The sequence below is a fragment of the Capra hircus genome, chromosome 12 (assembly GCF_001704415.2).
Source record: "Capra hircus breed San Clemente chromosome 12, ASM170441v1, whole genome shotgun sequence".
In the NCBI taxonomy this organism is placed as follows: Eukaryota; Metazoa; Chordata; class Mammalia; order Artiodactyla; family Bovidae; genus Capra; species Capra hircus.
In genome coordinates this window covers 31,382,356-31,526,534 of record NC_030819.1, presented here as the reverse complement: position 1 = coordinate 31,526,534, position 144,179 = coordinate 31,382,356, and the positions used below count along the sequence as shown (strand labels likewise).

Genomic DNA, 144,179 nt, shown 5'->3' with positions numbered 1-144,179 from the left:
TGGAAAAAAAGAATAATGTTTTAATTCAAATGTATTTATTTTGTACATACTTATTTTATATACTTAAATTCAAATATAGTCAGCATTTCTTATATAATTTGCATTTTTAAATTGTAAAATCCATTCCCTCTTTAATCTGATGGATTACTTTGTGTCTGACTAAGCATGGGTCACTGCCTGTGTGTAGCCAAGTGAGACCATTAAAGCTGCTTTGATGTTAAGACCGTAGGTGAGCTTAAGAGCAATTCAAGGGACAAATGAAAAAAATGTAAATTGGTTGATTATCATCTTTGAAGTTTATGCAGACATTTGTATTAGTACTAAATAACTTGTGTATGGTAAAAATTTGTTCTTGATAAGTATGAGATAAAAATATTCATCATTTTTGCCTAGTGATGACTGGCCCCGGTAAGTGTCAATAAACATTTTTTTAATTAAGTGAAAATAAATGTTTTGAATAATACAATTATAAACAAAGTCAATTATATTGAAAAAATTAACATTTTTTGTACGATAACAATGTATGAGCTTTAAAAATATGCTAAATGATAATACCTGCAAAATACAGGCAACTCAATTTAAATTTTATTTTCACAACAGTTGTGAGTGTGAAGCCTGATGTTACTTAGCATGAATAAGAATGACAAACTTCCTTTAACAGAGCAATATACATGTCCAATGACATCAAGGTTACTTCCAGTTACTGTGTTTTGGCTTCGAGTGCTGACAATCCATGTTCTCAAAAACATATTTTCATAACTTTAATTAAAGTTTTCATTGCTTGCTTAACGAGAAATGGAAAGGTTCTCTCAAAAATCTCTAAAGTTGTTTGAGTTAAATTTCTATTATGAGGTTACATAGCTTCACCACATGGAGGCCCAGAATTGCTCTGCAGTTGGCCAGCTCCACTGCAAGACTGTCTGTGGACAGGGAGGCTGAGAGCTAATACTGCAGTATTTTTGAGGGAGTGATTAGCATAAATGGTATTTTGAGATATATGCAACAACTTCACTGTGATTTGAAAGTCTCTGTGATTTCGATTGGTAATAATGTCACAGGAACTAAAATTTTTTGCCAACATTCATACCTGAAGGACTTTATAAATTTCAGTTAAATATTACTGAAAAAAAAAATCTAAATATTTTTACCCATCAAGACAACAACCTGCTGAATTCTATCCACGAGAGTTTGAGCATCCAAGGACTTCAGGTTAAGAAGTCTTGATATAAACAGATAAAGTAAATGGAATTTCTATTCCTCACATTTTGACTGTTTGGTACAGTTACATAATGCCTAAAGCCATATATATATTTATATATATATAAAGCATAAATATATTTATAAAGCCAGGATGTTTTAAGAAAAGAGGAAAATTCCTGGTTTTGTCTATGTTAAGCCTAAAGACTCAAAAATAGAAGCCTCTCAGTTTCTTTCAAGATTCTTCCTCATAAAATGTGGTCAAAATACTTAGCGCTGTTAAAAAATATCCAATGGTGAGGCATCTCTTTCTGCTCTTTCATTTCTAGGCGTTATTCCAGCCTGGGGTTTTTCTGCCTCATCAGTTGTGATAGGAAGAAACTGATCTTTTGTTTCTTATTCTTATTTCCAGTTTGAGGTTACCCTTTTATTTTTTTCATTGTCATCTAAATTTAGATGTTGAACTCTTCTTAAACTCTTTGCAAGCAGGAGAAGTCCAATTATTTGTTCTTGAGCAGTTAATTCTTTCTCATTACAAACAAGATTCATTTTGCTCCAAAATGTTTATCAAGTCCTTTCATTCTCTGAAAGAAAAAGATTACAGATGTTTTCTGCCCCAAGCATGCTCAGTTGCTCAGCTGTGTCCGACTCTGTGCAACCCCATGGACTGTTGCCCCCTAGGCTCCTCCATCCATGGAATTCTACAGGCAAGAATACTGGAGTGGGTTATGATTTCCTCCTTCAGGGAGTTTTCTGCTATCTATATATTAATCAAAAGAAACATTTCTGGAATTAGGAACTGGGATACAATGAAAGTTGAACTGCTGAATGTCAAATTGTGCTTTAATCTGTGTTATGCCAAGTCGGGTACTTTTAAGACTGTCTTTGAACCTCAGTTCTCTTTACATGAAAAATGAGGGGTAATGTTATCTAATTTCTAAGGTACTTTATATCACTGCATTTTCAAAAATTTAAAAATTTAACAAGTCAAGATCGTATCTTCTGGACAAAGTTGGTATCCCTTCCCCAGCTACCCCACCGACCCCTGCCCCATCTCCCGGTTTGATCTGGCTGATCTGTCCATCCCCTAGCACTTCTGAGTACCTCTTGTTAGCAACTCAAGCTGTCCTTGACCCAAGAGAACTGCTGTCTTCCCTACAGAGGATCAGGAGCCTGGAGCAGCCACACCCTGGGGAATATAGCCCGTATTCAGTAATTGACTGACAAAAGGCACCAATAATTGACTGACAGAAGGCCCCAAAGTTGGCCCTCTTCCATCAAAATGAGACCAGAATTTCCCACAGGACTGGACTGAAGCTAGTGTCCCAGTGAGATTACATCCCTGCTAAGCGTTTAGCCCCTGTACTAACCTGCCTCTCTCACCCACACTGTCCTGAGATCACTCTCAACAAATCATTTCTCTTCAGTGAGAATCTCCAACTCAGGTTTTGCTTCTAGGGAACTCAATGTAAGATAGCATCTGAGAGTAGGCATTCAGCAAATCTCTATGGACTGACTGAGTGAATAAATGAATGGTTATTATTATTTGTAATATTAATTGCTTATTATTAATTGTAAAAGTTATAGACCAAGGCTGAGAAAGCTTCATATAGTTTTTAGCAATAACTATGTGTTGGCAATCTTTCCTAGCAAGTACTATGGCTATGTGTGCCTATAAATTTGCCTCTCTTCATTTCTGATAAAATTATTTCCAGAAAGAGCTTTCCCCAAATGATTATTCAGTGTTCAACAGAGGATGGACCATTTTTAACCCTAACCATTGGACCAAGTGATCAAAGTCATGAACTCAATATAATGGAGGAAAGGAAAACTGAAGCTCCTATCCCCAAAGTTCAGCACCTTTGATTATTTATTTCTAATGCAAGGGGGTACATTGTCAACATATTAGCAATACAATATTAAGAATGTATGAGAAGATGATGCAGTAAGTGCCTAAGTACGAGCTAACTTTCAATTATTCAGTGACAGAGTTGAGTAATGTAGATGTGTGGGATGGGAACGGATTATATACATCTTGTACCAAACTGCAGAGAACAGACAAAACTCTCATTTATCAACACTTCATCATGTATCAACTAATAATACAGGGTTTTTTCCCCCCAGTGGAAAAAAAAAAGCAGTGTGTTAGTTTTGAAACACTGTACTGGGAAGAAATTTCCTGTAATTACTCCTTAGAACAATTGCAAATACAAGAGTTGCACCAATTTTGTAAGAAGAGTAAAACCCCAGATAGCATCATTTGGGTTCTAGCTCCACTGATGCACGGACCCTGTCTCTACTCAGTTCTAGTTGTCAGTTCCCTGGCCTCAGATTATCATCTGTGAGTATTCAGTTGTTAGTGAGCATCTATTTGGAGATCTTAAAGACATTCTCAGTTAAATGTAGTATAAAATTTATTATTTGCTTTTTTACTTTTTGTGAAAGTGCAGCTGAGCAGAAAAAAATGGTTTGCTTTAAAATTTGTTCATGGCTAAGGAACTGGCAACCCACTCCAGTGTTCTTGCCTGGAGAATCCCAGGGATGGGGGAGCCTGGTGCGCTGCCATCTATGGGGTCGCACAGAGTCCAACACGACTGAAATGACTTAGCAGCAGCAGCAAACTGCATTTACATGTTATAGTTATGATTTTTCCAGTAGTCGTGCAGGGATGTGAGAATTGAACCATAAACAAGGCTGAGCGCAGAAAAATTGATGCTTTTGAATTGTGGTGCTGGAGAAGACTCCTGAGAGTCCCTTGGACTGCAAGGAGATCCAACCAATCCACCCTAAAGGAGATCAGTCCTGAATATTCATTGGAAGGACTGATGCTGAAGCTGAAGCTTCTATACTTTGGCCACCTGGTGCGAAGAGTCGACTCACTGATGCTGGGAAAGATTGAGGGTAGAAGGAGAAAGGGGTGGCAGAGGATGAAACAGCTGGATGGCATCACTGACTCAGTGGACATGAATTTGAGCAAACTCCAGGAGATCAAAGAGAACATAGGAGCCTGGTGTGTTGCAGTCCATGGGATTGCAGAGTCAGACATGACTTAGCGAGTGAACAACAGCACATGTTATTGTGTGGCTTTATATAGCACAGGGCAAAAAAAAGAAAAAAACAAGGTATGATTTGTTTTAGCCTAGCATACAGCAGGCATGTATTCAAATGTGGGGGGGGGGAAATATTGAAAATCCTGGTATCCATTTTCTAGGGCTGTTATAACAAAGTAACAGACTCAGTGGCTTAAACAACAGAAATTTATTTCTCACAAAATAAATTTATTTCTGGAGGCAAGGAAGCCCAAGATCAAGTTGCAATTTGTCAGCGAGTCTGATTTTTTTCCAAGCCTCTCTCCTTGGCTTGCAGAGATCCATTTTCCCACTGTGTCCTGGAGGAGTCTTTCCTTTGTAACTGTGTCTATGTTCTAATCTCTTCCTATAAGGACCACAGTCATGTTGGATTAGTGCCCACCTTATGCTACCTTGAACCTCCTTGAAAGGCACTATCTCCAAATACATTGAGGTACTGGAGATAGGATTTCAATATAAGAATTTGGAGAGGGGGACATAATTCAGACAATAATGCTCCTTTGTATTGGTCTTATACATTTATAACTCTGGCTTATATACTAAGAGAATGCAAAAATAAGTACTTAAATTATTTTAAAATAAGAGTTATGAATTATAGAATCACTTTTCTCCTAGCTATTTGTTTGGAAAACTATGTGTACTAATTAAAGTTCAGTCATTGTCATCAGCTATATTTTTGCTTTGGTTTTATTTTTTCTGTTCTTTTGCTAGTTCCTAAATTCAAAACTTACATTATTGATTTGAGACTTTTCTTCCCTTTTCATATAAATATTTAATGCTATAAATATCCTAGTAAGCACTGCTTTAGCTACTGTCCCTCAATTTTAAGATTGGTTGTATATTAAGATTATTAGCCCTTTGTCTATATTATGTATCAACATTTCTCCCAACTTTCAATTATACTTTGACTTTTTTTATGGTTTTCTTGTCATACAAAATTTTAAAATTTATGTAGTCAAATTTATTATTTTCTTATTGCTTTTGGATTTTGAGTCATGATTAGAAAGTCTTTCATTGCATGGAGGTTGATTCATCTATTTTTCCTTTAGTACCTTCATGTTTTTTTAAATTTATGCATAAATTCCTAATTTATTTGGAGTTTGTTTTTGTTTATGTGTGAGATATTAATCTAATTTTATCTTTCTACAAACAGTTGTCCCAGCCCCACATACTAAAAAGTCTATCTTTAACCCAGAGATCTGAATAAGCACCTTTCTCATGTACTAAATTTTCATAAATATTTGGATCTAATTTTGGCTAGTCTGTTATATTTCACTGGCTTGTTTGTCTATTCACGTGCCAGTCCCACATTGCTTTAATTATGGTGGATTTGTATGCATTATGTTTTAATAATTGGTAGGGCTAATTCCTGGGGTTCCCAGGTGGCACTAGTGGTAAAGAATTTGCCTGCCAAAGCAGGAGATGGAAGAGATGCAGGTTCAGTCCCTAGGTCGGGAAGATCCCCTGGAGGAAGGCACGGCAAGCCACTCCAGTATTCTTGCCTGGAGAACTCCATGGACAGAGGAGCCTGGTGGGCTGCAGTCCATGGAATCTCACAGAGTCAGGCATGACTGAAGTGACTTAGCATGCATGCACGCAGGGCTAGCTCCCTGCTAGTGTTTCCTTTTTCAGGGTTTCCTGGCTACTCTTGCTGTTTATTTTTCTATGTGAACTTCAGTATCAGGTTGTATATCTCCACAAGAGCTTACTAGTATTTAATCTTGGTAAATTAAGTCCCAAATTTAGGGTCTAAATATTTTAATATCCTAACTCATTCAATTTATTCTATATCCCTTCCAATTTTATTTCATCATAGGTTTGGTGAAATAAATCTCCAGTCATACCCACTCCAATCATATCATGATCCATGCCACTTACCACTGTGTGATACAGTAGTGGGCCAAGAATACTCTTCTGTATTGATACAGTAGACCTGTCCTTCTCAGGTAACACTGACCAGCAAATCTTTTGAAAATGGGTGTTCAACTATTTTCTAATCCAAACCATCCATTTAATCTGTATTTCCCTAAATGTTTCACAGCATTTGTCAAATGTTCTACTATGGTTCAAGCCACACTTGATCTAAGCCATTCTCACTTTTTGCTCTAAAAACAAACATTTAAAAAGTCCTTTCTTTTAGGAAAATGTATGAAGCCAGAGGCCTAGAAGCAGTTGGCCTAACTAATTAGTACATGTATTGGGCTGGCTAAAAAGTTTGTATGGGTGTTTTCATAGGATGTTATTGAAAAATCTGAGTGAACTTTTTGGCCAATCCACCAAAAATTCAATTATAGTTTCAGTTTGGGAGAAAAAAACTACCTTGAAGACAAGGAGTCTGTCTTAGGGAATACATTTATCCAAATACTTTGAATCAGAGACTTGTATGGGACTCTCTACTCCCCTACATGGTAGTAGAGACCCAGAGGTAGAAGCAGGAGCAGCTTCTCTCTCTGGTCTGCCTAGTAACCCATTTACAGAATCTTTGCTTTCTGTGCTAGCAGTTTTCAGCTCCACTGGTTTGGGAGTCTTAGTTCTCAAGAAAGAATGATTCCACCAGAAGACAAAATAATGATTCTATTGGATTGAAAGATAAGATTTCCACCTTGTCATTCAAAGGTGACAGGAAGAAAAAAAGGCACTCAACTGGCTGGTATAAGTCATCTCAATTCCTCAAGGGAAGTTGAGTTGCTACCACACATAGAGGCAAAGAATGCTATATCTGGGATCCAGGAAATTCTTTGAGGCTCATTACTTGATGGCTCAGATGGTAAAGAATCTGCCTGCAATGTGGGAGACCCAGGTTCGATACCTGGGTTGGGGAGATCGCCTGGAGAAGAGAAAGGCTACCCACTCCAGTATTCTTTCCTGGAGAATTTGATTGATAGAGGACCCTATGGGGTACAGTGACCCCCAGGGGGTCACAAAGAGTCAGACATGACTTAGTGACTGAACAGCAATAAAGGGAATGTTAGACTTTGCCAGTAGGGGGCGCTGGTGTGCCCCTCTAGGCAATAGCCTTGGTAGGGCACTTTCCTTCCTTTCCCTCCTAGCCTACTGTACAGAGAAGCTCAGTCATATCTCGAGGCCATGATCTCCCTACCACATGCCTGAACAGCTCTGCTCTGACCTGCCTTCACCTTCTGGCAAATGATGTATCACTTCCAGCCCCTCACCACCTCCACCAATGGTGGGGTCCTTCCACAGACCAGTGCCAGCCTGTACTCAGACCACTTATTGGGCTGCATGGCAGGCTGTGCTACTATAGTACCTGCTTTCTCTCTGAAAAGGCTCAAATCTTAGCCTGGAGTGGTGGCAGTTGGGGGTAGGGGAAGATCTCTCGGTGCTTAGTTCTTTACTGTCTGTTTTCACAGCTTACAGATATTAGCTTTATTTTTTTTTGCATCCGACATTGCTGGACTCCTTTTACTCAGTTTAGTAGTCGACCACTTTCTATTATCTAACAATTCTTTACACTGAACTTTTCCTGTTTAAATAATTGGTGTGGTTTCTGTCTCACAGCTAGACCCTGACTCATAAACCCATTGAGAAGAAAATCATTTATTTTTTTCATCAAGTAAATTGCCTTTTGCTCATTGGATTTACTAAGGTAGGAATGAATGTCCTAAAATAGATTACATTTTGTTTTACAGAGTACTTTCTGTTCTCTAAGCTCCTGTCCCCAAAATGAAGAGGATATGCTATGGAACCTGATGTTATCTATTATGAAATACACAATAGGAACCTTTGTGCTTGACTAAGTGTTAAAGTTCTGTGAAGCTTGTTGTAAATAATTGCCTAGAGTCACTATATAATAACTAGAGTGAAAATTGATGATGGTTCATAAATTGTATCAGTTGGTACAAATGAGTCAGCAGCAAGTTCACTAAGTTTTCTCTTTTTAGGTCTTTCATTTTCAGCGCTATAAAAAGCTCATTGTAACTCTCAGTGGTTAGAAAAAAATGACATTCTCTGTGGCAGATCCTTTTAACAAAACAGTTTGTGACTGATCTTGAAATCTAAAACGCAATGCAAAAACTGGGGATAGCTTTTTTAAAGAAAAAACCTTTAATATCTAACAGTCAAGACAAACTGGGCCCTGAAATTAGGCTGAGTTCCCTGCTCCCACTAAAGCAAGCTGCAAACTCTAGCTGACATTCCAGGGAAGTGTTTCTGAAGCTTTAATTGGTCCAGTATCACCTGGTGGGCTTGTTAAGACACAGATTGCTGGATCCCAGTCAGAGTTTCTGATTCAATACATCTGGGGCAAGAACTGGGGATCTGCATTTCTAACCCATTCTCATGTGCAGTAAGAGAAGGGAGCAACAAAGGATGAGATGGTTGGACGGCAACATTGACTCAATGGACATGAGTTTGAGCAAGCTCCAGGAGATAGTGAAGGACAGGGAAGCCTGGCATGCTGCAGGCCAAGGGGTCGCAGAGAGTTGGACATGACTGAGCTATCGAACAACAACTCAGGACTTACTTCCTATTTTCTCCCATTATTAATCATATTTCTCTCCCTTTCCTCTGATTTAACTCCAAACTGTTCACATGTTAGTATCCTGAGATTCATATTTTGGTGCAATTTCTGTACCTCTTCATCTTTGTTGTTTAGTTGCTAGGTTGTGTCCCCGTGGACTGTAGCCTGTCAAGCTCCTCTGTCCATGGGGTTTCCCAGGCAAGAATACTAGAGTTGGTTGCCATTTCCTTCTCCGGGGGATTTTCCGAACCCAGGGATCGAACCTGCGTCTTCTGCATTGGCAGGCACTTTCTTTATCACCGAGTCACCTAGGAAGCCCAACACTTGATCTGACATTTTTAAAACTTGGCACTGTTTTTTTTTTCTCTTTTTGTTTCCTTAATCATCTGGCTTTAACGTCTCCTATTGCCATAGCCTTCCCATTGCAGGTTGCTACTGCTGCTAAGTCGCTTCAGTCGTGTCCGACTCTGTGGGACCCCATAGACGGCAGCCCGCTAGGCTCCCTTGTCCCTGGGATTCTCCAGGTAAGAATACTGGAGTGGGTTGCCATTTCCTTCTCCAATGCATGAAAGTGAAAAGTGAAAGTGAAGTTGCTCAGCAGTGCCGAACTCTTAGCGACCCCATGGACTGCAGCCCACCAGGCTCCTCCATCCATGGGATTTTCCAGGCAAGAGCACTGGAGTGGGTTGCCATTGCCTTCTCCGCCCATTGCAGGTTAGGTTATTCTAAATTCATTTCAGCCCTTCAGCCAGTGCCCCTCTTCTCCTTCCCTCCTCTCCCCCTCTTTTAAGCCCACAGACACATTTCTCTGCTGCCAGTAATGAATGGTATGTGTGGGATTTGGAGAGATGAGTTTAGGATGTATTGATCTTTTCAGGTTAATCCATGCTGGAAACTAGAAGGGCATGAAGCAATCTTTAATAATCCAATTTAAAATCTTCCGTGGGATCAACCGTTTAAGAAATTTGTAGCATAATCCTCTTATCTCTTCTGAATGTGATGTAATCTTTATTTTACTCCTGCTCTGAATCCATCTTTCACAGTCCCTCAAGTACCACAAATACATAGGCAAGTTCTTATTCACATTTCTTGGCCATTCTTATCCTGCCTTGTCTACTGTACTGTTCTGTGCTTCTCTGAGATTCATCTCATGCATTGCCTTTTCTGGGAATCCTTCCTAAATGTCTCCTCCCATAGGTATAGCTAATCTGTAACTATTTATCACACAACGGATATGCAATTTACTTAAGTGAGGAGACTTTACTGCATGTAAATTGCGGACACGTTTGCAACCTCTTCTTTCATTGTAGGTTGCTATATATATATATTTTTAACTAATATTCATTTCATGATTGTCCACCAAAAAATTTGTTCTCCCTGGAGAGAAAATATTAGAACAGCATAAAAAATGAAAAGTGTGCTTTCTTTATATCATTAGCACGCCACTGGGTCTCACTTTGGGCCCATCCCATCAAGCTCGTGTTTGTATCATGTAGGCAGCACCAGTTACAAGCAGGGTTACAACATTTCTAGACTTGATACCTGCTTCTGACCACCATGGTTTCTGATGTTTTTCCTCATTTCCTGTTGATGACCTCATCTTCACCTCTTGGTCCTAATGATTTATATTACTCCCCTGATGACAACCAGAGAATCTTATCTGCCTGTCCATGTCCACTCTGAGTAAGCCCTGTTTCTGGGGTCATAGTCTAAAGTGATAACTCAGTCTTGTAGAACCTGGCTTTAAAGGGTAGTAAAAGTACACACTCTGAGATATATATCTTGTACGTTTTATTGTGTAACTTCCAGTGAAATATTTTCAGTAGAGAATACCAGACGATAGGAAGCTAGGGTGGTCTTTCTTAACTAGTTCTGTGAGCAAATTTGGCCATATTGCGCTAAGGCATCCGCTGTGTGCAATGACTTAACTTCTCTCCTAGGCATCTAGAGTGGCCATCTGGAGAGAATAGACATAATTGTCACTCATTTTTTCATGTTCTTTGAAATGTGGGCAAAGTGTGTTGCTTCTTGAGTCCTGCAAAGTATATGTGTTTGGGTGCTGGAGATGGTTTTGTGATTGTCCAGTAAAGCTTAAGCTTTAGGGTCCCTTGCTTGCATAAGTCCTCCTTGGGAAGGACCACAGAAAGTTTGAATTTGTTGGTTTTTACTTTGTCTTCAATAGTGTCTCCCAAACTGAATACATTTCAGATCTCATAAAACCAAGATTTGCTGCTGCTCTTCTTACTTAAATTGTACCCACCAGAAACTCCAAGGTAGTTAAATTGTTGTTGTTGTTTAGTCTATAAGTCATGTCCAGCTCTTTTGCGACCCTATGGACTGTAGCCCACCAGGCTCCTCTGTCCATGGGATTGCCCAGGCAAGAATACTGGAATATGTTGCCATTTCCTTCTCCAGGGGATCTTCCCGACCCAGGGATCAAACCTGCATCTCCTGCATTGGCAGGCAGATTTACCAGTGAGCCATCAGGGAAACCCTATAATTAAATTATATGGTTTCTAAAACTGTCTTAAGCAAATGCTGTTATGTGTGTCTCATCCAGGTTCTAAGTAGAGTTTTTACTGTGTTATAGACACCATCCTACTCCTAGTACATAGGTTATATAAAAATGACTTGGGGTTATTAACGTCTTATTGGTACCATGCAACAATAACCAACTGGAAACATGCATGAAATACGCATGAACCATGGCAGGCTTGGCCATGCAGATGCTAGCCCCTGGAGCTGGAACTTGGGCTTCTTTCTTTCTCTTTTCTCCTCCTCCCCTCCTTCCTTTCTTCTCCTCTTTTCTCTCTCTGCTTTTTCTTCCTTTTCTTTCTCTCTCATTTTTTTTTCCTTCTTGGTCAAATATAACAAAAAAAAAAAAAGAAAGAAAGAAAGGTGTGGGGAAGGAAAGGAAGTAAGCAGAAAGGAAAAAATAAACAGCTTGCTATGTATGGTATTTAAAATATAACCTCAGTTTATTCTTTAGGCAGAGTTCTACCATTTGACACTGTCCATGAGTGAGTGTGTGCTAAGTCGCTTCAGTTGTATCTGACTATTTGCAACCTCATGGACTGTAGCCTACCAGGCTTCTCTGTCCATGGGACTCTCCAGGCAAGAATGTTAGAGTGGGTTGCCATGTCCTCCTCCAGGGGATCTTCCCGATTCAAGGACTGAACCTGCATCTCTTGTGTCTCCTGTGTTGGCTGGTGGATTCTTTACTACTAGCACCACCTGGGAAGCCTATTCCAGAGTTATATTATATGCTTTTTTTCTCCACTATAAAGACATATATACACATGCATGTGTGCGTGTAATATCACACATATATATAAATTTATACAAAAAATTATATATATAAATAAATATATACACATACAATTTAAATGTGAAATTACAAAAAAAATTCAGTGTGAATCTTATTTTTTCTTTTGATATCTCCCCTTTCACCCACTCATGAATATACTAAACCAATAACACTACAGCGGGCAGCATCTACTCACTGTGATTACCAGTACCATTTGAATTATATAGTGAGAAATATTTCTAGAGTTTTAAACCCTCTTGAACTATATTGGAGCCTTATGCTCTTTCCTCTGAATTGCTTAAAATATAGTTTTTTAAATTTAGGAGACTTGCTCTAAATTAGATTTTAAACTACCTAAAATTAGATTGTGCCCAGCCTTTTTCTCCAGACCTAAGACAAACTCTAAAATAACAAAATGTAAGCTCCTTAACACTCTCTCTCCTACATCATCTTCTGCCATTCCCACCTTCAAACCTTATGCTCCAACAAAACTGAGCTGCTTAAAAGTCTCTAATCCTGTTGGCTCCAGGGCTGGAGATGGGAGTTAAGTACATACACAAAGATGTTTTCTATGGCCCATTCACCAGGGTTTCTCCACTTTATGGGAGGTTAAAATGCTAAAAAGTATGCCAAGAGCTCTAACAGAAAATGTTAGCCAGTAAGTTTCTTCAAAGGTGAGGATATTTAGTTATGATAATAGTTTTAAAGTGTAACAATAAAATAAAACAAAGATACCGGGGTTAAGATATCTTTTTTTTTTTAATCCCTCGAGATTGCAGTATAATGTACAAATTGAATGTTGGAATTTTGCTTGCACTGGTAATCTTTGTCATTCTAGGAGAGATACTGTATATAAAGTTTTGAATGAACAGACCCTTAATAGAATGCCTAAGATTGCAGTTCTATATTTTATTTTGGACAATTACTGATAGCATTTAATGGGAAAATGTAGTCCACAGTCCCACAAGAAATAAGATCCTCCTGCCCTTTTTCCCCCAGTGGAAATAAAACATTTTATCTAGGAAGCAGAAGAGAAAGCCAATTTTATACAAACGGTATGCACAACATAGTTATTGATTTTAGACTTCATTATACCTGTGTTCTGGAGAAGGCAATGGCACCCCACTCCAGTACTCTTGCCTAGAAAATCCCATGGACGGAGGAGCCTGGTGGGCTGCAGTCCATGGGGTCTCAAAGGGTCGGACACGACTGAACGACTTCCGTTTCACTTTTCACTTTCATGCATTGGAGAAGAAAATGGCAACCCACTCCAGTGTTCTTGCCTGGAGAATCCCAGGGACAGGGGAGCCTGGTGAGCTGTCGTCTATGGGGTGGCACAGAGTCGGACATGACTGAAGTGACTTAGCAGCAGCAGCATACCTGTGTTCAAATAAATAAGAGTCCTACAAGAGAAACGACCAAAAAGTAATAAAATAAAATAAAAACAGATTATTCTTGTTGCTCTAAAAGGTCATTAGAGAGAAAAGAGGATGAGTCATAAACCACCTCAGCAGAGCTGAAAATTGGGGCAATTCCCCAGAACTCTGTGTGTGGAGAAGTGGGGGCGGAGTGTGTTACTACTTAGAAAAACAAGCACCTAGCAACAGCTGGGCAGTGACTCAGGGCAGTGACTCTAAGAGAGAGGAAATGGCTCAGCCACAGCTGAGACAGGTCTAAAATCTGGGTCTGTAAAGCAGTACACACCAGCTTCTACTGCCTTCAAAAGAAGGGTTGGACTGCTTCTCCCTTCTTCTTCAACAACGTTCCAGTTGCCCCTGTTTTCATATCAAATGCAATTCCACCTCTAAAGAAATGTGGGCCAACCAGCTGAAGGGAAGGGTGAGGCTGTGATATTTGTCCTCACCCAAATTGTTGTAGAACTTCATGAAGGGAAGTTAATACAGTTGGATCCTTTTGGGGGTAAACAAAAGAGAGAGAGACGAATCTGAGGCTCATTTGACAGCTGGAGAAGGTGCATAGATTTTGGCTACTTGATCGGTCTTTTAGAAAAGATTTAAAAAACAAGCAAACAAAAAAATGAAAAGAACTGCAAAGTGTAAGTTTAGCTCAGTAAAGAGAGTCATACAAAGAAACTAAGGGAAGTAATTCTGTGTGATAAAGTTTGTGGATATCAATTATTACTGTGCATAGTATCAAAATAGAAAAAGCTGAGCAAGTATCTATCATCTCTAAAGCAGCCCAAGTTACTTCTGAACCTGTAGCCAGAAAATTAGGAGACAAAAATAAAGTTTAAATTGATCTTTTAGTATAGGTGAGAGCTTAATACACTCAAAATGAGAAAGTTGTCTAGTTAGAAATCATTCTTGGTCCACTAGATTGTCTAATATCTGCTGTAACCTAAACCACACTTTTCAGTTGTATCTGAATTTTAAAAATGTTGCTCCATTAACTAAATAAGGACAGTCCTGAACCCACTTTCAGAAGCAGGAATTCTGATACTACATTATTCCTGGTGCTCTTAGAAAGTGTGTTAGTACTTAGTTCCTCATATTTCTCCAGTGAAGGCTGCCAACCATCCCTTCCTGACCTGATGCCCAAATATAAACAGCCTAGTGCATACCTAACCTCCCCCTAAATATAGCATCTCTAAAAAACAAAAACAGGATGAATGAAAAGTGAAGAAGAAGAGCTCTTAGAAATTTAACTATATGGTAGATAAAATCTTTGATAGAAGAGATGAATGATGAATTTAAGAAAATCTACCAGAAAAAAAAAGACAAAATATCAAAGAAAAAAACTCCTTCATTAAAAAAAATGTAATAGATCATGAGGATCAATCTAGGAGAATATCTGAAGAAAGAGGAGTTCAGGAAAAAGAGAACAAGCAAGTTTCCCAGAATTTAGGCCATGAGTCTTCAGATTGAAAGATCCTGTTGAATATCAGCAACATAAATGAAGAAAGATCCAAACCAAGGCATGTAGTCATAAAATTTCAGAACACTAGGCATGAATGAACCATGGAAATGTCTTCTTTTTTTTTAAGTGTCTTTACATACAAGAGAATTAGAACCTTATGGCATCAGACTTGTTAGCAGCTATCCAGCATCCTAAGGACAAGGAAGCCATTCTTCAAACATTTGTGAGACAGTGATCTCCACCCAGACAAACTGATAATCAAGTACGAGGGTAGATGGGCTCCCCAGTGGCTCAGTGGTAAAGAATCCGCCTGCAACGCAGAAGATGAAAGAGACACAGGAAACATAGGTATGATCCTGGGTTGGGACGATCCCCTGGAAGAGGGCATGGCAACCTACTCCAGTATTCTTGCCTGGTGAATCCCATGGATAGAAGAGTCCGGTGCGCTACAGTCCATGGCATCACAAAGAGTCAGACACAACTAAGCGACTGAGCATGAGCACAGTGAGAGTAGATAAAGACATTTGCAGATACCTGAGAATTCAAACATATCACTTGTCGGAAACTACCGGAGAAGGTACTTCAACACGAGGGAGTATCCAGGACAACAAACTTCAGGGGCTACAGGAAGGAAGGGAGCCAACACATGGAGGAGACAAAGGAACTGGCCAATAGAGTAATAGCAAAAGGTCACCCTGTATGGCAGCTGTGTAACATCAGTTCAGTTCAGCTCAGTCGCTATCCCGTGGACCGCAGCACGCCAGGCCTCCCTGTCCACCACCAACTCCCAGAGTTCACTCAAACTCATGTCCATCGAGTCGGTGATGGCATCCAACCCTCTCATACCCAACAATAAATCAAGATTAGAGCAAGAGGATGGGGGAGCCTCCTGAGAAAACAAAAGAAATAAAATATTATCTGAGGGCTTCTGTCTTGGCCCAGTGGTTAAGAATCTGCCTTGCAATGCAGGGAACACTGGTTCGACCCCCAGCCCAGAAAGATCCCACGTGTCTTGAAGCAACTAAGCCCTTGAGCCATAACTACTGAGCCTGGGGACCCTAGAACCCACACTCTGCAGCAAGAGACACCACTGCAGTGAGAAGCCCACTGCAACTGGAGACTAGCCCCTGCTTGCAGCAACTAGAAAAAGCTCCTATGCAGCAGCAAAGACCCAGCACAGCCATAAATCAATAAATAAACTTTTTTTTTTTAACCAACATTATCTTACATGATTGAGTACTTGAAAAATATTGATATTTGAGAGATAAGATGGAAAATGTATCAAAGACTCTTGAGACATTAGGAAGTTGCCAATATTAATGTTAATAAATGACAAAATAAGACAATTATTAATGCTGGGGAAAATGGTGTTTCACAGGAAAACACATGATTCTGAAGTGTCAACACTGACATAGTCATGAAAATATAAACACTGAATATCAATTTAACTTAAAATTGTGGTATAACTCCATTGGGAGAGTGGCAGATGTAAGGGAAGTGGGATTGGTGGCATAAGAGACATAAATCCCCATTTACCATAGCAGGATATTAATAAATAAGTTTGAACTTGATAAGTAAGACATACCAGTATAAGTGGATTATTCACAAACATGGAGGTAAACACCAGAAAAAAGTATAAGTATTAAAAAGAATTTCATCTGGGGAATAAAATGGAGATGGGTTAGGGGTTATAGTAAGAGACTGTATTTTTAATTGGCTATTACTTTACTAAAATTTATTCCTCTCTTTCTCTCCTCCTCCTTCTCCTGGCCCTTTGTCTCCCTCTCCTTCCTTCTCCTCTCTCTCTCTCTCACACACACATGCATACACACGTCTATGAATTAAGAGTTTACGTGTCCAAGCGCAACTTGAAAAGAAAGGAAACCAAGAGCAAAGACTTGATTTCCAATTCTATCATACCTTAGCTTATGGGGTTTATTGCCTTGACAGCTAAAAGACCCTGAATGGAGATGAGAAGTCCAAGACACTGGCAGCTCTCTGGGACATTGCTCATTGGGTGAAGGTTAGTTCATGACTAGAACTGGGGCTGTTGGGGTGCTTTTGGGGGTGCTGTGGGTGGGAGATCGTAAGTTAGGGTGCTTGGAGCAGCACACAACCAGTTTAGATCTGAGTTAATTTGGTGTCCATGTGCAAGTTATTATAAAATAGTCTTTCTCAAGACATTTATTGCCACATGCCAGAAAATCATAGTAATAAACATATGTCAGTGATGACTATGGACACAAACAGAGCTCTCTGGAATTGCCTAATCCAGCAACAGCCCTACTGATAATTAGAGGTAAGGAAAGGATGGATGAGGATTGTGAGGGCTCTGAAGGAAAACCTTCCCTGTTTCATCATTTCCTTACGATACTTAAACAGATGTATGGAAATGTTTGGTAGATTCTTTCCCCCTAAACCAAGGAGCTGTGAAGATGAAGAGGTGTAATTCATTTCTCCATAATCAGCTTCTATTAAAGAGCAAAGCTCAAGATAAACATTCAATAATAACAATAAATAAATAACCAACCTGTTGAAAATTATAAAATCTTCTTCACTTTCTGTTACCTGGATTGCATTCCTTTCACCTTTGGGAAATTTAGAGCTAGAGATCTCTTGTCAGCCTGTCTCAGGTTGAGTCCTAGTAGCTCTACTCTCTAGTTCCTAATCTTAGGCAAGTTACTTAACATTTCTGAGCTCAGTTTCTTCATATGAAGAATGGAGTATATATGACACTCCACAGAGTGCTTATGAGGATTAAATGAAATAATGTATAGTAAGTATTCTAGAAACTGGCACATAGCAAGCACTCGATGAGTTTTACTGTTATTGCTAATCCAAACAATCTGTTGTTGTTGTTTAGTTGCTAAGTGGTATCTGATTCTTTTGTGATCCCATGCACTGTAGGGCACCAATCTCCTCTGTAAATGGGGTTTCATCACCTTTAGTCATATTCTTATATAACAGTTGTATCAGATGGGATTAACATTTGGCAGCTAGTAGCAACCAACAAAAATAACAAATTCTTTTTTAAAGGATTATTTTTGGTTCTGTTGAAGCTTCATTGCTGTGTTTAGGCAGAAGCTACTCTCTAGTTGTGATCCATGGGCTTCTCATTGCTACGGCAACTCTTGTTGCAGAGCCTGGGCTCCAGGCCCACAGGCTCAGTAGTTGTGGTGTGGCTTATTTGCTCCATGGTATTGTGGAATTTTCTTGGACCAGGAATAGAACCTGTATCCTCTGCATTAACAGGCAAATTCTTAACCACCAGAGAAGTCCAAAAATATCAAATCCTTTAACTGCTTTTCTCTCAGGTAAAAGAACTTTGAGGATGGATATGTGAGATATCATAGGGGAATGCCAGAGTCATCCAAGACCCAGCTTATCCCTGTATTCCTACTCTGCCTTTTATAGCTGGCTTCCATCTTCAAGGTTTTCTCATGGTCCAAGATGGCTGCTGAAGCACTGGCCGCCATGTCTGAGTTCCAGACGGGAAGCAAAAGAAAGAGGAGAAAGTAAGAAGGGTGCAAGCAAGCTGACTGTTCCTCCATTAAGGATCCTTTCTGAATTCCATGTCTGGCTGTGTTGGGGGCTGTGAAGGCACTTCTTTAGTTGGTCATATTGCTACTTGGAATAAAATCAAAGTTTTGTTATTAAGTAGGATGAGGAGAATTGCTATTGATTTGGCAGCTAGCTTCTTTGACAACTGTAAATCAGGACCTTAACATTGCCATCATAACAAAGGTTTAATTGATCTAAGCATGACTCCAAAATTATGTTGTCTTCGTTTTGCCCTGAGTAAAGATATGTTTGAACCAATGGAATGCAATTTTCCTTGAATTTGAGGTTAATTTAGTTCAAGGTACAAAACTAAGATTTTTGAGCTCTGAAAGTAAGACAGGTAGCCAGTCATTTTTATTCTGCATTTGGTATACAAATATATACATAAATACACACACACGTATGTATGTATTTTGTCATCCTGTATTATTCGTAAATCATAGGATATCTCCAAATTGGTATATAAGGGATAAAGTCTACCTATATATAAGGATCAACTCTTTCCTTGGCCCAACCATTTAAAAATGGCACAATTAATTAACATGGAAATAAATATAATCTTACAATTGACATACTTTTTCAATAAGAATGTCCTAAGAACAGTAGGACAGTTCTTACAACATTACAAAAGGAATGATGCTGAAGCTGAAGCCCCAGTACTTTGGCCACCTCATGCGAAGAGTTGACTCACTGGAAAAGACTCTGATGCTGGGAGGGATTGGGGGCAGGTGGAGAAGGGGACGACCGAGGATGAGATGGCTAGATGGCATCACGGACTCGATGGACCTGAGCCTGAGTGAACTCTGGGAGATGGTGATGGACAGGGAGTCCTGGCGTGCTGCGATTCGTGGGGTCGCAAAGAGTCGGACACGACTGAGTGACTGAACTGAACTGAGCTGAATATGGCATAATATATAAAAATGAACTTTCTTCTTATAAATTCTTGCTTTTTATATAAAAGAGATTTAAGTAATGAAGATAAGTTTTTTGGAAGGGGAAAATTATAATTCTTCTATGAGAATGAAAGTTTCATAATCAACATGGAGACATCACTGGCTTAAAGTCATCTACCATGGTCAAGGTAGATGCTGCTTGGCCTGAGAGATTTCCAGTGTTAAAATGGAAAATCCAGGACTTTCCTGATTGTCCAGTGGCTAAGATTCCACACTCCCAATGCAGGGGGCCCAGGTTCAATACCTGGTCAGGGAATTGGATCCCACATGCCACAGCTAAGAGTCTGCATGCTGCAACAAATACCCAGTGCAGCCAAGTAAATAAATAAAAATAAACATATATTAAAAAAAGGAAAATCCTCAAACCTGGAAAACTGCACTTCTGGGCAAACCTGGACAGTTGATTACTCTACTTTTAGCTACTGTCAGGGTAGCTAGTTTAGGGTAGCATAAAAGAAATGATTTTTTTTTTTCAAATTTGGATAACAGAAACCTAACAGATGATTCGCTTGTTAGGAAACACTGATTCCCAGAGTTAAAGGGGGATGTTTCTGGAAATGGATCAGGAGCAGGTGGGAAAGAAACAGCTTAGCAGTCACATGCTAACCAGTCTTGCCTGCAGTTATTGTTGCAATGTGAGCATGTGTTTGTCTGCTGCTGACACTGAGTCATGCTTATAAAGCAAGTAAGTATCAATTAGTGAAGAGGACTTTCATAGTGAACCTCAGCCTTAACTTTAAGTGTTAGGTCATCAGCCTCACATCTCATTTTTCAAGCTCTTAGATAGGGTTATCAGGTAATACACAGAATGCACAGTTAAATTTTATAAAACCAATGAATAATTTTTGAAAGTTAGTATTGAGAATAACTTTAAATAAGTTTATGTGTCCCAAATAGTGCATGAGACATACTAAAAAGATGTCCATTACTTATCTGAAATTCAAATTTAGCTGGGTGTCTTGTATTTTTATTTGCTAAATCTGGCAACCGTGCTGGGAAGGAAATAACTCAGTGTGCCCATTAGTATCAAGACAAACACACAGCTTCTTCCCTGAAGAGGGCTCTTGATCTTTCTTTATCTTTCTCTCACCAGCCCTCTCTCATCACCTGCTTGAGACAGACAGGCCCGGGGCAGTGGCAGTGGTGGTGAAAGGGGAGAAGGAAGAATTTCTTCCACCTTGTCCCTTTCCCTCCATCCCCACCTGTCCGTGTCTATGTTCCTACACTTTCTTCTTCAGTTCTGATCTCAGAACTGAGATCCTGCTCCCACTGAGAGTCATTTCCCTGCCAGATAAAAGCTACGATCTCAACTCCCCCAGCTTCTCCCTCCCCGCTGGTTCTCTTTCTTTGGCAGGTGAACAGTCATAGCTCTGACTTTTAACCAAAGGTGCCCCTTGGCCCTCTCCTGCCATCCTCTCTCTTCTCTATTCTTTGAGGAACACTCTGCACTGGTGGGTTTCACACCTGACTAAGCAAGAAAACACTACCTGGAAAATGTTACTAGACTATCTGCTCGATCCCTCTCCAGACCAAGCAGTTTCCTGGAGTGTTCACCTTCATCACGTTTAGACAGCTCTACTTCTCAGTATCTCTGGGCTTTATCCCTGCCTCTGAGAGCCCCCTGTCCTTGCTCTGGTCCAGGGCAGCATGACTCCTGCCAGGATTACTGTAACACTCTTTCAGTTGCCCTGCGTGTGTGTGTGAAGTTGTGTCCGGCTCTTTGCGATCCTATGAACCGAAGCCCGTGAGGCTCCTCTGTCCATGGGATTCTCAAGAATACTGGAGTGGGTGGCCACTCCCTTCCTCCTGGGGATCTTCCTTACCCAGGGGTTGAACCCAAGTCTCTTACGTCTCCTGCATTGGCAGGTGGTTTCTTTGCTACTAGTGCCACCTAGGAAGCCCTCCAGTTACCCTACGTGCCTCTAATAGTCTGAACACACTTCCATCTGATCCTCGGATTAATTGAAAACTATACTTTATCTTGTCACATTCCTCTTTGGAGTCCTCAATTGACTTCTCCTTGCCTCCAGGATAAAGTCCAAGTTCCTTAGCATGCCAAATAGAGTCCTTAATTATGTGGCCTCTCCTAACCATAGCACCCAATCACTTGCCATCCTTCTCCCCAAGAATATTTAACCGCCTGCAGTTTCTGCATGCGCTGCACATTCTTGTTTCTCTGGTTTTTCTTGGGCACTTTCAAAATTCCTCCCACTGGGAACATCTTTAGCCTACTTCCTAACCTCACTCCTCCTTATCCTTTGAAATAAAGGAATTACCTGCTCACTTCTCTACTTCTGCTATATGGGTAGTAAGCTCCTCGAGGGCAGACAAGGTATCTAATTCTCTTTTGTGACCTCACTATATACCATGCCTTCCCTGGTGACTCAGACAGTAAAGAATCTGTGTGCAATGCAGGAGACCTGGGTTCGATCCCTGGGTCTGAAAGATGCCCTGGAGAAGGATTGACTACCCACTCTAGTATTCTTGCCCGGAGAATTACATGGACAGAGGGGCCTGATGGGGTATAAAGTCCATGAGGTTGCAAAGCTGAGCAACTAACACACTATACACCACAATGTCATAAACATTATTGTTGCTGTTTAGTATCTACAAATACTGTTGTGGGTACTCCATAGAAGAATGCCTGGATATACTCCTGAAAGATTGAGTTTAAAAAAAAATTAAAAAGCTACAGGCTATTTCCCTGGTAAGAAGGGTTAGAATGCAAATTCAAATTTCAAAAGCCAACTGAAACTTAGACTATTAAACTTACAGGTGAACGGGATCTCAGAGTTCTTATAGTCCAATTTATGAATGCCTGCAGACTTTAAAAACTTAAAATATTAAATGTAACTCAAATTTACACATCAGGACCAAGTAAGTCTGTATTCAGCAACGTTTCCTGTTTTTTTAGAGTTTTGTTGTTTTTCCTGTACCCTTGATTCTTTGACCTTTCCTTTGTCTTTCTCTTTATTATAAAATCCAACAATGGCTACCAAACTTCCTAAAAGTGTGTTAGTCACTCAGCTATGTCTCATGGACTATTTGTGACTATTTGTGACCTCGTGGACTATAATCTGCCAGTCTCTTCTATCCATGGAATTCTCTAGGCAAGAATACTGGAGTGGGTTTCCATTCCCTCTCCAGGGGATCTTCCCGACCCAAGGATAGAACAAGAATTTCCTACATTGCAGGTAGAGTCTTTACGGTTTGAGCCACCAGGGAAGCCCCAGTGAATTCAGTAAATCCAACACCTCAATCTGAATGATAGCATGTCTTGTCTGTTCATCCCTGTATCTGAGTCTCTTTGCTAAACAGGTTGAATGTCTCACAGTCCATTTTCTGTTTCTTACTTGTGGCCTGGGAGTAGCATGTTTTAGCTGAGTCAAACAACTTATTTCCTTCTACCAGTGCAAGCTTTTATCATCAACTTTTTATGTTTTCTGCATATTTTTAACTATTTTCTCTACATAACATAAAATTATAAAAACTCTGAGCAAAAATGAGTTCCTATGTGCATAATATTGTTCTTCTACAAGATATATAGGAATCACTCCTGTATTTGTGTATGGTAGATTTGCAAATACATGTGCAAAATATTTACTAATCTATTTTGCTTCACACTTTATGCAAAGTTTGTCTTCTGTTACAAAGAGCAGAAGTGTAGTGTGTGGTGTTTTTCCAATCCTTTTTTATGTGTGGTAAAACACAAGTAACATAAAATTTACCATCTTAATTGTCATTTAAAAAAATATATATTATTTATTTGGCTACGCTTGGTCTTAGTGGCAGTATGTGGGATCTAGTTCCTCGACCAGGGATTGAACCCAGGCCTTCTGCATGGGGACATGGAGTCTCAGTCACTGGATTACCAGGGAAATCCCCATCTTAAACATTTTAAGCTGTATGTGTGCTGTGCTTAGTTGCTCAGTTGTGTCTCACTCTGCAACACTACGGACTGTAGCTCACCAGGCTACTCTGCCCATGGGATTCTCCAGGCAAGAATACTGGAGTGGGTAGCCGTTCCCTCCTCCAGAGGATCTTCCTAAGCCAGGGATCAAACCCAGGTCTTCTGCATTGCAGGCAGATTCTTCACCATCTAAGCCAATAGGAAAGCCCAAGAATACTGGAGTGGGTAGCCAATATCCCTTGTCCAGGGGCTCTTTCTGACCCAGGAATCAAACCAGGGTCTCGTGCACTGCAGGTGGATTCTTTACCAGCTGAATTACCAGGGAAGCCTGTAAACTGTATAGAAAGAAAGAAAACAAAGTCCCTTAGTCGTGTCCAACTCTTTGCGACCCCATGGACTGTAGCCTACCACACTCCTCCATCCATGGGATTTTCCAGGCAAGGGTACTGGAATGGGTTGCCATTGCCTTCTCCAGGGGATCTTACTGACCAAGGGATTGAACCCGGGTCTCCCTCATGGTAGGCAGACGCTTTACCATCTGAGCCACCAGGGAAGTCACAGTTCAGTGCTATTGAGTCCATTTCCATTATTGCCAATTGTCACTAACTTCCGCCTCCAGAATTCTTTTCATCTTGCAAAACTAACTCTATCCCTTTCCCCAGGTCCTGGAAACCACCATTCTACTTTCTGTCAGTATGATTTTGACTACTCTAGGTACCCCATGTAACTGGAATCATATAGTGTGTGCTTTTTTGTGACTGGTTATTGACTTAGCACAATGTCTGGGATGTTTATCCATGTTGTATCACATTTCAGAATTTCCATTCTTTTTAAGGCTGAATAATATTTCACTGTATGTGTATACCACCTTTTCCTTATCCACTTCATTCATCCATGGACACTTGGGTTGCTTCCATGGTTTAGCTATTTTGAATAATGCTGTGATGAACATGGATGTACAAATATCTTTTTGAGGTTCTGCTTTTAATTCTTTTGAGTATATACCTAGAGGTGGAATTGCTGGATCATAGGCTAGCTCTGTTTTTAATTTTTTTGAAAGAAATGTAATATTACTTTCCACAACAGCTGTATATCATTTTACATTCTTACTGACAGTGGAAGGGTTCCAATTTCTCCACGTCCTTACCAACACTTGTTGGGTTTCGTGGTTTTTTTTTTTTTGATAGTTGTTGTTGAGCTGTTAAGTTGTATCCAACTCTTTTGATATCCCATGGACAGTAGCCTCTGTCCATGGGATTTCCCAGGCAAGAATACTGGAGTGGGTTGCCATTTCCTTCTCCAGGGGATCTTCTTGATTCAGGGATCAACTCATGTCTCCTGCATTTCAGGCAGATTCTTTACCATTCTTTACCAGTGAGCCATCAAGCCCCCTTTTTTTCATTTTTTTCCATAGTTCTGTTCAGTTCAGTTCAGTTGCTCAGTCATGTCTGATTCTGTGCAACCCCAAGTACTGCAGCACACCAGGCCTCCCTGGCTATCACCAACTCCCGGAGTCCACCCAAACCCATGTCCATCGAGTTGGTGATGCCATCCAAACATCTCATCCTCTGTTGTCCCCTTCTCCTCCTGCCCTCAATCTTTCCCAGCATCAGGGTCTTGTCCAATGAGTCAGTTCTTCATATCAGGTGGCTAAAGTATTGGAGTTTCAGCTTCAGTATCAGTCCTTCCAATGAATATTCAGGGCTGGTTTCCTTTAGGATTGACTGATTTGATCTCTTTGCAGTCTGACTGGTTTAATCTCCTTTTTTTTACAGTAGCTATCCTAACTGGTGTAAGGGAGTAACTTGTTTTTATTGTTAGGATTATTTGGCCTATTTGGAATAATTGGATAGCCTAAAGTACTTTTGCTTTTACTGGTCATTTTTGAGTTTGTTTACAAAGCTGTTGTTGTTGCAAATAAAAGATAAAACATACTGCTCTCATTTCCTGAATATTGATCCATAGTCTCTCTGACACCAAATGATCAGTGACCTTGAACTGATGACAACGTCACATGGGCTTCCTAACCCTGAAATTTGCTTTAAAGTCAGAAAAAGTGACTGGCCCTTTTTTGTTTGTTTTTGTTTAATGACTATATTTGATTATGTTAAAAATTACTGCTAGGCTTCTTTGTTTTTAGCTGTGGAAATGGATATTGTGATTATGTTTAAAAAAGAGTTCTTACTTATGTGGTAATCATTTCACATATGTGTAAACCAAGCCCTTAAGCTGTATACCTTAAACTCATACAGTGCTTGAGGTCAATTATATCAATAAAACTGAAAAAATTAAAGGCACAATGAAATATTACAAATAAGCAGAAAGCGTTTTTACCTTTTGTTTGTTGCTTTAGTTGCTCAGTCATGTCTGACATTTTATGACTCCATGGGCTGTTTTTCTGCCAGGCTCCTCTGTCCATGGGATTTCTCAGGCAAGAATACTGGTGTGGGTTGCCATTTCCTCCTCCAGCATCTTATTTTTTCTGTTGTTCAGTTGCTCAGTCGTGTCCAGCTCTTTGCAACCCATGGACTGCAGCATGCCAGGCTTTCCTGTCCTTCACCATCTCCCCGAGCTTGGTCAAACTCATGTCTACTGAGTTGGTGATGCCAACCAACCATCTCATCCTCTGTCATCCCCTTCTCCTCCTGCCTTCAGTCTTTCCTAGCATCAGGGTCTTTTCCATTGAGGTGCATCACGTGGCCAAAGTATTGGCCAAAGCTTCGGCTTCAGCATCAGTCCTTCCAATGAATATTCAGGACTGATTTCCTTTAGGATTGACTGATTTAATCTTGCAGTCCATGAGATTCTCAAGAGTCTTCTCCAATACCACAGTTCAAAAGCATCAATTCGCTGGTGCTTAGCTTTCTTTAAGGTCCAACTCTCACATCCATACATGACTACTGGAAAAACCACAGCACTGACTGGATGGACCTTTGTCGCCAAAGTCATGTCTCTGATTTTTAATATGCCATTAGGTTTGTCATAGCTTTTCTTCCAAGGAGCAAGTGTTTTTCAATTTTGTGACTGTAGTCACCATCTGCAGTGATTTTGGATCCCAAGAAAATAAAGTCTGTCAATGTTTCTTATGTTTTAAAGATATATATTAAAATGTTTACAGAGGGCCTTCCCTGTGGTCCAGTGATTGAGACTCTGAGCTTCTGACGCAGGGGCCCCAGGTTTGATCACTGGTAGGGAGACAAGATCAGTTGCACACCACAACTGAAAGACCCCTCGTGTCACAACAAAGATCCAGTGCAGCCAAGAAATTAAATAAATACTTCCAAATTAAAAAAAAATGTTTACAGAGAAAAATGAAATGATGTCTGAAATGTGCTCTAAAATCATCCAGTGGAAGGTGGAAGGTGAGAGCCTGTAGGTTACAGATGAAAAAAGATAGGTCATTAACTGATAATTGTTGAAGCTCAGTGATAGATTCAGGGAGGTTTGCTGTATTAGTGTCTTTGCTGCTGCTGCTAAGTCACTTCAGTCGTGTCCGACTCTGTGAGACCCCATAGACGGCAGCCCACCAGGCTCCCCTGTCCCTGGGATTCTCCAGGCAAGAACACTGGAGTGGGTTGCCATTTCCTTCTCCAATGCATGAAAGTGAAAAGTGAAAAGTGAAAGTGAAGTCGCTCAGTCGTGTCTGACCCTCAGTGACCCCATGGATTGCAGCCTTCCAGGCTCCTCCATCCATGGGATTTTCCAGGCAGGAGTACTGGAGTGGGGTGCCATGTCTTCTGAGGAAATTATAGTTTCTCTTTATAAAATGTTTTTTTAAGCAGTCTTTAATCCTGTAAGTTAAGTATATTAAAAGAAGTATGGTAGTATGGTGAGAGTAGCTTTTCACTTAATGCAGAAGGTAAAGTGAAATAAAACATGTATATCACAGTCACATATTGCTTTTCTTGCATTTTATCAGCATAGACGACTGACGGTGTTCTCAAATGATATTAAGCTTGTATAATATTAGAAAACATTTTAATTACTAAAATTTGCTTGATTAGTTGAATAAAATTGAGGCAAAAGCACATTACTCATAAACAGACCCATAATGCAAAGTCTACTTTTGCTGAAAGATGTACCACAGCTCAGTCCAATAGAACTTTCTGCAATGATGGAAATGTTCTATATCAGCGCTTTCCAATATAGTAGCCACTATACATATGGCTATTGAGCTGGCTGGCATGACCAAGTGGCTAGTGAAACTGTAGAATTAAAATTTAAATTCTATTGATTTTCACTTGTACTTTTAAGTGCTTTTCATTAGAAGATCTGACAACTCATATTTTTCAGTGAAGATGTATAACCCTTTGACAAGTAAAAAACAATTACAAAGGAGGAGAAGGGGACAACCCAGGATGAGATGGCTGGATGGCATCACGGACTTGATGGACGTGAGTCTGAGTGAACTCTGGGAGATGGTGATGGACAGGGAGGCTTGGCGTGCTGCGATTCATGGGGTCGCAAAGAGTCGGACACGACTGAGCGACTGAACTGAACTGAACTGAACTGAGAAGTCTAATAATACTGCTTTATAGATGATGTTAAAATTTAAGCTTAGAAAGCATTATAAGTATTATCTACAAATAATGTTACAAGATTTTAAATTTAGTTAGTCAATTACATTTATCTTGCTTTACAATTTCAGTTTTTAGTATACGATATCAAAGATTTTTAATAGCTAAAAATAGGTAATATTTATAGAATGCTTAGCATATGTGAGGTATTATTTATGTATTTTATATGTATTCAACGTATTAAAGATTAACAAATTTGATCCTTATACCAAACTTAACAGGTAGGTACACTATTGATATTTCCATTTTTCAGCGAAGAAACTGAAATAGAGAAGTAACTTACTCAAGCTTATGCTAACAACTTCTGGGGTTGGGGATATGAACCCAGAAATTTGGCTTAAATTAATATTCTTAATTGCTTTGCTATCTTTCCTCTTTTGAAATAATTTGGCTGGAAAAGGAGTAAGAATGAATGATTAGTGTGTTCACAAATTAATGTGTTCATGGTTTGAAGAAAAATGTTCAAAGAAAAAAATGCGTTCATAGTTTCTCATCTTAGGAAAAATCCGATGTAAGGTATTGTATGATAAGGTTAAGTAAAATTGGAAACAGAGAATCACTCACTATGTTTATTCCTCCTTGCCCCTCTAAGAAACTATATTTAGGGAAAAAGACCAGAAATAAATATTTTGTTTTTTTTGCATGTTCAAATTTTCTATAATAAGAAAAATGTTTATGAAAAACTTGTTACTAAAATCATAAAGCATATTTGAAACTTCTTTATGGTCGATATTAATATTTGGTATTAGAGGAAATCTAAATCGAGATTGATAGGAAAGCTTATTAAAACTTCTCTTGAAAATTTTAGCTATTTATTTTCCTAGATGCTCACTCTGAGAATTAGGGTTAGTTGACTCTGAAGATACTTTTATTTCTAATAAGTTATTAGGTCCACATTCCTTAAAGATATTATTTTACTTATTTGTCTGCTAAACAAAATGAAACATTTTTTTTAACCTGAAGAGACAAGTCTTTGGTAGTCCTTAAAATGGAACTCTTTGAACTGACATTTTAACCTCTCTGAGGCTGGCAAATAGATAGTGGGTAGAATAAAAAGTACATATTTCACAAATGATTTGTCTTTCATTATTGATTTGAGTATTTTAGAAGCGAAAAATACCTTTTGGATATGCCATATGTACATGACTTAAGATGACTTTTTCATAAAGGGGTACTACATTGCATACGTTAATCAGGAATTCTCCTGAAATTCATAAGACAGATTTTTTAATTGCTGACCAGCAACATGAATCATTATGTTTCTAGCTGTCATTTATTGAACACTGACTGTCTGGAAGGCACTCTAGTCCAGTGAGATGAGTAATTTCATTTCCATTTTACAAATGACAAAATTGATATGCAAAAGGGAAATTCAATGTGGCTGAGTCAGTTTCTGTATAAGTGACAGAGCCAACTTTGAAACACAGTTCTACCATGGGTATTAATTCTGAAGATTAAATAAAAGAGCCCAGGAGAAGACAACCCAAACATCCATTGATGGATGAATGGATAAACAAAGTGCGGTATATACATATGTGCGCTGTGCTTAGCCGCTCAGTCTTGCTGACCCTATGGACTGCAACTCACCAGGCTCCTCTGTCCATGGGGATTCTCCAGGCAAGAATACTGGAGTGGGTTGCCATGCCTTCCTCTTCCCAACCCAGGGATCAAACCCAGGTCTCCCACATTGCAGGCAGATTCTTTATCATCTGAGCCGCCAGGGAAGCCCAAGAATACTGGAGTGAGCAGCATATCTCTTCCGTAGGGAATCTTCCTGACCCAGGAATCAAACCAGGGTCTCCTGCACTGCAGGCAGATTCTTTACCAGCTGAGCTACTGTGGAAGCCCGGTATACACATATAATGAATCATTAATCAGTCTTTAAAAAGGAATGAAATTCTGAAATATACTACAACATGGATGCACCTGAGGAAATAATGCTAAGTGTAATAAGCCAGACACAAGAGGACAAATATTGTATAGTCTACTTGTTTGAGGTACTCAAAATAGTCAAATAGAGACAGCAAGTAGAATGACGGTGGCTAGCGGCTGGGGGCAAAGGGAAAGGGGCATTAGGGTTTAATGGGTACAGTTTCCACCTGGGATTATAAAGAAGTTCTGGAAATGGATGGTGGTGATGATGGCACAACAAAGTATGATTGATTGTACTAATGCCACTGAACTGTTCAGGTAAAAATGTGCTGTGTTTAGTTGCTTCAGTGGTGTCCGACTCTTTGCAACCCCATGGACTGTAGCCCACCAGCCGCCTCTGTCCATGGGACTCTCCAGGCAAGAATACTGGAATGGGTTGCCATGCTCTCCTCCAGAGGATTTTCCCAACCCAGGGATCAAACACACGTCTCTTATTATCTCCTGCATTGGCACTTTACCACTAGTGCCACCTGGAAAGCCTCAGTTAAAATAATCAAATGGTAAATTTTACATTATATATATTTTACCACAATAAATAGCAACTCATGAAGACTCTAGTAGAGTTCTAGCCCATTATGAGCTTCCCTGGTGTCTCAGAGGGTAAAGCGTCTGCCTGCAGTGCAGGAGACACGGCTTCAATCCCTGAGTCGGGAAGATCCCCTGGAGGAGGAAATGGCAACCCACTCCAGTACTCTTGCCTGGAGAATCCCATGGATGGAGGAGCCTGGTGCAGGCCACAGTCCATGGGGCCGCAAAGAGTCGGATACAACTGAGCGACTTCACTTTCACTTTAGCCCATTATAGAACCAAGTCAAGACTGAGGATCATAAGAGACTCTAATCTATAAAAATAAATGGAAGTGGGAAGGAGATCATTAATGAGATGTTGTTTAAGTGGCCAGACCTAGTTCTATTTACATTTAGGATAAACCAGCGAAAATTTCATAGAGAACGATTAGGTATTTCCAAAATCTCATTTACAAAGTATAATATTTTGTTTTCCTTTTGGAGTATTTCTTTGTTGGTATTAAAAACTCTTTAAAAAATAAGACAGCATCCTAAGAATGGATGCTATGCATCTATTGAAAGAAGAAAGTATTAATCGCAAAGTGGTATATGACTCTTTCTGACCCTATGGACTGTAGCCCACCAGGCTCCTCTGTCCATGGGATTCTCTAGGCAAGAATACTGGAGTGGGTTGCCATTTCCTCCTCCAAGGGATCTTCCCAACCCAGGGATCAAATTCAGGTCTCCTGCAATGCAGGCAGATTTTTTACCTTCGGAGCCTAGCCCTGAAATGGAGGCTTCAATCAGTTACAGACAATAAATCAATAATCAGGGCCTACTTTATGCAAGGTCCCTTGTCGGTTACTAAAAGTAGACACATTCTATCCTCTGCAGGTAGGGCCTGAAGGCAGGAGAAGTAAGTCTCATAAAAAGGTGTGAAAAAGAGAGGTGAGCAGGCCAAATGGCTAAGCCTTTTGAAGGTGATGTTGAAAGGAATACAGCATGCTTGGGGCTGGTGCACGGGGATGACCCAGAGGGATGTTGTGGGGAGGGAGGTGGGAGGGGGTTCATGTTTGGGATCGCATGTACACCCATGGTGGATTCATGTCAGTGAATGGCAAAACCAATACAGTATTGTAAAGTAAAATAAAGTAAAAAAATAAATAAATAAATAAAAGGAATAGACACTAAGATGGGCAGTCTCATACTCATGTGGACAAGCAAATTTCACTCTCTGAAACTAAAGGTCAGATTTAAAAATATATTCAAATAGATGAGATGCTGATGGATAGTTTTGTACCAATGTATTCCTCCTAACCCTATTTTATTATTTATTTATTTGGCTGCGTCTTAGTTGCAGCACGTGGGATCTTTTGGGATCTTTAGTTGAGGCATGCAAACACTTAGCTGTGGCATGTGGGATCTAGTTCCCTGAACAGGGATCAAATGCAGCCCCCACCCCCGGATTGGGAGCGCTGAGTCTTAGCCACTGGGCACTCAGGGAAGTCCCTCTTGACCCCAATTTGGAGCATGATTTCCCCCACCCTCTCCTTTGGTATTTTAAACACAAGCATAAGAGAAGAGGGGCATCCCAGGTGGCGTGGTGGTAAAGAACCTGCCTGCCAACGCAGGAGACATAAGAGATGCAGGTTCAATCCCTGCCTTGGGAAGATCCCTGGAGCAGGAAATGGCCACCCACTCCAGTATTCTTATCGGGAAAATTCCATGGACAGAGGAGCCAGTGAGCCACTAGAAGCTAGGGGAGAAGTATGGGATAGATTCTTCCTCACATCCTTCCAAAGAAACAATCCTGCCGACATTTCATCTGTGACTTCTAGCCTCCAAAGTAGTGAGAAAATAAATTTTTGTTGCTTTAGCCTCTCAATTTGTGGCTCTCTGTTAGCACAGCACTGGGAAACTAATACAAGTCCCAAATTAGAAACACACTGAATGCCAATCTACTCAGTAAACAGTTAAATAACGTATGGTATATTCACACAACGGAATCCTATACAACAGCAAAGTGAACTAACTACAACTACCCCAACAGCATGAATAAATCAGGACTTCTCTGGTGGTTTAGTGGTTAAGACTTTGTGCTTCCAATGAAAGGGGCATGGGTTTGATCTCTGGTTGGGGAAATAAGATCCCACAAGCTGTGTGTCACAGCAAAAACAAATCCCCAAAACAAAGAAACAAAAAAACCAGTATGAATAAATTTTACAAACATAAAGTTAATCAAGACAATCAGACTTGCAGGGAACAAAAGGTACAATTCCATGCAGATAAAGTCAAAAGTTTGTATACAAATATTAAAAGTCAGGATTATGGTTAATATTTGTATGGGAGTAGAGACTGGGAGTGGGCCACGGGGTTTCCTGGGATTCTGGAAATATCCTAGTTCTTAATATGGTTGCTGTTCACAGAGGCTCAGTTTGTGAAAAATCTTTGTGCTGTTGACTTAGGAATTTCATGCTTTTGTGTATATATGTTGTTTCAGTTAAAAAAAATTGTTTAAAGCTAAAAAAAGAAAACTCAGCAAATCCCCTTTCCCTCACTTGATTTGTGACCTGTGGTAAATTCCTTAAAATTCTATATCTCACTTTCCTGATACGTAAAATTGTAATAACAACATGTAATAACTGCATGTGTTTGGTGTGAAATATAGTGAGATATATATGAGTGAGTGAGTGAAAGTTGCTCAGTCCTGTCTGACTCTTTGTGACCCCATGGACTATAGCCCGCCAAGCTCCTCGGTCCATGGAATTCTCTAGGCAAGAACACTGAAGTGGGTTGCCATTCCCTTCTCCAGGATTCTTTCCCACCCAGGGATTAAACCCAGGTCTCCTACATTGAAGGCAGATTCTTTACCACCTGAGCTACTAGGAAAGCCCTAAGTAAAAGCACTTAGTAAAACTGGCAGCTAATTTCAACAGTGTTATCCATTATCACCACAATTATAAAGTCCAACAATATACTACAGAATAGTTGGAGAAGGGGGCGACCGAGGATGAGATGGCTGGATGGCATCACGGACTTGATGGATGTGAGTCTGAGTGAACTCCAGGAGATGGTGATCGACAGGGAGGCCTGGCATGCTGTGATTCATGGGGTCGCAAAGAGTCGGACACGACTGAGCAACTGAACTGAACTGAACAACAACTGACATACTTTCTATATATGTCATAGAACAGTGTGTACAATGTGTACTTACACATGGTGTTTGTGGTTGCTGTTCAGTCATTAAGTTAGGTCCCATTCTTTACGTCCCCATGGACTGCAGCATGTCAGGCTTCCCTGACCATCACAGTCTCCCAGAGTTTGCGCAAACGCTTCATGTCCATTGAGTTCGTGATACCATCCAACCATCTCATCCTCTGTTGCCCTCTTCTCCTCCTTCCTTCTATCTTTCCCAGCATCCGGGTCTTTTCTAATGGGTAGGCTCTTCCTCCAATACTTTGGCCAACAGGTGGTCAAAGTATTGGAGCTTCAGCTTCAACATCAGTCCTTCCAATAAGTATTTAGGGTTGATGTTGATTTCCTTTAGGACTGATTGATTTGAACTCCTTCCAGTCCAAGCGACTATCATGAGTCTTCTCCAGCACCACAATTCGAAAGCAGGAGTTATTATTTTATAATGACTTGTGTAGAGCATAAGTCCAATCACTTGGGCTAGAAAAAATAAGATGTGACCAAGCTGGGAGGCCTAACCAGCTTCTGTGTTTTTAGTCTTCATCTTCCCTACATTGTGATATTTTTAAAAATATTTATTTATGCTATTTATTTGTCTGTGCTATGTCTTAGCTGTGGCATGTGTGATCTAATATCCTGGCCAGGAATGGAACTTTGCTCCCCTGCATTGGGAGTGTGGAGTCTTAGCCACTGGATCACCAAGGAAGTCCCCACCAAGTATGTTGTGATATTTGTTCCACATGTTAGGTGTGAAAGGTGTTAAACGTCACTTTTTTTCTGGCAGTCACTAGAAAAGGAAGGAAGGGAAAAGGGCCTTCAGAAACAACTACCTGCTTTATTTGTATGGTTACATTTCCTGTGAACGTCCAAACAATCTGTGAGACAGGGAAGGAATTAGTATTCTGATTTTAAAGATGAACAAACAAGCTCAGCAGGTTCAGTGACTTACTCAGCAGCATCGTTGCTAAGATATGGCATAGTCGGGACACAAGCCATTAGAAAATTGTGTGGCTCATTCAGGAAGTAAATGAAGGAGATTAATTTAAGGTGAATAGTAAGAGAGTTTTTGAGCAATGGTGTCCAATGGAAACTTCAGTGAAGATGCAAATGTTTTTTATCAGCACTGCCCAATATGGTAGCCACTAAACACCTGTGGCTAGTGTCAATGAGGAAGTAAAATTTTAATATTATTAATTTGAATTTATATTGTCACATGTGCATGCATACTCAGTTGCTAAGTCTTGTCCATCTCTTTGAGGCCCCATGGACTGTAGCCTGCCAGGTTTCTCTGTCCATAGGATTTTCCAAGAAAGAATACTGGAGTGGGTTGCCATTTCCTCCTCCAGGGGATCTTCCTGATCCAGGGATCAAATCCAAGTCTCCTCCACCTCCTATATTGGCAGGCGAATTCTTTACCAGTGAGCCGCCTGGGAATCCCTGGTTGCATGTAGCTAGGGGCTATTGCATGTATGTGTAGTTATATTGTTTCAGGAATCAAGGTCAAGTCCCATGGTCGGGGTTGGAACTGGGCTAATTTTATATGGTTAGGTCATCTTCAACCTTACATGAACAGATATATAAGTATGTATGGGGTTGGGATTGTTTGATGTTTAAGCTTATACACATACAACTAATGTTAGGTACCTATTCTGTTTTCAAAGACTATATTTTTGAAGGACCTATTCATTTTATTTTAAAAAGAATTTTTGAAGAATATTTACTTGTTCCAAAGCAGCAACCCCTGAGAGGATTAGCAACTATCTCAGAATTAATCCTTTTGTGGTAAAACATTTGACTAATATCTCTTCCAAAGAAATTTTGACGTGTTGAGTTCTTGATGTGTCAGAGTTCTAAATGTTTATTCTGATTTGTACTGTTTTGGAGGGTTATTTCTGGCTGGATGTGGTGGAAACAGTCCGCGGAGTATTTTGGATTGTTTTATGAGTTACCACATTTGAACCAAGCTGAAAGTGGAGTGGTAGCTTTGCAGATAGCCCTTTAAGGTTGCGTTACCTCTCTGAGCCTCAGTTTCCATATTTTCAAAACCAAGGTGTCTGGGTGGGTGATCTGGAAAGTCCCTTCAAGTGCTAGAGTTTTTATAGCTCCATGAAAACAAACATTCCTCTCTTTTCCAAACAGATGGATTCTAAGGAAATTTCAAGGGCCTGTAGTGAACCAAATCATCTGCCTCATTCAAACCTAGAAGAAATTACATTCAATTTTCTACTCTATGTGTATCTGTGTGTGTGTTTTTGTAACATTGATGCTTTTCTTTTAAAAAGTCAATATCTGGATGGTATGGTGTGAATGTTTGTGTTCCCCTAGATTCAGCTATTGAAAATCTAATGCCCAGGTTGATGGCATTAAGAAGTGGGTCTTCAGGAGGTGATTAAGTCCAGAGATGGGGCTCTCATGAATGGGACTAAAGTAACTATAAAAGAAGTCCCTAGAGAGATCCCTCACTGGCCCTTCTGCCCTGTGGGAACAAGAATTCCACACTCTGAAACCTAGAAAGGGACTCTGGTGAAAACCAGACCATGCTGCATTCTGATTTTGGACTTCCAACCCCCAAAACTGCAAGAAATAAATATCCATTGTTTATAAACCACCCAATCTGTGGTAATCTGTCATAGCAACCCAAACAGACTAAGACACTGGATAAAGAAGAGGATTTGAACTTGATGTCTTCATGCTTATTGGGGAAATAACATCAGATTTCTCAATGATCATTCTCTATAAGCATAATTTATACATATTTCATGGAAACTTTATTATTGACAGGTAAACTGGGATACATTATAAATATTTTACTTATTCTAGAATAAAACTTCCAGACATAAAGGGAATTCCACCACCATCTCTTTTTTTCCCCATTATCTGGGCTTACATTGACTCTGTTAAGCCCTTAGGTTTTTTTTTCCCCTATTTGAATATCTTTAAAATTTTTTTAATTTATTTGCCTGCACCAGTTCTTAGTTGCAGCACGTGGGATCTCAGTTTCCTGACCAGGGATTGAATCTGGGGCCCCTGCATAGGACACTCAGAATCTCAGTCACTGGACCACCAAGGATGTCCCTCCCCAATTTGAATCTTAAGGCTGGGTAATGGGTATGAATTTTTCCCTAGTTCCATGTGATAAGTCACTCTGTCTAATTACTGACATCATTTTGTCCCTTCAGATTTTTTTTATCCATGTCCTTTACCCTCAGTACTGAAATGATACAATTTTGTTATATGGTGACCTTATTGTTAATATTGTATTATGTTGTTAACAGTGAAGCATATTGACTGCAGGCCACTTAACAAATAAAGCCTGTGCCTCCTATGAAGAAAGTGAGCACATTATCTTTAAAATGTAAAGAACACTTTGATATGTAGAAGACACTTTTCTTTCTTATATTTTTTACACTCCCCCCTCCCCTCCACATACAAATAGTGTTTATCTTCTTTTCTTATACGATAATCAAATGTAAGTCAAGAGAAACCTGAATAGGCAATATTCTCAGTGCCAGCCCTGCTCTTCTGTGATGAAAGTGATTATCAGGCTTTCAGAGAAAAAAAGAACAACACAAAAAGTCATGCTTTAGTGTGGTTAAAGAATAGTCTTCCATGTTCAAGGTAAAGCAATGACCATTTTAATAACTTTTAACTTGTGTGCTTAGTCGCTCAGTCATGTTCAACTCTTTGCGACCCCACTGGGATTGGTAGCCCACCAGTTGGGGTTGGGATTGGTAGCCCACCAGTCTCTTCTGTCCAAGGGATTCTCCAGGCAAGAATACTAGAGTGGGTACTCTAGAATACTAGATTCCCATCTCCAGGGGATCTTCCTGACCCAGGGATCTAACCAGGTTCTCCTGCATTGCAGGTGGATTCTTCACTGTCTGAGCTACCAGAGAAGCCCCAGTAACTTATAACTTAGCCCAACTTAAAAAATATGTAATCCTGAAGGCAAAATGGCTGCTGATTTGCTTAGGTTTGTTGCTCATGACCTAACAAAGAAAAAATAAAAATTTTAATAAAAAATATTGTTACCTGGGAAGTAGCTTATCAAAAATCAAATGTTTTCTAATTGTTACCTGTTGGTCCCTCTATATCTAACAATACATGTATAAAATAAAGCTGAGAGGAAATACTTACTATGAAAATTTATTTTAAATCTGGAAGCTAATTCTCTGGTACTTCCCTTCTCTCTTCTGTTCTCCCTCTTCCCTTTATCCTTGATTATATAGAGACAATTTCTTTTTGTAGCATTTAAAAAACTTGCAATAGTTTGCTTTGTCAACTTGGTTATGCTATAGTCCCAACTATTCAATCAAATACTAATCTAAGCATGCTGTGAACTTATCTTGTAGATATGATTAAAGTTCAAAAGGGGCTTCCCTGATAGCTCAGTTGGTAAACAACCCATTTGTAATGCAGGAGACCCTGTTTCGATTCCTGGGTTGGGCAGATCTGCTGGAGAAGGGATAGGCTACCCACTCTAGTATTCTGGCCTGGAGAATTCCATGGACTGTATAGTCCATGGGGTTGCAAAGCGACTGACTGACGTAACTGAGCAACTTTCACTTTCAAGTTTCAAAATAAGTTGATTTTAAGTAAAGGGGATTATCTTCCATAATCTGGGTAGGCTTTAAGAGCAGAATTGAGGCTTCTCAGAGGAAGAAGAAATTCTGTCTGTAGACAGCAGTTTCTAGAGTTCCAGTGGCCTGTGCGATGGATTTGGACTTGCCTGGCAAGCCCCTAAAACAGTGTAAGACAATTCCTTGCAACAAACCTCTATGTACATCTTCTATTGGTTCTATCTCTTTGGTTGAGCTGACTGATAAAGAACATTAGCTGTGTTTTAGATTCTTCAAACATACTGGAAAGAGAAGAAAGAGGCAAAGGAAGTAGATACCTGACCGTCAAGTTGCTCATTTTACAAGATTTCCTCTCTAAAATTATAGAGCTGAACAGATGACAGGAATCTCAGAAACAGTTAAATAAGGAACACTATATGAAGCCAAATTGAGGTTCATGCCTACAAACTGCCTAAAAGATCCACATACATGGTAACAGAGATAAAACTGCTGTAATAAGCATGCTTATTTTTATTTACTAAATGATAACAGTTGATTATGTTTTCCAAAATCTACTTTAGAATTCATGTACTGAAAATAATGGCTAATGAATTTTTATTAGAGACATAGAAATCTGCAGATGTGTGCTCCAGATAGAGAATGTGATTTTACCTCTTTTTGATAATTCTCTAGATAAAGCTGTGGTCACACTAACCATCAATAGCTACTGAGGAGTAGTTCTACTGAGTTGGCCAAAAAGTTCATTTGGATTTTTCTGTAATATCATATGGAAAAACCTGAACGAACTATTTTTCCAACCCAATATGTTGTATGTTGTAGAGGAAGTGATATAAAAAAACTAAGAATCACTGAAGAAGTAAAGAAAATTTGGAGTTTTTCCTGCCTTGACTTAGGCCTCTGTAGATGGTCATCTGCAAGAAATGGCATGTCTACTGCTCTTTAACAGATGGGAATCTCAACAAAAATCCTGCATACCTGGTTAGAGATAAGAGGAGGATGTGCAGGACTTCCCTGGTGGCTCAGACTGTAAAGAATCTGCTTACAATGCAGGAGGTCCGGGTTCCATCCCTGAGTTGGGAAGATCCTTTGGAGAAGGGAATGGCTACCCACCAGTATTCTTGCCTGGAGAATTTCATGGGCAGAGGAGTCTGGTGGGCTACAGTCCATGGGGTCACCAAGAGTCAGACATGACTGAGTGGCTTTCTTTCAAGGAGGATAAGAACTGGGTTGACTTCTGGAGGGAACTCCTCTGCTTCTGGAAGAATAAGAGGGATTCCCAGTGGGAAGTATGTCCAGGTAAAGGGGCCCTGTGACTTGGCCTGACAGCATCACTCTAAAGAACAAAATCAAAGTCATTCTTAACAGGAAGGTTATAGATACATTACATCCCCATAAGAAAATGATCACAATTGGAGGGTACTTAGGGTTATTCTGGAGATGAAATGTCAGTTAAGTGAAAGGACAGTTGCAGTCATTTAACACAATTTTGATAATAACAATGTTCAATCACTTAATTTTTTTTGATATCTATTTTCGTCATTTAATTTTGGCTGTGCTGGGTCTTTGTTGCTATGCGCAGGCTCTCTCTAGTTTGAGCGAGTGGGGGCTACTCTCTGGCTGCGGTGTGTGGGCTTCTCAGTGGAACGGCTTCCTTTGCTGCAGAGCACGGGCTCTGGGTGTGCATGCTTCAGTAGTTGTGGCTCGAGGGCTTAGTTGCTCCGCTGCATGTGGAATCTTCCCAGACCAGGGATTGAACCCCTGTCACCTGCATTGGCAGGCAGATTCTTTTTTTTTTTTTAAAATTTTTATTTTTACTTTATTTTGCTTTACAATACTGTATTGGCTTTGCCATACATTGACATGAATCAGCCACGGATGTACATGAGTTCCCCATCCTGAACCCCCCTCCCACCTCCCACCCCATATCATCTCTCTGGATCATCCCCGTGCACCAGCCCCAAGCATCCTGTATCCTGTATTGAACATAGACTGGTGATTCATTTCTTACATGATAGTACACATGTTTCAATGCCATTCTCCCAAATCATCCCACCCTCTCCCTCTCCCACAGAGTCCAAAAGTCTGTTCTAAACATCTGTGTCTCTTTTTCTGTCTCGCATACAGGGTTATCATTACCATCTTTCTAAATTCCATATATATGTGTTAGTATACTGTATTGGTGTTTTTCTTTCTGGCTTACTTCACTTCGTATAATAGGTTCCTGTTTCATCCACCTCATTAGAACTGATTCAAATGTATTCTTTTTAATGGCTGAGTAATACTCCATTGTGTATATGTACCACAGCTTTCTTATCCATTTATCTGCTGATGGACATCTAGGTTGTTTCCATGTCCTGGCTATTATAAACAGTGCTGTGATGAACATTGGGGTACATGTGTCTCTTTCAATTCTGGTTTCCTCGGTGTGTATGCCCAGAAGTGGGATTGCTGGGTCATAAGGTAGTTCTATTTGCAATTTTTTAAGGAATCTCCACACTGTTCTCCATAGTGGCTGTACTAGTTTGCATTCCCACCATCAGTGTAAGAGGGTTCCCTTTTCTCCACACCCTCACCAGCATTTATTGCTTGTAGACTTTTGGATCGAGGCAGGCAGATTCTTAACTGCTGGATCACCAGGGATGACCCGTCACTTTCTATCTTATATAAAAAAATGCTGACAACATTTCAGTTCTACAAGGATCAAGCCATTAGGCATCACATATCTTAGAGTGTGACCTGAAGGGAATTGAGGACGGAAAACATCAGAAAACATTCTTTGCTTTGGGTATATTGGCCCTTAGTTCAGAAGAACATCTAAGGAAAAATTTCAAAGGACCTCAGACTCTTTCATTTTCCCATACACAGTTAGGCAGACTAAAGATAATTTTAATGTGAGATATCTGTTCTTTGTGATTAGCAGTAATCTTTTAAGGCTTGACTACATATTTTTTTTCCCAGCAAAAAAACTTTATAGGTATCCCGGCTCCTCCTTTCCCTTTTCCGAGTAGCTCCTCAGAGCTATCTGACAAGCTGTTTCGGGGCTGCAGCCTTCCAAAAGATCCTCAGGTAAAACTACTCAGCCATTTTGTGCGTTTTTTCCTTTCGACTGACCATCTTGGTACTTGTCTAGGTTGGGCTCTCAAGGAAGCAGATACTGTTATGAAATTATGAGTGCAGGAGCTTTATTAGAGTTAACATCTGTGAAAGCACAAAGGATTGGGTGCGGAAAGCTGTCACAACATACTGCAGAGCTGACAAAAATCTCTGCTAGTTCAGCAGGGAACTCTGGAGCAGATGGCCCCTTAAAGGGGTCCAGTGTCAGGCAAAACAGTTAGACCTGTACCCCTGCCTTTAAAATAGCGGGACCTCAGAGTAAAAAGCTGAAGGAAAACCCAACAAAACTAACAGCTGGATGGCTCTAGGCAGAGGGTACTTTCATGACAAGGAATCCAGACATCTTATCTCCACATCTGCCACAGTACTGCAGTGGGACACTAATTAAATTTTTGCTGGCAGTGTATTTGGTGATGAAGAGGTCTTAGTGAGGTGTACTCTAATTCTAAAATTCCACCTGAGGGACTTCCCTGGTGGTTCAGCAGTTGAGAGTCCAGCTTGCAATGTTGGGGACCTGGGCTCGATCCCTGCTCAGGGAAGTAGGATCCTACATGAATCGGAGCAGCTGGGCCTGTATGTTGCAGATATTGACACCAAGCACCGCAATGAAAAATCCCAGGTGACACAGCAAAGATTCCCACATGCCACACCTAAGATCTAATGCAGCCAAATAAATAATAAGACAAATAAATAAATATTTATAAAATTCCACTTGAATTTATGGTGGTAGACCACCACTTTAGGTAACTAGATTTGTCACCACCAAAAGATTAAAGATGAAAAATATCAAATGTTGCTTAAGGCCTCTAAAATGATCAGGATATCATTACTCCCATGCCTTCCCCCAAAAGTTGCTCCTATGGGACAACTCAGGGCCTCTTCTGCTTGTGATGCATCAAAGATCCAATCTGACTTCCTGAAATGCCACCTCCTTGATCTGTGTGAGATCACAGATTCTCATTGTCCTCTGGAGAGCCACTCTGAGCTCCTTCTGCCCATTTCACAATGAAATGCAACAGTGCAACAGTGGAGAGAAAGAGAAAGGAGCTGATTCGCTGGTCGGATGGTTCATTTTAAGGGTGTATTACAGCATGGTGCTTAACATAGTAGAGGCTCTGGAATCTGTCACCACTTGTTAGCGATTGGCTTTGGAAAGTTCCTGAACCTCCCAGTGCCTTAGTTTCCTGACTTGTTAAACCCAGATGACAATTGTGCCTACATCACGGAGATGCTGTGAAGACAAAATAACGTAGCTCATGCAGTTCTTGGCTTGGGAAGGGGTCAACACATACCTGCTCTTCTTCTCCTTCTCTTTCCCCTCTTTCTCTTCCTCGTCTTCACTGAAAAGACACTTTCCTGTTGAATTTTTTCACCTGTTCTCTAGGTTAGCAAACCATTCACAAAACTTGGGAGAAGAGTAAAACTGAAAGATCTGTTACTCTAATAAGATTTAGGATGTTTACTTTGGGTCAGGTCACTGGTTTTCACCATTATGTTCTCATTACTGTTCTGGGTGTGCTAGGTGTAAACAATGGCCTCCCTTCTGTGCAGCAGCTTGTTTGAAAGACAAATGGACATATAAATGATTAATGAAAGTGCAGCTGCATATAAAATTAAGTTCTAAACGAACAGTATAGACCATAAGTGATGTAGGGCTCTAATTTCATTTTGCTGACACTGGTGGTTGTCTTGATTGTTGAAAGGTAATACCATTTGGGGTGAAATTGTGAGAGTGAGTTCCTGCATAGCTACACAATGAAATGTCATGTTTACTATCTTAGAACCGAAAATGCATTGTTATACCTGAAGAAAGCCTGGGCTTCCCTGGTGGCTCAGATGGTAAAGAATCTGCTTGCAATGTGGGAAACTTGGGTTCAATCCCTGGGTAGGGAAGATATTCTGGAGGAGGAAATAGTTACCCACTCTCAGTATTCTTGCCTGGGAAATTCCATGGACAGGAGAGCAGCTGGCAAAAGTCCATGGGATCGCAATAAGTGGGACAGGACTCAGCGACTAAGCAACTAAGCACAAAGAAAGGTTAAAGACATTTAAGTATGACATTATCTTTGCCTCTTATTGTATCAGCCTATTAATACTTTCCACCACTGGATGTGTCAAGATGGCAGATATACCAAGAACTGATCAGTGCTTTGAATGAAACAACAGGGAAGGCTTACATTTTTCAGTTGCTCTCTCAATGAATGTCTCTCCTTATTGTATTTTTGCTGTTTTTAACTGTTTTTTTGCATCCAGTAGCCTTTTTCATTGCAGGGGATTTCTCTTTTGGGGATTCAGGAGGGAAGTGAAATAGAAAAGACAACTGAGCCAGATCACGTGGGATCATAGTTTTCAGTGTATAGAAACTCTTTCGGTTAAAGAGTACGCCGCCCCATCATATTCTTTTACTTGCTAGAGAAACATGCTTTGTGTTTGGTGGGAGATACACACGGTAGGTCAAGTGTGGTTAACCGGTTATTGAGATCGTCTTACAGCACACAAAGCGAATCTTTACTGCTAAACCCTTTGAAATTACTGATGTGAATATGACCCTAGAAGAGTCCTATATTTTCATTATCTTCGTGTATCCTTTCAGTAACCTAATGCTCCTAGGGGCTCCTTTCCTCTGCGAGATACATGAGTATGGCTGAAGACTCCTTGTTGGACTCTTAAATCTCATTATCAAGAAGGGGACAAACAAAACAACCTAAAAAGATATCCCTTAACTCACTAATGGTTTTTTAATAAGTCTTTTATAAGTGTCCTAGCATTGGTCTAGCCTGGGTGGATAACAAGACGAAGTGCGAGGAAACACGATGACTTGTCCTCAGGTGTTCCTGGAATGCGTCTCTTTTCTCCTCGACAATGTGACTCTGCCGGCACGCAACCCGTCGGACTGAAAAGACCAATCAAGGACGGTGATTTTTTTTTTTTTTTTTTTCTCCGCTCCTTTAGCCACCACCCACTCCCTACAGGCTGACAACCTAGATCGCTCCCCCGGACTTGCCTGACTTTTCCATCTCATCCCACCCAGCGAAACCCCCCCTCGCGACGCGGATGGGACGCCGGAGGACCCAGCGAGCATGCGCGACCATCCCGAGCATGCTCAGTAGCGCGCGCGGCGCCCCGGAGCTTCGCCCCCCAGCTGCGGCCGACGCGGAGGTTTCCGCGGCTTCTGCGGCAGCGACGGGAAGTGAGGCGGCTGGGCCGGGCGACCGCGGCCGCAGAAACAGAGGCGGAAGAGTCGCTGAGGCGACGACGTCGTTGAAGGGGGTGGCCGAGGGGGCTGAGTGCCGAGGGGACTCACCCGCTCGGAAGCCGGACCCCGAGCCGGGCAGGATGGATCACCACCAGGCGGGGACTGGCCGCTACCAGGTGGTGAGTTTCTGTCCCCAGCCCCGGCCTCCTGCGCCGCCCGGAACCCCGGGATTGTCCCCCCACCCCGACGCGGACTCCAGAGCCCCTTTCCACGGGTTATTCCTGGTGGGGCATGTTGGCTAATGTGTTTTTGGCTCTTCTGGCAGGACTGTGCTTCCTTCGCATCTCTCGTATTGGAGGCTGCCTGTGGGTCCTTTGAGACCCTTCTCTCTAGACCCAGGTCGTCTTTTAGGTCCTCATCCTTCCTCTGTTAGACACCCCCCCCCCCTTTTAGAACTTATATGTCTTTTATTTCTCACTTTCTCGATCATTTCGTCATGCCCTGACCCAGTTACTTCAGAGATTTTCCAGTGGATTGTATACTGGAAATGAGTTCACATACCTGCTGGGAAGGTGATCGCCGTCATAGATGGAGTGGGTGGGAAGGAGGGAGAGGTAAGCACTACGTGGGGTGAGATGTGGATTTGGTTTAAAAAAAAAAAAGTGTGGGTTTAAAAATTGCGCAACCGTAGAGAATAGTCGTGGGGCTGATCTTATTTCTTAGTCCTAGTTAACCTTGTCGTTTTGGCCTTTTCTGTTTTTATTAGAAAAGCGACTTTTTTTTTCCTATTTTTTTTAATTGGTGGGAGGGGAGACAGGAAGTTTTCCTAAAAATGCTCATCGTGTTTGGAAAATAAATTTTCTTTAAGTACAAGGTTTTCCAGTTTAACCATATAAATCCTTTGTAAGTTGAAATGAGTGAAAAGTGCCCCTCTGTTTTTCCCGTGTCCGTTTTTCTAATATATATTTTTCTTCTGATACTAATTCTGATGGTGTCATTGGAGAGTCCTAGGTAAACCCTGTTTAAAAATGGACTCAGCTATAGTTGACTATTTCCTTGCAGCTAGGTAGTATGTTATTCTGTAAACTTTGAGGTGGTAATTTAGTTAAGCCTATTTTCTGAGGGAAAGGAGAGAAACGTTGATTATGGAGCACCGATGGTACAATTGACAGTACTGTTTGTGAGATTTACAAATCTAGATATGTTAGTGCAGATTTCATGCTTCAAATCTATTTACACAGGTGAGACTTACTGTGTAAGAAGAATTTCTATTAATAAGTGTACTTTGACAAATATGAAGGGTACTGAAAGTTAAAATCCCAACGTATGTAGTTTTGCGGTATTTTTTTTTTTTTAAATAAAAGCTCATGATGCATCAGTTTCATCTGGTTTACATCTGGTAAAACCTCCAAATGATGTATGTTCATTTGGAATTTTGAATTCTGCAAAATGGGGGTGTGGGGGGTATACCACGATAAAGTTATTGATCTGAATTCTGTAAAAATTTATCAGTGTTTTCAGAATGGTTTGGGAAATATTGCTGCCAGTATGGGAAGACATTTTTCAAGTTGTTAGTGTATACACTTTTGATGGTTTGTTTTCATTTTTTTAAGGCATATTCCTATTTTTGCAGATGTTAGTAAAAATAAAATATTGAATATTGTTACCAGTGGGTTTATTTCTTTTCTCTAATCACGTTTCTTTCCTTTTCCTATTTGTTTCCCTTAATAGTATTAGCCAATTCAACTTCTTTCTCTTTGGGGTTTTGCTTGTAAGAATCAACCATGTTCTCATATACAGATACCTATTCAAAACATTATTAACTGATGTATCTATGCTTTAAAGTGATTTATTACAATATCACATTTGCTTTCAGTAGTTATGGTTAATTGTATATTTTTAAGAATTCCTAAAACCAAAATGTTGGAAATTGCTCTGTGACCTTTAAGATACTTTCTTTTTCTCTACAACTCCTTTCAAAATAGTGGACAGTATGATATTTTATTGCCCTTCTTTTTTTTTCCTAGGTGGATATGTGCCCCACATAGACTTTGAATGGGTGGAGGCAGTCTTTCAGAGCAGAGGGCAAAAATCTGCCCTTCTAAAGATACTTCTCGATTCAAGTAGGTAGGATATCACCTTCCTTGTAAGGTGAAGTGTTTGAGAATCTTAGTACAGTTTACATTTAGATTTAAATTCCAGTTCCTGTGTAATTACATGGTAATTTCATCTGTCTAGAATAGCTCTTGGTTTTGTTGAGAATGGCCTGATCAATAACTTTATCTTGGTATATTCCCCACATCCCTGACCCGGCACCCCCCATTAGAGATATGTCCTATGTAGACTTTGAATGGGTGGAGGTATTCCTTCAGAACAGAGGGCAAGAAAAAAAAAAAAAGGGCAGCCGATTTGGTTGGCATTAAGCTAGGGACCAGTCTACAGCTCTGGCTTGCGTGACTAACACAACTGTTGTGCGCTGGCTTTTTTGAAAACTCTGGAATGATTAATAACAACGGAGCAGTGAGCAGTTTCAGTTGTTGAATGTTTAGAGATGACTAAGTAGAAGACAGGAAAATATGCTCGGTGGCGAAATGGTATATACGATGTTAATTTTCCACTTATTCATAGAGTTAAAATTTAGTTTTCCGTATCGATAAGTTGGGGCTTCCCTGGTGGCTCAGATGGTAAAGAATCTGCCTGCTATTTGGGAGACTCAGGTTCCATCCTTGGGTCGGAAAAATCCCCTAGAAAAGGGAATGGCTACCCACTTCAGTGTTCTTGCTTAGAGAATCCCATAAACAGATAAGTTAATGGTGATGCCTAGGACCATCAGAATGCCTTACTGTCATTAATGAATTCACAAGCTTTATGTGAAAACTACTTTTTCTGTGATCTCTGCTCCATCGTTAAGTATCTAAATTTTATTCAGTAAAACAGTGTTTACAATGTACAGAGCTACACATATAAACACCTTGCCTTGTTACCCTTCTAATTTCAGAAAAAACCATGTAGTTCCATTGTGTCATGGGAAGCTGACTTTTGTTTGGTGGGAAATGGGCAGTGTTGCCAGACTATGAAGTAGTTGACTTGGCTTGGAGCTGTTATGCCACATTCTGTCTTTGATGTTCTCTATTTTAAAGGACTTGTGTACTTGAACCACCAAGCTGACTGCTAAGTTTTCAAAGGTATTCTGTGTACAAGTTAAATTGGCACTGTTGATTGCAGCAGTAGTTTTCCAAACTGGAGCATTCAGAATGAAGATAATAGATGGTTTTAGAAGAAATAGAATACATATTAGCATATGTGTGTGCTAAGTTGCTTCAGTCATGTCTGACTCTTTGTGACCCTATGGACTGTAGCCTGTGAGGCTCCTCTGTCCATGGCATTCTCCAAGCAAGGGTTTTGGAGTAGGTTGCCATTCCCTTCTCCATGGGATCTTCCCCGACCCAGGGATCAAACCTAGGCCTTTTAAATCTCCTGCATTGGCAGGCAGGTTCTTTACCATTAGCGTCACCTGGAAGAACATATAGTTGCATATTATAACTGTGAGAGCTTCTGCCCTGAAGACAGTGGTTTGAATTTGTTTAACCTAGCTCTCCCTAAACCACAGATTTTTAGAGACAACTTTGATTAGAGACAACTTTGATTCTATTAACATTTCCAAAACGTTAGTTTTCTATAAGAATGAAGTATTCGTACTATGATGATATAGCTGCTTTGCTCTAACATATGGTGAATTAGAGTTGCTCTTGATAAACCAGCTGGGAAGGAGGTTGACTATTAATGATTAAACAAAATCTCACATCTTTTAACGTCATTTGAGCCTATATTTAGGTTGTGTTGATTACAATTTGTGAGGCCTTGCCTTAGTTATCTAACATCTTAAAGCCTCAGTTTCCTCATGTTAGTACCTACCTCATTAGGATTATTATGAGAATTATATAATGCAATACATGTATAAAATGTAGTGTAGAGATGGATATATAATAAATATTATGAATAATGCAAGGTAAACAAACTATAAAATTTTACATAAATTGCAGTTTTTGCTGCTGTCTGTGTTTTTGTCTCTTGTTTAGCAACATGAAAATCAACTAGCTCTTTGTGGTCCATGTCAAGAACTCTGAAAAATCTCAAGATTTGATTTTGCCATATTTACAAGCTGACACTTAGTCTGTTACTGTTTCATGGTTGCTGGCAGACAAGCAGGAGACTCCCAGGTCAGAAACAAGTGACGTTATTACTCACAGCACTGCACACTCATGAACGTCAGCCTGTTTGTGCTGTCTTTCCTTGTAACCAGGTCGCATGAGGATGATGGGTCTAGATGGATGCACGTAGTGGATCACAGCTAAGGAACTTGGGACCAAGGGGCCAGCACTTTTTTTTTTTAAAGCAAGCTGCAGGCATTAAAGCAAACAACAGACAAGCTAGTTCACCTCGCCCTGAGAGGCAGTTGTCAGCTGTGGTCACCTTGACCTTCTTTGTTGCCTGTGTGACTTATTATAAGAATCCTTGCAGTATCATGAAATGGACAAGCTTTGCAGACTGTCACACGCAGTAAAAATGTGCAGGGACACTCAGACCCACAGCTGGCTGCCTTAGCCAAGAGTACAGGTTCTGGGTGAGATGTGACTTTTAGGTGCAGTCATGTACTTTTGTTTCACATTTAAAAGAAATGTTTCAGTCTTTGACTTTATGTTTCAGTTTTTCCTTCCTCTCTTGTCCCAGCGAGATTACTTGTCACTTGTTTGTTTCCTTTGAACTTATTAATATCCTTTATCTGATTTACATTCTTCCCACACCTCTTTTACATCATCAGGGTCCATTGCTTAATCTAGGTACTTTTCGTTCTTTTCATGCTTAAGTTCTTTTATGTTGACATTGTGAACTTTTCCTTGAAACTCTTTCCTCATTCCTGAAATGAAGGAGCTCTCTACTCGGCCTGCGGTGCAGGAGGCAGAGGAGATGTAGGTTTGATCCCTGGGTCAGGAATATCCCCTGGAGGAGGAAATGGTAACCCATATTCTTGCCTGGAAAATCCCATGGACAGAAGAGCCTGGTGGGCCACAGTCCATGGGGTCGCAAAGAGTTGGATGTGATTGAGCAGCTAAGCACTGACTGCCCTGATTTTTCTTCTCTCCATGAACTTACTTTGTACTTACTCTTCAAATGTTGATATTTGCTATGGCATGGACTGTTGTAATAGCCTGCTTAGAACTTTCTTCCTTCATCTGATCATCCTTTGGTATATGCTTGCACTGCATGAATTGTAGAATATAAATTTGATTTTCACTTCCTTGCTTAAAAATCTTCCGTGGCCTCATTGAATCTCCCCCACCCCCCAGTTTAATATTAAAACTTTCAGGGAATTCCCTGGTGGTCTATTGGTTAGGACTCTGTGATTCCACTTCCAAGGGCATGGGTTCGATGTCTGGTCAGCGAACTAAGATCCCACAGACCGCACAATGTGGCCAAAAACAAAACAAAAGCTTTCCAATATATTCAAAAGTTTAAAGAATTGTACAGTAACTTCCATATACCATATACCAGTTGTTGGGCCTACATTTCCCAGTTCAGTTCAGTTCAGTTGCTCAATTGTGTTCAACTCTTTGTGACACCATGAACTGCAGCACACCAGGCCTCCCTGTCCATCACCAACTCCCAGAGGCCACCCAAACCCATGTCCATTGAGTCAGTGATGCCGTCCAACCACCTCATTCTCTGTCGTCCCCTTCTCCTCCTGCTCTCAATCTTTCCCAGCATCAGAGTCTTTTCCAATGAGTCAGCTCTTTGCATCAGGTGGCCAAAGTATTGGAGTTTCAGCCTCAACATCAGTCCTTCCAATGAATATTCAGGACTGATTTCCTTTAGGATTGACTGGTTGGATCTCCTTGCAGTCCAAGGGACTCTCAAGAGTCTTCTCCAGCACCACAGTTCAAAAGCATCAATTCTTCGGCGCTCAGCCTTCTTTATAACCCAACTCTCACTTCCGTACATGACCACAGGAAAAACCATAGCCTTGACTAGATGGACCTTTGTTGGCAAAGTAATGCCTCTGCTTTTAAATATGCTGTCTAGGTTGGTCATAACTTTCCTTCCAAGGAGTAAGCGTCTTTTAATTTCATGGCTGCAGTCACCATCTGCAGTGATTTTGGAGCCCCCCAAAATAAAGTCAGCCGCTGTTTCCACTGTTTCACCTGTTTCCCCATCTATTTCCCATGAAGTGATGGAACTGGATGCCATGATCTTATTTTTCTGAATGTTGAGCTTTAAGCCAACTTTTTCACTCTCCTCTTTCACTTTCATCAAGAGGCTTTTTAGTTCCTCTTCACTTTCTGCCATAAGGATGGTGTCATCTGCATATCTAAGCTTATTGATATTTTTTCCGGCAATCTTGATTTCAGCTTGTGCTTCTTCCAGCCCAGTGTTTCTCATGATGTACTCTGCATATAAGTTAAATAACTAGGGTGACTATATACAGCCTTGATGTACTCCTTTTCCTATTTGGAACCAGTCTGTTGTTCCATGTCCAGTTCTAACTGTTGCTTCCTGACCTGCATGTAGGTTTCTCTAGAGGCAGGTCAGGTGGTCTGGTATTCCCATCTCTCTCAGAATTTTCCACAGTTTATTGTGATCCACAGTCAAAGGCTTTGGCATAGTCAATAAAGCAGAAATAGATGTTTCTGCTTTTTTGATGATTCAGCAGATGTTGGCAATTTAGTATTTGTGTTACTGTATCCATCTTATTTTTTGAGCTTTCAGAATAAGTTGCAGATATCGGTGTACCTCACTGAAAACCACATGCTTATCATAAGCCTAGAGTTAACTGTTGCTTTTTGGTTTTTGTGTAAAATTGATGTATAGCGAAATGCACAGATCTTCCGTGGCCTATTAGATGAGTTTTGACAAGTACATAACATCAGTGTAACCCAAACCACTTTTAATATATAGAGCAGGGACCGGCAAACTACATTCTAACTCTTGTTTTGTAAATAAAGTGTTATGGTAGTGTAGCCATGTCATTCATTTACAGTGGCAGATTGGCTTTTGAGGTAGAACCCAGAAAGCCTGAAATATTTGCCCTTCTGCCCTTTATGGAAGAAGTTTACTGACCATTGGGACAGAACACTGCTGTCATTATAGAAAGTTCACTCATGACTCTTCCCTGTTGATTCATACCCACCAGGTGATTGTTATGCTCTTTTGTTTTTCACTTCAAATTAGATTTGCCTAATTCTAGAATCACACAGCATATGGTTTGCCAAGCTTCTTTCACTCTGCATGCCGTTTAGGAGATTGATCCATGTTATTGTATATATTAGTGCATCCCTTTTTATTGTTGAATGGTATTTTATTGTATGGATGTATGACAGTTTGTTTATCCATTGCTCTGTTGATAGACGTTTGGGTTGTTTCCAGTTTTTGGCTATTACAGATAAAGCGGTTAGGAATATTCTAATGCAGATCTTTCTGTGGGTATATGTTTTTATTTCTCTTCGGTGAAATTACTGGGTAATAGGGTAGATGTATGCTTAATTTTATGAGACATCACCAGACATTTTTTCCAGGTCTGTGTACCATTTCCACGTGTACCATTTTACACTTAGACCACCAATGTATAGAAGCTTTGGCTGCTTTACCACCTTGCCAACATTTTGATATTTTCAGACTTTATACTTTCAGCCATTTTAGTGGGCTTACTGGATTTTGAAGTATAAATTTGCGTTCTTTTTTTAATGTCTTTTTAAAAAAATTGCTTATTTTTGGCTGTGCAGGGTCTTTGGTAATATGTGGACTTTTCTCTAGTTGTGGTGCTCCAGCTTCTCATTGCAGTGGCTTCTCTCCTTGGGAAGAACGGGCTGTAGGCGCATGAGCTTCAGTAGCTGTAGCTCATGGGCTCAGTTGCTCGGTGGCATGTGGGATCTTCCCAGACCAGGAATCGAATCTGTATCCCCTGCATTGGCAGGCAGACTCTTTACCACTGATGCACCAGGGAAGCCCCTAAATTTAGGTTTTTAACATGCAGATTCCTTGACTGGCCCTTTGCATATCTATACAATGCCGCATTTTAGCAATCTCCCCCTCCCGCTTAATTTTTATGCAATAACCGCTGAAGTCCAGGAGGACGTGCTTCTTATTAGCGTCGACCCTAACATCTTCTCTCGTGCTTCCCTGACTTCACATGTGTTTGTTTCTCATCTAAAGTTCCGTGCCGCAACCCTGTGGTTTCTTTTGCTTTATAAAATCCTGTTCCTAAATGTAAAAACTCCTACGAAATTATAATTGGAAGAGGAGGCAGGGTGAGTTTCATGGATCTGTCATCTCTCCATCACGGCAGAAGGAAAGTTGAGAATCACAGTGTCAGAGAACTTGTTATTCTGAATCGTGTTTTTGTACTTTTTTGTGTACCTTCTAGAGGTGCTTCGGGGTTCTGGGAATGTCTGATTTTTATTGCCTCTTTAATATAGATTTTAAACTTTGAGGAAATGCACACTCAGGTGTGTTTAAAACCAGGTTTCCATAGCTCAAAGATTAATATTATGTTAATTTGTGTTGCCAGGGTAGTTTGTTTTTGGACGGACCCCACATTAAAGTTTCTCTGGCTGTTTCTGTGCATGTAGCAATAGTGGCTAAGACTGTGTCATTAGTTTGCTTGAGTACAACTCATTTAAAAAAATTATGCAAACAAGTGAGCTACCTTAGAATGCCTGAACATTGCTGAATCAGATGCTAGCCATCACCTACGTGTATTTGAGCATTCCATGAGCTAATAATGGTGTAGTGTTTGTGCAGTCACAAGTAAATGCATTGGGATTATGTCCTAAAAATAACATTATAGATAGCATATGTGCATGTTGTATGTTTTGAGTGCCTCTTGTCAGATTTATACTTAAAATAAGGCATGGGAGCAGTTTTTAGATATCATTATTGATTAACTGTGAAACCAAGGTCCTATAACTCATTTATTCAATATTAATTTTAAAGTATCTCTATCTGCCAAATTCTGTTTTAGGTACTGGTAAACAAGACAGTTCTTGTCTCATGGCTCATACTTTGTTGGAGGGAAGGCAGATAAATAAGTAAGCATAATTTCAGATAGTAATAGGTGGTTTAAAGAAAGTGAATCAGGATGCTGGAATAGATAATACATTTTATCAATAGTGAACTAGCAATAGTAGAACAATAATATTTTTTTGTGTTATATAGCAGGAATATGCTGAGAACTCCGCTGTGTGCTTTTACACTTAAGAGCACGTTTATTCTTTAGAACAGTTCTGTGAAATAGATAATGTCATGATCCTCATTTTGCAGATGGAGAAAAATGAGACATAAAGAGGTTAAATAATAGGCATGTGTATGAATCCAGGTGTGATGGATCTGGTATTCAAATCTTGATGCTTTAGTTTTATATTGTTTCATAACAAACTACTCAAAACACAAGCATTTTATTATGGTTCAGTTTGGCTGTGATGAGTAGACCGGTGCTTCTGCTCCATGGGCTGTTAACTGGGGCTCCAGCCATTTGAGGACTTGATTGGATTGGAACATTCAAGATGACTCACTCCCTTCACTAGCCGTTGATGATGCCTATTGACTGGAAGCTCAGCTTTGACCATTGATCATTTCGGTTCTCCTCTGCGTGTGTCCTCTTCATGTGCCCTCCCAGTGTGACTGTGGCCTTTCACATCATAGAAGGGAAAACGAAGCTGCCATTCCTCTTAAGGCTTGGACTTAGAACTCCAGAGTGTCATTTGTGCTGCATTCTATTGGTTAAGAAACTTCCCTGGTGGCTCAGATGGTAAAGCGTCTGCCTACAATGCAGGAGACCTGGGTTCAATCCCTGGGTCAGGAAGATCTCCTGGAGAAGGAAATGGCAACCCACTCTAGTACCCTTGCCTGGAAAATCCGATGGACGGGGGAAGCCTGGTAGGCTACAGTCCATGGGGTCGCAAAGAGTAGGACATGACCGAGCGACTTCACTTTCACTTTCTTTCTATTGGTTAAAGCAGCCATAAATCCAGCCCAGATTTCTGTGGGAGCGTCTGTTGCGGTTCACGGACTCGGGCTTCCGTAGTTGTGGCACACAGCCGAATAAAGAATGAAAGGAAGGAGGTTTTTTTTTTAAGAATTTCAAGGTGATCATAGGGCATTAAGCCCCAAGCATGAGGCTCTCCAGTGGCTGGGTCCATGTGACTGCCCTGGTTATATGCTCCTAAAGAGACCCCTGAAAGGCGTTTTACTGTGAGAGTAGTGGCGGTGGTGGTCTGGGCTAGAGGTCAGCACACGTTCTTGTAGAGGACCAGATAGTAAGAATTTTAGGCTTTCCAGGTCATGTGGTTTCTGTCACAGTTGGGTACCAGATTGGCTGTCTCAGTGCAAAAGTATCCAACTTAATGTATAAGCAAGTTAACATGGCTGTGTTCTAAGAAAACTATTTACAAAAACAGATGGTAGACTGCATTTGGCCTGCTAGCTATGATTTGCCCACCCTCGATGTTCACTTTCACTTTGACTTTTCACTTTCATGCATTGGAGAAGGAAATGGCAACCCACTCCAGTGTTCTTGCCTGGAGAATCCCAGGGACGGGGGAGCCTGGTGGGCTGCCATCTCTGGGGTTGCACAAAGTCGGACACGACTGAAGTGACTTAGCAGCGGCAGATGTAGATGAAAGAGGAATGTACCTCGTAAAGGCCTTAAGTTTGGGCATGTTGCAGGATGCTTCTGACAGATGTTTATTTCATTCAGTCTTGAACTAAACCCTTAGGAACTGTGGCAAAGTTGTTTTGCATTGCTTACTTCTTGTAACTGGTAATCAGGTAGGCACCTGGTCTATCACTAGAATTGCTGTGGAGACCCCAATTACAATATAACATTTCCTGTGAAAAAAGCAGAGACTAAGCTTTTCATATCTCATAGAATCTTCATTCTGTTAGAATGGTCATGTCACTGAGGCCATTTAAAACACAGTACCCCCTTCACAGTACTCCGATTTTCTGTTTCATTTTTTTCCATGGTACTTGTCACCAGCTGATATTTTCAAATATTTGTTTAATTTCTCCCCTCACCCCCCACCCCCCGCCGTGTGTAAGCTTCACAAGGACAGATCTGTTTTGTTCATTGCCATGTCTGGCATCACTGACTCATGGCCATGAGTAAGCTCCGGGAATTGGTGAAGGACAGGGAGGCCTGGCATGCTGCAGTCCATGGGGTCGCAAAGAGTTGGACGTGACTGACCTGACTGATTGATATCTGTCAATATGTGGTATATGGTAGGCACTTAGGAAGTATTCGATAAGAATGAGTGATTGGTGTCAGCTCAAGACCAGTTCCATAGATTCAAAACCTTGTGTCTGTTTTTTTATTCTAATTCTCATTTTTATAAGAATTCTTTTGTTTTTTTACTGCTACCGAGACTTGGACTCTCTCAGGTTGTGTGTGTGTGTTTTGCATTACCTTCTGGCTTAACATATGCTGCCTAGTGTTATGTGTCTTTCCCTCTCCCTTCCCCCACTTGTTCTCCACACGCACGCATGCACACGCACGCGACTGGCCCCATAGAGTTGTTCAGTAAGGAACTCACGGAGCCATGTGCAGTGGCTCTACTTAGTACCTTCATTGACTGTGGAGCTGTGGGTCCTGCTTTTATTTTCCTCGTCTGTTTTATATTGACTACTTACAGAGTATTTTCTTTTTATTTCTTTAATGTCACATCTACATGCTAAAACACTGATTATATGTGTGTTAATAATATATTTTGAAAGTTTATATATATTCTACATGCGGAGGCCTGACTTAAGCTTAAATAACTATGGAATACATTCTGCTGACCTTATTAAATGTAAATTTACTCAAAAGAGCATTGTAGTTAGGGCTAGCCTATCATGTGATTATAAATCGTCGTCTGTGTTTTCATGTTATGGTTTCTTCCAAAAGTTTGGTCACTTAGCTGGAATTAAGGTGTGGGTAAGATTCTTGTTAAAGACATGCCAAGTGCAAGTTGGGAAATGCTGCAGTAGTCTGAGGTTTACTATCAGATTATTTCAGGGTTTTGACTTGTGTACTTTTAAGATTTGAACATCAGTACTTTAATTTTTAAAAGTTTAGGAATGTGCTGCGGTTTAGGTTCTCTGTGGTGTTTCTCCTGAATTACCCATTACATTATATAAAGAAATTGGGCTGTTTGGCTGAGGCTTTGAGAATAAGGAAATAAACTGGATAGTTTTACTTCTTTACGAATTTTGAGGCTCTTGGGACTTGTGGCCTGTTGGATGCTAGACTGAAGAAACCCAGTAGTTTCAAAGAACATTTGTTCTCATTTGGGTACAGTGTTCATTTATATCAGGGTGACTTTTTGTGTGATTTCCTCAAAAGGGGAAGGATGAGCACTTGAAATAATACTTGACCCTTTTAAATTTTTGTTTGTCAAAAATTAGAGCTTTAGAGCTCAGTCTGAGTCCCTGCTAACTTCACTCTGCTTTGTTACTGCACTGCACGTGTACATGTTTTGAATGGTAATCTTTCTGTTTTCTTACCTTGCACCTTGCCAGCCACCACCCCACACCATGCTCTCCCTTGCCTTCTGGCTTTGGAACATACTATTGCCCTTTTCTCTTTTCATTCTTCTTCCTCCAGGATGAATTTCTATTCTTTATCCAAATCTGTTTAGATGTTCTTTTCTCCGGAAAACCTCCCCTCATCCTCTGCCTCCCCAACTCCATTTCCTCCCTTTCCTACCAAGTTTGCTGTATGCTTTTAATACTGTGCCCTTATCATAGTCTTTGCTCCATGGTATGCATTTTGTAAACTCAATGCGAATTAGGGCTTAGGTCTGTCTTATCTATAATAGTACGTAGTGTAGGTCTGGGCCCATCATATAGTGCATTGTAAATGCTTACTGAAGAAATAAACATGCTATTTCCGAATGAATTCAAGTATATCCATGAGATTACTGATATATTTATAAAGTGGATAGATTTCCAGAGTATTTTTTTGTAAAAGTGACATTATATTGCGCAGCCCATACAGTGATATTTTGGATGTCCATAATTAGAGTATGTACTTTGCTTTTAGAATAGTGCAGAGAAATCTCTTTAGATGGATTCTGGTAGTTTTACATAATTCCTCATCTGACTGGTGACTTGCATTTGCAAATAATTAACCATGGTTAGGTTATTTGGTTTACTTATGGACAGAAGGAAACTGTTTCCAGATATTGTGAAAGCAGGGATCACTTTCTTCAGCCATCTCATTTTACAGAAGACTGCCCGAGGGAGGATCTGTTCAGGGGTTTTTCAGCAAAGCTTGGAGGACAGATTTTTTTTCTCTTACGTATAAGCATTATTAGCTGAGTTAAAAGCTGGGAAACAGAACTTTGATTTTGGTTGCTGCTGCTGCTAAGTCACTTTAGTCGTGTCCGACTCTGTGCAACCCCATGGACGGCAGCCTACCAAGCTCCCCCGTCCGTGGGATTCTCCAGGCAAGAGCACTGGAGTAGGTTGCCATTTCCTTCTCCAATGCATGAAAGTGAAAAGGGAAAGTGAAGTCACTCAGTCGTGTCCGACTCTTAGCGACCCCATGGACTGCAGCCCACCAGACTCCTCTGTCCATGGGATTTTCCAGGCAAGAGTACTGGAGTGGGGTGCCATTGCCTTCTCCGTCATTTTGGTTACCTTCCTTTTATTGATGGCGATACCAGACATGGTGATACTGCCAGGCTTGACCAGTATAGGAAGAACCTGGTAGTCACTGGCCAGCCGATTGTCGAGAACCCAAAACTGTGTAATCTTTTAGTGGGCTGGATTCAGTTTGGAAGTGAGTTTTCTTTGACCAGCATATGTTTTTTAAAATCAAAACAATACAAGTATACAGTTTCGAAAGTTAGAGTCGAAAAAGACAATGAGAAACATCAGTCCTCCTTTCCCAGGCTTGGTCCTCCAAGCTTTCTCCTCAAAAGAACACAGTCTTTAACTGTTTTAGCTGCTTTGGTTATTTAACTTTGTATTTTAAATGTAATGATATTAAGCTACTACTTGATTTGTTTGTTTTGCTTTGGATTCTTCCATGACCTGCTTTTCCTTCCCAGATCATCTCTGTAGTCTCACCTCATAGGTTCGCATCTTGGCTTCTCACTTAAAGCACTGTAACCCTTGGGCTGATTACGTAACTCCTCTGTGCCGTCGCTTCCTCACCTGTGAAGTAAGGATATAGTGTGGGTACTTCCCTTACTGCTAATAGATAGAATTATTGGGAAGAGCAAATGTGTGAAAGGCTCCTAACGTTTGGTTAAGTCGATAAGTAGTGTTTACATTTTATGACTATGAAAGCATTGTTCGCTAGTGAGTCAAAGTGGTGTGTTTTGTATAACTTTTAAAATTTTTCATAGGGTTGCCTAGTTTTTATTTCTTCGTTTCTTTATTTTTATTGAGGTATAGTTAATTTACAATACTGCACTAGTTTTAAGTATACAGCAACGTGATTCAGTTATGTATATAACTCCATTCGGATATTGAGTATAGTTCCTTGTGCTATGCAACAGGTCCTTGCTGTTTACCTGTTTTATGCATAGTGGTGTGTATGTGTTAATCCCAACCTCCTCTAATTTATCCCTTACCCCCCACCCCCTTGTGTATCTATGATTAATTCTTTACAGATCTTCTGTCATTTTTCAGAATTTGCTTTTCAGCTGTGTTTTTGGCTTGATCACATGGATTGGATAGGTATTAGTTCCTTTATTTTGTTCTTTGAAGACATTCTTCCTAGAGCCGTCCATCCTGCTGTTTCTAACTATTACTATTTGTTCTTTAGGCCTGGCACACAGCTGCCATACCGAGACTTTCCTCTTCATCACTTCGCTATGTTGGATCCTCTATATTTTGAATTCCATTTGATTTCCATTTATTTGGGATTTTCTTATATGTCTTTATAAAATTTTCTAATTTTTTTTTTCTTTTGGTGGTAAGAGACCACATTCACTGTGGTCTGATTCATTTTAAATTTATTGAGACTTGTTTTATGGCCTAGTATATTACCTTGGTGATGTATTATGTGCACTTAAAAATAATGTATATTCTTCAGTTGTTGGATACAGTGTTGTATAAATGTCAGATCTCAGCTTGTGGGATCTCAGCCCCCTAACCAGACTTTGAACCCAGGCCAGGGCAGTGAAAGTGTGTGCTCCTAGCCACTAGGCCACGAGGGGACTCCCTATAGATACATGTTTTGGAAACAGAAAATTCCTGACTGAGTTTGTTTTCTTTCAGCCGTTTAAGATTTTGTTCCATTTTCTTTCGATGATTCGTGGTTTCTGATGACAAACCTGTAGTTATTTGAATCCTTGTTTCTCTGTATCTAATATGTTGTTTTTCAGCCTGTTCCATTAACTTTCATCTTTGATTTTTATTTATTTTTTTCTATTTTGGCTGTACCTTGCAGCACGTAGGGTATTAGTTCCCTGACCAGGGATGGCACCCTTGCTCCCTGCATTGGAAGTGGAGAGTCTTAACCACTGGACTGCCAGGAAAGTCCCTATCTTTGATTTTTAGAAGTTCTGTTACGATCTGTCTAGGTGTAATTTTCTTTGAATCTGTTCTGCTTTAGCCTCACTGAAGTTGAATTTGTTAATTTACTCCTTTCATTACTTTGATGAGTTATGGACATTATTTCTTCAGTTTCTTTTTCCTGTTTTTCTGTGAGTTTCAAGTTGCTTGTTTTCTACATCTTTTAAAGGTTTAGAGTTCTTGTGGCTCTGTTTGTTAGCATATTTATTTTTTCTATTCTTTTTCTTTTCTGTTCTTTAGAATGGATGAATTCTCTAAATCGATTTAAATTCACTCTTTGTGCTGTGGATCCCATCCAGTGAATTTTTTGTTTCATGTATTTAATTTTTCCAGTCGAAAGTTTTTATTTCATTCAGGTTTTTGTTTTCTATTTACCTTCTGAGTTCAGTTCAGTTGCTCAATTGTATCTGACTCTTTGTGACCCCATGAACTGCAGCACACCAGGCCTCCCTGTCCATCACCAACTCCCAGAGTTTACCCAAACCCATATCCATTGAGTCGGTGATGCCATCCTGCCATCTCATCTTCTATCATTCCCTTCTCCTCCTGTCCTCAATCTTTCCCAGCATCAGGGTCTTTTCCAATGAGTCAGCTCTTCGCATCAGGTGGCCAAAGTATTGGAGTTTCAGCTTCAACATCAGTCCTTCCAATGAACACCCAGGACTGATCTCCTTTAGGATGGACTGGTTGGATCTCCTCACAGTCCAGGGGACTCTCAAGACTCTTCTCCAGCACCACAGTTCAAAAGCATCAATTCTTCGGCGCTCAGCCTTCTTTATATAGTCCAACTCTCACATTCATACAAGACCACTGGGAAAACCATAGCCTTGACTAGATGGACCTTTGTTCGTAAAGTAATGTTTCTGCTTTTTAATATGCTATCTAGGTTGGTCATAACTTACTCCAAGGAGTAAGCGTCTTTTAATTTCTGCAGTGATTTTGGAGCCCAGAAAAATAAAGTCAGCCGCTGTTTCCACTGTTGTCCCATCTATTTGCCATGAAGTGATGGGACTGGATGCCATGATCTTATTTTTCTGAATGTTGAGCTTTAAGCCAACTTTTTCGCTCTCCTCTTTCACTTTCATCAAGAGGCTTTTTAATTCCTTTTCATCTTCTGCCATAAGGGTGGTGTCATCTGCATATCTGAGATTATTGATATTTTTTCCGGCAATCTTGATTCCAGCTTGTGCTTCTTCCAGCCCAGTGTTTCTCATGATGTACTCTGCATCTAAGTTAAATAAGCAGGGTGACAATATATAGCCTTGATGTACTCCTTTTCCTATTTGGAACCAGTCTGTTGTTCCATGTCCAGTTCTAACTGTTGCTTCCTGACCTGCGTATAGGTTTCTCAGGAGCCAGGTCTGGTATTCCCATCTCTCTCAGAATTTTCCACAGTTTATTGTGACCCACACAGTCAAAGGCTTTGGCATGGTCAATAAAGCAGAAATAGAACCTTCTGAGATTCCCTCTCATTTTATTGGTTTCAAGGTGATATTGCTTTATTTCCCAAAATATAGTTGTAATACCAGCTTTAAAATCTTTGTATGTGGTGCTAGTGGTAAAGAACCCACCTGCCAACGTAGGTTAGACATAAGAGATGCAGCTTCGATCCCTGGGTCAGGAAGATCCCCTGGAGGGGAGGGCATGGTAACCCACTTCAGTATTCTCGCCTGGAGAATCCCTGTGGACAGAGGAGCCTGGTGGGCTGCAGTCACTGAAGTGACTTAGCGTGCATGCACATAGTAACTATAATCTCAATCATCCTGGGATTGGCATCTCTTGATTGCCTTTTCCCTGGAGAGTGATATATTCCTTAATATTTTGTATTTCTAGTAACTTTGGATTTTATCCTGGATCTTCTGAGTGTTTTGCTATGGTCCTCTGGAAAACATATGTATTTTGTTTTAGAAGCAGTCAGTTCAGCTTCAGATTTTAAGTACTGTCTCCCATTCTGTGTGTAGTGGTTCAGATCTAAGCTTAATTCCTTAGGCCCTCATTCATCTATTTTAGTTTCAGTCCTGCACATGCATGGTTCGAAGAGTGGTGATTTCCCCTCACTTCCTGGCCTGCCTGGGCTCCGTTTGCGCCTCGCTTCCTCTGGTTGGAAATAGCAAGGGTACCATTGGGGGTTTGGTAGCCCCAGCCAAGGTGCCTCGCCACAACTATGGTTCTGCCTCACAGCAAGGCTGCAAAATGACCAGAAAGGGAACACTCTCCTTTGTGCAGGTTGCTTCTCCAAGGTTTAGTTTCCCTCCAAATCCCTATTTTCCTTAAATTTCAGAATGTTCAGATAGTTCTTTTTTATACTTCAAGTTTGTAGTGGCTGTCTGGGGGAGGGCTGTACTGTAGGGGGCCTGCCATGCTGGAACTTGAGCCAACTATAGATTTGTGAGGTTTTTGTTTTTCTACTCCCTGCATTAACTTTATTCCTATTATTTTTGCTTGTTTTTCTTTCATGTGAGAGGTTTTCTTTAAATTTGGGTGCTCTTTCTTTGCTTATTTATATTCTATAAGCTGTGTTTGTGTTTCTTGACTTGTTCTTCCAGGATTGTGTCATTTCTTGGTGAGCCAGCCTTTTCACTGGGGGGCCTCCAAAGTGTCAGAGTCTGCCATTTAGTTAGGAAGCTATGGCAGTAGTTTAGGTAGGCAATCCTAGTAGCTTGGATTAGGTAATTAGATAATTAGTAGCATTGAAGAGAAGTAGATGGGTGGATTCAAAGATGTGTGTGGTGTGGCAGTGATGGAGTGTGTGTGTGTGTGCTTGAATTAGAATCAGAAGTACTCATGAGGGTAATGCTGTGGCAGAGTAGATTACTACCTGTGAGTTTTTATTTGAGGCATTTTGAAATAGAGAATCTGAATTTAGAGACAGTAAAACCTGAGTCTGAATCTTGTTTTTGCCCCAGCGAGGTGTGTCAGTTCAGTTGTTTAAAGCTTGTTCCAGTATACTCATCTCAGAGGGTTGTTGTAGGAAGTAGGGTAGATGCTATAAGTAAAGTGCCTTTGTTTTGTTCTGGTTTTTAAAAAGTAACATTTATTGGACCTTTTCTATGTCAGGGTTTATTTTAAGTGTTTACAGATATTAACTTTTGTAATCCTTATGAAAGCCCTGTAAGAGAAATAGACTCCCATTTTGTAGATGATAAAAATGCCTAAGTAGGTCACAGAGTTGGTAAGTGTCGGAGCCTAGGTTTGAGTCTTAAAAAGTTGTTTCCGAAGCCTTTGTACTTAACCAGTATGTTTCATATCCTTAGCCCAGTGTAGGTGGTTGAGGACAGGCTTAGAACTGTTTGTCCCAATTTGCTTTTTGGTACATGATATTGTCCTACACAGTAATTTTTATTGACTTATTAATTGAAAGCAAAATTACTGTAGTGTCTAATGAAATACTTTAGGCCCATCTTTATCAGTGTTTTACTTATGCTAACTCAGGTTTCTCTTTAAAGCAAAATCTAGTCTTTCAAAAGGTAAAGTTAAAATTTTAGTTTACCAGAGGTTTTCCTCTCCAAAACTATATGGTAAGTTTGTTTTTTGTGTGTGTGCTGAGATGGCTTTGCTGACAGAATTTGTGTGCCATAAAGAATCACCTATCCAGTTCCTCTTGGGATAGGATTTTCGCTCTGGTTTTTTCAGAGGCACAGTTTATAACGTATTTTGGTCTTGTGCATCTTTGCAGTAATGAATTCATGTGTGTGTAAATTTTTACTAGAAAATGTCAGTGTTGTGGAAAATCCTGTTGAAATAGTTTCTTTTTTTTTAAATTGATAAATACCTTAGAGTTGTAGCATTATAATAATCATTGTAATAGAGAATAAGTATCATTTACACAAATTAGGAATTATATAAGGTGAATCAGTTCAGGGGCACATAATTACCAACTTTTTGAGAGAGAGAGAGTGTGTGTATGTGTTTGGCTTTTGATAGCATGAAGTTATTCAGATCACATATTCATATTTATCAACCGGCTTTTGAGGCTTTGCTTTGGCATGTAACGCTTTAATGGATGAGTCCTTTTAGCTCTCTCTGGCAGTGGCATCTTGGCGTTTGCTCTGCTTCCTGGATGACTCACCACCAGCAGCATGTCCAGGTAATTGATATTACTGTATTTAGCTTTGCCTGAGAGTTCTGCTGTTAGCTTCTCTGTTTCAGTTGAGGAAAGACTGAAACTTGCTCTGAAGAAGGCTGGTATTTCAGGCCTGGTCCTTGCTAATCTTGGCTCCCTAATTTACCTGTGGTAGAATACACAGACTTTTTATTTTAATGCCGCATATGGCTGCTCTGGTCGTGTTGAATTATGCCCTTGCGTCAGAACTCCTAGTTGCTAGAAGTTCTAGGGACTGATGGGTTGGGATTTGCACATATTTCCTGCATCCAGTTTAGGATCTCAGACATACTGTAGTAGGCATTTAGTAACTACTGGTTGAGTGACTAATAACTGAGTGAAAATGAATGAATCACAGAAAGAAGAAGAGGCTAAAAAACCCAGTCAGGATTATACAGGAGGTGGTAAATCTGTATCTTAAATTTAGGTTTTTTCCCATCAGACTATCGTCCTCAGTGTGTAATAGGCAGTATCCACGGCTCTGCATTCAGTTTTTGCTAAGACTCTTTAAAGTTGGCAGAAGAAAATAAGGACCCTTAGAAAAGAAGCAGTGAATAGGCAAAGATAGGAGGCAAACCAGAGGAAATATTTCTCTGGAAGCCAAAGAAACCAATTAGAACTGCAGTCAACTGTGTTGAATGTACATAGTACCCGCTCTGTGTTCTTCAGTTCTGAAATCTGCAGATACAGAGGCTGGACTCTCATTATGCCATTTTATATAGGATTTGAGTATCTGCACTCTGGGAGTGAGGATCCTAGAATACCAGGTTATCCAGGGACAATTGCATTCAAGATTTTTGATAGAATGAGTGGGTTTTTGGACCTTACAATTAGGAAGAAGGTCATTGTTCTTAGCAAGAACTATTTGAGCAAAAGCCAGATGGTAATGGATTCAGGAGGAAATGAGAATTAGAAGTGCACCGAATTTTTGTTTTTCTTATAGGATGTTTGTCACTAAAGGAAGAGAAGTTTAAGATGGAAGTAGCTCAAAAAGCATGAGATAGAAATTTAAATTTTAGCTGGGAACAGGTTTTTTTCCTAAGTATGGTGTGAATAGAATATACATGTGGGCAGAGAGAAGGAAGTTAGTGGAGAAAAGAAAGAAGAGACATAATGTAAAAAGAAACAAATAACCCAATCCTTTGGGAGGCAGGATCTTTTCTGTGTGGTTATCTCGCATTTAGGAGTAAAGAATATAAACGGAAGCCATATGCTAAATTTAGAGCTGCATGGGAGAGAAATTGAAGGAGTTTTTGCTTGAAATCCTGTTTTCCTTTGTGAAGTAGGAAGCAAAAATTTTGACCGAGAGTTCCATGGTTGGAAGTGGGGGCTAGAAGAGTGGTGAGCTGAAACACCTGCCATGGTGATGACTAGTTCTGACGGCCTTGCTGGAATTGGAAACCAAATTTTTACGGGACCCATCTATACAGTTATGGATTTGCTTCCCTCCTTCTACCAGGAGATAGTAGACAGACTCCCCTCAAATTGAGTCTCAGTGGGGTAGATGTGGCAGAGGATATGGGAGCTAGGAAATTGAGGGTGAGTGTCATTTGCGTTTTTCACTTTAAAGTCCAGGCTGCTTCATGTAGGATAGAGAGTGAAACCAGGTGACAGTGAGTGGAGGGCCCAAGGAAGAAACTTAATGGAAGTAAGGGAGTGAAAAAGGTAAAGGTGAGGAGGTTGTGACCAGTAATTAAGATGTAGAAATCTAGTGTTTTCTAGTAGAAGCATTTTAGATGATTGTGAGGTCAGGGAAGTAGAGAACTGATGGAGTTACTAGACCACTCAACTTTGAATATTATTACTTCCTGTTTCACAGCTCAAGTGTTAAGTTGGTTTAGCTGGTGGCTCAGACAGGAAAGAATCTGCCTGCAATGCAGGAGACCTGGATTCAACCCCTGGGTCACGAAGATCCCCTAGAGAAGGGAGTGACAACCCTCTCCAGTATTCTTGCCTGGACAATTCCACGGACAGAGGATTTTGGTGGGCTACAGTCTATGGGGTCACAAAGAGTTGAACATGACTGACTTAAACGTGCATACATCTTATGTTGTAGTAGGAATTAAGGTAGAGGGGACGGTATTGGAGGTGTAGGGGGCTGGCGTGTAAGTTTAACTCCCTGTGGAATTATATAAGAACAGGATTAGAGAAAGAAGTCTGGAGGACTGTGTGGAATTGTGAGCTTCAGGAAAGACGCTTGATCTTGTATTGGCTGTATCCAAGAACATTTTCTTTGTCTTCTTGTTTCCAGATAAGGGAGAGTGGGGTGAGGATTAACATTCTTGTTTGAGAGGCTTTTGAGAGATGTATTGTAATGCCATTCAGGGAAAATAGGGTTTTGATGAAATATGGAGAAATCGTTTTGAAAAGTGACCAGTCTATACAGTGTTCAGGTTTTTAATGATCATATAGGTTTCTAGTGATAGAGTGGAAATTAGAAGCTGGGGTTGTAGAGTTTTAAATTAATCTGTTTATGCAATGTATTTTTTGTTTTCTTGTCCTGTTGCATTTTGATTTTTAACTTTAGTTTAAAATAATTTTATACTTTATAAGTATGGGAAATTAGTACAAAGGATTCATTCATATTATTTCCTCAAATGTTGATATTTTATTACATATGCCTTGTGATATTTTGTTTGTATATATGTGTATATATACACACAGGCTGTATTTTTCTGAAACACTTGAAAGTAAATGGCAGATATGTTACCTGTTTACATCTAAATATTTCAGTCTATATTTTCTAAAAAAAAAAAAGACATTCTTTTACAAGCCAATGTGCAGTTACCAAAGTCAGTGACATGAATGCGGTACTGTAATCTATAAATATATTTTACCAGCTTCTCTATTAATGTCTTTTATTGTGAAAAAAAAACACAGCAACTTATTTTTAGATTAGGATCTTAGTCCCTGATCAGCTATTGTTCTTAGTTATTGTGTCTTTTTGTCTCCCTTAATCTGGAACAATTCTTTAATCTTCTTTGTTACGGATTAGATTAATGTTTTGGAAAGATTCATATGAAGTATTTTATAGTATACCCTACAAAGGACCTTTAATTATACTTTGATGCATTGATTTTTAGAACTCCCTGGTTATTATTATCTGAAAGATTTACAGTGATGGTTGTCAAATGGCGATTTCTGAATTCTGTCATTTCTTCTGCATTTATTCTGTAGAATTCTGTAAGGAAGAACATTTGTAGCCTCCAGTTTACTTATTCATCTCAGTTAGTACGAATTCATGGATTTTAACTTGGTTGATTATACTCTCACACTACCATCGTTTTGAGACTCAGATGATCTCAGAGTTGACCATCTGTTCCTATGTGCTTGTGACAAGCCCCCATCATTTTTGCAATTTCCTGCCGTCCAGCAGTTAGATGATGTGAACATGTCTGATTTCTGCAGTTCAGTTTGGATGGGGGAAGCACCGTCTGCACTTCCACGTAGGCCTGCAGTGGAAGAGCAGTGACTGACAACCATTGTTGCCGCCGTAGTTTACTGCTGGTGTGCTGGGTGCTTGATGAGCATTTTCTGAGTTGTTGGTGGAAAGTTTGTGGAGTTTTAGTTTTTTTTTTTTCAGCTAGGCCATAGAGTAAAGCAGTTGGAACATTGGTGTGCTGCTGACAGTGCTAGGGCCATCCTCACTGAAGCTCTGAGGACTGGATAGTATTACTGTGGCTCAGATGGTAAAGAATCTGCCTGCAGTGCGGGAGACCCGGGTTCCATCCCTCGGTTGGGAAGATCCCCGGGAGAAGATAATGGCAACTCACTCCAGTGTTCTTGCCTGGAGAATTCCATGGACAGAGGAGCCTGGTAGACTACAGTCCATAGGGTCATATAGAGTTGGACACGACACACACAGATTGTGTAGACAAATACATAACGTGATTAACAACTATTTAAGGCCAGAGAGCAGCCTGGAGAATACACTTGTTATAGGTGGGAAAGAGACAAAGAAAAAGCTTCATGAATCAGTTTGACCTCTAGAATGGGTTTCTTTAGAATATCATCACATTTATGGGATGGGGAGGGAGGTGGGAGGAAGGTTCAGGATGAGGAACACATGTAAACCCATGGATGATTCATGTCAGTGTATGGCAAAAACCACCACAATACTGCAAAGTAATTAGCCTCCAATTAAAGAAAAAGAATAGAATATGATCACATTCAAAGGGATACGTGCTGATACTGCTTTATGTGTAGTACCATTAACTGGTTGATGGAAAATAACAAACATCATAGTATCTGGGTTTATGTACATGACTTTCTTTTCTTGTAAATACAGTAATGGGGTAGTAGTTATAAAAGGTTGCCGAGTGGATGCAGAGACTGTGGTGATTTTCTTTATAGTATTATTGAGAAGTTTTACAAATGTTGGTTTTCTGACTTGTAGAAACTTGTTCCTTTAAAGTGTGGATGGAAACCTTTTTAACTTATCACATGCTGTCCTACATTAAGAACAAAAAAAAGATTGTTTCATACTTTCTTTGATCTCTGTTCTAGAGAACTTAGAAAAAATACAGAAAAGTTAAAAAAAAAAAAACCCCAAGAGAATCGTTTGCAAGCACCCATGCTAGCCATTTGTCTGTTAACAGTCATTTTGAAACTGCTAACATTTCATCTTACTTCAAATAAGATGAAGAATATATGATTTACACACACACACACAGTCTTGTTAATTCTTTAACACTGTATCATGAACGTTTCCTGTTTCATTAAGTATCCTTTGGCCTCTCAGTCCTGTCTGATTCTTTGTAGCCTCATGAGATTTTCCAGGCAAGAATAGTGCCACGGGTTGCCATTTCCTCCATCAGGGGATCCTCCTGACCCAGAGATTGAACCTGGGTCTCTTGTGTCTCCTGCGTTGGCAGGCGGGTGGTTTAACACTGCACCACCTGGGAAGTCCCTTTGGAAGCACCATCTTAAATGGCTGTATTCTATTATGTTGATAACAGTGTTTATTCTATTTTGGATGAATAGGATGTTTCCAGTTTTCCATTATTATAACACTGTGTTGAACAGCTTTATGAAGCTAATCTTGTTTCTGATTAGTTTCTTTGGATGTAGTCTTAAAGTGTAGTCTTAAAACTTTCCCAGTCAATCACTGGGCTAAAGTATGTTTTTATAATAATTTTTTAATTTTCGTAAAAAGGGATACATAACTGTTTTTAAAAATACAGGCAGTATAAGTACAGAAAAAGAAGCAAGTTAGGCACCCAAATCTTACTAGCCAGAAATACCTTATGTTTACATTTGGTAGATGTCTTTCCATTTGTGCTTATAGACAGGAATAATGTAAGAAGAAAGAGATCATACTGTTTTTTTAAAAGGAGAGTATGAAATGCAATTTTGTTTGACTTTAATGGCAAGGAAAGAAATCTTTAAAGAACTGCTGAATTCTAGATAACTTTTCTTCCAAGGAGTAAGCATCTTTTAATTTCATGGCTACAGTCACCATCTGCAGTGATTTTGGAGCCCCAAAAAATAAAGTCTGACACTGTTTCCACTGTTTCCCCATCTATTTCCCATGAAGTGATGGGACCGGATGCCATGACCTTCGTTTTCTGAATGTTGAGCTTTAAGCCAACTTTTTTGCTCTCCTCTTTCACTTTCATCAAGAGGCTTTTTAGCTCCTCTTCACTTTCTGCCATAAGGGTGGTGTCATCTGCATATCTGAGGTGATTGATATTTCTCCCGGCAATCTTGATTCCAGCTTGTGCTTCTTCCAGCCCAGCGTTTCTCATGATGTACTCTGCATAGAAGTTAAATAAGCAGGATGACAATATACAGCCTTGATGTACTCCTTTTCCTATTTGGAACTAGTCTGTTGTTCCATGTCCAGTTCTAACTGTTGCTTCCTGGCCTGCATACAGATTTCTCAAGAGGCAGGTTAGGTGGTCTGGTATTCCCATCTCTTGAAGAATTTTCCACAGTTTCTTGTGATCCACACAGTCAAAGGCTTTGGCATAGTCAATAAAGCAGAAATAGATGTTTTTCTGGAACTCTCTTGCTTTTTCAATGATCCAGCGGATGTTGGCAATTTGATCTCTGGTTCCTCTGCCTTTTCTAAAACCAGCTTGAACATCAGGGAGTTCACGGTTCATGTATTGCTGAAGCCTGGCTTGGAGAATTTTGAGCATTACTTTACTAGCATGTGAGATGAGTGCAATTGTGCGGTAGTTTGAGCATTCTTTGGCATTGCCTTTCTTTGACATTGCCTTTCTTTGGAATTGGAATGAAAACTGACTTTTTCCAGTCCTGTGGCCACTGCTGAGTTTTCCAAATTTGCTGGCATATTGAGTGCAGCACTTTCACAGCATCATCTTTCAGGATTTGAAACAGCTCAACTGGAATTCCATCACCTCCACTAACTTTGTTTGTAGTGATGCTTTCTAAGGCCCACTTGACTTCACATTCCAAGATGTCTGGCTCTAGATTAGTGATCACATCATCATGATTATCTGGGTCGTGAAGATCTTTTTTGTACAGTTCTTCTGAGTATTCTTGCCACCTCTTCTTAATATCTTCTGCTTCTGTTAGGTCCAGACCATTTCTGTCCTTTATCGAGCCCATCTTTGCGTGAAATGTTCCTTTGGTATCTCTGATTTTCTTAAAGAGATCTCTAGTCTTTCCCATTCTGTTGTTTCCCCAAATCACTGTAGTTGGTGACTGCAGCCATGAAATTAAAAGACGCTATAGTGAAGCATAAAAAGATTACTGAAGAGTTGACTCATTGGAAAAGACTGATGCTGGGAGGGATTGGGGGCAGGAGGAGAAGGGGACAACAGAGGATGAGATGGCTGGATGGCATCACTGACTCAATGGACGTGAGTCTGAGTGAACTCTGGGAGTTGGTGAGGGACAGGGAGGCCTGGCGTGCTGTGATTCATGGGGTCGCAAAGAGTCAGGCGCGACTGAGCGACTGAACTGAACTGAACTGAACTCATCACAAAATCAGACATCTGAAGTGAGTGATTTTAGTACTTTTCTGTGGATAGGAAGACATAAGAATCTGAGATCATTTGAAATGTTTTCTTAGATGTGTATCTTCACTGTCTGAGGGCTATACATCCAAAGCACAGAAAGTTCCTCATCTTTCACCATCCTGAATTCCCCTCAGAGTACACGGCCCTTGGGCCACCACAGTAGCTAATGGTTTGATCCTTGTAGAACTGAAATGGCAGGCCACATTCATTTCTTTACAAATACTGATATGTTAGCTTGTAAAAATCAAAGCTTGGAGCTATTTTGAAAGCTCCGAATTTGAATAGATTTATAAGTTTAAACATCATCATTAAAAATTTCTCCTGCTTATAAAATATGTGTAGCACTACTTTCTCCATTGGAGTTTCTAAATTATGGTCCTCAAACTACTTAAGGGAATCGTAAAGCCTGAAATTGCTCTGTATTATTATTTCCACAGCAGTTTTCTGTGTTCTCTAAGTGGATAATCTTTGCTTATTTTATTGCCCACCTTTGACCCAGGCACTCTGCCCAGGAGGAGGGCGAGGTTGGTTGGGAAACAGTTGCTGTGCCCAAGGAGTTGATGTACCCTGACTGATGTAGAGTCTCCGAGTATAGTCTTGGAATATGGTGGCTTCAGCCTCACCCAAGGTATTGTAAGGTATCTGTAATGAAAGAATGATGGACAGGATTTTAGGGGGACAGTCCCATGTCTGCCATAGATAACCTAATTGCTTAAGACCACAGCATAGTCATTAATAAGTATACCTCAAAATGCTGCTTGAATTGTAGAGAGACAAAAACCCAAGTTAGCGACCAGGTTTGAAAAATGAGGTGTTTTTTTTTTTAAAGTCAACTTAAACATATTTTATGTTATATAACACATATTTTGGTACAAAACCATGGCAGGCAGGGCTGAAACTACCATCTTCCTGTGATGAAATATATAGACATTTGTGGTCTTTTCATGCTGAGTTAATGTGAGCTAGATTGAGAGATTATGGGGAGACTGAGAAGGTACATGAAGGCTGAGAGGCAGCAGTGCTATGTAGACAGGCAACTTTAGATGTAACAAAGTATGAGAAGCTACCAGTCCAGTTGGTACACAGATTTTTTTCTTTTTTCTTTTTGTCTTTTCTCTCTTTTTCACCCTTGGTCTATGATAATCTGTTGATAATCTGTGTTAAGATCATATCTATCTGTTGCTAAAGAGGCATAATTATAGGGCAGATTTGTAAATACATGTTTTCTTAGGTAAGGTCTGAGAAAGCCAAATAGAATTTTGAGAAAACTATTTTTCTGTTGACATAAACATTTAAGAATAAAGTCAGGTACTTGTCATTTGAACTTCCCTGGTGGCTCAGATGGTGAAGAATCTGCCTGCAATGCTGGAAACCAGGGATTTATCCCTGGGTTACGAAGATTCCCTGGAGAAGGGAATGACTGCTGTCTCCAATATTCTTGCCTGGAGAATTCCTTGGACTGAAGAGCCTGGCAGGCTACAGACCCATTAATTAAAGGATTACGAACACAAATAATGAGTGTAGTATATAGAGCATTTTGTATTCAAAGAGAATAATCTTAGAATCTAGCATATTTAGGTTTCAGTTTTAGCATATAAAAAGGAATTTAACGGGAGCCTAAATTCTTTTAAAAATAGAAATTTATATAAGATCTTTATCCCATCTGTTTGGTTTCTTTGTTCCTTCGAGGTCTTTGGGATGTAAATATACTCTTTCTCCTTTAACTTCCTAATGCAATAACTAGCTATTAGAGACTTCAGGATCAGTTCCTGAGCCTACGATTGCAGCCTGGATTTTAGCTTCCCTGGTGGCTCAGATGGTAAAGAGTCTGCCTGCAGTGTGGGAGACCTGGGTTCAATTCCTGGGTCAAGAAAATCCTCTGGAGAAGGAAATGACAACCCACTCCAGTATTCTTGCCTGCAAAATCCTATGGAAAGAGGAGCCTGGCAGGCTACAGTCTATGGGGTCGCAGAGTTGGACATGACTGAGTGACTTCACTCTCTCAGAGACTTCAGAGTACTTGGGTTATAGCAAGGTTATTTCTCCAGTCTTTGCATTTTATACTGTTGTGCCGAGTGACTTACATTGCATTTTCTTTTCATTTTAACCAAGGCTGATTCCAAATACTTTGGAGCTTAGTTTCATAGTGTTCAGCAAGACAGACATAACATCCAGTTTTGTAGAGCTCTGACTTTATCTGGGAAAACAGACTATAAGTGAATGATTACATAAATACTTTCTATTGTGATGAGAGCTGAGAAGAACAGGGTGCTTTAAGATTGTGTTGTTTTGTTGTTGTTCAGTTGGAAGTCATGTCCAGCTCTGCGACCTCATGGTCTGCAGCATGCCAGACTTCCTTGTCCTTCACCATCTCCAGAGTTTGTTCAAACTCATGTCCATTGAGTCAGTGATGCCATGCAGCCATCTCATCCTCTGTCATCCCCTTCTCCTCCTGCCTTCAGTATTTCCCAGCATCAGGGTCTTTTCCAATGAGTCGGCTCTTCACATGGCCAAAAGGAGGCCAAAGCTTTGGAGTTTCAGCTTCAGCATCAGTCCTTCCAATGAACATTTGGGACTGATTTCCTTTAAGATTGACTGGTTTGATCTTGCAGTCCAAGGGATTCTCAAGAGTCTTCTCCAGCACAATTCACAAGCATCAACTCTTTGGTGCTCAGCCTTCTTTATGGTCCAACTCTTGCATCCATACATGACTACTGGAAAAACCACAGCTTTGACTATACTGACCTTTGTCAGCAAAGTGATGTCTCTGTTCTTTAATATGCTGCCTACTTTTATCATAGCTTTTCTTCCAAGAAGCAAATGTCTTGCAGTTTCATGGCTGTAGTCACCATCTGCAGTGATTTTGGAGCCCAAGAAAATGAAGTCTGTCACTGTTTCGTTTTTCCCCATCTATTTGCCATGAAGTGATAGGACCGGATCCCATAATCTTAGTTTTTTGAATCACAAGCTGGAATCAAGATTGCCGGGAGATATATCAGTAACTTCAGATATACAGATGACATCACCCTAATGGCAGAAAGTGAAGAGGACTAAAGAACCTCTTGATGAAGGTAAAAGAGGAGAGTGAAAAAGCTGGCTTAAAAGATTGTGTTAGAGTCCTCATCTACTTTTGAGAGGTAGGAAAGATTTTCTTGTGAACTCGATTTTAAGCTAAGATCTGAACAGTGTGTAAAAGTCAACTAGGCAGTGCAGTATGTGTGTTATTTAACAGAGCCTAGAGCCCCTATTTGGCCTTCGCTGATGGCTCAGCAGGTCAAGGATCTGCCTGCAATTGAGGAGACACAGGAGATGCTGGTTCGATCCCTGGGTCGGGAAGATCCCCTGGAGGAGGAAAATGGCAATCTAGTCCAGTATTCTTGCCTGAAAAGAAATCCGAAGGACAGAGGAGCCTGGCAGGCTATAGTCTGTAGGGTCACAGAGTTGGACACAACTGAGCGACTAATGTAGAACCCCTTTGTAGTATGTGATTAGGCTTAATTTTGAGAAGTGAATTTAATGAGTGGATACTTAGGTCGGCAGCCCAGAACTGCCCAGTGTGGCGGTATAAAATTAGCCTTGTATTCTTTAGTCACTCTCTTGCTGTTAATTATGCCTCTCTTTTTTCTTTTCAAAGAACAGATACAGTTTCTCATTCGTTCTTCAAATATATTTTTTCTGTGGTTACAGTTTCAGATTGTGTCATTTTCAGCAGAAGATTGTACATACATAAACCAAAAGGAGAACTATTATAATATTATGATGGTATTTTATGTGGAAAAAGCTTTTTTATCCTAGGATATCGTGTTTACCTTAACGTTGCTTCTGAGACATGCCAAACCAGAAATTAGAGGATTTTTGCATTTTGGTTTTACTTACTAAACATGTAAAAATTCAAATTAATTTATGTTTAGGGTGAAAAGTCAAATAGTAGAGGATGATGAAATTTCTTCCCTGCCTGTAGCTCTTTGTAGTTTCTTCTGTATCTTTCTAGAAATCTTGATTGCCTATATATATTGCACAGATAATCTTTTTCTCTTCTTTAGGGGGAGGGGAGGTTTGTAGGAAATAGCTTTTAACAATATTTTGTTGATATACAGTTGACTTGTGATGTTGTGTTTCTTTTTATTTAAAAAATTCAGTTATACTGTACATAATTTTTTATACCTTTCTTTCAGTTGACATATCATGAGCAGACAGTAGCAGTTTACAAATAAAATAAAAGCCCTGTTTATTTAAAAGACAATTGTGTCTTGATAAAATATCTTTTGATCCTTGGCTTTAAACATTTGTTTCGCAGACTCCTTCAGGTCATGGAGACTCTGAAGCCCATGGTGTTATTTGTGGAGCACCATGAAATAATGGTATTCTCTCGTATGAGCAAGAAAGGTTTTGACCAGCAGAAATATGCCTGTATTATATTATGAAATAGAAAACTGGAACCAAACTTTTGTATTTTCAAAAGAAGAAGCTAAAAATTAGGCATATTTTCCCATTAATATTCACTTGTTGGGTATGTACTCTATTCTAATCATTTGTATCATTTCTTGATCACTGCTTTATTATAGACTCTCTCATTAACGGAAAGGTATGCAGACATTGCAGAAGTTTAGTGGAAAAAATTTGGTGGGGAAATAAACTTAAGATTCTGTTAATTTGTTTAATGGTATATGTGTGCATGAGGAAGACTGCTGAAATTCACTTTTATTGGTATGAAAATCTAGTTCCATTTGCTAAACATCTGTGTTTTGTGTGACTGTCCTCTGAGCTACTGGTTCTAACACTTGGGTTGTTTGTAGAAATTTCTTAGCACCGGCTATTACCTTACCTGTAGGAGGATAGATACAGCAGCTTACTTTCTTCTTGGGTGACTAAACTCAGTAGTTTGACTCTACAGCTACAGATTGATTTTATTGTAGCCCTTATCTGTTTGCTTCTCTAAATCCGGTGTTGGGTAAGGCAACATTGGCTGACAGATTACCAGAGTTTTTTGTCTAGAGTCTTGTTATGTTAGGGCTGGAAGAAACCCTTATCATCTCCTACTTTTGTATGAAGGATAAGAATCCCATTAGATGTTGGTTGACTGACCCTGCTATTTCTTTTGAGAATGAAAGAGGTGAAGAAAAGTCTAGAATGAGTGGGGCCCTAGTGCAACAGGCATGAAGTGTCCTGGGGAAAACAGCTATATGGTCGTCCTCGTTATACAAGTCTTGCCAGATAGTCATTCAAAATCTGCATGAAAGGATTTGTTGCCCCACAGAAAAGCTAGTATTCTAAAAATTAAAAGGTACTAACTAAAAAATTTTAAATTGAGCTAAAGTTTGTCTCCTTGGAACTACTAACTCTTCTTTCCAGCTTTTGCCCTCTGGTACTAAACGTAGTCAGTATATGGCAGTATACAAAATATATTAGCTCCTTAGAAATTAAAAAAAAAAAAAAAAGTCCCCCCTTACCCCCCTGCCCTGCAGTCTTAGAGTTCTTCCCTGTAATTCAGTTTCTGTGCTAGAGAAAAAAAAGAAAAGACCATGCTGCTGACTAACCCACCAGGCCCTGGTATTGGGTAGAGTTCACTAAACAACATTTTACAGCACATCCATAATTGTTATCTTCGTATGTTTAGAAAACTTTCAGTGAGATCTCTAGCTTTTCAAAAGCAGACTTTCCAGTTATTATCTCAGTGTTTTATCACCTTAAGATAGAATCAAGGAATATGTGTAGGAGGCATGCCAATTCTAGTTAAAGAAACAGTAGTTTATACACAGGAAGGCTAGACCTCCAGCTAGCTAATCATAATGCTTACAGTTTTCTCATCATTAAAAATACTTAATGTATATGTATAATAACTAGCTACAGATATATCCTTCAGACTAAAAAATTGTGTTTTCCTGTACAGCTTTTCATCACTCTGGTCACTGGGTTAAAGATACTTTAATTTTCATGTGCTATTGCCCTTCCCCCCCCCCCCCAGGAGGCCCATAAATAGGACAAGCTAGGAGGATAACGTTTGAGGTGATGTATGGATGAGACACAGAGCCTGGTTCATTACTGTGTATATGTGGGTCCCATTCCACTCTTCCCCTCTTTGTCTGCTGTTTAGGAAGTTGATACAGAATGTAAAATAGAACCATTGAACAGCATAACAGCATGATTAGGGAAAAATTTCTACAAATGGCATTGTCTAATTTGATAAACGTATTGCTTAGTTTGAACCCTTGTGTGAATTTAGAGGAAAGGCAGTCAGATGTCAAAAAAATTAAACAGTAGTCCATCTGAGGAAGGAGTGGAGATTCTTCTTGGAGCCAATCTGAGGATTGTAACGCAGGAGACAGTCTTTCAGAAAGTTCTGATTGCTGTTAAAAGTAAAAGCACAAATGTGTAAGTTTTTGCGACAGAAAGTTATACATCAAAGTAACTGGGTTGGGAAGATCCCCTGGAGGAAGAGGAAATGGCAACCCACTCTGGTATTCTTGTCTGGAAAATCGCACAGACAGAGGAGCCTGGCAGGCAACAGTCCATGGGATCTTGAAAGAGTTGGACATGACTTAGTGACTAAACAACATATTGACGCTTTACATAGTCCAACAAGGTAGGTAGGTAGTGGGGTCACTGTGACTCCTTACAGGACCAAGAAAGCAGTGTTACCTCCTGAGGAGTTACCTTGCTGGCACCAGATGGAAATTGCATTTTGGGGGTGAGCAGGTATTCCTTTGTCTTCTAAGGGGATCCAGTCTAGTCAATAGTGAATGTACAATGCACAGTAAGTAGAAGGGAAGGGGTGGTGACTCAAAACGGCAGAAAAATGTTTATGCTAAAATTTTTCTTGTCCCGCCTTAAAAATAAGTTTGTTTTATCACATTATAGGTTAATCTGTAGAGACACCAAAGATATATAAAAAATTACAGTGTTACATTTAAAGTGAGTTGGAAGTTCTGTGCCGCAGTGGACAGACACTGTTGACTGAATTATTGGGTTTTACTGTTGACACAGAGCAACTGTTCACTGTATACTATAATTTTGTAAAAATGAAACTGAAGGTGTTAGTAGGGCGGTTGAAATTAATTGGTGTGTTGTGTAAGTTCCAAAACTTTATTTCTGAGATCATATGTAAAAATGTCTGTAGTAACTGTTTTTATTGTAGTTATGTGAATGTGTTTTGATAGGTTGAAGAAGAGAGTTGGTCATTCTGGGGAGCATATTCGATGTGGTAGGGGTGTTTCCTGTGAGGAATTAGGGCAGAGCTGTTTGTCATACAGGGTTTTCTTTTTAGTACAGTTCATCTCCATTTGCAATATTAATAGTAGATATGGAAAATGATTTCCCCCTTTTTTTTTTATTTAGACACCTTCACTATTATTTGTTTGCAACTGTTACTGCTAAGTTGCTTCAGTTGTGTCTGACTCTGTGCAGCCCCATAGATGGCAGCCCACCAGGCTCCCCCATCCCTGGGATTCTGCAGGCAAGAACACTGGAGTGGGTTGCCATTTCCTTCTCCAGTGCATGAAAGGAAAAGGGAAAGTGAAGTCGCTCAGTCATGTCTGACTCTTAGCAACCCCATGGACTGCAGCCTTCCAGGCTCCTCGGTCCATGGGATTTTCCAGGCAAGAGTACTGGAGTGGGGTGCCATTGCCTTCTCCAATTATTTGTTTAGTAACACTAACTTCTACATATACTAAATATACTCATTAGGCTAAATTACTATATATAAGCTATTTCTAAGTATGTATCTGTACTTTGTTTGACTTGACTTGTTCATGTGACATTTTTGCTCTTAAAAATGTGGTCAAAGGTGACTGAATGCATTGGGAGCTCTCCTGAGTGCCTTGTAATGGGAAACATAGAATATGCTTCATGACCCTAGAGCAGAGTGTTGCTAGTCAAGAGGTTGCTCATTTAGTGCCTACTTAGAAAAGCCCTGCAAGTAAATAAATGTAAAAGCTCATAGAGTTGACTTTGTGTTTATTTGAATTCACTTTCTGCGAATGAATTTTGTTACATAAATTTTGATGCTGTCAACGGAAGAAAAACACATAACCTAAAAGTTGCAAGTTATGTTTTATTTGGGGACCTTAGTGAGGACTGTAGCCCAGGAGACAACCTCTCAGGTAGGTCTGAGGAACTGTTCTGAAGAGGTTAGGGAGAAGCCAGGATTCGTAGGAGTTTTTTTCTGGGGGAAGGCCAGGGGAATAGTAGAACATGAAAAGAATACTGTTAATCACAAAAAACAGACGTCTGAAGTTAAAAGTTAATGATTTTAGTTCTTTTCTACGACTGAGTGACTTCACTTTCACTTTTCACTTTCATGCACTGGAGAAGGAAATGGCAACCCACTCCAGTGTTCTTGCCTGGAGAATCCCAGGGATGGGGGAGCCTGGTAGGCTGCCATCTGTGGGGTCGCACAGAGTTGGACACGACTGAAGCGACTTAGTAGCAGCGGCAGCAGCTATGTGTGCACATGTGCTCAGTTGCTCACTTATGGCCGATTCTTTGTGATTGCATGGACTGTAATCTGCCAGGCTCTTCCCTCCATGAGATTTTCCAGGCAAGAATACTGGAGTGGGTTGCTATTTCCTCCTCCAGGGGATCTTCCTGACCCAGGGATTGAACCAGTCCCTCCTGTGTCTCCTGCATTGGCAGGTGGATTCTTTACCACTGTGCCACCTGGGAGGCCCTTAGTGCAGAAGATATTAAAGTCTGGGCTTATTGAAATTATTCTTCTTATGTGCTTCTTAACTATCCAGGGCCTGTATCCTCTCTTTCACCATCCTGAGTTCCTCTCAGGGTACAGTGAATGTGGTTGGCTGTGTTTGTTGGTAGCTTGATGGTGGGCAACCTTCATTGCTTGCTGGAATGACAGGCGACGTTTTTCCACAGTGTTATGAAAAAGGTTGTCTTTTTGAGATGATTTTAGGTTGATTTGTTTTGTTAAAAATTATAATACATTTATGAACTTTAAAAAGTGTTTTGCTAGTGTAATCTCTTACCCCAAGACACATCCAAACAGCAGTGAAGCAAATTGACCTGTTTTACTTCACATATTAAAAAAAATTCTTTAGTGACTACTTATTAGACTGAAGCACTGCATAATTTCTGTTTTTGAGTTTATAAAATAAAGTATATTAAATGAGAAGAAGGGTAGAACTAGTATTTGCTAAATGCCTTTTGTGTGTTTGGCATTATGCTAGTTGATTTTTAAATATTATTTTACAGTTCTGTGAGGATTTTTGTTTCATTTAGAATTTACATGTGGAGTCACTAAGGTACAGAGAAAGTAAGTTTAGTGAAGCTTATAAAAAGTGGAGTAATAATTTTCATGTTCTAAAATTAAAAATGCATTATATCACAGCATGCAGATTTATTCTCTTGACAAGCTTTGTTTTTTTTTTACTATAAAGCAGGAGGTGTGCAGCCACATTGCTTGGATTTGATTCATGGCTTAGCCTTCCTACCTATTGTGATGTTTGGCAAATTACTCTAAGTCTTCATGTCCAAGGTGGTTTTGGTTTGGTTGGTTTGTTTTTTTTTCTCTTTTTTCTTTTAGCCTGTCAAATGGGGATAATAGTCTAACAGTCTCTTGTTGGTTGTGAGGATTAAATGAGTTAAACCATAGAGATCTCAGTATATTATCTAATGTTATTGAACTTGCAGTAAATTGGTTGTAATGAAGAATAGTTTTCAAAGTTTTATATGCACAGTGACTTATTTTGCTTTATAAGTAATTCTTTTGGAACTTAGGAGAACTTCAGAGTATTCCACATTTTTAGAATGTTTATAAATTGTTATTATATTTCATTAATTCATTTTATATAAGATACCAGTATAATAGATATGGTATGGTTGTATTAGGAGTTTTACTTTTCTTTGCTGTATACAGTGATTAATATGTGGTAGACAATATGTATTGCAGGATTGAGCGAACTTGAATCTGTTTATCATTACCTTTTTTTCCTATAAATTCCTAAAAATTTGACCTTTATTCTTCTTATAAATTATAAAAATTCTAAACTTAATGACTGATTATGTCTCTCAAAAATTTTATTCATCTTTTTAAATGCTATTTTAGCTTGTTTTTAGCTAGAAAAGAAAAATAAAAACGATTCTTTGCCTGAAATAGTCTTTAAAAATTAAAAAAAAAATGTGCTTTACATTAATGTCTTCATTTTCCTTTGTTCTCTCAGCTTCACAATGAAGAGGATAATTCAGAATCGTCTGCTGTAGAGCAGCCATCTACTTCAAACTCAGCACCACACACCATGCAGGCTGCTTCTTCAGCATCTGGACATGAGACTGACTCTTCTCCTCCTCCTTACAGTAGTATTACCGTGGAAGTACCTACAACTTCAGGTATTGTTGCTCTTAGTAGGGAACTGCTAGTAATGTTTTTAATAACTTTTTTTTTTTTACCAGTATGGTTTTGTATAATTATCAAGTCTGTTAATGGGCTTCTCTAAAACAAATTTTTCTAAAGGTAGTTTATAAAATAATTTACTCTGTGCCTTATGTGTCTCACATTTTAAAAATTAATTTAAAATTGTAGCTTGTCAAGCTTTCTTATGCTTGCTAGAATCCATTTCCAGTGGACTAACCTATATAACTTTTGGAAGAAATAATACATACCTATAGATTCATGCACACATATAATGCCTACAGACATGCATGTATTAACATACCCATACATGTGTGTGTTTACTTGTATAGTCATAAAACCAGGTATTATTCATGATGAACGTGGGTGGGAATGTGGTTTGCATATGTGAATGGAGGTGAAGGGTGTACATAATGTTCCCCCCTGCACATGGTAATATTTCTTGAATATAAGGCAGTGATTCTCGCTTGCTACTGTTCATCTCATCCTTTCAGGTCATTCTCAAGAATACCCTCATCTGTTTCTCTGGCCACAATTTATATTTTCCAGTAATGCTAAGTTAATCACTCTGTGATGGAAGATGCTAAGAGTGAAAGTCCCTTTGCTGAATGTCCCTCTGTTGTAGCTACTATTTGTTTAACAGACCACCTCAAACCTCATGGAGTAAAATAACAGTCAATATTATCAATTCTCAGAATTTGGAGGGTGAGCTTGGCTCCATGATGAAGTTCTCTGCTAGAGTCTCCTGTGATTGTTGTTCGATAGAGGCAATTGCAGGCTTACTTATTCACACATTTATTTACTGGTTGAGGCAGGTTTAAACTGGGGTCTCAGCTGAGGCTTTTGGCCAGAACAGTTACTGGTGGCCTCATCTTGTGGTCTGGGCTCCTCTCTGAGTGCAAGCTGACTTCTAAGAAGAAGTGTTCTGAGGGAAACCCAGATAGAATGGGTTACGTTGCCTCAAAAGTCACAGTGCAGGTTGTTAGAAGTGAGTCAGTTTAGTCTCTCTTCAGGATTATTGGAGAATTAGTCTCTGCCTCTTCATGGGAAGTGTTTCAAAGAATAGACTGTGGTTTAAAACCACCACAGCTGTATACAGCCTCAGCCTCTTTGCGACCAGGCCTGCTCCTTTGACAGTCTCCCCTATTTCAGTAAATGGCTCTAGCAGGCCAGAAACTGGGAGTCAGCTTTTTGGTATCCTATTATAAAATCATGTGGTTTTTCTCCTTCAGTTTTTGTTGTCATGAAATATTTTATTAACATATTTCTTCTTGAAGCTAATCCATCCCTATATGCTTGGTCTTTTTGTCATCATGTTCCAGTGTTTCCTGGATTTGAATGCATTAATATTTTAGTGTTTTTGCAGCTTTTTTGATGTGATCTGTAACTTTATGTACTGTCTTTTTGGTTTGGAAAAAGCAAACTGTTGGAAAGCAAAGTTGAAAGCAAAATTTTTTGAAAGCAACATAAAATGACTTGAGAAGCTTCTCATTTTTCTATGATGTATAGTGGTTTTGATAAAGTAGCATGATATTTTTTTATTGCAAATATTTCCTCATTTTTATTTTATAATTAAACATATAATTGAACATTAAACATATATATAATAATTATTTTTTTTTAATTTTATTTTTACTTTATTTTACTTAACAATACTGTATTGATTTTGCCATACATTGACATGAATCCGCCATGAGCGCCCAATCCTGAATCCCCCTCCCACCTCCCACCCCATATCATCTCTCTGGATCATCCCTGTGCACCAGCCCCAAGCATTCTGTATCTTGTATCGAACATAGACTGGTGCTTCGTTTCTTACATGATAGTATACATGTTTCAATGCCATGATATTTTTAAAGGTTAGGCAGATTTCAGCTGTGAAACAAGTGAAGCCTGGCACCTAGATGTTCAGTTATTCTCACCATCTCCTTTGTGATTCCTGGTCGTTTAAATTTTTTCACCTCTGCTAAGAGGCCATCCCTGACTAATGGAAAGTAAGAACTGAGTAATTCTAGAATTTTGGGTCTTTGCTTAATGAAAGCTATTATACTATTTTTCTTTAGCTTTTTGGTCAATGTTGAATTTTTGGTATGGACAGCGCCTGTTTTCTATGGAGATTATGTTCTTCAGTAGGTCCCTTTATGACTGTTTTTATAGATCTGAGCAACATCAGTAATAAAAGGTGACATTTGTATATAATGCTTCACTTTTTACAGAGTCCTCTTGAATACTGTTCTATTTTATCCCATAATAGCAAGTAATACATCGCTGGGTCGGCTTCATAGATGAGAAAGGAGAATTTCATAAGACTTAAGTCAATGTGCTTGAGGTTACACAACTTCCAAGAAGGAGGGCTAGGGTTGGAACTCCCCAGACTTAACATTCTGTGGTTGAGAACCAACCTTTGCCTTAAAGGGGAGAAGAAAAGGAAGTAAAATTGACAAGTGAAAATTAAAGATGCGTCATCTCAACTTTTACCTGTTATTGGCAGAGGTATTTTTTCTATTGTGGGGGTTAAAAGTTTTTAATAACTTACATATATATATTTTTAATTGGAGAATAATTGCTTTACAGTGTTTCACATCTAGTTTTAAGGTAAAGGATCTCATTACCTTGGATAATATATATGCCAGTGTTCGAGGTTTTTACATAAATATTTATTTATCTTATTTTTGACTGTGCTGACTCCTCATTGCTGCGTGCGGGTTTTCTCCAGTTGCAGTGAGCAGGGGCTGCTCTTCAGAGCGGTGTGTGGGCTTCTCATTGTCGTGTCGCCTCTCGCTGCAAGATCAGGCTCTAGGGTGCTTGGGCTGCAGTAGTTGTGGTACACAGGCTTAGTTGGCCCGAGGCATGTTGGATCTTTCTGGACCAGGGATTGAACTTGTGTCCTCTGCAGTACAAGGTGGATTCTTAACCACTAGACCACCAGGGAAGCCACCATTGTTTCAGTTTTAAAAGTTTATAATTTTAATGTTATTGCCTTAAACTTCATAATCATTGTTTTTACTGAAGTTTTGCTTCTACTTTGGTCTTCAGAACTAAAGAAATCTATTTACTTGACTGTGTGCAGTGTTTTTACATCCTAATCATAAGTCTTTTCTAAGACTTTGTGACTCTTGTGCCTTTTGTTGGATAACATTCAGTATTATGCTGCCGCTCACCACTTCCTGTTACTAAGTTAGAAATTGCCTAACTTCAGACCCTTAGCTCTTATTGATAGCATTAAAAATACTTATTTTTAAAACCTATAGACCTTAAAATACAATAGGAAAAATTTTGCTGGAGTGTAGTGTGTTTTCATGTTGAAAATGCAAGAAAGTCTGATAAAGATAGGTAAAATTATAAACAATGTAGAAAATGTGAAAATACTGTCATTATAACAGAGGAAATCACAGAAGTAGTGTTACACACTGTGGTATGAACTACTTTTAGGATCTGCCTGTTGCTTATGTCAGTAATTCTAGCACATCTTAGTCGACTGATTGACCTGTGTGTATGATTTTACTTGTACGCAAGTTGGCAATAAATGTTGCAGCTTAAAAAAAAATAGTTTATTGTAATATACTTCTGGAGATCATATTTCAAAAATAGCTTAAAAATTGCGGAGGGACAAACTCTTCCAAAAAAAGAAAATCTAAAGAGCTAGGTAGATGCAGAGAAAATGGGAGAAGGGATAAGAGTAAAAAAGAGTTAAAAGCATTAATCTTTTAGCAAAGAGAAATACTGAGTTTGCTTAGGAGTCGCTAAAATTGACCCATGTAGAAAAATTAATGTCATATATTAGCAGAACAAAGTCTTTGGAGTCCGGAAATTTCTGGGTTCTGCCACTTCTTGATTATGTGATCCTGGGCAAATCACCTAACTTTTCTGAACCTCAGGGTTGCTGGGGTTAATGTATTTAGAAGTGGTATAGGAGGTGGCGAGTGCTATTTCAGTGTTTTGGTTTTTCTTTTTTAACTATTATTCCTGCTGTTTTTACTTTTTTTGACTGTGAGATTATGGGCAGATAAATTCTCTGAGCACAGCAAGTGGGTGCACAGAGCATGTTCACATATGGTCAGTTTCTTACCTCGTTAGTGTTGCACACATTTTCAGAGTCTTTTTCTTGATGCTCTTGTTTCGTGTATCAGTCTCTGGATGATATTTGTCAGTCCTTTCTCAATAAATACAGGACTCCAAGAATATGATGTAGTAAAAATTTATATGTTATACAGCTTATAATGTAGGACTACAAATGGCAGTGATCATCCTCAGTGGTATTCTGTAACTTGTTAAATGTATTATGGCTGTAAAAATGTCACTAGTTTGTTTTAATGGTTATCTTTTTTTAAAACCCTTTCCTTCAGATACAGAAGTTTACAGTGAATTTTATCCTGTGCCGCCTCCTTACAGTGTTGCTACCTCTCTTCCCACATACGATGAAGCTGAAAAGGCCAAAGCTGCTGCAATGGCAGCTGCAGCAGCAGAAACATCTCAAAGAGTAAGACAGTGTTATTGTTTCCTTTTGAGAATAATATCCAAGATAGTTCTCTCTGCATGCATTTTTTTTTTTTAAGTATTTTCTATACTGCTGCTCATTTGTGTCATCATGTTTTGGCACTCTCTGAGTGAAATATACCTTCTGCATTCCTTGACTCCCCTCATTGTTGTTTCTGTTGGTCTTTTCCTGCACCCTGTCTCAGATTGTGGTCATCTAGGTGTTCTTTTTACCATTAATGTTTCATTTTCTAAACTTGATTTCAGGCATCTCCTGCACTAAGACTCATCCCTCCCACCCTTCCCCCTGCCATCCCTCTGACTTTCTCATGCAAGTTACCCCCACCCTGTTGACCTCTTCACTGTTAATGAAGTGCCTTTAGTGTCTTTACTTTCTTTCTTATGTAGCTTAGATTCTGTGGTCCATAACTATAATTATAAATCATTATTTTCTATTCATTTTTTATATATTAGCACAGCCAGTCCAGTGACTCTATGAGTGTACTTGCAGTAGGTTAAAACACTCACAAAAAGTCTGGGTCAGTCTCTTGTGGGCTCACTACTCCTTTCTCCTGGGTGTGTGCACAAGGTTTTGTTTGTGCCCTCTAAGAGTCTGTTTCCCCAGTCCTGTGTAAGTTCTGGCAGCTCTATGGTGGGGTTAATGGCAACCTCCTCCAAGAAGGTTTAGCCATACCCAGGTCTGCTGCACCCAGAGCCCCTGCCCCTGCAGCAGGCCACTGCTGACCCGTACCTCCACAGGAGACATTCAAACACTCAAAAGCAGGTCTGGCTCAGTCTCTGTGGGGTCTTCTGGTGAGGACAAGCTTTTGTTTGAGCCCTCTGAGCGTCTCTGGCAGGTATGGAGTTTGATTCTAAACATGATTTTGCCCCTCCTGCCATCTTGCTGGGGCTTCTCCTTTGCACTTTGACATGAGATATCTCTCTTTGGTGTCTGAGGAGGCCTTACAAATTGTTGTCTAAGGGGGCCTTACAAATAGCTGAGAAAAGAAGAGAAGCTAAAGACAAAGGAGAAAAGGAAAGATATACTCATTTGAATGCAGAGTTCCAAAGAATAGCAAGGAGAGATAAGAAAGCCTTCCTCCGTGGTCAGTGCAAAGAAATAGAGGAAAACAATAGAAAGGGAAAGACCAGAGATCTCGTCAAGAAAATTACAGATACCAAGGGAACATTGCATGCAAAGATGGGCACAATAAAGGACAGAAATGGTGTGGACCTAACAGAACCAGAAGATATTAAGAAGAGGTGGCAAGAATACACAGAATAACTATACAAAAAAGATCTTCATGACCCAGATAACCACAATGGTGTGATAACTCACCTAGAGCCAGACATCCTGAAATGGGAAGTCAAGTGGGCCTTAGGAAGCATCGCAGGAACAAAGCTAGTGTATGTGATGGAGTTCCAGTTGAGCTATTTCAAATCCTAAAAGATGATGCTGTGAAAGTGCTGTGCTCAATATACCAGCAAATTTGGAGAACTCAGCAGTGGCCACAGGACTGGAAAAGGTCAGTTTTCATTCCAATCCCAAAGAAAGGCAGTGCCAAAGAATGCTCAAATTACTGCACAATTGCACTCATCTCACATACTAGCAAAGTTATGCTCAGAATTCTCCAATCTAGGCTTCAAGAATACATGAACCGTGAACTTGCAGATGTTCAAACTGCATTTAGAAAAGGCTGAGGAACCAGAGATCAAATTGCCAACATCCGTTGGATCATCAAAAAAACAAGAGAGTTCCAGAAAAACATCTACTTCTGCTTTATTGACAATGCCAAAGCCTTTGACTGTGTGGATCACAATAAACTGTGGGAAATTCTTCAAAAGATGGGAATACCAGATCACTTTACCTGCCCCCTGAGACATGTGTATGCAGGTCAAGAAGCAACAGTTAGAGTTGGACATGGAACAACAGACTGGTTCCAAATCAGGAAAAGGAGTACATTAAGGCTGTTTGTTGTCACCCTGCTTATTTAACTTACATGCAGAGTACATCATGAGAAATGCTGGGCTGAAGCACAAGTTGGAATTAAGATTGCTGGGAGAAATATCAATAACCTCAGATACACAGATGACACCACCCTTATGGCAGAAGATGAAGAAGAAGTAAAGAGCCTCTTGATGAAAGTGAAAGAGGAGAGTGAAAAAGTTGGCTTAAGACTCAGCATTCAGAAAAATAAGATCATGGCATCCAGTCCCATCACTTCATGGCAAATAGATGGGGAAACAATGGAAACAGTGAGAGACTTTATTTTTGGGGTCTCCAAAATCACTGCAGATGGTGACTGCAGCCGTGAAATTAAAAGACACTTGCTCCTTGGAAGAAAAGCTATAATAAACCTAGACAGCATATTAAAGAACAGAGATATGACTTTGCTAACAAAAGTCTGTCTAGTCAAAGCTATGGTTTTTCTAGTAATCATTTACGGATGTGAGAGTTGGACCATAAAAAAAGCTGAGTGCCAAAGAATTGATTCTTTCAAACTGTGGTGCTAGAGAAGATGCTTGAGAGTCCCTTGGACAGCAAGGAGATCCAGCCAGTCCATTCTGAAGGAGATCAGTCCTGAATATTCATTGGAAGGACTGATGCTGAAGCTGAAACTCCAGTACTTTGGCCACCTGATGTGAAGAACTTATCGTTTGAAAAGACCCTGATGTTGGGAAAGATTGAAGGCAGGAGGAGAAGGGGACGATAGAGGATGAGATGGTTGGATGGCCTCACCAACTCAATGGACATGAGTTTGAGTAAGCTCCAGGAGTTGGTGATGGACCATGGAAGCCTGGTGTGCTGCAGTCTGTGGGGTCGAAAAGAACTGGAGACAACTGAGCGATTGACCTGAACTGAACTGAACTGAGGTTAAAACACAAAGAAAGAATTTACCAGGCCTACAAACTTGTTTGTCAATTCACTTTTTTTACTTTTTCTGTCCTTTGAACACATGCCACCCCACGATTTGGGAATGATGGTCAAAGATTCCACCACCCTTTCTCCCCAACCTTCCCTGTCTTGGTGATCGAGTTAGTGATAGATGCATATGTTATTTCCTGTTCTGGTAAAGGAGTGGCTATCTCGATAAAAGGGAATGAGCTGTATGTATGCTGTTATTCTTCAGTCATGTAAAAAGTGGGGAATTACTTACATTTTATTGTGGCTGCAAGCAGGACTAGAGTTTGTTACCTTTTTTTCTTGCCTTAGAATTTAGAGATGTCATTTCAAATCTTGGATTCATCCCCATTTTGTTCAGGAAAGGAACACAACATATGTCATGGAGGAAAGCGCGAATGAGGTGAGGGGCCAAGGTGGGGAGGAGCGTGTTTGTACATGCAGCATTCTCACCCTGCCACCAACAGGCCAGTGTCCAACGAGTAGATTGTCTGATGGGTGAGCGGTTGGGTTTCTTTCATCAGCCACAACCGTCTCCACACCTTCTCCCAGTCCCGTCCTCCAGCACACACAGAGTTAAACATCATCATAAGTAGTTTGGGGCACATAAGTAAAGATAGTAAACCGCAAATTTATTATTGATGCATTTTCCATCTGAGAGTTAAATAAGTTTCTGTTAAGACCGTGGTATAAATATAGCTCAGTCAGTGAGGATTTTTGATGTTGGGAGCGGAGAATTATAGAGCAGGAGGACAGATCTGTAAGGTGTGGAGTTTTTATTAGTGCATGTGTGTTTATGTACGTGTTTGTATATACATTCACACACTCTCTTGGTGATGTGGGACAGTAGCTCCTTTTCTCAAGGAATGTCTCCCTGGGGACTTTGGAAATGGTAAAGGTCTTTAGGGCTTTCCTGGTGGCTCAGATGGTAAAGAATCTGCCTGCAGGGCAGGAGACCCAGGTTCAATCTCTGGATTGGGAAGATCCCCTAGAGAAAGGAATGGGTACCCACTCCAGTAAAGGATGTTAAGGACCTTATGTCCTCTGTTGCCCTAACTTCCACTCTATTGGATCAAAACTAAAGAGAAAGTAAGAATCATTAAGTCTTGTTCTCTGTGTCTTGAGATAGAAGTGATTTTACCTTTTGGAGAGAAAACTGAAGTGTTACTGTTAGAACCTCTCACTGTCGTCATTTCCAGTGTCTTGTTTTAGAAAGTAATGTGATTCTCTGCCTGAATTGGAATATGCCCATAAAGAAAAGTTTTCTGTTTTTACTTGTTTCTGAGACCATTTTAACTCTAAGAGCTTGTGAAGATTGTGGAAAATTTTACGGAAAGTAGAAACAGAGTTGTACAAAGAAACTAACTTTGACCCTTGTAAAATATCTTTCAAATTTGTCTGTTTCTGTCCCCCTGCTCCAGCACCCTCTTTCTGCAGATTATCATCAAGTATGAGTTTCTCTACCTGATTTGGATAAAAAACTGATCTGATTAGGACTTGAGTACTTCAGTTGTAAATAAATCTCAACTGGATTAACTGAAAGTTTATTTCTTAAACCCAGTTTCATTGGGGGAATATAGGTAGTCAGGACACTTGGAAACAATACTGTTTTCTACTGTTTCTTATTTTTATTGTGTAGGATTGCAGGTATGATTATGTGATGACTCAGTAGATTTACTAAAATGCATTACCTATTTTTAATATTTCTATAAAAAAATAGAAAGAACTAAAGAGCCTCTTGATGAAAGTGAAAGAGGAGAGTGAAAAAATTGGCTTAAAGCTCAACATTCAGAAAACTAAGATCATGGCATCCGGTCCCATCACTTCATGGCAGATAGATGGGGGAAACAGTGGAAACAGTGGCTGACTTTATTTTTCTGAGCTCCAAAATCACTGCAAATGGTGATTGCAGCCATGAAATTAAAAGACGCTTACTCCTTGGAAGGAAAGTTATGACCAACCTAGACAGCATATTAAAAAAGCAGAGACATTACTTTGTCAGCGAAGGTCCATCTAGTCAAGGCTATGGTTTTCTAGTAGTCATGTATGGATGTGAAAGTTGGACTGTGAAGAAAGCTGAGTGCTGAAGAATTGATGCTTTTGAACTGTGGTGTCGGAGAAGACTCTTGAGAGTCCCTTGGACTGCAAGGAGATCCAGTCAGTCCATCCTAAAGGAAATCAGTCCTGGGTGTTCATTGGTAGGACTGATGTTGAAGCTGAAACTCCAGTACTTTGGCCACCTGATGCGAAGAGCTGACTCATTGGAAAAGACCCTGATGCTGGGAAAGATAAAGGGCAGGAGAAGGCGACGACAGAGGATGAGATGGTTGGATGGCATCACCGACTCAATGGACATAGGTTTGGGTGGACTCTGGGAGTTGGTGATGGAGAGGGAGGCCTGGTGTGCTGTGGTTCCTGGAGTTACAAAGAGTCGGACATGACTGAGCGACTGAACTGAACTGAACTGATGAAAAATATTTGAATTTCACATAATTCACTTCATAAAACTTTTAAACGTGACCTGCCACTTAGTCTCATCTTATAAGCATATAGTAGATAGGATTCATTTTTTTGTACCTTGTTTAAAATTGTGAGTACAATTTTGACACAAAAGCTAGCACTTGATAAATTATGCACAACCCCAAAACTATTTCTAATACCTAGCTATTACCTAGCACATCCTTGGTGTTTAGTAAATAAGTTAATTAAGTTAATGGATGCTTGCTTTAAAATAGCCAGTGTGGGAATTTAGAAAAAATACTATTGTTGTCCTAAGACAGCTGTTTGTTTTAAATTTTTTCTTAAAGGGCTTCTAAGTCAATGTTTAATGTAATTGAAATTATTGTGTAGCTACCATCTTTTATTTTTTTTAGCATTTTATGTATTTTCTGTTATGCTAATGGTTGAGTGAGATCCCATGGAATCAGTATACTCTAATATAGGGGCCATTCCTCTCTAGTGAACAGTTAGAATCTTTTCAAGAGTGTGTTTCCAGTGTTAGTGTTATAAAGGATATCTTTGTGTATATGTCTCCTATCTTTGTAAAAATGATGTCCCTATGGTAAAATCTCTTGGACTGGACTGGTGTTTCAGAAGAATATGAAATATTTATATGCTTGCCATTATACTGACAGTGTTTATTCGGAGCTCCTACTATGCTTTAGTGTTTATTTCTTGAATTAGCTTAAAATGATACAAAAATTTATTAATATATATTTAATCATTGCTAGTGATTACACTGACCATCAAAAGGTTGCCTTGGATATAGGATTGCAGAGTTTAAGAGATCTTTTTGCCTAAATAATGAGCAGTATGGTTTTGAAAATCTTTTTCCTTCAGGAAAACAATATATGTAGTGAGACAGCCATGCTTGGATGGAAAGAACATTGGTATCCTGGGTTCAAGTCCTGCCTTGACCTAGCTAATTATATGATCTTGGGCAGGGTACTTAGCTTTTCTGAGCTCTGTCTGTACCAACACAAAGTTGAAACAAAACACCCAGAGAGAGTATGTGTATGTAACATGGAGATAATATATTTGTAGATCAGGTCATGTCACTTATTTGTTAAAAATTCTGTAAGACCTCCTAGTTCACTCAGTAAAACTCAGGGTCCTTTTGTGGACTCTCTGACATTTCTTCCTGTTTGCTTTCAGTAGTTTCAACCATGTCAGCTTCCTTGCTATTTCTGTAACATGCCAGGTCTGATTCTATCTTAGGTCCTTGGCACTGGCCTGTCCCTCTGCCTGAAACACTCCTCTATGAGATACCTGTATAGCCACCGTGCCTTTCCTCTCCTTTAAGTCTTTGCTCAGTGTTGCCTTAATGAGGCCAGTGCAACCTCCATGTTTAAAACAGTAATCCTTCCTTAACATTCTAAACATCCTTCCCACCCCCCTTTTTTTGTGTGGAACATTTACACCTTTTAATAATTTTATAAGTAACTTGTTTGTTATATCTTTATTTGTTGTCTGGTTCCCCTCACTGGGATATAGGCTTCAGAAAGACAGACATCTTGGTTTTACGTATGTTCATGTATCCCAAGTACCAGGAAGTGAAGTCTTATGTAGAATGGGTGTTCTGTCAACAAAAATACTCAATGTTTGTTGAATATTAGAGGCAATTAGTGATAACAGACTTTGTATGTACGTTCAGAGAACTTTCTCAACATTTACAAGCAACTACATTAATGTGTTTGTATAATTTTTGTACACAAAAGCATTGTACTGTACAAATGACTTTCACTTAGTATATTTTGGAAATTGTCATTTATTTTTAAATATTTGCTGTTTGAATTTCATTGCTTTCAATATACAATAATTTATTTCACTGGTCTCAGAATTATCAATGGTCTGAGATTTTACCCTACTTGCAAGCTGTCTGATTAGCTTGTCACAGTTTTGTGGATGCTTACAGAAGACATCAGACAGAAACTTTATTATTCACAGCAGCAGAAGTAGTAGTCAGAGTATTATCATTTGCTCATGCCAGTTTCCTGAGCTTCAGGTCCCACAGGGCAGCTCAAACAAGGCCAGCGATGCCTCTACTTGTAGTGTGGAACCTTGAGTTTAGGGGAACCCAATATTTTCTAATGGTCAATAAGCACACCTACCTCTCTGCTCTGGTGAAAGTCACTCAGTCACGTCTGACTCTTTGTGACCCCATGGACTGTATAGTCCAGGAATTCTCCAGGCCAGAATACTGGAGTGGGTAGCCTTTCCCTTTCCAGGGGATCTTCCCAACCCAGGGATCACACCCAGGGATCGAACCCAGGTCTCCTGCATTGCAGGTGGATTCTTCACCAGCTGAGCCACCAGGGAAGCCCAGGAATACTAGAGTGGGTAGCCTATCCCTTCCCCAGGGGATCTTCCAGACTCTGGAATGGAACCGGGGTCTCCTGCATTGCATGCAGATTATTTACCAGCTGAGCTTTCAGGGATCCCTGCTCTAGAGGGGGATACTGTTTGTCTCTCTCAAAGCTGTGTACTATATAAACATCCTTGAAAAGATAATACACAGCCAGTGCCTCTACCTGGAAGATGTAGAAACGCCGAAGACACAGATAATTGTCTCCTGACAGTAGCCCACTACTGATGGACATTTATATTGTGTCTGATTTTTTACCCTTATTAACATTGCTGCAGTGAATTGTCTTCAATACATCATTTCTTACAGGTGATTTTCAAGAGCTGGAGTTACTGTGTCAAAGGATGTATACATTTTAATTTTTGATAAATGTTGCCAGACTGCCAACCCTGGAGTTTGTATCAGAGTTCACTGTTGATTATGAAAAATCCTTTCTCACTTTGCACTAAGGTAGCAGTGTCATATCTTTCTTTTGTGGTACCATTTTCATTGATACAGTGTTACTCAGTTTTTATCAATTTTGTGTTCTCTTTCAAAGTTTCTCTTTTTAAGGGTGCCCATGGAAACTAAGAATTACTGACATTTTTTGAGTACTTATTAAGTGCCAGACGTCGTATCATCTCAACCCTTTTGCTTATATATTACATTGAGGATATTAGACTTTATTTAAATTTTTGCCTTTTCACTTAAGATAATAAAGTTGTAATTAGTTTAGTGAACTATTCTAATGGTGAATTTTTTACAGATTCAAGAGGAAGAGTGTCCACCAAGAGATGACTTCAATGACGCAGACCAGCTCAGAGTGGGTAATGATGGGATTTTCATGCTGGCATTTTTCAGTAAGTAATATTTCATTTCCAGACCTTTTTCTTGCAGGTGTTAGTTGTGTGTGTATTTAAAGTAATGTGGACAGTGAAGGAAGACAAGTATTGTCAGTGTGTGTGAGACATTGTTTAAAATGTAAATTGCTCTTGATATTGAACTAACTGTGATCATATGTTATGATGCAAGTCCTTGAATTTGTTCAGCACCTACCAGGTAACTTTATATTGCAGTTATTATGCTAGATGCTTACTGTATAGAGATACATATAAGCATATTGAAAGCTAGATATGTTTTTGTATGTGAAATTCTACATGTCCATTTGGGGCCATAGGAATATGTATAATGAAACGGTAAATTCTGTTTTTGGAGCAGAGAACATCCACTTGAGTGTCTTTCAACAGGAGGTAATCTGGGCAAATGGGACAATGTGATTTGAGACACAGAAATAGGAGTTTGTCCTATTTGTGGAGAATGGTGAATCACTAGAAGACCAGAAACCTGAGGAATAGTTATTTTAACATTTTGCAACATTCTTAATTTAGCATTGGACTTTATAAAGTAGATTATGCTTTAAGAAGACTTCGTTATAGTCGTCATTATTTCAATTCCTAACTCAGGGATTGGCACATAGTACACTCGGTAAATAATAATGTGACACTCAAACTGTTTAAATTGCTAAAATAATTCTTAGAAACCCAGTATTCAAGTAAGTAAATCTATCAGATTATGATAGGGTTAATTTTTGCCCTCAACTAGTTAAGTGATCAAGCTTTCATACCTTCTTTGATAGCATGCTGACTTAATGTATTTCAGCTGTATAGTTAATTTTGATAATGAAACTGAGGAATGTTTTACCTAAAGTACCACATTCAACTTTAATAATAGGCAGTATAGAAAATGCATACTTCCCGAGTTGAGTTACTTCTGAGTCTAAAAATTCAGTTACCTTTTCCTCCATTTTGAAATGGTTTCTTGCTTCTTTTCTTTCTTTCATTTCATCTGCTGAAGAATAGAAGTATCAGAAGTATGTGGATGGATGTGCAGGCAGTTATATTTTCCTCTTCAGATTTACTAAATTATATGCAGGTTGGCAATCAGATAATGTGTATGTAATATTTATATCTTGTGGTTTTAGTTACAATTTGTCGTTAGATATGTTAAGTACGGGACTTCCCTGGTGGCTCAAACGGTAAAGAATCTGCCTGCGATGCAGGAGCCCTGGGTTTGATCCCTGGGTTGGGAAGATCCCCTGGAAGGGAACAGCTGCCCCACTCCAGTATTCTTGCCTGGAGACTTTCATGGACAGAGGAGCCTGGTGGACTACAGTCCATGGGCTGCAAAGAGTCGGACGTGACTGAGTGGCTAATGCACACATGCGTATATGATGAAAAGGAAAGTCACACTTGGGCTGCAAAATAATTCTTCTTTGTTCTATTAGTCTATTAGTACTATTGTACTATTAATAAACCTTGATTTTTTTCCTTAGTTCAACTGGTAATTCTTTATATTAATAACAGGCTTCCCACATATTTTCTTTACAAAAAGAGTAGCGTAAACATTAATTCCTTTCCTGGTTCTCTTTTAAGAAATCTTAATTGGTAAAGGAAGAATTTAAATTTATTGTAGTTATTTGTAGTATAAATACCTCTTTTTTAGAAATAAAAACATGTTATTTGACACCATCTAATTATTTGACTCTAGCTTAGTTATCATCTCTGCGTTTCTGTATTTCACTTAACTGTGCTATCTTCTTCTCAATCTGTGTTTTTACGTCTGAAAGCATTTTACTGATACACCAGTGTTGTAAATGCACAGTAACCTAGGCACTTGGTTGCCTCTGTTTTTGGTCAGTGGTGGTGTATTAACTGATATGAATGTAAATGTTTACATTTAATGTGTTAATGTGAATTATCTGCTTATTATTAGTTTTGTTAAATTAAGTTTCTACAATTTATATCTTTATGCTTCCTGTTAGAATAGGAACCTTTGTAGACAAATATTGCACTGATATTATAAGAGTAAGATTATATAAATTGTTACCTTCATTTAGTGATACATCTTTTTGGGTAAAGGCTATAGGCCAGAGCTTCAGATTTATTTGTAGTCACTGCCATCTAGTGGCTGTCTACAAATTGCAACGTGCTACATTTTCCACATAGTAAACAATACAGTAGCCATGCAAGGGCTAGCTACTCCGGTACTCCATTACCCCGCTCCAGGACTCTTGCCTGGAATATCCCACGGACAGAGGGGCCTGGTAGGCTGCAGTCCCTGCGGTCGTGAAGAGTCAGACATGACTGAGCAACTTTACTTTCACTTTTCACTTTCATGTACTGGGGAAGAACATGACAACCCACTCTAGTATTCTTGCCTGGAGAATCCCAGGGACAGAGGAGCCTGGTGGGCTGCCGTCTATGGGGTCGCACAGAGTCGGACACGACTGAAGCGACTTAGCAGCAGCAGCAGCAGCTAGTTGAGCATGACTTAGCGACTAAACAGCAACAAGCTGTTGTTTAGATTCTCTTCTGCTGTCTAAGGTCTGGAAATAGATTTTCTTTAACAAGGTTTATAATTTAAACATTTCAGATTATATAAGTTGTACAAATAAAACTGTAGTGATTTTCAGTAAGAATATTTCAATTTAAACCTTTTGTTGGTTTAATTTTACTTTCTCTGTTTTCACCATCCACAATTCAGTCTCTTACTACATGTTACCTTAAAGTTTACACATAAATTTGGTAAGATAGTTGCTTGCTCATGTTCAGAAAATGTAAAGAAAGAAATGTGTATATCCCCTGATGATGCTTTGCTTCTCGTAAATCCTTTGAAGGATTATATAAGGCATCCTCCAAAATGCCTTATATATGCCTTATCTCCTTGTGTCACCGGGGCTTCCCTGGTGGCTCAGAGGTTAAAGCGTCTGCCTCCAATGCGGGAGACCTGGGTTTGATCCCTGGGTCAGGAAGATCCCCTGGAGAAGGAAATGGTAACCCACTCTAGTATTTTTGCTTGGAGAATCCCATGGATGGAGAAGCCTGGTCGGCTATATACAGTCCATGGGGTCGCAAAGAGTCTGACACGACTGAGCGACTTCACTATTGCTTATGTCTGAGCTGATTTTTAACAGACTTCCTCTCAAAGGGAATGAAATAGAAGTCAGGTATATGTCTGTTAGTTAAACGCTAGAAATTAAAGTTTGGTTCATTGGATAAGTGACATTCTGTGGAAATTACCTTGAACTCTAGTGCTTAAAAACATAATCTGTATTCTGCTTAGAAAACTCTTCTGAGGTTTATCCTTTTGTACCATGTGTGAGTCTTCATATCAGCGTGCTATCATAATAATTAATCACTTGCATTATTCCCATTTTAGACTTGAGGGAAACATGGTTAAAGAGATACTAGGTTGTTCGTAATTTGGGCTTCCCTGGTGGCTCAGACGGTAAAGAGTCTGCCTGCAGTGCTGGAGACCCGGGTTCAACCACTGGATCATGAGGATCCCCTGGAGAAGGAAATGGCAACCCACTCCAGTATCCTTGCCTGGAAAATCCAATGGATGGAGGAGCCTGGCAAGCTACCGTCCATGGGATTGCAAAGAGTCGCACACGGCTGGGCTACTTCACTTTCACTTTCACTTTCAAGTAAGTTTAAAAAGAATTAGAAAGATGTTTTGAAATGTGAATTCTGATTTGTAAGAAATTCTTCCAGTTCCATTCTGCATTCCCACCAGCAGTGAATGAGTATTCCTATTGCTCCATCCTCATCAGCATTTGGTGAAGTGAAGTGAAGTTGCTCAGTCATGTCTGACTCTTTGCGACCCATGGACTGTAGCCCACCATGCTCCTCTGTCCATGGGATTCTCCAGGCAAGAATACTGGAGTGGGTTGCTACTTCCTTCTCCAGGGTATCTTCCTGACCCAGGGATTGAACCCAGGTCTCCCACATTGCAGGCAGACGCTTTAACCTCTGCACCACCAGGGGGTACTGAGAGTTTAAAAAATTTTAGAAATATAATAGTTGTGTGGTGGTATCTAGTTGTGGTCTAATTTGCATTTCCCCAATGATTAGTGATATTGAACATCTTTATTCAGTAAGTACTTTCAAGTACCTACCATGGATGAGTCATATAGGCGACAGTTCTTAGAGAGGTTATCTGGGTACCACGCATTGATTGCCTTGTTAGGCATCAGTGACTTACTCTCTTCATGTAGAGCTAGGTTTTCATATAGCTTTGGGCTCACGTATTGTAATTGTATCCAGAAAAGGGAGATATCTAAGAGTTGTAACTGTACCTTAAGAAACTCATAATATTTGTGAAGTATTAAATTTTATTGAATTTATTCTGTTTATAAGGAAAATAATTTTTTGGTCATTTCATTGCTTGTAGTTTAATGGAAATGGCTGAAAATTAATACGTTGTTAGCTTCATGTTTTTCTCAACTGTTGATAGTTTAAATAAAGAGAATTGCATGAGGCTAAGACAGAAATTTGCCTTTATGCAGTTCAGAATCAAGTATAGTAAAATCGATTATTCTTTGGGAATTTACTGTATTTGAAATGTGGTGCATTTATATATAATGAGGATTTTTCTTTGATAAAATTAATAAGTGCTTAATGTCAGTATTATATTGGTGTTCATTCATTTGTAATATTCACTTGTTTGTTTTTAGAGCAAGTATCAAATTGTTTAAAATTTAAACATTTTAAACTTTTCATTTTTGAAATAATTTCAAATTTAGGAAGAAAAATGCAGAAACAGTACAATTGGCATATAGCTTTCATCCAGCTTTTCCAAGTGTTAACATACATAACTTTAGTGATCAACACTGAAAAGTTAAATTAACATCGTGAAATAACACTGACTAGTTTGTAGACCTTTTTCAGATTTTCCCAGCTGTCCCACGGATGTCTTTTTCTTGGTCTAGCATCTGTTTTGGGATTACGCATTGTATTGTGAAGTGAAGTTGCTCAGTTGTGTCCGACTCTTTGCAACCCCATGGACTGTAGCCTACCAGGCTCCTCTGTCCATGGGATTTTCCAGGCAAGAATCCTGGAGTGGGTTGTCATTTCCTTCTCCAGGAGACCTTCCCGACCCAGGGATTGAACCCAGGTCTCCCACATTGTAGGCAGACTGTCTGAGCTACCAGGGAAGTCATTAGCCTCTGTGTTTCCATCATCTGCCTCAATCCAGAACAGTTTCTTAGTCTGTCTTTGTTTTGTAACAATTTTGACTCTTTTGTAGAGTCCTGGTCAGTTATTTTGTAGAATGTCTTTCAATTTGGATTTAGCTAATGTTTCCCAGTTATTAGATTCAGGTGGTACATTCTGCACCCCGCTTCGCACCGCCCCCTCCACCACCAAGAATACCACAGAAATGCTGTGTTTTCAGTGCGTCATATCAGAAGGCAATGATCTAGATACCTTACTACTGGGTATCTTGTTACTAGGTATCTTATTACTAGTGATGTTAACTCTCATCAGGATAAGGTAGTGTCCCTCAGCTTTCTTCACTGTGGAGTTACTGTTTTCCCCTTTATTATTAATACATATCTTGTGGCTATTGAAAATTTAAAAGTGTAGCCATACTAAGTTAATGGATAAGCTATAGTATATACTACTGCTTTCTGATTACCCGACAAATTCTTTGGGTAGGTGGGAGGTATATATATAAAATGATCAGTGTATACAAGTGTAAAAGACTTGGTTGCAAAAAGAGAAAAAGACTTGGGTGCCACAGTCCTACCTCCAATGCTTCTTACCTTGTGACTTTGTGTGTAGAGCCTGACTATTCTGAGTCTTCATTTGCCCTTCTGTGAAAGGGAATCAGTTTTGATCTCGTCCTTCTTAAAAGGCTAATGTAAGGATCAAATGAGTTAATATAGTGAAATGCCATGAATTACGAGTGCTGTTAAGTGCAGGTGGTGTTCTCTTTCCTCATGCTTAACTGAGACTTCACCTCTCAGTTCCTTTAAGTCATTTGATTGGCAGCCTTCTTTCAGATGCCATTCACCTGTTTGAACCTGCCTTGTTTGCTCTTAGGGAAAAAAAAGGACTGCAAGCGGAGAATTGTAATTGGAGCAACACTAAGCATACTTTACCAACTTTCCTGTGCTAATTTTCCTATTTCCCTGTTATTTACTCCCCCAAATCTTACTTTTCCACAGGAGTATAGCTTATATGAACCTGTTGCTTCTCTGGGTTCCATCTTGGGCCTTGCTATGTTGGAAATAGGTGACCGCCACCTTTTTTTTAAAAAAAAAAAATTGATTTATTTTGCTATGCCAGGTCTTAGTTGCGACATGCAGGATCTTCAGTTTTCACTGCTGTCTGTGAGATCTTTTCAGCTGTGGCATGTGGATTTTTAATTCTGATACATGGGATCTAGTTCCCTGACCAGCCGTCTGCAAGCCAGGAAGAGAACCCTCACCAGAAACAGAATTTTCTGACTCATTGATCTCAGACTTCTGATTGGGAGTGTGAAGTCAAAGCCACTTGACCAGCAGGAAAGTCCCTTCCCTACACCTTTTAAGCTTCCTTATTTTGTTCTAGCTCTCTAGCGGAAAATGCATAAATGAAGGTGGAGCTGAAAGAAAAGTATTCATGTCTTCTCTCTTAGGCATGTATTGATATCTGTTCACCTGTCTCTACTACACATTCTTTTATGGATTTTCCATACCTAAGTTTTAGTGTATGTTTATTAAATCCTTTTCCTGACGATTCAGACATGTCTTAGCAGTACTCAACGTTTTGGCACCAGGGACCAGTTTCATGGAAGATAATTTTTCCACAGACCAGGGAGGAGGGGGGATGGTTTTGGGATGGTTCATGTGCATTGCATTTATTGTATACTTTATTTCAACTGTTACATCAGCTCTACCTCAGATCATCAGGCATTAGATCCCAGAGGCTGGGGACCCTGTGAGGATCCTTTCTGTACCTTAAAGACTTACTCAGCTTTACTTTCTGTCTTATAGGCCAGAGGGCATAAAAGGTGGATCTATCTATGCTTCAGTCGTCACAGCTTCTCTGTTTCACTAGTGCATGTGTATGTGAGAGCAGTTAAAGGTGATTAAGTTACCTGTTCGTCTGTTCAGGCTGCTGTAACAAAATATCACAGACTGGGTGGCTTAAACAATGAAAATTTATTTTCTCACGGTTCTGGAAGCTAGACGTCTGAGATCAGAGAGCCAGAAACTTTGGTTTCTGGTGAGGGTCCTCCTGGCTTGCAGATGGCTGTCTTCTTGCGGTGTCCTCACATGGCCTCTCCTCTGCGTGTGTGCACAGAGAGCTCTCTGCCGTCTCTGCCTCTTCCTCTAGGGACTCCAGTGCTGTTGTATTACACCTTTACCCTTATAACCTCAGGTACTCGTGACTCCCTCCTTAAAGGCCCTGTCTCTACGTAAGTCACACTGGGGGCTTAGGACTTTAATCTACAAGTTTTGAGGAGGATGCAGTTCAGTCAATAACAAATTATATCACGTGAGCACAGTTGATAGGAATTCATACCGCTGGTGGAGCCCCTAAAGAAAACATGACACCTCATTAAGTACTTTTTCGTCCTTTTGAATCTTGTTCCTCTTTAAGGCACAATGATATGTCTAGTAGATGGTGGTAGGTCTGATTTTGAAGAAATTGGACAGTGTTAAAATGCTTTTTTCCCCCAAAGCTAAACATGTACATGCTCAGTGGTACAAAAAAAATAACACTTGTGAAATATTTTACTGTTTTGGATTTCTCTGTCAGTGCTTCCTGTGTTTTAATGTAGGAAGATACCTGTGACGTGAGAAACTTGCAAAATGATAGAATGTTCATAGCACACTGGGATGGGGTGCTCAGGACTGGCGGTGTCTGTCCTCTGCCCCAGACCTCTCCTGCCTGCCCTAAGGGTTGAGGAGAGAAATACCTCAGCTTGTCATTAGCACATATGTAGCAACCAATTGGTAATCTCCGCTTCTGCTTGGTAATGTCAATTCTTTAAATAGATATAAAACTGGTTTTGTTATCTGCTTTCCCCACAGTTAACACAAATATCAGCCAGTTAGATAGAGAGCTGCTATATGCAATAGATTATTCTAGAACAATGGAAATGTTCTATCTCTGTTGTCCAGTATGGCAGGTAAAATTAGAGAATAAATAAAGCTTTATATAGTGTAGCTTCCCTGGTGGCTCAGATGTAAAGAGTCTGCCTGCAGTGCAGGAGACCCAGGTTCGATCCCTGGGTCAGGAACATCCCTGGAGGAGGACATGGCAACCCACTCTAGTATTCTTACTTGGAGAATCCCATGGACAGAGAAGCCTGGCGGACTACAGTCCATGGGGTAGCAGAGTTGGACACCACTGAGTGACTTCCACACTTCTACATACTTTATTTATAGTAGTGTCTCCTGAAATGTTTTTGGCAGGAAAGATGGGACCTACTCTAATGTGAAGAGATCGTTTTGTATGTATAGGGATGGTGGCAGACATTTTTTAGCAACCACCATGTGCCAGGTGCTGTGCTAAGCTTTTTACATTCTCACTTAATCCTCTTATCAATCTCATGAAGTCAGTGCTTAAAGATAAGAGAACTGTGGCTCAACAGAGGTCAGCAGTGAGTCCAAGGCTATATATCCAGTGAGTGAGTTGTGACTCAACATACAAGTCTCTTATTTAAAAATTCATTTTTCTGGCTATTGTATCATCATGTATTATAGCTTCCCATTAATGATCGAAAAGGCTGCATCTAGAAAGTTTTAGGAAGGAAAAAAATGATAATAGTAGGGGCATTGCTTCAAAGAAATAGCCATTTCATTTGAACTTATCTTAAAACATTTCCTCTAGGTCTTTAGAATTTTGAAAAATCAGAATTTCTCTAGGTAATTTACTTGATTCTCCCTGGGGCTTGGTTGGAGATATTTAGGGTGAGAGGATGAGCAGTGAACAAGACTTATGTTCAAGTTGGTCTTTAGTTTTATTATTGCTATTATCATTGTGATATTGTTGGTATCTTGAACATAAATATGGCACTCTGATTATATCTCAGGGACCTGGGAATGGTTTATGCTACAAATAGTAGGAAACCCTTACTCAGCTGTTGTAAACAGTTAGGAGACTGTCCCATAAAAGCAGAAGTCTCTGGATAGGCAGACGTCAGGCACAGACTGTGTCAGTGCTGTGGCTCTGCTTTACTTTCTTCTTCCCGAAAACAACACACACACACACACATGCTCACGTGCACACAAACCCTCCCACCCACCATCTACCCATCTGCCCCTCCACAATCCACCCCAGCAGACTTAGGATGGTGGTTTAGTTCTCAGGCTGATAGCAGGATCATGGCAGCAGTTTCAGGTATGAGGATTAAATGTGACATCCAGTGGAAGAAGAAGGCCTCTTCTTTTTCTTCTTCTTCCTTTTGTTAAAGCTTTTATTGTAGAAATTCTCAAGCTGGATGAGAGTATATTAAACATCTCTGTAGGATTTCCTTGGTGGTCTAGTGGTTAAGACTCAGTCTTCCAGTGCAGGGGGGTGCAGGGTTTGATCCCTGGTTGGAGAACTAAGATCCCACATGCTCTAGGATGTGGCCAAAAATTTAAGCACACACAGCATTGTAAATCAAGTCTATTTCAATTTAAAAAAACAAAGCATCTGCATATCCATCACCCAGCTTCAACAAGGATCAATTTAGAGCTACTGTCATTTATCCTAAATTCCATCCTCTATGTCCTTGCTGTGTTTTTAAGAATGTTTTTCAGAAGTCCTATTTACAAAATAAAATCACTGGCAGGGGATTGGGCCTCCTGTGATTTTTCCCGGACTACTGAGGACTCACCTTTGGGGGCCAAGTACGGAGTCCAGCCACCCCTTTAATACAGGCTCTAGAAGTGGATGGGTTCCTGGGAAGGGGAACCACAGGTTTTGTTAGGTAGGAGGAGGCTGTGAACAGTATTTGCTCCTGGAACATTAGTATAATTTATATATTATTAAAATACATAATTTATTCAGCTCATCTTTAATACTGCTTTTTTAAAAAGCTGATTTGGTCAGCTGGTGTCTTAGGCTAGACTTTTTGGGTAGGATTGCATGGCAGCCACTTTGTGACTTAATTTTTAACTGGTTTAAAATTACAGTTTCACCTTTTGGATTATAAGCTCTAAGGTATTGATTCTTGACCAAACTGACAAGAAACCAAGCTTACCCATTTGTTAATGGATAGTAAACAACTAAAGACATTTGAAAAAGGTAGACTACAGTCTGTAAGGAAGACTTAATTAGTACAGAGTTAAAAGAAAGAGAACTGCTATTTCCATTGAGCAGTGAAGTATTATTTATATTCCATGAAGTAGTAGTGGCGTTAGTCGCTCAGTCATGTCCTACTCTTTGAGACATGATGAACTGTAGCCTGCTAGGCTTCTCTGTACATGGAATTCCAGGCAAGAATACTGGAGTGCGTTGCCATGCCTTTCTCCAAGGGATCTTCCCAACCGAGGGATCAAACTCAGGTCTTCTGAATTAGATCTCTGTTTATTTGTTTCCAGTGTGTGGTCTTTTAAAAGAATTATTTCTCTTGCTTTCAGTGGCATTTATTTTCAACTGGCTTGGATTTTGTTTATCCTTCTGTATCACCAACACCATCGCTGGAAGGTATGGTGCAATCTGTGGATTTGGCCTTTCATTGATCAAATGGATCCTTATTGTCAGGGTGAGTGTCTTGATAGCCTCTACCACTTTAATCGCTAAAATTAAAGTACATGAAATTTCCTGTGTGATTTGTAAATGTTCATTTTGTATATTTTGTGTATATGAGTTCAATTATTTTGAGACTTATTCTTCTGTCCTTAATTATTATAGTGATCTCTGTGGTGTGAACATTTTCTGACTGTATTGTATGAGAACTCGTTAGTATGTGGAAAGAACTTTGGAATCAGATAAATTTGAGTTTGAATCTCATCATTTTTATATCATTGTTCTGACTTTTAAGTTTTTAAATCGTTCAGAGCGTTAGTTTCTTCATAATAGATAATAGGTGCCTTTCAGTATTTTTGTGAGATAAGAACAGGACATATTTTTAGTACCTTGCCCAGTTACTGCACAAGTATATGTGCTCAGTGAATCATGGCTGCCACTGTTGTGGTAAAGCATAGGTCTGCTTGGAATTAGTTAAGACATAAACATTTCCATTGGCTAGTGAAATTATCATGGATTTAAATATTCTCTTACTGAGCCACTGGGGAGGCCCCAAAAAGTAAAAGTACACGCCTTTAAGGTAGTTATTAGAACTCATCTTTTCCTTTATCGGCTTCCCTGTTAGCTTAGTTGGTAAAGAATCTGCCTGCAGTGCAGGAGACCCCGGTTCGATTCATGGGTTGTAAAGATCCCCTGGAGAAGGGATATATTACCCACTCCAGTATTCTTGGGCTTCCCTTGTGGCTCAGCTGGTAAAGAATCTGCCTGCAATGTGGGAGACCTGGGTTCAACCCTTATGTTCCTTCTAAGCCTTTCTTCTCATTTTCCATTTGTTCTGGAAATCACCCTCTGTCTCCCTCATGTCATTTACAAAATGAAGTATAGGGAGATAACAGTAAGTTCTTTCCTTTGTCCCATCTCATCAAAAAAATAAAATTTTTGTAACCATTGCACAGGTAGTACTATTGTTAGCATAATCTTCCCCCAGCTCTTTCCCTTTGCCTCTTGAAGGCCCCTTTGGTTCCTTTTTACAAGGATTTTCCCCTGGTTTCTTCAGCTAGGAAAGTGGCTTTGTTAGTTACTCTTATTAAAAGTAACCCACACATTTAAATGCTATATACAATTAATAAAATATATACTTTCCACAAATCATGCGTATTTAAACAATGACTTCTAATTGAATGAGTCAAGTCCTCCTGAAATTTTCAGTAGAACCACATACTAATATGTCAGCTTCAGTGCTTCAGACACTTCATTTACGCACCTACATTATCAAATATCTTAAGAAAATCACCCATTACAAAAATACTAAAACTGAATTTTATGTGTTTTTTCATTAATTTTAAACTTATTTTATTACTTCCCAGGGTTTCAGTAATCTTGTCAGACCGTGTCTCTGTTCAGACCAGATTATAGGCTGTGGTTATTAAACAGTCCCAGATTCTTGGTGGGACCTGCAAACTGGCTTCTTTTAAGGTGATTAAAACCTGGCCATTGTAAGAACTGCCCCCTGGCAGTTCCTTGTTTTAATTTTATTTGAAAAATGTAAAGTAGGTTCTCACCACAAGCATAAATCTGTTAGGTGTTATGAGGCATGCAGAGATAAAGAGACAGTCCCTGCCCCTGCAGAAGTTACTAGTAGGAAAAACTCAAGAGTTGGAACTAGATAATCTAGTCCAACCTTGGTTATGTTAGTAATAGAATTAATGACTCTTATTCAAATGGGATTTCTGGTCTGAGTCACAGAACATGGAAAATGATTTGACTTTCTCAGTTTTCCTAAGGTTATTGAATTGCTAGTATCATTGGCAACCAACTCCAGTATTCTGCCTGGAGAATCCCATGGACAGAGGAGCCTGGTGGGCTACAGTCCATGGGGTTGCAAAGAGTTGGACATGACTGAGCGACTTCACTTTCAGTATCATTCTAGAACATAAAAAATAGATCAGTGCATTATATGCAATGCTCGACTCTAGTATATTAAGGCCTAATTCTCTCGTAGAACCCCAGGTTGTGAAGAAGTTAGATTGTCTCCTCATCAACTCCAGTCAGTGTGATAAGATGGGACCTTAAATTCAAAGACTGGAGTTTCTCAAAGTTTTGTAAGGAATTTAATAGCATGAAGTTTAATCCTTGGGACTGTTTCCCTTTAAAATACCTTTACTGAGTTAAGGTTAATGTTATACCTTCAGTGTATATTGAGAATTGATATAAAAAAAGGATTTTAAGGAATGTTCTGTTTTTAAAATAATAGTTGTCATTCAGTGAGCACTTACTATGTTCCATGTATGACTCATTATAAACACCAAATAATCCTGTGTCATCCATCAGTGATGCTGGAAACAAGCTAGCCCTTTTATTGATGATGAAACAGAATAAAAAGCCTAATAGCTTGCTCAGTGTCCCACAGTTTATGGATTAGAATCAAGCTTGACTTCCGTTCAGTGCCTGTTTCCCTAATTTTGTACTGCCTCTGTAACTTTGACTGTACTTTGGCTTTTGTTACAATACTCCAAGCAATAAATTCTCCTTGGAGTTCAGTGCTGAGGGAAAGGTTTTTTCCTAAAAGCCTGGCATTTCCTTTTATTAGATAATAAGTAATTTATAAATCACATTGCTGCTTTTCTTTTTGTTTCTGAATTGCTGTGAGCCTCACATTTAGTGTAAATATGTTTAGCCCAAGATTCTCTCCAAGGCTTTTAATGTTTTTATTATTTGTTTAAAATTACATATATATTTTATTAAAAGCTGACAATTCCTTTTAAAAGTAGACAGGAGGTAAACAAAAAAATACTGCTGTCATATTAACAAAATAAAATCATAATTATTTCAAAAATTTAAGTCAGATAAATTCTTATTGTTCGTTAATTTATTTTCCAAAGTTTGATTTCTTGCAGCCTGTGGTTGACTACTAAATATGAGTTATTAAAAAACACAACTTGACTGAGCCCTCTGATTTTTTAGTATTTTGAAACATGTTTGATAACTTACTAATGAGCCCCAAAGCTTATTAGTTTATTCTTTTTATGTAGTGAGTTTTTCCCTTTGACTTCAAAATGAAGATAATTGTATTCTTTACTTGGGAACAGATAAAGAACAGCTGCAGGTCGGTACTTCTGGTGAAGAATTACAGTGTTCTTTTCTGGTTGCCTCTTGTTGTGGATATTGTACATTAAATATATTTTAAGAATTAGAAAGGTAAAAATGTGTGGTTTTAGTTCTTTACTCCTTTTGTTCTTATAATCTCTAAAACCTATATGAAAGCCTTTTGTTTCTTATTAATCATTTGATTAAAAAGTAATGCAGCTGTCCTACTTTACAAGCTATATTTTCACAGTCTTCCAATTCTTCTTTCATTGTACATATTTTAAAGGTATAGGAATACATGGGCTTTGTATCTATAATGGTACTTTGAAATCTCTATTCTTTGAAATTTCTCAGACTCAAAGCTGAGAACTTAGATCATGGTTCATGTACTATAAATACTTCCTGGGAAATTACTTTAAAAGCTTTAAGAAACATTTAGATACCCTTCAGTGGATGTGCTTTCCCACACAGTAACATTATTTACAGTTTGTCAGCGTTTTTATTCTTACCAAACTTGTAAGATTTTTTTTTTTTAATCTTTAGTGGAAATTACCAGTGAAAAGTTGGAAATAGTTATGTACAAATTTGGAAATAGATACATCTGAGGACAAACATGCTTTTAACAAACTCATTTTTAGTTAAGTTCAGGTTGGAGACTGGTAGAAACAGAGTAGATAAAACGAACAGGAAAATGAGACAGATCTAAAAAGAAAACTTTTTAAAAATAATAAATCATCATGTCCATAGTCAAATCAAGGAATAGATACCTGTGTTCAGTGTCATCAAACCTTACCTTCCATCTGTCTGTTCACATTCTCATTTCACAGAGAATTTATAAACTGTCTACCACGGCCACTAATAGGAACTGTTGAAATGCCACTTCAAGGTTCATTTAGCTGTTCTCAGCTCACTGTTGGGAAATGAATCCTGGAGCATCTAGTTTGAAAATAAAAAAGACTCTAATGAGTTGGGGGTCTTTATGTGCCTAGTATTCTTGGCAGTGATTAACAGTAGGGGGTGTGCAGAAGGTCAAAAGCTCTTCTTTTTAGAGGTCAGCAGAACATCCCCATCTGATAAGATTAAACTAATGTGGCTTTTGGTGTTAATATCTAAAGCAGCGGGTTGCTGTAGTGTGTTTGGGATGGTAGTTGTGGCTTTGAGAGATTATGAGAAAAGAACTGACATGTGAACTCTTTAATGAGAAAAATGTTGGATTCGGATACATAACACTTATCTTTCTTCCTTACGGGCAGTTTGAAACATTTTTATTTCTTAAATATTTTGCATAAGTTTGTTTGCTGATAAAAAACTTCTAAAAGTTTTTTTTCCTCAAATAATTTTATGTGTAATATTTTTCTTTTCTCTTTTTCTTTTTGTGCTGTTTTATGTGCTGACGATTATTTGAATTAAATCATTCTGAAACTGAGGTTAATTATGATTTTCAAATTTAGGTCCATAAATACAGTAAATATATTTATGTTCATTCCATAGTTTTCTGATTATTTTACTGGATATTTCAATGGACAATACTGGCTTTGGTGGATATTTCTTGTACTTGGTAAGTTTATTCTTAACGCATTTCAGTATGAGTAATTTGCATTTAGTTTAACTTTGGTATTTCCTAAAATTGTAAGATGTAAATATACTGTGCTATTTAAGTGAAAGAAAAATTTTCTATTGAAAAATTCTCATATCCAAACACATGTCATCTTGGCTATCCAGATAGTTCTACATAACACTCTGGTTTCTGATTTAAAATTCAGAGCCTGTCAATATAAAGAATCAGTGGTTGAATGAATTGAATACTGCAAAACTTGAAAATCATAAGATGATTAAAAAATAATTGCCTTCAGCTTTTATTTTGGAACATAGACATGCGTGAGTTTCTTTTAATGATCGTAGGAAATGTTGAGAGGAGGCTAATTGGATATTCTACCTATTCTTTTATTTTTGGATCATTGAAACATTCTTTACACTTTTGAAGTGCACTCTGCATTAATCATTAATCAGTCAGGCGTAAGGGAAGGCTTCATGCTTAATGATCACAGTGCTTCTGTTGCGTTTTCTTCTTACCAGGCGTGTCGTTTATTAATATTGATGAATTTTATGGATTTCCAATCTGTGTTTTCTTGTGTTTTCCTCTTTAGATGTATGATAATTAAGTTAATCTTAAAATCACATTATACTTGTAATCCACATTTCAAATTTATTTACCAGCATGAAAAATACAGGTTGTTTCTCTTTAGGTTTAGGAGCCCACATTTCTGTAGTAAATTACTTGTACGGGAAAACAGCACTTCAGTAGGTGGCAGTGTTCTCCTGGCGTTCTTATTTAGTCCTGCTGTTGCATCTGTAGGATCTTTCAGGAAACAAAATCTTAGTGGTCAGCGAAGGTCACTAAAGAGCCTAGATTCTTTTTCTGATAATTATAGTGAAATTATTCCAATTATTTGTATATCTCTTGTGATTTTGTTGGGGTGTCAGATTGGACAAAAGTTTAACTAGTTTTTTGTCTTGTTACTTGTTTTCTGACCGATTCTGTGCTTGACTGAGTTTCTTACTCAAAAGTGAAAAAATTTATAATGTCTTTTAGGTGTTTAAGCACATTGAGTGAGATTCTTGCTTATAAATATTATTAGGGGATTGAAGAGTCTTATGAAGACAACCGTGGAACACAGTAGAATGCAGGCACAGCCCCAGTTCCTCATCAGAGTCATAATCTAGCATTTAGGGGAATGTGAAAGCTTAATCCGTGATGGGAATGTTGCTGTCACGTACCCAGAAGAATGTTGCACACACCCCGGAATGCTGAGAAACCATAGCTGCTGCTTGATTGGTTTCTAGGTGGGAATTGGCTAATTTTGGAAAATGCCTGAGCAGAGCAAAATAGGTCTTAGCAACAGCAGCTTCATAGACTAAAGAAGGGATTTCACAAATAATTTTGGTTTACATTTTTCAGTAATCCTTTTGTTTGGATTACAATGTCATTATCTTTGAACAGTGTCTGGAAGGGCATAAGGGCGGAATTCAGAGTGGGAGTCACCCATGGAAAAGAGGATATGGGAAGCAGATGGGATCAGATTTAGGTGAAATTTATACCGCTTGTTTTAAGTCATTATTTGTGCCTCTCTTCTGTCTCTAATTTATTGTAACCATGATTCTTATTTTAGGGCTTCGATTATTGTCTTAGAATTGGGTTACAGATTTCATTTGAGACTTTGAATTTAAATTGACAGACTCGTCCTCCTGGTGAGGAAAGTTCCCTGCATACATATCATCTGCTTCTTGTCCCAACTCCACCTCACCCCCTTATTACCTGGTTAAAAATTTACCAGAGTTAATAAATATTTCCCTTAGAATTGTATGCTTAAGTATATCAAAGACTTCACTAATAATGGTAATGCTTTTGACACTTAGCTAATATTTTTCATCTGAAACTTTGATACATTTCACAGGCTTTGTTTTATTGATTACTAAAGATACTTGTGATGTAAATGGTTATTATTTTAAAATACTGTTTTACAGAGGAGAACACTGAAATAGAAGATGTATCTCAGATCATTCAAGAACTCACTAGAGTGGCTACTTCCAAAGTCTCCTGTCTTGATTTTTCTCAAATTTTTAATTATAAATTAATCTACTGTTATTACTTGGAAATCAGAACTAATAATTTAATTATTTACATAATTCACATATCTCTAAATACAGATTTTGCAGATGACAGGCACCCGATCTGGCTAGACAGGCTTATTACTGGTTTTACCCTACAACTGTTAGCAATTACATATGCTGCATATGTTCTCTCTTGAATACTTTATATCAGTAAATATGTCTTAGTTTGCTTAGTCATTATAGTGATTTAAAAGTTTCATGTACAGTGAGGTATCTGTGAGTTGAATCAGTCTAAACACATTAGGTAGTTGTCCTTGCTAAAAAGATACTTTAATAAGTGTGTGTTTGTGTGTAAGTTAGGACTTTCATGGCTACCCTTGCTTTACTTTAGATACATCTAGGCTTAACAGATTGAAAGAGTTTGGAGGTAGCAGTAAAGTTGTATTATATTTCCTTACAGTAGAGCTATCATCATAGTGTAAAATGTGGAATGAATGGAATCCTACACATTAAATTCCTTTGACCAAGAGGACCTTGTTTGTAATTGTCTATTTCAAATTTATCATGTCCCCTTTCTTTTTAAGAGCATAATATATCCATATATTTCAACCTCCTCAGGCCTGCTTCTTTTCTTCAGAGGATTTGTTAATTATCTAAAAGTCAGAAACATGTCTGAAAGTATGGCAGCTGCTCTTAGAACAAGGTATTTCTTCTTATTATAGAGGTAAGAAATATTAATATATTAACTGTTTATTCCCTTTGTATTCAAATTCACCCCATGCATTTGTTGTTTAGTCACTAAATTGTGTCTGACTCTTTTGAGACCCCATGGACTATAGATCGCCAGTCTCCTATGTCCATGGGATTTTGCAGATAAAAATACTGGAATGAGTTGTCATTTCCTCCTCCAGGGGACCTTCCCAACCCAGGGATCAAACCCTTGTCTCTTGCATTGGCAAGCAGATTACTTTACCACTGAGCCACCAAGGAAGCCCTTCACCTCATGCATATTAAATGCTTAATGTGTATTCATGTTGTTTACTCAAATTTAGCATTTTTAATAGATTTTTAATACTGTTAACAGTATTGAAATTTAAAAAATTACAAACTTTTAAGATAACTTCCATTTAAAAAATTGAATTTCATTACATTTTAGTTTTAAAAAATACATTATGAGTAAACTAAAACTTTAAATCAGACCTTTAAATTTCTGTTTAAAGCTTGGCTACAGGTTGTATACGAAGTAACCACCAGCACAGCATCTAAAGGCTTGAAAAACAATAAGACAAAGCACTTACACAGAAAGAATGAGCATTTTGTATCACTGTGAATTTCACAGAGATATCTGCAGGCTAAAACAGACAAACAAAAAACCAAATCCGTGACTGAAAAGCAATTTGCTATGCACTGATCTTTTTTTTTTTTTTAATCTTTATGATTTATTGAGGTTTAGCTGATTAACAATGTTGTGATAATTTCAGGTGAACAGCTAAGGGACTCAGCCATGCATATACATGTATCCATTATCCCGCAATCTCTCCTCCCATCCAGGCTGCTACATAACATTGAGCAGAGTTCCCTGTGTTACCCAGTAGGTCCTTGTTGATCATCCATTTTAAATATAGCAGTGTGTGCCTGTCCATCCCAAACTCCTTAACTGTCCCTTCCCCCTGGCAGCCATATAAGAGATGTCATATACTATTTCTCCTTCTCTGACTTACTCCACTCAGTATGACAGTCTCTGCGTCCATCCATGTTGCTGTAAATGGCTTCATTTCCTTCTTTTTAGTGGCTGAGCAATACTCCATTGTGTATATGTACCGCTTCTTCACCCATTCCTCTTTGAGTGGACATTTAGGTTGCTTCCATGTTTTGGCTACTGTAAGCAGTGCCATGCACTGATCTTAAACTGGATCAAGGAGTAAAGGTTGTGCGAAGAAAATAGGAGCTCTGTTACTGTTCTCTTAACATGTACCGGTTTATATCAACAATGGAGGCTACAACTTGAATAAATGGAAGAATAAAGAAACGAGCAGAGATTGTCTTACTAGTTATCAAGTAAGTTTCTGGAGGCTGTGTGTGTAGTACAGGCATTTATTTATTGTGTGGCTAGTAGATCGTCAGTGAAGAGACCTCATACCTCACTGCAGTACTTTAAGAGCAAGTACTATACACTTCATTGTTTTGAACTTTTCAAGTATTTGAACTGCATTAGCCAAAGGTCTACTGAAACACTTAACTTCCTGATGTGTCTCCAAGTACAAGATGTTTCAAGGTTGCTATGACTAAGTATACGTAAATTATATGGTTTGTGATTTGGTTGCTTAAATTTTATGCTTATATGACTGTTACCTAAGCTAACATAATTTACTTAATTCTGCTGAAGATGATTGCAGTTGCATTTCTGGATTGTATTTAAGTATTATTTTAAATGTTTCATTAAGGTTTCTTCCTTCCCCTTGAAGATGTCACATTTTCTCTTTAACTTGTCTACAGTGACCTGAAGAGTTTGTAATTTTATTAATTTAAATGATATTCTGTGAATATTCAGTGTGATTATCTTGTTTTCCTTTTCAGGAGTTTAAAATATAATGTAAATATTTTTTAGATGCTCTCCTTTAGAAGTTTACTTTAGAATATATTTTGATCTGTGCTACTTACGTCATTCTTACCAGAAGGCTATTATATTCTTGATGTCATACTATAAAATGGGTTTTCATTGTGCTATCATTTGGATAATTGCAACTTAATACACTTTAAGACTAATTCTTTCTCTGTCCCTAGACTGCATCGACCAGACATTCCTTTCTTACATCAAGGTGAAATTTCCAGATCATCTGTAAACCTGCAACTTTAATGGGATAGAAGACTATTAAACACAGAAGACAAATTTGTGAAGAAAAGATAAGAGTTTCAGAATTGAATGGCAGAGTGGTTTATGCTTAAAAGCCATTTCTGTTCATTCTTTTAAATATTTATGTTTCATTGGTTTTGCATAGTTGCATATGTGCCCATTTAAAAGAGTTGCATATACCTGAAAGAAACCATGCAGTTGTCGCAGTCAAGTCCAGTCACATTTGATTAATCAGTGTTTGATATAATTGAAAGAGTTGAGTGATAAACAGTCTTCCAGCATGTAAATGCCATTGACTTCTGACCTGACATTTAGTATAATAAAAATGAAATTACTAACCATGTCAAATGCTTTAGTTTCTGGCTCTCAGATTTATCTAGTAACTCTACACAGGAAACAGTCTTTTGTTATATATAAAGTTTTTTTGAAACCTGCAGTGCTGATTATTAGAAAGGATTTGTCAGACTTTTGAACATGATAGTTATATCATTGTTTAGTAAAACTTTCTGTAAATAACCATGCAAACCATGCATAAATTACTTTCTGCATTGTTTTCTTAGAAATTGTATCTAGGTATCTTTTCCTTAATTTAAGTGGACTTAATATATTTAGAAAATTTGGATGTTAAAGATAGTTTTAGGACAAATTTTTGAAAACGTGGGTATGCCACATTTCCTTTATAAGAAAATCCTTTTTTCTTTTTTTTAAAAGGACATGCCAACTTTGGGGATTCTCAAATGAGAAGCTTGGTTTTTAGCATTGTCCATCTTATAGATTCTTAGAGGAAGAGATTGTATTAGATATTATATTTATTTCATTTAAGACTTTTTGAAAGTTAATTTTCTGAATAAGATATTCTCATTTGCATTTTATCTTTTAAAAAACCAGTAAAAATATCTTTCAGTATCATTGTAATATTTTTTTCCTTTAGATGTTTAGCTTAGCAAATAAAAACTTTTAATATCTTCTTGCTTTCTGATTGTAAGGTTAACTTGTAAAAATCATTTCCTGAATCGAGATACATGAAATATTTGTTTTCAAGTTATGGAAATGTGTCTGTGGAATATGGGGGTGTGAGTGTGTTGCAAAAGTGTACGTGAATATGTGTTATTACAACTGGAATCTATTTTGCATTCATAAGCTACTACATTTTGCAAATCATTTTATGGTTCATCTGTCTTCTTTTCAGTTATATCTTTGCTTTTGAATGCCAACATTAAAAATTACCTTTTAAACTTAAAAATCAGTTAATACAACTATATAGAACATTTAAAATTGATTGCTTGTTTATTATTAGACACCAACTACTAAGAGATACATTTAAAACTATTCAGGGTCATTTTCCACTTCTGAAAAAATAAAATTTATTATGCTTTATAACTTTTTTGTATTTCTCTGTGTTTTCTCATTTACTTCATTGTCTTTAGTAAACTAAACATGCCATTTTGTTTTTCTGATTGAGCCTCCTATTTTTTGTTTCCATCATTTATTCTCCTCCCCTGCATAACCTTTTTATTATTGATTAAAATATCTTGAATCCTTGATTATTGATTAAGGTACCCTTTAACAATAGCCGGGGATAAAGAAAACAAAATATTTGATTTAGTTGCCTGTATTGGAAATTAATTAAAATTAGAATTTATTTATGAGAAATGTGAGCTCATGTTAGAATTTTTTATTGTGTATTAATTTCCTATAAACTTGTAGTTTGTAATAGTTTTTAAATGATACAGAGTAAGTTAAAATTACTAGATCATCTATCATACATCAATTTATTAAATTTTTATTTTTGTTTTTGTGATCTTAATGCTTGGTTTATGCATGTAGATGTTGACCCGACATCAAAACTTCACTTTTTGTTTTGATTTTTACCCCCACAAATCTGTAAGATTCAAGTGTGTTGTTACTTAATCCTCTTTAATTGGTAGAGTTCATTTTTAGTCTTAAATCTCATCATCCAATGAGGAGACTCAGAATATTCTTTTAGAAAACAGCACTCTCTCCTGGATTTATCAAATCCTACACACTTCCCTTCATTTTCTGTGAGCTTAGACAGCATAGCTGCTGCTGTGTTTTAGAGACACTTAACCGCCTTTGTACTCTGCCTTAAATAAATTGAAAATCAAAATCCTTGTTAGGGTACCTGTGAACAATTTTTGAATGAATGTGAATTGAAGGTTGGAAGCTAATACAAAAAAAAAATGTATTACATTATTTCTGTTATATTTGAAATAGCTCATTATGACCAGAAAAATCCATCTTTATGTTTTCATGAAAAAAAAAAAAAAAGCCTGAATTTAAAGTAAAAATACATTTTCTATACAGTATGTCCAGGATACATTTTAGGAATTTAAAATGCAAATTCTATTATACTTCGTTAAAATGAAAACCTCTTTTTAATAGAAAAAAAAAATACTAATGCTAGCCTTTTATTTTGAGTCTATAGGCTATATCCCATGCCTTTGAAGATCATAAATGTTAACCTAAGACAATAATCACTAATATTTCAAGCAAAACCTCTAATGACAGGAAAAATGGAGTTCCAAGGGTCTAGTTGGAGAAGAATTCAGGGTTTGTTAATTTACCACAATTTTTTTCCAACTGGTCTATCGACATGAAGCACAAAGGTAATGATAGTGCATCTGGTACCTGTATTTAACTAGAGTGACATATATCCTGATTTGCTCATAACAGACCTGGTTATTACTATTTCCTGAGCTTAAGTTGTGCCTCCTTTCTCATAAGTGTCCTAATTCGGAGGAGAATTTGTATGATCACCCTGCATATAACTCTCCATTGTATTGAGAAGTGACTGCCTAAATCTACTGCCTTGCAGTATTAGGGCAGGAGTCAATTACTGTTGTCACAGCCATGCCAAGACACCTGTTAGGCCTGTAGAAGATACAGTACCTATATATATTTTTCCTTTTTCTGTTTTTTTTTTTTTTAGTAGAAGTATTGAAATGATTCCACTTATGGTAAATAGTAAATAGTGAGCTTTTATATGTTTAAACTGCTGTTAAATTTTTTGTTAATTCTTCAGATAGTCATGAAATACGTGTATTATTTTTTAAAACTTCATTCTTGATAAAGTTCAACTGTTAGATGATAATGTGCCATTTATTATTGAATGTCCTTTCCCATATATAGAACATGTTAATATGTGTTTTACTTGTTAATAAAGTTCAATAAATGTGGAACTGTGAACCTGTCATGCATCCTTTTGAAAATCAGTGTGATTGACAATATATTAGTAACACCTTGGCCCCACAAAATGTTCATATGCTTGAACTTATGTTACGTGGAAAACAACTGGCATGGAATTAGGTTGGAGAGTGAGTAATTTGTATGTTTGGAGATAGGTTGCAGTTTAATTTTAATAAATACAAAAACATGTTTATTTCTACTTTGCAAAAGATTAGTGGTCACCATAGATCAGACCTGCCTATGGGTATATACTCATTAGGGAAAGAAAGGAAAGGAAAGTGAAGTCGCTCAGTTGTGTCTGACTCTTTGCGGCCCCATGGACTGTAGCCTACCAGGCTCCTCTGTCCATGGGGCTTTCCAGGCAAGAGTACTGGAGTGGGGTGCCATTGCCTTCTTCAGGGGATCTTTCTGACCCAGGGATCAAACCCAGGTCTCCCACATTGCAGGCAGACGCTTTACCTTCTAAGCCACCAGGGGCATACAACCTAAAATGCAACCTACCCTGTAGTTATTTAGAAAAAAAGAAAAAACTCATTCCCTACTTCATAAAAGTTAAAAGGAAAATGTTTATTTAGAGCTCAGTATGTTTTCTTGTTTTCATTTTTCTTGATGTTTTTAACTTAGCTTCCAATTTTTGTTTGGTTTTGAGAGGTTGAGCTATATGCTTTTAAAAACCCCATTTGGTTTTCATGGAAACCAGTGAAAAATCCAGCAGCTAAATAAGGAAGTTATTTAGCTCCTCTGTCTGTGGGATTTTTCCAGGCAGGGAGAGTGGGTTGCCATTTCCTTCTCCAGGGGATCTTCTGACCCAGGGATCTAATATGCACCTCCTGCATTGGCAGGTGGATTCTTTACCACTGAGCCACCAGGGAAGGCGCAGATAAGGAAGAGATAGAGTTACTGCCCTTTAACAGCTGAGGTTATAGCACACCCAAATCCCATACTGGTTCACAAAACCTTTTATAGATATAATAATTTTGTTTTTGGCTGTGCTGGGTCTTTGTTCCTGTGTGGGCTGCTCTCTGGTTGTGGTACGTGGGCTTTTCATTCCCATGGCTTCTCTTGTTGAGTTAGGGGCTCTAGGGCACATGAGCTTTAGTAGTTGCGCCTCCCGAGGGCTAGAGCACAGTCTCAATAGCCATGGTGCACGGGTTTAGCTGCTTTGCGACATGTGAGATCTTCCCAGATGAGGGATTGAACCCGTGTCTCCTACCTTGGTAGGAGGGAAGCTCCTGGTTCACAGAACCCTGGAGGCAGTTTTCCTCTCTCAAGCTTCCAAAACAAACCCATTTTTTAATTCCATTCCTACTTCTTTCATGTTTGAATCAGTGTTTTACCTTTAGTGACACTGGTTATCCTTCCTTAAAGCTGTGTCATCTTGTAGCTTTACCAGAGCATCATGGGATCCACAAGTAAGACCAAAATTTGTTCAAAGCTCAGAAGAAACCTGGAGGGCAGCCTCTGCTCTCATAATGTGAAAAGCAACAAATTACCCTGTTGGAAAGTATGAACTCTTCTGTGGAGGTATAAGAACTGTACTTGTGCAGGAATCCCTAGTGTAGAAATACGTTGTTTCTTTTCCATCAAACTTAGCTTCTCAGCCATCTAAATTCCTGAATAGTAATTTGGTTTTACTAACTGTGGCATTTGGGCTCTAAAATTTTAATTCCCATTTTATTCATTCAGAGAGACGATCTGAAGACCATTAATTGCTAACAAGCATTGACCACTCATCCTAATATGATAGGTGGTGATAGAGGAAGTAAAATATCACTGCTTAAATCCAGGCTTTTAAAATGCTGATTACTATGGAAAGCATCAGTTCAGCTAATTAATGAACTCCCCCCCCCCTTCCCAAACTGGATAAAATCGAACAAGTTTAATATGTAAACATGGGAGAGACCCAGAAAAACAGAAGGTTGCCAAAATGGCAAAAACCCTCACCTTAAATCTTCAGCTGAGAGTTAACAAACTTTTGAGAGACAGCTGAGTCATAAATTTCCCTGATTCTACAGGATGTCCAGGGATGAATTCCTGATGGAATGATTCTTGGAACCTTCCTTTAGAGCTGTGATTGTCGTTCAGTATGTGTGTTAGCCACTCAGTTGTGTCTAACTCTTTGCGACTGCATAGACTGTAGCCTGCCAGGCTCCTCTGTCCATGGGATTCTCCAGGCAAGAATACTAGATTGGGTTGCTGTGCCCTTCTCCAGGGGAATCTTCCCAACCCAGGGATCGAACCTGGGACTCCTGCATTACAGGCAGATTCTTTATCATCTGAGCCACCAGGGAAGTCCATTATTCAGTACAGTGCATTATAATCTCAGAATTTGGGGCAAGTTAACACCTCAGCCTCAATTTCCAGAGGTTCCAATGCAATACGTCTGCTCCATGACTGCACGTCTTCTTGCCATAGTTTAAAGTGGTGGGAGTTCGGTCTAGCAGTACTGCTGATTCCTCTCTTATCAGGTGTCCCTCTCTGTATCTAGCTCCTGGTGTACTAAGGATAGAAAGTTACAAGTGTCAGGATCAACACATGAGTCAGACTTTTCCCGGGCAAGGGAAAGGTACATAAAACAGATCTTAAAACAATGAGCATTTCTAGAGTTGTTTTTCGACCTCTCTCACTGAGAGCCTTCTGAGTTTCCTGCCTTTAAATATCCTACATGGCTGTCTGCAAGGCTGTGTCTCCAGGGTCATGTGGGAGCCTTGGGACAGAATAGAACTGTTTGTGCTGAGAAGACAAGTTTCTTTCTCCATATTCTGGAACACGAACAGAATTGGACTGATCTTTTTTTTTTTTTTTTGCTTCAAAAATTGATTTTTTTTTTTTTGCTTCAAAAGTAATTTTTTCTCACTTGTATCTTCCCTTCTCTATCCTTGAAGAGCCTGTGGCTGATTAAGGGAGGTGGCTTTATGTAACAGAAAGACAGGGTTTTGGAGCCAGGCTAAACCTGGACTCAAATATCAGCCCTCATGCCAGCTCAGGCAGTTTCTTTAACCAACATCTCAGTTTCCTTACCTGTTTGTTGGGAAGCACAGTGTGTATGTATCTGAGGATTACGTGAGGTTTATGCGAAAGAAGTAGACATTATATTGTGTGTTTGCTGACCAGGCTGCCAATTAGTGTTAGCTGATGTCTCCAGGACTTGAAGCAGGGCCCTGCCTGGTGTGGGCATTTGATCTGCCAGAGCCTCTGACAAGAGTGATCACAGCAGGATCATGTGGGCCCAGTACTGGCTCCTTGTATCTTCTCTGAAGCAAGTGGGAATTCAAGCAAATGTTGCTTAGGTGATCATTCATTTTAGGAGGTGTAATCACACACAGAGTGGAAGGGAGGTAACTGTGTGCCAAGCAGGGAGGTGCTCCGGCTGGTAGGGGCAGAGGAAGCGTGCACATGTCTCTCGGATGAAGCCTGGAAGCCTGCAGGCCAGTCCCTTAGTATTTCACGATGAGATGCTGTTACTTAAACATTGGTGACTTGTGGCTTTTGCTCAGGGAGCCAGTGCACTGCAGTCACGGTTGGGAAGTGATTAGAAAGTAGGTTGGTGGGCAGCTTGACTCTGATTCTCGGATAGGTTATTTCACCAGCTTCCTCTTACAAATGATGGGTTCTTCGTCTTGGATTTATTTATTTTTTTAAATGTCTATGGCTGGGACTTCCCTGGTGGTCCAGTGGTTAAGACTCCATGCTCCCAAGGCAGGAGTTCGAAATTCAATGCCTGGTCAGGGAACTAGATCCCACATACTGCAACTAAGACCTGGGGCAGCCAAATAACTCTATAAATAAATCAGTAACAATGAAAAGCAGGAGATGTCTAGTGGGAGTTAGGACTTTCACCAACAGTGATAACAAGGCCACCCTTCCTCAGGGTGAGTGGACACCATGTGAGGAGCTGGAATACACTTCCTTCCTCAGCGGTAATGAGGAGGTCCCCTTCTTGAGCATCAGAGCAGTCCAAGTGGGGGATCTGGGTTTCTACTCTGCCTGCAATACCAAGGCCACAACTCCTTTTCCTGGCTAGAGAAAGCCAGAGAAAACAGAAGGTATTCCTCAAGATCCAGAGGCTCGTAGTTTAGCATGAAAGGTGCAGGTTTTATTCAAAATCTCTTGCCATATAACAAGGATTTCAGCTGTGCAGTTACTAAAATCTAAACCAGGAAAAAAAATGTCAAGAAATTTTCATGTGACTGTTCAAGTACGTACTTAAATCCTATAAGTCATTTAGGTAGGAGAAAAACCATACCAGTTATAGTCAGTGGTTATTTATTTCAGTGTGTTTCAAGAATGCTAATAGAAGCAGGTACAGCTTTATGATTATTAAGCCTTGAAGTTGATGCTGTGTGAAACATAGAGCCCTGGTGATGGGAGCTTGGAAAGAGAATGGAAGGGACATGTTACCCAGAGAACCATAAAGCAATAACCTTAAATCGTGAGACTAAAGAGTCCAGGTATACAATGGGGCCTGCAAATGCTGAAATTTTTCCAGAAATATCTGGAAAATAAAGCTAGCAAGATTCTTGGAAGTAGGAATAGTTATTAGCTTTTATTGGAGAAGGAAGTAGATTATATAGTAATAGTTGCTCATGTCCGTAAAAATTTAAAACGCTTTAAAAAACCTTAAACATTTCTATCTCTAGTATATGTTGTTGCTAATGATGCCACAGATTTGGGGGTGACTTTTGAAAATCTTTAAAGATGGAAACAATGACATTCTTCAGTAAAAGAAGAGTACCACTAATTCCTTAAATAATTCACTCCTCTCCCCCAGGTCCAGCACTCTTTAGCATTCTTGTATCAGTAAAAAGGTGCATGAGAAACGGATAACATGTTTAGTTGTATAACTGAATTTGTCTCCCTTTGATTTCCTGAGAAGGAAAACAGCAATTAGATGTGTTTACCTAAGGGGAAGGAGTAACTGAATGCTCATTGAAGGGCTGGAAGAGTATTTGAAAGAGCAATGGGTTGACATGCATACACTGCTATGTACAAAATAGGGCTTCCCTAGTGGCTCAGGCCGGAGAAGGCAATGGCACTCCCCTCCAGTACTCTTGCCTGGAAAATCCCATGGATGGGGGAGCCTGGTGGGCTGCCGTCTATGGGGTCGCACAGAGTCAGACACGACTGAGCGCTTTCACTTTTACTTTTCACTTCCATGCATTGGAGAATGAAATGGCAAACCACTCCAGTGTTCTTGCCTGGAGAATCCCAGGGACGGGGGAATCTGGTAGGCTGCCGTCTATGGGGTCGCACAGAGTCGGACACAACTGAGGCGACTTAGCAGCAGCAGCAGCAGCAGTGGCTCAGACAGTAAAAAATCCACCTGCAATGCAGGAGACCCGGGTTTGATCCCTGGGTTGACCTGCTTCAGTATTCTTGCCTGGAGAATCCTATGAACAGAGGAGCCTCGTGGGCTACAGTACATAAGATTGCAGAGTCAGACACGATCGAAGCGACTTAGCACGCATTAATGTATGAAATAGATAACTAATGAGAACCAACTGTATCTCACAGGAAACTCTACTTAGTGCTCTGTGGTGACCTAAAAGGGAGGAAATCCAAAAAAGAGTGGATATATGTACACACTTGGCAGATTCACTTTGCTGTACAGCAGAAACTGACACAACATTGTAAAGCAACTAGACTCCAATAAAAATTAAAATAGTAAAAGCTGGGATCTGAATTTAAAAGAAGAGCAACAGTTTATGTAAGCTTTCAGTTCTGCAGATGCCTCTGCCCACCCAGAATGCTCTATAAAACCTTCACTCTTGTTCTCCTAGTGAGGAGCCTTCCTGAGTTTACCACATAAAGTTTTTTTTCAACCACATAAACTTTTAATGAGTGACCTATTTGCAAAACTCTCTTCCAAACTCTCTTCCGGATTAGCAAATACAAGCTGATAGAAACTTTTACCTTGTAACTCTTCTCCTGTATTTCTCCCATCTGAACTTTACCAAGGTAGGAATCTTTCTCTGTCTCTCACACACACCCCCCCATACAATGGCGTTAAACTCTTAAGCAAAAACCCAAACCAAACCCAAACCAAACACACAACCCCTCCCTCCAAAAATGACTCCCCAGAATTCACAGCAGCCATCTACAGCATTTTTGTACTGTGATTTTTCTGAATGAAATTAATTAGGCACATTGGCATTGAAATATAGTATCTGCTTTAACCTAAATAGGCATTTTAGATAAAACAAAAACTTTCTATTCAGTACTAGAGCTTACCTAATTGTTGAAGGAAGGACAAAGTAATACATGATGATACTTAGAAGCAAAAGAAATAAAGACCTAAATATTGATTTAAAGTAAGCAACTAGAACTGTTAATGCTATTATCCATTTTTAAAAGGCAATTTTACAAATGGAAGAAATATTTATTACTTGTCCATACAAAGCAAGGCCACTTAACTCTCCATGTTATTTCCTTCTCATTGTTTGTCTTTCCTCTGGAATTTATGTACAAGATGTAAACTAAATTCAAATCTGGATGAATGAAGACCAAAATGTGAAAAAATGATTATTCAATTTTGTTGAATTAATAGAGCAGGCATTATTACAGTCCCTAAATGTGCATATTTATGAGAAAGAGCAGTACAATAAAAACAAAGTACTTAGCAATTCTTTTTGTTGTTCTTTAGATGCTTTTCAAATATTGAAACCCCAGCAAACAATGCAATTATACTTGACTATGTCATTAAAAAGCTATAATGTTCTGAGAAAAGCAACTATTTCCCCATATACTCTTTAGAGAATAAGAATAAATACCTTTTCAAGAAGAAACTAATGTGCTCCTATATTAGAAAACTTCAATGCTGTTTTTAAAAATTCCAGCAAAATTTAAAATTACATATGTTGGGGAAAAAAAATCAGAATCTCATTATCTTGATACACTTTCCATATTGACACTTTCCACCCAGGTCTCGACCTCCTATAGAGTGCCTACAAGTTTTCTGGCAAGTTGTGTTTTCTTTTTTTTCTTAATGATAGTTTACCCTAAATTTGAATTCTATACAGTTGTCATAGTTATTATTTGTGATAGTTTAAATAATTTCATTTATGGGAATTTATCATATGGAAAACATTCAAGTGAAGAAAAAAATTATTTATAAAGAGTTCATGGTAGCCTTATAGGTGATAATAAAATGATGACTGTGATCACTGTTGAGCAGTGATAAAGCATGGCCTGTGAACTGTACAGAATATGACATCAGAGCTTTTTTCAACAGTAGCCAAAAGGATCAAGGTTCTGATTGTGGCTCTTTGGTCAGCTCCTGGGACCCTGATGGTCAAGCTGATTGTCATAGCGGCCTGAATAGTCTTACAGCAGTGCCTTCTGTGTCATGTCTTGAACAAAAAATTCACTTGACTGACAGAATGGGAGGAGAAGACTCATGAATAAGGGAGCCCCAGGGATGGCCCAACTATTCATTGGCATTGAGAGCAAAACAGAAGTGAAACACTCCCCCAAATTTGGCAGTGCCACAGGCAGAGATGAGCTGACAAGTTGTAGGCATTGTTCTTTCCCATCAAGCTCTCCCTTAAGGAAGCACGATTGTGTGGAGCTGACCCCAGTCACCTGGCTCTGGAATCCAAACTAGGAGAAAGTAACTTGATAGGAAAAGAGGCAGATGGACTGGGACTAAACTGCACTGAATCTTGGACGCAGGCAGCCTGGTGAGGCTGGTCCCATAGAGGTTGCATTTCCAGCACCCTGTGCAAACTGTAAATGTTCTTTGATAGAAAGAGCCAGGCTTGTGACTGACGCTCATGGAACCCTTGCAGTTCTGACCTACATCCATTGGATTGGCTAGACAAACTGGCACTTTGGGTCTTTGTTGGATATGGTTGTCCTATTGGAAATATACCTAAGAAATGTTCACACCCCCATCTTTAACAAAGAACCTGCACATTATGTCAAAATTAAACTGAAAATGAAAATAAATCAGGGTTTTCATGAATAGATTTGCTGCTTATCAGTACACATTAATAAACGTTCCATTTCACTTGTTTAGGATAAGTTAAAAGAAAATCTCATAGATTTGACCATATTTATTTTACCATACTTATTTTGAAATGAAATAACAAAAAATAATTGCAGGGACTCCCCCAGGTGGTCTAGTTGTTAAGATTCTGTGATTCCAATGCAAGGGGCACTGGTTTGATCCCTGGTTAAGGAAATAAGATCTCACAATAAAAACAAAAACAAACAATAGAAACAAAAACTTTATCAATTAAAAAATTCTTAAAAAAAAAAAGCTGCAGAATTTTCTCTGGTGTAATGAGGCAATAACCTAAAATATTAACCTATACTTCTTTTCTTGGCTGCCTCATGAGTCATACTATATGTTCTCCAGTCAGGCAACAGGGAAGGTAATACTAAGGGTCTCGCCAGCAGATTTTTTTTACCATCTGAACCACAGGGAAGCCTCAAAAAGTGAAAGTGAAAGTTGCTCAGTCGTGTCACACTCTGGACTGTAGTCCATGGAATTCTCCAGGCCAGAATACTGGAGTGGGTAGCCTTTCCCTTCTCCAGGAGATCTCCCAAACCCAGAGATCAAACCCAGGTCTCCTTCATTGCAGGTGGAATCTTTACCAGCTGAGCCACAAGGGAAGCCCAAGAATACTGGAGTGGGTAGCCTTTCCTTTCTCCAGGAGATCTCCCCAACCCAGGGATCGAACCCAGGCCTCCTTCATTGCAGGTGGAATCTTTACCAGCTGAGCCACAAGGGAAGCCCACTACAGGTCTCAGTGTCTGGCTATCAGAACAGCAATGCCAGGACTATCAAGTAGGGGCCTTGACTTATAACAAACAAACAGGCAATTTTTAGTTTCATGTTCTCAAATGCACATATGACATTCATGGCAGGGGCAGTAGTTGAAGATAAGAGTTTTCACTGGAAGAAAATTAGTGCCAAAAATCAGAATTCTGAAGAGCCCAACTATAATTACAATATGAGCTTCCCAGGCGGCACAGTGGTCAAGAATCCAGCTGCCAATGCAGGAGATGGAAGAGACACAAATTCCATCACTGGGTTGGGAAGATCCCCTGTTGGAGGAAATGGAATCCACTCCAGTATTCTTGCCTGGAGAATCCCATGGACAGAGGAACCTGGCGGGCTACTGCTTGTGTGGTCGCAAAGTTGGACCCAACGGAGCACACGCAAACACACATGCCACAAATAAGAGGCACAGAAGAATATTGGACAGATCCAGGTAACTCCTCACCCTCGAGACTAGATACAGTTGCCACGATTGGGGGGATAAAGAGTAGATAAGACAGCTGTGGTGAAGGGATGCACATAGTTGCCATTTATTCCTTGGCATTTTTTGCTTCAGCTTCTCTTCTGTTGAGATGTGCTGTTGCTTTGTAGTTTTGGTTGCAGCCTTAAGGATCTATGTCAGCATGTTTTGTACATGTTTTATATGCTGCATATATATTTATTTTACACTTATATATATTGTCTATTATTTGTAAGTGTTTAGTCCTTTTGCTTCCTCCCTCCCATCTACTCCCTTTATCGCCTGGGTTTTGGACCCACCATCTCTCATGGGCTCATTTCTTCTTCTGGGGCTACAATATTCAGGGGCAGGAAAAGGGAGAGTTTCCCCTGGCGTGCTTCATTCATTTGTAAAATGTTATTATTGGAGTATAATTACTTTACATCGCTGTGTTTGTTTCTGCTTTACGACCAAGTGAACCAGCTGTAAATATACATATACCCCCTCTCTCTTGAGCCTCCCCACCCCATCCCACCCATCGAGGTCGTCACAGAGCTCAGAGCTGAGTTCCCTGGGTTACCCAGCAGCTTCCCACTAGCTATTTTACACATGGTCGTGGATATATGGCAATGCTGCTCTATCGATTCGTCCCACCCTCTCCTTCCTCCACCGTGTCCATTCTCTGTATCTCTATTCCTACCTTGCAAATAGGTTCATCTGTACCATATTTCTCGATTCCCTGATGGCTTTAAACCATTCTGGCGGTCCCTTAGAGATGTCTCCTCATATTTGTTTGTTATTTCCAAACTAGTCACCGGCAAAAGCAAACTCATCATCACAGCTGAGCTAACAAGACGGCAGAATTATCCACCTTCCCTTGCAGCACATGCTTCCCAAAATGCAGATTAAGGTAAGTATCTCCCAGAAGGAAGTGGAATAAGGAAAGAGGGCACTTACCACACAAGCAGGATTATGGTTGAGATGATGTGAGATACGTGAAAGAACAAAAAAATGTAAGATATTAAAGGTTGAGCACGTTGAAGCATAAAATATGGGACATTTTCTAACTACTAGCTTATCAAGTTTCAAGGATAATTGTGAACAACAATGAAATGATTAATCTTTTTGCAGAGTTGGAAATGACTGAAGTGACTTAGCATGCATGCATGCATTAGAGAAGGAAATGGCAGGAATTCTTGCCTGGAGAATCCCAGGGACAGAGGAGCCTGGTGGGCTGCCATCTATGGGGTCGTACAGAGTTGGACACGACTGAAGCAACTCAGCAGCAGCAGCAGCAGCAGAAGAGATGTTCTATGAAAAGCTGACATTTGAAATGTCCTTCATCTAATAACCGCTGTCCAGAATCCAGTGGAATATGGGATTTATGGGGGGCTGTAGCAAGAAAGAAAGCTCTTGCAATTTCTGCTGCTTTACTGTTGTAATAGAAAGTTTCATGTCCTATATTAGACATGGAAACTGAAATGGCAAACTAAAATTTCTGTTCTTCTTTGTGACTTTGGAAAAATTAAACTTAAGAAGAAATTTCATAAGATCCTCAAGAGACTTATGTATCTGAAAGGGAATATTTTCCCTTTAAATACTGTCAAATTATTTTTAAAATTTGAGTTTAGATTTTAGCTTTTCTTTTTCCTGCAAATATTAACTGAATGAAAATATTGATGACAAAATTTCCATTTGATATGTTCTAGGAAAGATTACCTTGGTCAAATAATTTGAGCAAATCATAAGCATTATACTATATATAGTAATTCTATAATTATTAATTGGTAATAGAAAGATGATCATATTAAGTGTAATAGACTTTCTAAATACTTATATTGTCTGATATCTAGATAAAATTACAGAGCACTTTTATCTTAATAGGGTATAAAGATTTAATTTATATTTACTCTTTGGAAGAAAAGTTATGACCAACCTAGATAGCATATTTAAAAGCAGAGACATTACTTTGCTGACTAAGGTCCGTCTAGTCAAGGCTATGGTTTTTCCTGTGGTCATGTATGGATGTGAGAGTTGGACTGTGAAGAAGGCTGAGCGCCGAAGAATTGATGCTTTTGAACTGTGATGTTGGAGAAGACTCCTGAGAGTCCCTTGGACTGCAAGGAGATCCAACCAGTCCATTCTGAAGGAGATCAACCCTGGGATTTCTTTGGAAGGAATGATGCCAAAGCTGAAACTCCAGTACTTTGGCCACCTCATGCGAAGAGTTGACTCATTGGAAAAGACTCTGATGCTGGGAGGGATTGAGGGCAGGAGGAGAAGGGGATGACCGAGGATGAGATGGCTGGATGGCATCACTGACTCGATGGACGTGAGCCTGAGTGAACTCCGGGAGTTGGTGATGGACAGGGAGGCCTGGCGTGCTGTGATTCATGGGGTTGCAAAGAGTCGGACATGACTGAGCGACTGAACTGAACTGAACTGAACATAGAAAAATATGTTTCTACTGAGAGCAATTTTATATTGTGACAAAAGACATTTTGGACACATTTCTTTTACTTTGTACTCAGAGCAGAACTTTTGGACTTGATAGTGTTACTGTCAGTATTATGCATCCACAAAGTCTTTTGATGCCAGAGTATAGAATGGAAAAAACATTAAAATTTTTATGATAGAGTTTTATAAAAGATTGGTGGTGGCTGGGAATCAAGGATGGTGATAAAACTGAGGAACGTGAGTAACTGGCCCATATGCTGTGTCCATTTAGAATTAGAGAACATAAAAAGAAAGAAATCACATTTCTTATTGTCTTTCTGTTCAGAGATTATTTTTCTTTTTTTTTTTTCTGGCTCGGTGTGTAGCATGTGGGATCTTAGTTCCTTAGTTCCTCCACCAGGGATGGAACACATGCCTCCCGCGGTGAAACTGTAGGGTCTCAATAAATGAACCATCAGGGAAGTCCATCTGTTCATAGGTTCTTAGTTTTTCTTTTTCACCTGAAAAGGAGAGGCAGAGAAAGGAATTACAGACAGAGAAAAGTAAGGGCACTGGTAGGATGGTGAGAGTAAAACCAGTCCAGTGTTTCTGAGCAAAAAGTTAGAGGGGGTGATGGAAGAAGAACATGGAGACTTAAGAGGCGACAGGTGAGATGGGAGCCAGATGAGCTGCAAGAGGTCAAAATATGGGAGGAGAGAGGAGATTTCTGATGGATCAAATTTCCTAATAAGACAGCAGGTGGTAAGACTTAAGATTCCAGGTGGTGGAGTGTCCTGGGTGTGGATGTAAGAGACTTTGTGGAGGTTGAACAGGTACGTGCTCAATACCATTCGTCTCATTCACTGAAGACTTTTCCAAACTATAGTGCACTTCCTGATGGCAATAATCCTAAATGGTGTGCAGATGAACATTTTGAATAGTTGTGTTATAGATAAAGATCTTGTATAGCACAGATGGGGCATTTCAAATGTTATTACCAATAAGTAAATAATTGAAAATTAAATGATTTAAAGAGATATATTAAGTGATAGACTGAGGGTAGATGATTAGAGCCAAAATCATGAAGGTGCAATGTGAATGAAGGAGGTTGGGGAAACCCTGATTTAAGAGGTGGAGTGAGGTGTTGAACAGAGAGAACCCAGGAAGGTTGAAGGGCTGGAGGGTTGTGGTGAAGGTTTGGAATAGCCACTGCATGTGTGGGGTATGGAGTTCTAGAACAATGGAAATATTATGGGTGGGGTGGGCCCAGCTGAGGCTGCAGGCATGTGACTTTTGTACTCCAGCCTATCTACATGGCTGTACAACAGCCTTCCAGCCACCTGCAGCAAGGACAGTGAAGATGGCCTGGATCCCAGGCTGGAGTTTTGCTTGGGAGGCTTTGAGCATGGATTGGAAATGCAGGAGAATTGAGACAGACTCTGATAAAGGCGTCTCTGTAATTGTCCATGTGGTACTATTCCATTTCTGGGTATACACCCTCTTGATGAGGGTGAAAAAGGAGAGTGAAAAAGCTGACTTAAAACTCAACATTCAAAAAATGAAAATCATGGTATCCGATCCCATCAGTTCAGTTTAGTTCACTTCAGTTCAGTCTCTCACTCGTGTCCTACTCTTTGCGACCCCATGAACCACAGCACACCAGGCCTCCCTATCCATCACCAACCCTCGGAGTCTACCCAAAGCCATGTCCATCAAGTCGGTGATGCCATCCAGCCATCTCATTGTCTTCCATCCCCTTCTCCTCCTGCCTCCAATCCTTCCCAGCATCAGGGTCTTTTCTAATGAGTCAACTCTTCACATGAGGTGGCCAAAGTATTGGAGTTTCAGCTTCAACATCAGTCCTTCAAATGAATACCCAGGACTGATCTCCTTTAGGATGGACTGATTGGATCTTCTTGCAGTCCAAGGGGCTCTCAAGAGTCTTCTCTAACACCACAGTTCAAAAGCATCAGTTCTTTGGCACTCAGCTTTCTTTATAGTCCAAATCTCACATCCATACGCAACTACTGGAAAAACCATAGCCTTGACTAGACGGACCTTTGTTGACAAAGTAATGTCTCTGCTTTTAAATATGCTATCTAGGTTGATCATAACTTTCCTTCCAAGCAGTAAGCATCTTTTAATTTCATGGCTGCAATCACCATCTGCAGTGATTTTGGAGCCACCCAAAATAAAGTCTGACACTGTTTCCACTGGTTCCCCATCTATTTGCCATGAAGTGATGGGACCAGATGCCATGATCTTAGTTTTCTGAATGTTGAGCTTTAAGCCAACTTTTTCACTCTCTTCTTCACTTTTATCAAGAGGCTTTTTAATTCATCTTCACTTTCTGCCATAAGGGTGGTGTCGTCTGCACATCTGAGGTTATTGATATCCGATCCCATCACTTCATGGCAAATAGATGGGGAAACAGTGACAAACTTTATTTTCTTGGGTGCCAAAATCATTGCACTCTAAAATCACGGTGATGAAAGCCATGAAATTAAGAGACATTTGCTCCTTGGAAGAAAAGCTTTGACAAACCTAGACAGCATATTAAAAAGCAGAGACATTTACTTTGCTAACAAAGATCTGTATAGTCAAAGCTATGGTTTTTCCACTAGTCATGTGTGGGTGTGAGAGTTGGACCATAAAGAAGCCTGAGCTGCTTTTGAAATGTGGTGCTCAAGTAGACTCTTGAGAGTCCCTTGGGCGGCAAGGAGATCAAACCAGTCAATCCTACAGGAAATCAACCCTGAATGTTCATTGGAAGGACTGATGCTAAAGCTCCCATACTTTGGCCACCTGTTGCAAAGAGCCAACTCATTTGAAAAGACCCTGATGCTGGGAAAGATTGAAGGCAGAAGGAGAAGGGGATGACAGAGGATGAGATGATTGGATGGCATCACTGACTTAATGGACATGAGTTTGAACAAACTCCGGGAAACAGTGAAGGACAGGAAAGGCTGGCGTCCATGGGGTCACAAAGAGTTGGACAAGACTTAGTGACTGAACAACAACCAGGGCGTAGTGGCATTTTTATGACCCACCAGGAAGCAGAGAAAATGAGGAACATCACCCCACACCCTATGCCCCCGCAGTGCCCTGGGGGGTGGGGTTCACCCTTTGTTCTCACTCCCTTACAGGTTGGATTAGTCTAGCCTGTGGGGAGGCTTGGCCTAATGAGGGGAGGCCTTGCTGGGCATGCCTGACCTTGGGAATCTCACAGAGGAGGTGCCACTGCTAAGTCTTAGGGAGATGGTGGTGAGATAGACCAACCAGCCCCTGTCTTGGAAGGCCCTGATTGGACCACATTCTCTGCAGGAATGCCAGCCCTGGCATAGGACGCTGATACCCATGTCAAACCCCGTGGTGGGCCAGACATTTATGACATGGGGGTGACCCACTGCTGATCTGGGGGAAACTGACATATCCTGGGAATGGGTAGGGGCTTTGGAAAAACTAAAGACAGAAAGGGAGCTTCAAAAGCTATCCCAAACAGCTTTTGAGGATCTGGTAAAAGTATTAATAACCTGAAAGCAAATGTCGTTTGACCTCATGGCTGCCAGGACCCACCTGGAATGCAGTGTTGGTCTCCGTGAAAACCTGGACAGTGCAGGCCTACCCACTGCCCTGCCCATCTCCGATGCCCCACCCGCTCCATCAGAGGCCTCAGGGATACAGTCCTAGTCAGGGTGGGTACCCCCCGTACCTGGGGTTTAGGATGCAGGCCAAGCTCACCTCCATCTGAGGGCCATTGGAGCCACAGAAGACCTCATGTTGAGGTCACTATTCCCTGTCCCCTAGAAATAAACTAAAGGTGACAGCTCTGATTGACACTGCGGCTATCAAGGTGTGGGTTAAAGATACGTTCTGCTGCCCCTTTTCTCTCACGGCTCAAGCTCCCATACTGACTGAATGACATGCCCCTTTGTAGCACGCTTCCCTAGAGGCTTGGACGGTAAAGAATCTACCCGTGATGCGAGAGACCCGGGTTCGATCCCTGGGTTGGGAAGACCCCCTGGAGAAGGGCATGGCAACCCACTCGATACTGTTGCCTGGAGAATCCCATGGACAGAGGAGCCTGGCAGGCTACACTCTGCGGGGTTGCAGAGTCAGACACGACTGAGCAACTAACACTTTGTAGTACCAGAGTGCCCTGTCGGCCAGCCCATTGTCTCTAGAAATGGGGGGTGCTCCTAGGTCCTGTGTTGGATGCAGGTTCTCCAGATGCTTTCCCCCCATTCCCCTGCAGCCCATGGGGGTTGGGGAAGTTCCTGCTGATGTCTGGTATGTGATGATCTAGTGGGGCAATCCGTCTTCCGTGGACTGCACTCTATTAGCCCAACAGTGACACCATCTGGATGGAAAGAGGACGACCCACAGCAGCCCATGCGCTGAACTGAGTGGTCTGGGTGGTGCTCACTCGGGAGTCCTGGCCCTAGCCGTTGGCACTGATAGCTGGGCTATTTTGAAGGGATTAACCCTGTGGCTAGGACAGTGGGAAGCCAAGGGACAGATGATCGTGAATAAGCCCTTGTGGGGTCAGAATGTGTGGAAAGACACTCTCGCCCTCTTCCTTGCCCTGGCTCATAGGATGCTGTGCTGTGTGCTTAGCTGCTCAGTTGTGTCCAACTCTTTGCAACCCCATGGACTGTAGCCCACCAGTCTCTATCCATGGGATTCTCCAGACAAGAATACTGGAGAGGCTTGCCATGCCCATCTCCAGGGGTTCTTCCCAACCCAGGGGTTGAAACTTCTGAGTCTCCTTCATTGGCAGGCAGATGCTTTACCACTGAGCCACCTGGAAAACCCACCATGTATGAATCTCCTTATCAAATTGATGATGATCAAGGGTCACATTTCAAAACTCATGATAGGAAAGACTGGGTAAAAGAATATGACGTTGAAGTGGTTCCACCTCCTTCAAAGAAAAGAAAAAACCACTCTTCTCATTCTTACCGTGGATCACTGTCTATATGCTGAGAACATCATGTCCTATTGTGCTGGGAAAGGCGTTAATCCACTAGAATGTTTGATGGGATGGCCCACTGGGATGGATGGGTTAATTTGCACCCTCGGGTGAGGGGGAAGCACTCAGTCTTTATGGGGATCCTTTTGTCTTGTTGCAAACAGGACCTGCTGAGATGCTGGAATGGCACGTTGCACCACTGCGAGAAGGTGGGGGACCTCCTCTGGCCTCCCCACCCCCAGTGCATCCCCTCACAGTGCTGCCTTCCCAGCCAACATGGAGGGTCTGTACAACCGGGTAGATTTCTAAATCTGCAGTCCCATTCACGTCTAAGGATCAGGCCACATATAGAGAGAATTAATTTTATTTTTGGCTGTGCTGTGTCTTTGTTGCTGTTCAGGCTTTCCTCTACTTGGGGTGAGTGGGAGCTACTCTTGCTTGCAGCGCACAGATTTCTCCCTGCAGGGGCTTCTCTCCCTAGAGCACAGGCTCTCGGGCACATGGATTTCAGTATTTGTGGCAAAAGGGCTCAGTAGTTGTGGATCCTGGGCTCTATAGCACAGGCTCAGTAGTTGTGGCCCATGGGATTAGTTGATCCGTGGCTTGTGGGATCCTCCCAGACCAGGGATTGAACCTGTGACTCCTGCATTGGCAGGCAGATTTTTTTTTACCCCCGAGCCACCAGGGAAGCCCGCACAAGTGTACTTCTTATAGAAGTGGAAGACCTTCCCGTACAAGTTACTGATCTGTCTCTTCAGCATTAGACTTCTGCTCCTCTTATGGTGTTTGGTCATGGAATGGGTCAAGGATGGAAATACCTTTCTACAGGGGGCCCACTTGTATGCCTGGCAAAGGAATTGATCCATCTATTGGGGGTGTGGGCAGCTGCCCCCTCTCGCTGGTCAGGATGGTGGGTGTCACCCTTCCAGGAAGGGGACTGGAAAGCACTAAAGCACATAAGGGAAGAACAAGCTGGAACTCGCATGCTTAATTCCTCTGGTATTGCCCATGCTGATCTGGACACCTGGCCTGTGACACATGCTATCACTATGTCTGGGTATTCATTTTCTGTCCTCAAACTACACAGGCAGCCCATCAGATGGCTGACCAACAGAGTCCTAAAAATACCACCACCAGCGCTGTGGGTAGCTACACAGATTGGGGGCGTTCATGTCCGTCATCCAGGTAATAGGCATTTGAGCCTGTGGGCACCCCTATGTTGGGGATGGAACAATCATGCTATAAAAATGACCAACCTAATTTTATGAGGAATAGGGGATGAATATCACTGGAACCTTTAAATCATTCTGTCACATCAGATGAATTAAGCATACTAGTTCCAGCTTGGGTTTTCCCTGGGCACAGGACAGAACCCACCCCATAGTAACAAACACTGCCAACCTCCCTCTCCTTGAGGCCAGATGAGCATGTTTTGTTTACCACGAGTAGGATCATTTGGCCACAGTCTTTGTCCCTTCTGCTGGCCTGGAGCAAGATTTAAATGAGACCTGGCATTTACCAAATACTGAAATCTCTAATGAGAAAAGCTGTCCTCCCAAAAAGGATGGACTTGGACATTATACAGTCCTGAAGGAGGCACCTGTGTCAGGATCCAGACAGACTGTTGTGTGTTCACACCCAATGAGTCTGCTAATGTGTCATTTTTATTAAGTCACAGGAGAGCACAAGTGAATGTTCCAAATGAGCGGAAACCTGGCCTAGGGGACTTAAAAAACCAGTAGTTTGGATGATGAGCCTTTTTTTTTTTAAGTCTTCATTGAATTTGCTACAATATTGCTTCTGTTTTATGTTCGTTTGTTTGTTTTTTCCGGCCTCGAGACATGTGAGATCTTAGCTCTCTGGCCAGGGATCGAACCAGCCCCACCTCCTGCATTGAAAGCCGAAGTCTGAATCACTGGACTGCCAGAGAAGTCCTGATGAGACTTTTAATAGGAAAGCATGTTACTTATTTTGGGAATCATTATCTTAACCTGTGTTTCCTCCTGCATCTGCCTGTATTGTTACTGCCTCCAGTGTAGCCAGAGAGCCACCAAATTAGTGAAACCCCTTGACGACCGCTCAGGTGAAAATTTTGGGGGGGGGGGAAGGGGGCGTGTAAAAATTGTAAGACCCGGTTGTGGGGGTGGTGTGATCGCTGGTTCACCCTTGAGCTGAATCTGGATGGGGGAGGCTCTTCCCCTCCATCTGCCTGAGTCCCATGAATGTACATTTCACCTGCCATTCCCACGCTGAGAACCATTTTCAAGGACACAGACTCGAGAGAGAGCAGTGTGTTGTGGAGACTGGATGCACACATAACTGAGCCCCCTTAAGGCTTCTGTATAAACTGTTAAGATGCTTGGCTAGTGTAGACAGATACCCATCTTGTGGCTGCTGAAGACAAGCCTCGTAAGTTCTCTTGCTTGAGAAAACTGCTACCTACCCACCTGGAGTGGGCTGCCTGCTTCTTGGGTCTCTCTCTGTACTTTCATGCCCATTTTGGATATCTCTGGGATGCCGAGTTCGTGAACCAACATCTAGAATAGTAAAGTTTGCAGAGACAGAAAGTAGAATAGAAGTTACCAGGGTTGGGGGGTGCAGATGGGGAGTTATTTGGGATGGAGTTGCAGTTTGGGATGATGAAAAAGTTCTGGAGGTAAATGGTGGTGATGGTTATATGATATTGCAAACAGAGGTAATGCCATTGAACTGCACACTTAAAAATGGTTAAAATGGCAAATTGTATGTTACATATATTTTATCATAATAAATACTTAAGGCCATGAATGTATTCATTCAATGAGAAATAACCAATACGGTAACACAGGGCTTGATGTTTTTAACATCTGGCCCCCCTGAAACAGCCCTGACCCCTCTGAGGGTTTCATAAGCTCCTTCAGGAACTTAAGTCCATTTTTCAATTGACTCCTCTCTCAGAGGGACTCAACATCAGGCCCGGAGTATGTTACAAATGCCAACCTTCATTCTGTATCACTTTCTATGCTCAGGAGCATCCGTCCACTGAAAATAAAACCCCTGCCTCCACTTTAGGTACTTTTCTGTCCCACCATTGCAAGAAAAGCCAGGAGACTACATGTCAATAAGTTCTAAGAGGTGCTCACAGTGGTCACCAGCTCCCCATTTCAGGATCCAAGCCTGAGCCAGCAATTGTTGCTGAAATTTGACCTCTGTATACTGGTGTGGGTTCAAATCTTGGAGACAGAGCTTTGGGTGAAATAGTAAAGAATAGCGTTATTAAAAAACTCTTTTTGGGCCACGCCAAGTGGCATGTGGGATCTTCTCCAACCAGGGATTGAACTAGTGCACCTGCATTGGCAGCACAGAGTCTACTGCCAGGGAAGTTCCCCAAATAGCTTTATTGCCAAGCAGGAAGTCCAGAGTAGCTAGTGCTTAAAAGACTTGAACTCTCCCAAAGGCTTTCAGGGAAACTTTTTTTAAAGATAGGGTGAGGAAGGGTGGTTGGGGGTGTGTTATCAGCTCATGGACATTCTTCTGATTGGTTGGCGGTGAGGTAATTGGGAGTCACCATCATCAACGTACTGGTTCCAGCTGGTCTGGGGGTCTATGTGCTCGTGGACAGCATACAGTTAATTTCTTCCACCTGGTGGGGACTTCAGTATATGCAAAAGAGCTCAAAGGACATGGCTCAGAATATTATCTAGAGACCTTGAAAGTGAAAGTTGCACAGTTGTGTCCGACTCTTTGTGACCCCATGGACTGTAGCCCGCCAGGCTCCTCTGCCCATGGGATTTCCCCAGGCAAGAATACTGGAGACGGTTGCCATTCCCTTCTTCAGGGGATCTTCCCGACTCAGGGGTCAGACCCAGGTCTCCTGCATTGCAGGCAGATTCTTTACCAACTGAGCCACTAGGGAAGCCCTTGAGTTTGTTTAATGGCTAAATTATTATTGTTTATCTTGCTTGACTATTTTCCTTTCGTTCTGCATTTTCTTACTTCTCTGATTAAGTTTGTTATATGAGCAAAGTTTTTCTACAGACAAAAGGCAGGTGGAGATCATGGGTGGGAGGGTCTATCCCGGGAAGGCCTCATAGGGTTCTGCTGAGTTACAGAAGGACTCACCAGTGTAATAAAAAAAGTTAGATCATATTATTCTGAAATTAACTGTTTCGTGTTTATTCCCCTTAAAGGAAGCTAGTAGAAGGGAGGGCATTGATTCAAGTGTGTGTATTCCTAGCCTCTGGGCTTCTCTGGTGGCTCAGATGGTAAAGAATCTGGCAGAAATGTGGAAGACCCGGCTTTGATCCCTGGAATAGGACGATCCCCGGCAGGAGGGCATGGCAACCCACTCCAGTATTCTTGCTGGAGAAGTCCATGGACAGAGGAGCCTGGTGGGGTCCATGAGGTTGCAAAGAGTCAGACACGACTGAGCAACTAACACACACACATTCCTAGCCCCTAACACGGTGCCAGACACACAGGAGTAGGTGTTCAGCAAATTTTTTTCAGCTGGAGATATTCAAGCCAATTAAAACAATTTAACATTTAGTTACACCTCTATTAGTTATCTATTGCTATGTTGAAAACTACCTGAAACTCAATGGTTTAAAGTAAAAATAATCATATATTATCTTTTACAATTTTGATGAGTCCAAATTTTAGGCATAGCATAGGAGAAATGGCTTCATAATGACTGGGGGCCCCAAGGGCAGGCTCAGAGGCTGGGGGCTGGAATTGTCCGGAGGTTCATTTGTTCACGTGTCTAGTGCTTGACAGTGGGTCACCACACTTGGCCTTTCCATGTGGCCTGGGCTTCTTGCCAACATGGTGGCTGGGTTTCAAGGGTAAGTATTCTAAGAGAGAGAGAGAGAAAGCCTTCTATAACTTACCTTCAGAAATCACACTACATCATTTTTGTAACATTTAGGCTAGTTATAAGGTGTGTCTGTGTTCAAGGAAAGGGAATGTCAGAGGCATGTCAATGCCACTTTGTAAGAAGAGCGTGGAAGATGGGTATGCCACAGTGGCTCAGACGGTAAAGAATCTGCCCACAGTGTGGGAGAGCTGGGTTTGATCCTTGGGTTGGGAAGATCCTCTGGAGGAGGGTATGGCAGCCCACTCCAGTATTTGATCCAGAGAATCGCCATAGATCGAGGAGCCTGGCAGGGTACAGTCCATAGGGTTGCAGAGGGTGGGACATGACTGAGGGACTAAGCACAGCACAAATGGCACAGAATCTATAATGGGTCAGATACTGTGTTAATGCTCTTTCCCTTTAGAATATCTACTTCAGTTTCTTTAGTTCAGAACTCAACGATAACATTTTTTGCTCTTCTACTTTGCTATGCTATGCTAAGTCACTTCAGTCGTGTCCCACTCTGTGCGACTCCATAGATAGCAGCCCACCAGGCTCCCCCATCCCTGGGATTCTCCAGGCAAGAACACTGGAGTGGGTTGCCATTTCCTTCTCCAGTGCATGAAAGTGAAAAGTGAAAGTGAAGTTGCTCAGTTGTGTCCGACCCTCAGAGACGCCGTGGACTGCAGCCCACCAGGTTCCTCCATTCATGGGATTTTCCAGGCAAGAGTACTGGAGAGGGGTGCCATTCCCATAAATGTGAAAAAGCAGAATATAACTGGCTGTCTTTTTCATGATTCAAGGTTGATTTACTTGTTAATGTGCTTGTTCAACAAATCTTGATTTGAGCACCAACAACCAGATGCTAAGTTAGGTGCTGAGGAGAGAGTTGAACAGAACAGAATTGCTTTCTACCCAGGTGGACTGGTTGGTGGTGGGAGAAAGCCTTGTGACCATTATTTTATTTGTGTGTAGATTCCCCACAGAGTCAAATAATAGAGTCATAGATCGATATGACTTTCACGAAGGCCACCCTTCTTTCTTGGTAGGGCCATGGCAACCAAGTAGTGGCTGACCATTCTAATTTTAAAACTCTCCAGGGGATAAGAGAGAAAGTTCCTGATGATAAAGGTTTATGGCAATTTTTTTTTTTAGTTTTTTTTTGGTTTATGGCAATTTAAGCTCATTTATCTTTTGTCTAGTTTTCTGTGAAGCCACAAAAGTATTCAGGTCTCTCTTCACAAACATTGGTTACACATTAAGTAGTTATTATTGATCACTTGTTAGCTCTTTACTTTTCTGGCTAATTTTTCTCAACTTTTAACTTTTCCTTAAGGGGTAATTATCTATTTTTAAACATTTAAATATTTTGTCTTCTTCCTGTAGGGAAATTCAAACTGTACACAGAATTTTGGATAAAGTCAAGAAGCTAAGAAAGTGAAAGGATAGCTTGCAGGCCTACAAATGCTGTATTTCTGTGAATACACACTGATAATACTGGCTTTTAATGTGATACCGTGTTGTTTGTACTTATACTGAAGTTGGTTGATTTTGATTCTTCTTCATTGTAATATAGCTCCCAAGTCATGTTTGTAACCTTGCTCTAGTTTGTGCTTTGTTCTTTTAAAAAAGTTTTTTGTTTTTATTGAAATAGAGTTGGTTCACAATATTGTATTAGTTTCATGAATATAGCAAAGTGATTCAGTTATATATATATATTTTTTCAGATTATTTTCCATTATAGGTTATTACAAGGCATTGAATATAGTTCCTTATGCTATATGGTAAATCCTTGTAGTGTATCTACTTTGCATACAGTAATTTGTGTGTTTTAATCACATCTTCCTGGTTTATCCCTTCCCCTTGCCAATTCTTTTTCCTTTGGTAATCAACAGATTTGTTTTCTATTTCTGTGAGTCTATTTCTGTTTTATATATAATTTCATTTGTATTATTTAGATTCCATATATATAAATTGAAGAAAGTAGGGAAAACCGCTAGACCATTCAGGTTTGAACTAAATCAAATCCCTTATGATTATACAGTGGAAGTGAGAAATAGATTTAAGGGCTTAGATCTGATAGATAGAGTGCCTGATGAACTATGGACTGAGGTTCGTGACATGGTACAGGAGACAGGGATCAAGACCATCCCCATGGAAAAGAAATGCAAAAAAGCAAAGTGGCTGTCTGGGGAGGCCTTACAAATAGCTGTGAAAAGAAGAGAAGCAAAAAGCAAAGGAGAAAAGGAAAGATGTAAGCATCTGAATGCAGAGTTCCAAAGAATAGCAAGAAGAGATAAGAAAGCCTTCTTCAGCGATCAATGCAAAGAAATAGAGGAAAACAACAGGATGGGAAAGACGAGAGATCTCTTCAAGAAAATTAGAGATACCAGGGGAACATTTCATGCAAAGATGGGCTCGATAAAGGACAGAAATGGTATGGACCTAACAGAAGCAGAAGATATTAAGAAGAGGTGGCAAGAATACTCAGAAGAACTGTACAAAAAAGATCTTCACGACCCAGATAATCATGATGATGTGATCACTCACCTAGAGCCAGACATCCTGAAATGTGAAGTCAAGTGGACCTTAGAAAGCATCACTAAGAACAAAGCTAGTGGAGGTGATGGAATTCCAGTGGAGCTGTTTCAAATCCTGAAAGATGATGCCGTAAAAGTGCTGCACTCAATATGCCAGCAAGGTTGGAAAACTCAGCAGTGGCCACAGGACTGGAAAAGATCAGTTTTCATTCCAATCCCAAAGAAAGGCAATGCCAAAGAATGCTCAAACTACCGCACATTTGCACTCATCTCACATGCTAGTAAAGTAATGCTCAAAATTCTCCAAGCAGGACTTCAGCAATATGTGAACCGTGAACTCCCTGATGTTCAAGCTGGTTTTAGAAAAGGCAGAGGAACCAGAGATCAAATTGCCAACATCCGCTGGATCATGGAAAAAACAAGAGAGTTCCAGAAAAACATCTATTTCTGCCGGGGCCAGCGTGAGGAATTCCGCCCATGGCAAAGGTCATGAGGAAGGAGGCTTGGCATACGCAAAGGCGTGATCAAGCCTCAGGAAACCCCCTGTTCCCGAGCATCAACCCCAAAGCCAGAGTCTGTTTTATGCTCTCACCTACACCTCTGACTCTACAGGGGGCTCTCCCCCATAACCGTTTCTCTCGGAGAAGGAGTAAACGTGCAGCTCCAAGGCAATAAAAATTCTTGGGCGTGACAAGAGTGTTTCAGCTTACGGACTCCTCTGAAGGTTATGTAGCCCACCTGTATAGGTTCGTCCGGCCACATGTGATTGTTTACAGCCTCCCAACCTGAGAGGCACGAGATGTTTTAGACTTACTAAAGGCAAATTATTTTGGGGAGTTAGAAATTATTAGTATAGTTGGTTAGGAATTATATTGGCGAAGGGTTTTTCATTTGTTGTGTCAATAATTGCTGCTAATTCCCTGCTCTGGGTGGGACAAGGATGTCTCAGGTCAAACCTCTCTGCTGACAGACTAGCTTGTGTGACAGGATTATCCATACTGCTGCCACTAGACACAAGATTGTTTACTACCTCTCAACTGTAAACAGCACAGAGAGTTTTGGAGTATTTTGAGAGTCTTAATTAGCATAGGACTTTTTCTTCTTGTTGAGTCAGTGATTGCCGCCAGGCCTCCATATCCTTAGGCACTTGAGAATATATTAATCAATGCATTTGGAATATAGCAAAGGAAATATAGTAGTTTTTGATGTTAGCAATATTAGACTTTTTGAGTTAATAGATTTTCTCTTTTGTAATAGATCACTGTACTTTGTTATAAATCACTGTGTCCTTGCTATGTAAAAATGTAATTTATTATATCTTAAGACTAAATAGATCTTAAGCGGAGCATTGGTGAAAGGATTTTCATTTGTTGGGCTGATGTTTGCTGCTAAATATCCATGTTCCCTACTCTTATAATGAATATAACTAACATATAGGAGAAATAAGTATTAACCTTTAAGCATATAGGAGAAATAAGTATTAACCTTTAAGATTAATCATGTTAACCTTGGGTTAAATAAATTCCTTTCTTGATTGTAACTCACTATATCCTCACCCTATAGGAATGTAACTTTATTTGGAGGGTGGTGCCTGGTTTAAGAAAAAACATCCTTGGAAGAAATAAGTTTTTGGTTATCAGAAAGAAAGGATCATAAAATGTCAGCAGGTCTCACTCATGGCCAGAAGATGATGTACCTTTTTTATATACATTAATGTGAAGCACCTGATTTTGATGAAGGTCAGGACTGCTGACCCCCACGTGACTCTGTATTCATCCCTATGTGTAACAAAAGGTATATAAGCAAACCCAAAAATAAAGAAATCGGATCAGTTTCCGGAAAGACTGATTCCCCCATGTCGCTTCTTTCTTGCTCCCGTTTTTCTGGCTGAATTCCCATCTGGAGCATGGATGCTATTCCACGTAATCCAAGTTATTCAGCCTCCTTTTCTCCACTAATCTTCCTACTACACTATCCATTTCTAATCTCTCTATATCTGTGATTAAATATGTATTTTTCCAAAGACGCCGACTCCATCCCCACCTTCGAATCACCCTGGATCCACCGGGGCTGGACCCCGGCATATTTCTGCTTTATTGACTATGCCAAAGCCTTTGACTGTGTGGATCACAATAAACTGTGGAAAATTCTTCAAGAGATGGGAATACCAGACCACCTGATCTGCCTCTTGAGAAATCT

At 39.8% G+C, this 144,179-nt stretch overlaps 1 protein-coding gene across 1 annotated transcript; it reads left to right on the top strand.

Moving 5' to 3' along the window:
- On the top strand, nt 44,223–117,974 carry NDFIP2 (Nedd4 family interacting protein 2). Its single transcript, XM_005687689.3, has 8 exons — nt 44,223–44,650; nt 81,296–81,461; nt 85,830–85,963; nt 94,471–94,564; nt 105,106–105,230; nt 109,793–109,859; nt 112,532–112,637; nt 114,698–117,974. The coding sequence occupies exons 1-7, from the start codon at nt 44,330–44,332 to the stop codon at nt 112,633–112,635; spliced, it is 1,011 nt and encodes a 336-aa protein (XP_005687746.1). The 5' UTR covers nt 44,223–44,329; the 3' UTR covers nt 112,636–112,637; nt 114,698–117,974.

Coding starts and splice junctions, on each gene's coding strand:
- NDFIP2 (XM_005687689.3), top strand. CDS start 44,330: ATGGGACGCCGGAGGACCCAGCGAGCATGCGCGACCATCCCGAGCATG. Junction 44,651..81,295: donor GGACTGGCCGCTACCAGGTG/GTGAGTTTCTGT, acceptor TTGTTCTCTCAG/CTTCACAATGAAGAGGATAA. Junction 105,231..109,792: donor AATGGATCCTTATTGTCAGG/GTGAGTGTCTTG, acceptor TTCATTCCATAG/TTTTCTGATTATTTTACTGG.